This window comes from Oncorhynchus masou, chromosome 21 (genome assembly GCF_036934945.1).
Source record: "Oncorhynchus masou masou isolate Uvic2021 chromosome 21, UVic_Omas_1.1, whole genome shotgun sequence".
Classification (NCBI taxonomy): Eukaryota; Metazoa; Chordata; class Actinopteri; order Salmoniformes; family Salmonidae; genus Oncorhynchus; species Oncorhynchus masou.
Genome location: NC_088232.1, coordinates 55,222,633 through 55,366,811, shown reverse-complemented (window position 1 = coordinate 55,366,811; position 144,179 = coordinate 55,222,633). Strand labels below are relative to the sequence as shown.

The 144,179-nt window shown below is 47.6% G+C and overlaps 2 protein-coding genes across 4 annotated transcripts in view; one reads left to right on the top strand and one right to left on the bottom strand.

Moving 5' to 3' along the window:
• Positions 1-3,366, top strand: part of LOC135507447 (homeobox protein EMX1-like) — a 5,759-nt gene extending 2,393 nt beyond the window's left edge. Inside the window, exons 2-3 of the mRNA XM_064926984.1 lie at positions 773-957; positions 2,523-3,366. Coding sequence (XP_064783056.1) covers positions 773-957; positions 2,523-2,687 — 350 coding nt within the window. The 3' untranslated portion in view covers positions 2,688-3,366. The remainder of the gene's footprint in view (positions 1-772; positions 958-2,522) is intronic.
• Positions 3,367-38,900: 35,534 nt separating this feature from the next.
• Positions 38,901-137,279, bottom strand: rab11fip5a (RAB11 family interacting protein 5a (class I)). Of its 3 annotated transcripts, XM_064928806.1 has the most exons (6): positions 136,578-137,279; positions 89,113-89,630; positions 68,608-69,112; positions 53,157-54,533; positions 49,915-50,059; positions 38,901-44,040 (listed from the first exon to the last, which is right to left on the bottom strand). In XM_064928806.1, the coding sequence occupies exons 1-6, from the start codon at positions 136,961-136,963 to the stop codon at positions 43,783-43,785; spliced, it is 3,189 nt and encodes a 1,062-aa protein (XP_064784878.1). In that variant the 5' UTR covers positions 136,964-137,279; the 3' UTR covers positions 38,901-43,782. The 3 variants fall into 3 exon arrangements, with proteins under 3 accessions (XP_064784878.1, XP_064784879.1, XP_064784880.1); XM_064928807.1 differs by lacking the exon at positions 53,157-54,533 and having other exon boundaries at positions 49,915-50,089; positions 136,578-137,274; XM_064928808.1 differs by lacking the exon at positions 53,157-54,533 and having other exon boundaries at positions 136,578-137,273.
• Positions 137,280-144,179: the final 6,900 nt, after the last annotated feature.

Sequence of the window (144,179 nt, the reverse complement as noted above, 5' to 3'; positions counted from 1 at the left end):
ACAGGTAATTACATTCAACATTAATGTCTCAGCCTCCAGTATTTATGCTGCAGTAGTTTATGTGTCGGGGGGCTGGGGTCAGTTTGTTATATCTGGAGTACTTCTCCTGTCCTATTCGGTGTCCTGTGTGAATCTAAGTGTGCGTTCTCTAATTCTCTCCTTCTCTCTTTCTTTCTCTCTCTCGGAGGACCTGAGCCCTAGGACCATGCCTCAGGACTACCTGACATGATGACCCCAGTCCACCTGGGGTCATCCCCAGTCCACCTGACCGTGCTGCTGCTCCAGTTTCAACTGTTCTGCCTTATTATTATTGGACCATGCTGGTCATTTATGAACATTTGAACATCTTGGCCATGTTCTGTTATAATCTCCACCCAGCACAGCCAGAAGAGGACTGGCCACCCCACATAGCCTGGTTCCTCTCTAGGCTTCTTCCTAGGTTTTGGCCTTTCTAGGGAGTTTTTCCTAGCCACCGTGCTTCTACACCTGCATTGCTTGCTGTTTGGGGTTTTAGGCTTGGTTTCTGTACAGCACTTTGAGATATCAGCTGATGAACGAAGGGCTTTATAAATACATTTGATTTGATTTGATTAAGAGCATTAAAAGAATGCTAAACACCAAACTCACTCAATCTAAACCGCAGTGTGATTCTCCCTCTCTCTCCGTCTCGGTCATCACTAGTTACCACAGCCACAAAGTCATAAACGATATAGCCAATTTTGACTTTGTGGATGTGGTAACTAGTGGAAATCCTCTCTCTCTCTGCAACCAGGAAACGATGTTTCCCAAGAAAGCCGGCTACTCCACCGCCCATTCGCCCAAAAACCCAAGCGCATCCGTACCGCCTTCTCCCCGTCGCAGCTCCTGCGGCTTGAGCGGGCGTTCGAGAATAATCATTACATAGTAGGAGCCGAGAGGAAACAGCTGGCCAACAGTCTCAGTCTCTCTGAAACACAGGTGAGAAACGCTACTAAAATACCCTATATGAAATATATATATGGCACACAGTTCAAGAATAGGCCTATATAAATTAATTTAATACATTCCAGCCCAAACTCATTCGGAGTTGATAAATTCATGTCAGGAGGACTGCTTTTAATTGAAATAAATAATATAATAATATCTTGAAGAACTTTTAATTAAATGTGTTGTAAATAAAGAATATGATTGTATGTTTTTCAAAATACGAGTCAATAGCCTATTATTAGGCATATTCATTATTACGTCTACTGAAAATCATTAGCTTTTTCTTGCAAGCCTAAGTAGGACAAATATTGACACGGGGCGGCAGTGTAGCCTAGTGGTCAGAGCGTTGGACTCGTAACCGGAAGGTTGCAAGTTCAAAACCCCGAGCTGACAAGGTACAAATCTGTCGTTCTGCCCCTGAACAGGCAGTTAACCCACTGTTCCTAGGCCGTCATTGAAAATAAGAATTTGTTCTTAACTGTTAACTTAACTGCCTAGTTAAATTAAATAAAAAAAATATGTTGAAATTAACCAACTGTTAGCAATAGGGTTTATGATAGAAAAGTGGACTATTACAATTTAGTCCACTTTTCAAGCTCAGTAAATCATTTTACTAAATCATAATCAGGTGAAAGGGGAAGGAAAAAGGACTTGGGAGCCTGTGATTTATATTTCTGATCCGTTTTCATTGGAACGATAGTTTTTAGGCATGAGGACTGCAGATGTGGCCAGGGCAATAAACTGCAATGTCCGTACTGTGAGATGCCTAAGACAGCGCTACAGGGAGACAGGACGGACAGCTGATCGTCCTCGCAGTGGCAGACCATGTGTAACAACACCTGCTTGTAATGACGACTAATACTTCAGAATCGCTGCGAGAGCAAGACCAAACATAATTACATTGATTCAATTCTAATATCTAGCGTACAGTATTGGTGTTGAGAGAAGGAAAGCCATTCAACCAGCTCTGTGTACAGAGTCTGATAAGCTTGTTGTTGCAGTCGTCATGCATTGTTTTTAGTATTATACCTTTTCTGTGTACATTTCACAAGAAACAATTCTGAAATTGAGTATCCAGGTTAGAGTTATATAGGCATAGAGGGGCTTGTATAACCCTCCAATAAAATACAACATTCTCTGTCTTCCTCCCCAGGTGAAGGTGTGGTCCAGAATATAGATGTCTCTAATGTCCCTGTCTTCCTCCTCAGGTGAAGGTGTTGTCCAGAATATAGATGTCTCTAATGTTCCTGTCTTCCTCCCCAGGTGAAGGTGTTGTCCAGAATATAGATGTCTCTAATGTCTCTGTCTTCCTCCCCAGGTGAAGGTGTGGTCCAGAATATAGATGTCTCTAATGTCTCTGTCTTCCTCCCCAGGTGAAGGTGTGGTTCCAGAATATAGATGTCTCTAATGTCCCTGTCTTCCTCCCCAGGTGAAGGTGTGGTCCAGAATATAGATGTCTCTAATGTCTCTGTCTTCCTCCCCAGGTGAAGAATAAAGATGTCTCTAATGGTCCCCCAGAATATAGATGTCTCTAATGTCCCCGTCTTCCTCCCCAGGTGAAGGTGTGGTTCCAGAACAGGAGGACTAAACACAAGAGACAGAAGCTGGAGGAGGAGGGGCCTGACTGTCATCAGAAGAAGAAAGGAAGCCAGTACATCCACAGATGGAGGCTTGTCACTAAGCACGGCAGCTCCGAGGACATCGACGTCGGACTGGACTAAGACCCCAACCCTGGCCATCTGCCCCCCCCAACCCCTGGCCTGTGTCCCCTTTTGGAACACAAGAGGACCAAAGTTAACGCTAGTTATTATGTAAAGTTATGAAGTATAATGACATGTTAAAAACAGAACTTTATGGTACTTGACTTGCATCCATCCAACATAATGATCTCATGTCTGATCTATGTAGGTGGTGTTCCATCCTACAGCTTCTATGATCTATGTAGGTGGTGTTCCATCCTACAGCTTCTATGATCTATGTAGGTGGTGTTCCATCCTACAGCTTCTATGATCTATGTAGGTGGTGTTCCATCCTACAGCTTCTATGATCTATGTAGGTGGTGTTCCATCCTACAGCTTCTATGATCTATGTAGGTGGTGTTCCATCCTACAGCTTCTATGATCTATGTAGGTGGTGTTCCATCCTACAGCTTCTATGATCTATGTAGGTGGTGTTCCATCCTACATAATGATCTCATGTCTGATCTCTTATTGGAGGTGTTCATGCTATATTACACATCTTCTATGATCTCTGTAGGTGGTGTTCCATCCTACAGCTTCTCTGATCTATGTAGGTGGTGTTGCATCCAACATAATGATCTCATGTCTGATCTATGTAGGTGGTGTTCCATCCTACAGCTTCTCTGATCTATGTAGGTGGTGTTCCATCCTACAGCTTCTCTGATCTATGTAGGTGGTGTTCCATCCTACAGTCTGATCTATGTAGGTATGATCTCTGATCTATGTAGGTGGTGTTCTATGTAGGTGGTGTTCCATCCTACAGCTTCTATGATCTATGTAGATGGTGTTCCATCCTACAGCTTCTCATGACAGGACCAGCAGTCCTGTCAGACAGGACCAGCACCATGATCATCTAGTCAGACAAGACCAGCACCATGATCATCTAGTCAGACAGGACCAGCACCATGATCATCTAGTCAGACAGGACCAGCACCATGATCATCTAGTCAGACAAGACCAGCACCATGATCATCTAGTCAGACAAGACCAGCACCATGATCATCTAGTCAGACAAGACCAGCACCATGATCATCTAGTCAGACAAGACCAGCACCATGATCATCTAGTCAGACAAGACCAGCACCATGATCATCTAGTCAGACAAGACCAGCACCATGATCATCTAGTCAGACAAGACCAGCACCATGATCATCTAGTCAGACAGGACCAGCACCATGATCATCTAGTCAGACAGGACCAGCACCATGATCATCTAGTCAGACAAGACCAGCACCATGATCATCTAGTCAGACAGGACCAGCACCATGATCATCTTTGTTGTGATTTTTCAGACAGGATGCACCATATCATCTAGTAGACCAGCACATGATCATCTAGTCACAAGACCAGCACCATGATTTTGTCATTTAAGAATCATCAAAATTCTAGTCAGACAAGACCAGCACCATGATCATTAGTCAGACAAGACCAGCACCATGATCATCTAGTCACAGACCACCTGGATCATTAGATGGTGACCACAATGATCATCTAGTCAGACAGGACCAGCACCATGATCATCTAGTCAGAAAGACCAGCACACATATTTATTAAATAAGGACCAGCACCATGATCATCTAAACTAAGGAACAGTGGAGATCTTTGTTGTGCACGATGTTGTATATATTATAGGATTCACACTGGAGATGTTTTGGATTAAGAATCATCAAAATTCATATCAAGATAATTGTGTTCAGTTGCCAAACATTTTTGAAATGTCACAACCTGGCTATTAGATGGTGACAAACAAGGAAGTACACACGTTGGCAGTTAAAGAGTAACACACATATTTATTAAATAATAGAAACTAATGTATGGATGAAGTTAACATGTGTGTAAGTGTTGAAGGATGTAATGGAGATGTATGGATGAAGTTAACATGTGTGTAAGTGTTGAAGGATGTTAACCTAATCAAAAAATATAACATGCTTGTAAGTGTTGAAGGGTGTAATGGAGATGTATGGATGAAGTTAACAGAGTGTTGAAGATGTAATGGAGATGTATGGATGAAGTTAACATGTGTGTAAGTGTTGAAGGATGTTAAGACTAGAGAGAGACAGACATATAATAGACAGAGAGACAGAGAGAGACAGACAGGGAGAGACAGAGACAGACAAAGAGAGACAAAGAGAGACAGAGAGAGACAGAGAGAGACAGAAAGACAGACAGAGAGAGACAGAGAGAGACAGAGAGAGACAGAGAGAGACAGACAGAGAGAGACAGACAGTGAGAGACAGACAGTGAGAGACAGAGAGACAGACAGAGAGAGAGACAGACAGACAGAGACAGACAGAGAGACAGACAGAGGGAGAGAGAGAGAGAGGGGACTGGGCACCAGGATCTTTTATCTCCTAGTTGATCCGAAACCCAGGTGCAACTTGTCACCTTAACGACCCAAATCAGCTCCACCTATCCCAAATCTGCAAATAGAAGCACAAACACAGGAGATGTCAGGGAGGCGTAACACCCCCTCCCATAACAATCGTGGACTAACAAGGACCCGAAAACAAAATCCACAACCACACAAATACAACTGATCCAAAATCATGACTAATAAAGGTCCAGACACAAAATACTATACAAACCATCAAGGTAAGAGACCCACCGGATGCCCATGATACCAACCCAACCAAATCACCCGACCCCGTCCAACCTCAGCAACCAGATGCCCATGATACCAACCCAACCAAATCACCCGACCCCATCCAACCTCAGCAACCAGATGCCCATGATACCAACCCAACCAAATCACCTGACCCCGTCCAACCTCAGCAACCAGATGCCCATGATACCAAACCAACCAAATCAACCCCGTCCAACCTCAGCAACCAGATGCCCATGATCACCAAATGACCCCGTCCAACCTCAGCAACCAGATGCCCATGATACCAACCCAACCAAATCACCTGACCCCGTCCAACCTCAGCAACCAGATGCCCATGATACCAACCCAACCAAATCACCTGACCCCGTCCAACCTCAGCAACCAGATGCCCATGATACCAACCCAACCAAATCACCCGACTCTGTCCAACCTCAGCAACCATGGTACCTGGAAGCAATCATTTAAGAGAAAGAAATGGAGACCGAGCAACAGGAGAGCAGCAGAACCCAGAGTGACAGGAAGGACAAAATAAACCCTGTACAGACCACCAACCGAAAAGAAACCAACGCAACAAAGGAGTCTGAAGAACGACTAAATCGGTGCACAGGAAAGCACAACAGCAACCACATTATCCACACCTTTTACAGGTCATACATCCAAATGGATGCAGGAACAAACACCAGCGTATAATCCTGCCATTTGGGCAAAGCATGGTGTGCAGGAAAGTAAGGGGGTTGTGGTCAATGTAAACCACAATAGGGACCACACCTGACCCCACATATACTGTACCTTAAGGCAAGGGCCTCTTTCTCCTCCACTGAATAATTCAACTGATAGCTATTTCTCCCAAAAGTTTAACAGCTAACAGGATGTTCAACACCTCCATCTGCTTGAAGCAACACACCACCTGCCCCCACATTACTGGCATCCACATGTAGGCTGAAAGGCTGTTCCAATCGTGGGGCAGCCAACACAGGGTCAGAGCTAAGAAGCAGTTTCACATTTTCAAAAGCGCTCTGACAGCAGGAAGACCAGATGCCCTCTTCTTCTACAGATTAGTCAGAGGTGCTACAACCGTGGAGTTGCAGCAAAACCCCTCGATAATACCCAACCATAACCAGGAAGTCTTGCAGCTCCTTCTTGGTGGTGGGAGGTGGAAACAGATCGATAATAATAATAAATAACTTTAGCACCGGAAGAACAAGACCTTGCTCGACCACTCTGCCGAGGTAGGTCACTTGCCTGGACAAACTCATATTTGGCTAAGTTCACAGTGAGACAGGCCTCTGGCAAACGATGTCGCTCCCAAGTGTCACAATAAACAACTACATCTAGATAAACAGCACATCCTTCAAGGCCAGAGATCACCCTATCCATAAGATGCTGAAACGTAGCAGGAGCGTTGCGAAGGCCTAAACTCCTGACCGTATAGGAGAAAAGACCTGAAAGGATGAATAAAAGCACATATTTCACAATCTCTTGTTAACAATTGGCACCTGCCAGTAACCCTTCAGTAAATCAAACTGGCTGACAAACCGGGCAGTACCAACCTGGTCAACACAATCTTCCATCTGTGGGAGTGAGTAACAGGCAGGTTGTCACACTATTAGCCTTCCGGTAGTCAGTGCAAAACCTAAGAGAACCATGTGGCTTGCTCACCAAGAGACACAGAGATGCCCAACTAGAGAATGATGGTACACCAATATCATTAACTCGCATGTACTTAATCTCTGAGTCCAAGTGACGTAGCTTCTCCAATGAGACACAATACAAGTGTTTAATAGGGACAGCATCCACAACATCAATATCGTGCACTGCCAAATGTGTATGAGAAGGTGTGTCAGCAAACAAAGACTGAAAATCAGTGATCAAATCAGTTAACTTGACAATCCAACAAAATCTCCAAGGGACTCTGAATTCATCAACCTACCCTGCAAATTATCATCAGGCCCTCCTCTTCATCATTCTGTATGTGAAGAGCGGCTGATCTCAGATCAACGGATTCCACCAAACAAACAGTACTAACTACGTCCGTTTGATTTAGTTCTGATTTAGCCAATTCAGAAGACAAACTTCAACTTCAAAAGTCTGATGAAAATGCTCAAGGGCCCCTGGACTGTGCGCATGATAATCACTGGCCTGATTAGGTTTTATATGCAATTGCCGCAAGTCTTGTGCAAATATGTGCAAAGTGAAGTTGGAACCCTGATCGCTCTGAATCACCTTAGGTATTCTTAAAATGTAGATGCACTGTGACAAAGCCTTCACAAACAGACTTAGTGGTAATGTTGCGAAGTGGATCGGCTGCAGGATCTCGTAGCCTGACACATCACAGATAACATGTAGGTGCTACCCGCTTTAGAACAGGGTAAAGGTCCAACACAATCAAAAAAGCAAATGCTCAAATGGCTGGCCTGTAACAGTAATAGGTTGTAGCGGGACTGGTCTTAACATCTGATTAGGCCTCCCAGTCAGCTGACAAACATGGAATGTTTTGATGTAAGGGAAATGTCTTTAAACGAGGCCAATAAAAATTGTGCAATATTCGATCATAGCTTTTACTAACCTCTAAGATCCCAGAAACGTCATGAGATGTTTTCAAAACTAGATCTTGAAGCTTAGAAGTAACCACTGTCATGATGTTGCCCCGTTGGTGAGGTTTATGCCCCCCCATAAATACCCCTTTTCTATCTCTACTCTACAGAATGGACTCTTGGAAAGCTCTTTGTTAACAGAGAGAGTATGGTAACATCAAAAGGTTGGGAACGGAACAACATTTTGGTAATCCAACCAGTTGAAAGTATCCGTCAAGAATAGAATATGATTTCAGATCGGTTGTCGTCTGAGACATTATTACTGATGGACGACATAAACTGTATCTTGGAATGTCTACACATTGTAGTTCAGATTCACATGCAATTGTTGTGCAATTGAAATGTTTAAATATGAAACTTTTGTGAAAAAATGAAATGTAATATAAGTTTTTAAAATGAGAGGATTGTTTTCATAAGTAAAATATGCTCTATCAGTGGCCACACCCACGTGAATAGGCATTGGTTGGAAATTATGAACCTACCCGTTTCCTATATTTCTATAAGAGCCCCTTGACCCAATTCACGGTGATCTCTGAGCCAACCTCAGTGTGAGCTCTGGTTGTGAATGGTTGAACAACTACAAGCTAACGCAATTAACATTGTGTTCCCGATGACGGATGTCCATTTGTTTATAAGGGCGAATTTCAACATGGAGGTGACAATCGCCACGTTGAAAGGATGATTTTGACTAGCATGAACTTATAGTATGGCAAATTGGTATGAACTTTGAACTCTAATTCACTAAAGAAGTGAACATCCTAGACATCGAGTTACCAGCAGCAGCTGTAAACGTGCGTGGCCTAGGAAAGGACAAACAATCTCTTCAGAACAATAGGGTACATCAAAATATTCGTTCTACTACACGACGACGGTACTACAACGTAACCATTCCACAACAAGACGACACTACAACTCCCAGAAATATTCTTCAAAGAACAAGGGAAACCCAACCTTCCATCTTCGACCCATCAATCGAAGCGCAGAGTAAATATTTATTTTTCATTTTCCTTTTCTGAATGGGCGGTTATTTAGAATGCATAAGATTCTGCATTTACGATAGCATAGCTTCTCAAGGCCCGATAGAGACCCAATCCTTTTTTCCTCAGTCTTCCGGGTCTTCAATTCAACTTTCATTCAAACCCAACCCCCTTTCTTTGTGTAACCAGTCATCATATCGGTTTTGTCCTCTAGGGACGTTTTCTTTTATGACATAATTAGTAATCAATGTATGATCCATCCTGTGTATATGTAATTCTGTGTGATTTAGGTATTTAGTAAATAAATAATTTAACCAAATGTTGTATTGCTGATTCAACGTGTTAGCCAGGGTTCCTGAAGATAACCAAGAATTTTACGACGTTCAGATGAGACTGAATAAGGTTACGATTAATAATCGACTGCTATTGATATAATTACATTTACATGATTACTTTAATCAGGTGATATTAATTACAGAGAATTGATTTTATAACATAGCATGTCATATCATTTAATCCATAGTAAAGACACGACACTGCATTCTGAATAATAGCATCACCCACAACTTTTGCTGTGAGGTGTCCATTTCCTCACCAACAACTGATCTTGAATGTAGTAACCCTGGACAGCACTCCTTAACTCCTCAGCTGGAAGTACTTGATCAAATAAACTTTTTAAGGTAGGATCAGTGGACTGCTCCATCACAAGATCACGACAGGATATAGGCAAAGGTAAATCATTTAATGGATTATCAAACTGTTCGGCTATGTGTTGTGTCAGTTCAGTTTTGACCGTAATGTCTGAGTCACAGCACATGCAAAGAATACCTCTGGGAATCTCTATGTTTTCATTGATGATCCCTACATGGAATGGGGTATGAGAAACCACCAGAGGAGATACATCACGCCAGACACGACTACCGGCTAAATTGTTATCAAAATCACATGAACACCGTCAACGGGCAGAAAAGGACGCACCCCAAGGGAAACCTCACCTTGCACTAGGTCAGATATCCTTTTGACTTTGTGCAAGAGTATAGACAATGTATTAAAACCTGTCCCTAGAAATCAGGACACTGGTTCCTGTATCTGTCTCTAGAGAAAAAGGCAGAACAGAGTCCAAAATAAACAATTCAGAGGCAACAGTGTCTCAAAGAATCTTTACTGGCACATCACTTCCCAATAGTGAAACAACCCTCTGTGACAAATGGCGAATAATTAGTACTAAAAGGTTTGGACAATTCTTGAGCGTGCACAACAGGATTAACATGAGGGACAGGCCCAGCTAACACAACAGGTTTTACATTTGTGCTGGCCAATCTGCTGACCTTTTTTTTTACCAAGAACAGGACATTCATTCTTCCAGTGGCCTTTACCTTGACAATAATTACAGATTTGACTTACATCATTCTGTCCACATGAACCACATTCGGCTCTAGATGGAAATTACCAGAACCAAAGGAATTAGCTGAACAAAATCCACTTAAACTGTTCCTCTGCCCCCAGTCTCTCATACGGACCCTCCAAAACTGCCTTTTTGGGTCAGTACCAACTCATCTGCCAAAACAGCAGCTTCAGATGCAGTCCATACTTTGTGTTCATTTATAGCAAGACGATCAGGGACAGATTCTTTAAATTGTTCGAGGACATCCAGGTTGCACAAATCTTCAAAACTAGTGACTGCTGACGCAGTACACCAACGATTGAATTCAGTTAACAAATCCTGTGAAAACTCAACATGGGACTGTTTTTCACCTTTCCTCAATGTTCTTAAACGCTGTCGATATGCTTCAGGGAACAACTCGTGAGCATGCTTATTCTCCTGAATTAAGTTGGAAAAATAGGATGATCGAGCAGCTGTAAGGGCTCTTCGGTACTGTACGGTACTGTCTTTCCAAGCTAGTAGGAATACTTCCAGTTTGGTGTAGCAGCAGTGAGGGCTCTTTGATACTGCACGGTACTGTCTTTCCAAGCTTGTCGGAGGACTTCCAGTTTGGTGGAGCAGCAGTAAGGGCTCTTCGGTACTGTACGGTACAGTCTTTCCAAGCTTGTCGGAAGACTTCCAGTTTGGTGTAGCAGCAGTGAGGGCTCTTCGATACTGCACGGTACTGTCTTTCCAAGCTAGTAGGAAGACTTCCAGTTTGGTTCCAATTTTCTGGAAGCTTCAGAGCTCAGGTATTTGTGTACCAGGAAGCTAGTTTCTTATGACAAATGTTTTTTGTTTTTAGGGGTGCGACGGCATCTATTACGCAAGTTTAAATTAAGTTCCTCAGTTAGGTGGTTAACCAATTGTTGTACTCTGCCGTCCTTGGGTGGTTGGAGGGAGTATGGAAGGGCATCTAGGAATCTTTGGGTTGTCTGAGAATTTATAGCACAGCTTTTGATGCTCCTTGGTTGGGGTCTGAGGAGATTATTTGTTGCGATTGCAAACATAATAAAATGGTGGTTAGATAGGCCAGGATTAAGAGGATAAACATTAAGATCCACAATATTTATTCCACGGGACAAAACTAGGTCCAGAGTATGACTGTGGCAGTAAATAGGTCCGGAGACATGTTGGACAAAACCCACTGAGTCGATGATACCTGTAATGTGGACTTGAGGAGAACAGAACTTCAACCTGTAATGTGGACTTGAGGAGAACAGAACTTCAACCTGTAATGTGGACTTGAGGAGAACAGAACTTCAACCTGTAATGTGGACTTGAGGAGAACAGAACTTCAACCTGTAATGTGGACTTGAGGAGAACAGAACTTCAACCTGTAATGTGGACTTGAGGAGAACAGAACTTCAACCTGTAATGTGGACTTGAGGAGAACAGAACTTCAACCTGTAATGTGGACTTGAGGAGAACAGAACTTCAGTCATGTTCTCCTTTCATAGTATTCACAAGTGGTCTTTGATTATCCAGTTCACAACTCAACTACAACATTGGATTTCCAACTTTATTTTAGGATGGACAAATCGACTTCTACAACACATTATTGCTGCTTCAGCTCAGATCATTCTACATGGATAAAATATACCAGTCTCTTGTGAGGAACCAGTAGAGCTACAGTAGCTGTTCTGAGCAGGTAAACAGCTGTCACCTGGCAGCCATTATTGAATGTTTCAGTATAGTAGCTGTTCTGAGCAGGTAAACAGCAGTCACCTGGCAGCCATTATTGAATGTTTCAGTATAGTAGCTGTTCTGAGCAGGTAAACAGCTGTCACCTGGCAGCCATTATTGAATGTTTCAGTATAGTAGCTGTTCTGAGCAGGTAAACAGCTGTCACCTGGCAGCCATTATTGAATGTTTCAGTATAGTAGCTGTTCTGAGCAGGTAAACAGCTGTCACCTAGCAGCATTTATTGAATGTTTCAGTATAGTAGCTGTTCTGAGCAGGTAAACAGCTGTCACCTAGCAGCCATTATTGAATGTTTCAGTATAGTAGCTGTTCTGAGCAGGTAAACAGCTGTCACCTGGCAGCCATTATTGAATGTTTCAGTATAGTAGCTGTTCTGAGCAGGTAAACAGCTGTCACCTGAATGCAGCCATTATTGATTGAATGTTTCAGTATAGTAGCTGTTCTGAGCAGGTAAACAGCTGTCACCTAGCAGCATTTATTGAATGTTTCAGTATAGTAGCTGTTCTGAGCAGGTAAACAGCTGTCACCTGGCAGCATTTATTGAATGTTTCAGTATAGTAGCTGTTCTGAGCAGGTAAACAGCTGTCACCTGGCAGCATTTATTGAATGTTTCAGTATAGTAGCTGTTCTGAGCAGGTAAACAGCTGTCACCTGGCAGCATTTATTGAATGTTTCAGTATAGTAGCTGTTCTGAGCAGGTAAACAGCTGTCACCTGGCAGCATTTATTGAATGTTTCAGTATAGTAGCTGTTCTGAGCAGGTAAACAGCTGTCACCTGGCAGCATTTATTGAATGTTTCAGTATAGTAGCTGTTCTGAGCAGGTAAACAGCTGTCACCTGGCAGCATTTATTGAATGTTTCAGTATAGTAGCTGTTCTGAGCAGGTAAACAGCTGTCACCTAGCAGCATTTATTGAATGTTTCAGTATAGTAGCTGTTCTGAGCAGGTAAACAGCTGTCACCTAGCAGCATTTATTGAATGTTTCAGTATAGTAGCTGTTCTGAGCAGGTAAACAGCTGTCACCTGGCAGCCATTATTGGATGTTTCAGTATAGTAGCTGTTCTGAGCAGGTAAACAGCTGTCACCTGGCAGCATTTATTGGATGTTTCAGTATAGTAGCTGTTCTGAGCAGGTAAACAGCTGTCACCTGGCAGCCATTACTGAATGTTTCAGTATAGTAGCTGTTCTGAGCAGGTAAACAGCAGTCACCTGACAGCCATTATTGAATGTTTCAGTATAGTAGCTGTTCTGAGCAGGTAAACAGCAGTCACCTGGCAGCCATTATTGAATGTTTCAGTATAGTAGCTGTTCTGAGCAGGTAAACAGCTGTCACCTGGCAGCATTTATTTCACAGAGTGAATGGATCACTTAGGCAGTAGATCCATCAGTAGAACACTTGTAGATCAGGCAATTCAGATCCCTCAGTTTCAGTAGATCACTCAGAGGTCCTTATTGACTCAGTAGATCACTCAGAGGTCCTTATTGACTCAGTAGATCACTCAGAGGTCCTTATTGACTCAGTAGATCACCCAGAGGTCCTTATTGACTCAGTAGATCACTCAGAGGTCCTTATTGATTCAGTAGATCACTCAGAAGCCTTTATTGATTAATTCAGTAGATCTCTCAGAGGCCCTTATTGATTCAGTAGATCACTCAGATGCCCTTATTGACCCAGTAGATCACCCAGAGGCTCTTATTGATTCAGTAGATATCAGTGGCCCTTATTGATTCAGTAGATCACTCAGATACCCTTATTGACCCAGTAGATCACCCAGAGGCTCTTATTGATTCAGTAGATCTCTCAGTGGCCCTTATTGATTCAGTAGATCACTCAGAGGCCCTTATCAATTCAGTGGATCACTCAGTGGCCCTTATTGATTCAGTAGATCACTCAGATGCCCTTATTGATTCAGTAGATCACTCAGATGCCCTTATTGATTCAGTAGATCACTCAGAGGCCCTTATTGATTCAGTAGATCACTCAGAGGCCCTTATTGATTCAGTAGATCAAACAAAGTCAGTTACACACACAACCATATATGGTATGAGGTAGGCAGTGCTGGACTTGGGCAGGAGCTCAGTACCGACACCTCATGTTCTATTGTGGAGCTCCTGTTGCTGCCATAGAATATTAGATCAAATGTATTGTGGAGCTCCTGTTCCTAAATATAAACAGTAAAGGCACCCAACATGATGAGTCCCAGAACCTATTTCAGTCCATGTCAAGCTCTGGAGGACCGTACAGCACTTTGGGAAACTATTCAGACTTCTTGATTAATATTGTAACTGATAAACAGGAGAATTTGAATTAGACATTGTGGTAGCTGTGAAAGAGTGGGACAGATTGAGCAGGTGGGGTGTGCAGGAAGAGGGAGGGCCAGGTCCGGTACCTTTACTTATGAAGGTGTAAAAGGAACCAGAGAGCAGTACCAGCTATACACCGGAGGGAGGGAGGGAGACCGTTTGGCTGCACGTGTCTGAAGGTTTGAGTCATATTTTTATTGTACCTTTATTTTACTAGGCAAGTCAGTTAAGAACAAATTCTTATTTTCAATGACGGCCTGGGAACAGTGGGTTAACTGCCTGTTCAGGGGCAGAACGACAGATTTGTACCTTGGTCAGCTCGGGGGTTTGAACTCGCAACCTTCCGGTTGCTAGTCCAATGCTCTAACCACTGGCTGTCTGTGCTATTTATAGAAGTAATTAAATATTAAACATTTTTAAAGCATGTGTTGGTTGACTCTATGTACAGTTGGCAGAGGAGAGAGAAAAAGAGAAATGGATCGAGAGAAATTAATGGAGAGAGATGGAGAGAAATGGATGGAGAGAGAGAGAGATGGTAAATATGCTCCAGCAATGTTGTTCCAGTCTCCCTTTTGGAAAGAGCTCTCTCTCTCTCTCTCTCTCTCTTCTACTCTAATACCCTGTTCCTAGTGTGGGACAACGCACTCAGCAAGGAACCCAGATATACCCTCTCCTCTTCTAATGAGGAGCTGTACAGGGTAATGTGGTAGCTCATCAGACAGCATACTGTAGACAGGGAGGATTCAGACAGCATACTGTAGACAGGGAGGAATCAGACAGCATACTGTAGACAGGGAGGAATCAGACAGCATACTGTAGACAGGGAGGATTCAGACAGCATACTGTAGACAGGGAGGAATCAGACAGCATACTGTAGACAGGGAGGATTCAGACAGCATACTGTAGACAGGGAGGATTCAGACAGCATACTGTAGACAGGGAGGATTCAGACAGCATACTGTAGACAGGGAGGACTCAGACAGCATACTGTAGACAGGGAGGACTCAGACAGCATACTGTAGACAGGGAGGACTCAGACAGCATACTGTAGACAGGGAGGACTCAGACAGCATACTGGAGACATGGGAGGACTCAGACAGCATACTGTAGACAGGGAGGACTCAGACAGCATACTGTAGACAGGGAGGACTCAGACAGCATACTGTAGACAGGGAGGAATCAGACAGCATACTGTAGACAGGGAGGAATCAGACAGCATACTGTAGACAGGGAGGAATCAGACAGCATACTGTAGACAGGGAGGAATCAGACAGCATACTGTAGACAGGGAGGATTCAGACAGCATACTGTAGACAGGGAGGATTCAGACAGCATACTGTAGACAGGGAGGAATCAGACAGCATACTGTAGACAGGGAGGACTCAGACAGCATACTGTAGACAGGGGAGGATTCAGACAGCATACTGTAGACAGGGAGGATTCAGACAGCATACTGTAGACAGGGAGGATTCAGACAGCATACTGTAGACAGGGAGGATTCAGACAGCATACTGTAGACAGGGAGGATTCAGACAGCATACTGTAGACAGGAGGATTCAGACAGCATACTGTAGACAGGGAGGATTCAGACAGCATACTGTAGACAGGGAGGAATCAGACAGCATACTGTAGACAGGGAGGAATCAGACAGCATACTGTAGACAGGGAGGAATCAGACAGCATACTGTAGACAGGGAGGAATCAGACAGCATACTGTAGACAGGGAGGATTCAGACAGCATACTGTAGACAGGGAGGAATCAGACAGCATACTGTAGACAGGGAGGAATCAGACAGCATACTGTAGACAGGGAGGAATCAGACAGCATACAAAGACAGGGAGGAATCAGACAGCATACTGTAGACAGGGAGGAATCAGACAGCATACTGTAGACAGGGAGGACTCAGACAGCATACTGTAGACAGGGAGGGAATCAGACAGCATACTGTAGACAGGGAGGATTCAGACAGCATACTGTAGACAGGGAGGATTCAGACAGCATACTGTAGACAGGGAGGAATCAGACAGCATACTGTAGACAGGGAGGAATCAGACAGCATACTGTAGACAGGGAGGAATCAGACAGCATACTGTAGACAGGGAGGAATCAGACAGCATACTGTAGACAGGGAGGAATCAGACAGCATACTGTAGACAGGGAGGAATCAGACAGCATACTGTAGACAGGGAGGAATCAGACAGCATACTGTAGACAGGGAGGAATCAGACATCATACTGTAGACAGGGAGGAATCAGACAGCATACTGTAGACAGGGAGGAATCAGACAGCATACTGTAGACAGGGAGGATTCAGACAGCATACTGTAGACAGGGAGGATTCAGACAGCATACTGTAGACAGGGAGGACTCAGACAGCATACTGTAGACAGGGAGGACTCAGACAGCATACTGTAGACAGGGAGGAATCAGACAGCATACTGTAGACAGGGAGGACTCAGACAGCATACTGTAGACAGGGAGGATTCAGACAGCATACTGTAGACGGAGAGGAATCAGACAGCATACTGTAGACGGAGAGGAATCAGACAGCATACTGTAGACAGGGAGGATTCAGACAGCATACTGTAGACAGGGAGGATTCAGACAGCATACTGTAGACAGGGAGGACTCAGACAGCATACTGTAGACAGGGAGGATTCAGACAGCATACTGTAGACAGGGAGGATTCAGACAGCATACTGTAGACAGGGAGGATTCAGACAGCATACTCTAGACAGGGAGGATTCAGACAGCATACTGTAGACAGGGAGGAATCAGACAGCATACTGTAGACAGGGAGGACTCAGACAGCATACTGTAGACAGGGAGGACTCAGACAGCATACTGTAGACAGGGAGGAATCAGACAGCATACTGTAGACAGGGAGGATTCAGACAGCATACTGTAGACAGGGAGGAATCAGACAGCATACTGTAGACAGGGAGGAATCAGACAGCATACTGTAGACAGGGAGGACTCAGACAGCATACTGTAGACAGGGAGGAATCAGACAGAGGACAGCATACTGTAGACAGGGAGGAATCAGACAGCATACTGTAGACGGGGAGGAATCAGACAGCATACTGTAGACGGGGAGGAATCAGACAGCATAATGTAGACAGGGAGGAATCAGACAGCATAATGTAGACAGGGAGGAATCAGACAGCATACTGTAGACAGGGAGGAATCAGACAGCATACTGTAGACAGGGAGGATTCAGACAGCATACTGTAGACAGGGAGGAATCAGACAGCATACTGTAGACAGGGAGGAATCAGACAGCATACTGTAGACAGGGAGGAATCAGACAGCATACTGTAGACAGGGAGGAATCAGACAGCATACTGTAGACAGGGAGGAATCAGACAGCATACTGTAGACAGGGAGGATTCAGACAGCATACTGTAGACAGGGAGGAATCAGACAGCATACTGTAGACAGGGAGGAATCAGACAGCATACTGTAGACAGGGAGGAATCAGACAGCATACTGTAGACAGGGAGGATTCAGACAGCATACTGTAGACAGGGAGGACTCAGACAGCATACTGTAGACAGGGAGGATTCAGACAGCATACTGTAGACAGGGAGGATTCAGACAGCATACTGTAGACAGGGAGGACTCAGACAGCATACTGTAGACAGGGAGGACTCAGACAGCATACTGTAGACAGGGAGGAATCAGACAGCATACTGTAGACAGGGAGGAATCAGACAGCATACTGTAGACAGGGAGGATTCAGACAGCATACTGTAGACAGGGAGGATTCAGACAGCATACTGTAGACAGGGAGGAATCAGACAGCATACTGTAGACAGGGAGGATTCAGACAGCATACTGTAGACAGGGAGGATTCAGACAGCATACTGTAGACAGGGAGGAATCAGACAGCATACTGTAGACAGGGAGGAATCAGACAGCATACTGTAGACAGGGAGGACTCAGACAGCATACTGTAGACAGGGAGGAATCAGACAGCATACTGAAGACGGCAGCTCCAGACAGACGGCTGGGTCGGTTCTGGGAGCAGGCACAGGACTCACCAGGCTGGGGAGACATGCAGGAGGCCTTGTCCTTGGCCGAGGCACAGGACGCACTGGAGACACTGTGTGCTCCACCGCATAACACAGTGCCTGACCAGTAGGACGCTCCACCCGGTAAGCACGGGGAGTTGGCTCAGGTCTCCTACCTGGCTCTGCCGATCTCACCATGTTCCCCGCCCCCAAAAAATCTGGGGCTTCCTCTCATGCACTTCTCCTCGAGCCAACTCCTCGCAGCGTCACCGCTCCATTTTGGCTGCCGCCAGCTCCTCTTTAGGACGACGATACTCCCCCGGCTGTGCTCATGGTCTCTTGCGGTCCAAGACTTCCTCCCATGTCCAAGAGTCCATTCTTCCACACTGCTTGGTCCTTTGGTGGTGGGTAGTTCTGTAATGAATCTCCTCTTCATCTGATGAGGAATAGGAAGGATCAGACCAAAACGCAGCGTGGTCAGTGTCCATGTTAATTTTATAAATAAACTGAACACTGCAATAACCAAAAAACAACTGAGAGAGAGTGAACGAAACAAAACAGTTCTGTAAGGTGAAGACACACAAAACAGAAAACAACTACCCACAAACTCAGGTGGGAACAGGCTACCTAAGTATGGTTCTCAATCAGAGACAACGATTGACAGCTGCCTCTGATTGGGAACAATACCAGGCCAAACACATAGAAATACAACACATAGAACAAAACATAGAATGAAAAACATAGAATGCCCACCCCAACTCATGCCCTGACCAAACCAAAATAGAGACATAAAAAAGGAATTAAGGTCAGGATGTGACAACATCTCTGGGTTGCTCCTCTTTTCAGTTCGCTGCAGCTAACGACTGGAACGAGCTACAACAAAACACTCAACTGGATAGTTTTATCTCCATCTCTTCATTCAAAGACTCAATCATGGACACTCTTACTGACAGTTGTGGCTGCTTTGTGTGATATGTTGTTGTCTCTACCTTCTTGCCCTTTGTGCTGTTGTCTGTGCCCAATAATGTTTGGACCCTGTTTTGTGCTGCTACCATGTTGTGTTGCTACCATGTAGTTGTCGAGTTGCTGCCATGTTGTGTTGTCATGTTGTGTTGCTACCATGTAGTTGTCATGTTGTGTTGCTACCATGTAGTTGTCATGTTGTGTTGCTACCATGTAGTTGTCATGTTGTGTTGCTACCATGTAGTTGTCATGTTGTGTTGCTACCATGTAGTTGTCATGCTGTGTTGCTACCATGTAGTTGTCATGTTGTGTAGTTGTCATGTTGTGTTGCTACCATGTAGTTGTCATGTTGTGTTGCTACCATGCTGTGTAATGTGTTGCTGTGTTATGTGTTGCTGCCTTGCAATGTTGTTGTCTTAGGTCTCTCTTTATGTAGTGTTGTGGTGTCTCTCTTGTCGTGATGTGTGTTTAGGCCTATATTTTATTTTTAATCCCAGCCCCCGTCCCCACAGGAGGCCTTTTGCCTTTTGGTAGGCCGTCATTGTAAATAAGAATTTGTTATTAACTGACTTGCCTAGATAAATAAAGTTTCAATAAAAAATACAAAAATATATTTATACACAACATTACCCATCTTGACAACCTGGAAGCGCAGGTGGGAGAATAAACAAGTCCATCACAGAGTACATATCTTCATAAATAATGACTACTTGTAACACAGGATTTGGCTAGCTATAATGACGTTTATCTTAAAGGGGACTTACTTGAAACCAATTGTCATACTTGAGTAAAAGTAAACATATCTGAATAGAAAATTACTCCAGTAAAAGTGAAATTCACCCAGTAAAATACTCCTTGAGGAAAATTCTAAAAGTATTTTGTTTTTAAATACACATAAGTATCAAAAGTAAAAGTATTGTTATGAAACAGGCAGGGAGTAGGTCTTGAACCCTCGACCTGCTAGCCCGAAGTCCAGCGTGCTATCGACTGTGCCACGAAAGCATGCTCGAGCAGCAGAGTCGATATCTGCGTATATAAACCCAGGGTTGTTACAGTATAAATGATCAAGTAAACCAGAGGGCACAAAATGGATTATTGCTAGCCAGGAGCACATTCCAACACTCAGACATCATCATCAAACAACGCATGTGTGTTTCGTGAGTCCTCCAGATCAGAGGCAGTAGGGATGACCAGGGATGTTCTCTGTTTAGTGAGTCCTCCAGATCAGAGGCAGTAGGGATGACCAGGGATGTTCTCTGTTTAGTGAGTCCTCTAGATCAGAGGCAGTAGGGATGACCAGGGATGTTCTCTGTTTAGTGAGTCTTCCAGGTCAGAGGCAGTAGGGATGACCAGGGATGTTCTCTGTTTAGTGAGTCCTCCAGATCAGAGGCAGTAGGGATGACCAGGGATGTTCCCTGTTTAGTGAGTCCTCCAGATCAGAGGCAGTAGGGATGACCAGGGATGTTCTCTGTTTAGCGAGTCTGCCAGATCAGAGACAGTAGTAATGACCAGGGATGTTCTCTGTTTAGTGAGTCTGCCAGATCAGAGACAGTAGGGATGACCAGGGATGTTCTCTGTTTAGTGAGTCCTCCAGATCAGAGTCAGTAGAGATGACCAGGGATGTTCTCTGTTTCGTGAATCCACCAGATCAGAGGCAGTAGGGATGACCAGGGATGTTCTCTGTTTAGTGAGTCTAAACCAGATCAGAGGCAGTAGGGACGACCAGGATGTTCTCACACTACCGTGAGTCCTCCAGATCAGAGGTCTAACCTGACACAGGGATGTTCTCTGTTTAGTGAGTCCGTCCAGATCTAAGAGGACAGTAGGGATGACCAGGGATGTTCTCTGTTTAGTGAGTCCTCCAAAGACACTCAGTGGGGATGACCAGGATATTCTCTGTTTAGTGAGTCCTCCAGATCAGAGACAGTAGTGATGACCAGGGATGTTCTCTGTTTAGTGAGTCTGCCAGATCAAAGGACAGTAGGGATGACCAGGGATGTTCTCTGTTTAGTGAGTCCGCCAGATGGTTACTAGGGATGACCAGGGATGTTCTCTGTTTAGTGAGTCTGCCAGATCAGAGACAGTAGGGATGACCAGGGATATTCTCTGTAGTGAGTCCTCCAGATCTAGAGACAGTAGGGATGACCAGGGATGTTCTACCAGTCTAGTCCTCCAGATCAGAGGCAGTAGGGATGACCAGGGATGTTCTCTGTTTAGTGAGTCCTCCAGAACTACCAGTCTAACCTCCTAACCTGACACTGTAGTGGTTACTACCAGTACCAGTCTAACCTGACACTGTAGTGGTTACTACCAGTCTAACCTGACACTGTAGTGGTTACTACCAGTCTAAACCTCCTAACCTGACACTGTAGTGGTTACTACCAGTCTAACCTGACACTGTAGTGGTTACTACCAGTCTAACCCACCTAACCTGACACTGTAGTGGTTACTACCAGTCTAACCTGACACTGTAGTGGTTACTACCAGTCTAACCTGACACTGTAGTGGTTACTACCAGTCTAAACCTCCTAACCTGACACTGTAGTGGTTACTACCAGTCTAACCTAACACTGTCTAAGTGGTTTACTACCAGTCTAACCTGACACTGTAGTGGTTACTACCAGTCTAAACCTACCAGTCTAACCTGACACTGTAGTGGTTACTACCAGTCTAAACCTCCTAACCTGACACTGTAGTGGTTACTACCAGTCTAACCCTCCTAACCTGACACTGTAGTGGTTACTACCAGTCTAACCTGACACTGTAGTGGTTACTACCAGTCTAAACCTCCTAACCTGACACTGTAGTGGTTACTACCAGTTGACACTACCAGTCTAACCTGACACTGTAGTGGTTACTACCAGTCTAACCTGACACTGTAGTGGTTTACTACCAGTCTAAACCTCCTAACCTGACACTGTAGTGGTTACTACCAGTCTAACCTAACTAACTGACACTGTAGTGGTTACTACCAGTCTAAACCTCCTAACCTGACACTGTAGTGGTTACTACCAGTCTAACCTGACACTGTAGTGGTTACTACCAGTCTAAACCTGTAGTGGTTCCTAAACCTGAGTCCTAACCTGTAGTGGTTACTACCAGTCTAAACCTCCTAACCTGACACTGTAGTGGTTACTACCAGTCTAAACCTCCTAACCTGACACTGTATTGGTTACTACCAGTCTAAACCTCCTAACCTGACACTGTAGTGGTTACCAGTCTACCAGTGACACTAAACCAGTCTAACCTGACACTGTAGTGGTTACTACCAGTCTAACCTGACACTGTAGTGGTTACTACCAGTCTAAACCTACCCTAACCTGACACTGTAGTGGTTACTACCAGTCTAAACCTCCTAACCTGACACTGTAGTGGTTACTACCAGACTAAACCTCCTAACCTGACACTGTAGTGGTTACTACCAGTCTAACCTGACACTGTAGTGGTTACTACCAGTCTAAACCTCCTAACCTGACACTGTAGTGGTTACTACCAGTCTAACCTGACACTGTAGTGGTTACTACCAGTCTAAACCTGACCTAACCTGACACTGTAGTGGTTACTACCAGTCTAACCTGACACTGTAGTGGTTACTACCAGTCTAACTGTAGTGGTTACTACCAGTCTAACCTGACACTGTAACTACCACACTGTAGTGGTTACTACCAGTCTCTAAACCTAACCTGACACTGTAGTGGTTAACCTGACACTGTAGTGGTTACTACCAGTCTAACCTGACACTGTAGTGGTTACTACCAGTCTAAACCTCCTAACCTGACACTGTAGTGGTTACTACCAGTCTAAACCTCCTAACCTGACACTGTAGTGGTTACTACCAGTCTAAACCTCCTAACCTGACACTGTAGTGGTTACTACCAGTCTAAACCTCCTAACCTGACACTGTAGTGGTTACTACCAGTCTAACCTGACACTGTAGTGGTTACTACCAGTCTAAACCTCCTAACCTGACACTGTAGTGGTTACTACCAGTCTAACCTGACACTGTAGTGGTTACTACCAGTCTAACCTGACACTGTAGTGGTTACTACCAGTCTAAGTCTAAACCTCCTAACCTGACACTGTAGTGGTTACTACCAGTCTAACCTGACACTGTAGTGGTTACTACCAGTCTAAACCTCCTAACCTGACACTGTAGTGGTTACTACCAGTCTAACCTGACACTGTAGTGGTTACTACCAGTCTAAACCTCCTAACCTGACACTGTAGTGGTTACTAACCAGTAACCTGACACTGTAGTGGTTACTACCAGTCTAACCTGACACTGTAGTGGTTACTACCAGTAACCTAAACCAGTCTCCTAACCTGACACTGTAGTGGTTACTACCAGTCTAAACCTGACCTAACCTGACACTGTAGTGGTTACTACCAGTCTAACCTACCCTAACCTGACACTGTAGTGGTTACTACCAGTCTAAACCTCCTAACCTGACACTGTAGTGGTTACTACCAGTCTAAACCTCCTAACCTGACACTGTAGTGGTTACTACCAGTCTAACCTGACACTGTAGTGGTTACTACCAGTCTAAACCTCCTAACCTGACACTGTAGTGGTTACTACCAGTCTAACCTGACACTGTAGTGGTTACTACCAGTCTAACCTGACACTGTAGTGGTTACTACCAGTCTAACCTGACACTGTAGTGGTTACTACCAGTCTAACCTGACACTGTAGTGGTTACTAAACCAGTCCTAACCTGACACTGTAGTGGTTACTACCAGTCTAACCTGACACTGTAGTGGTTACTACCAGTCTGGTTTACTACCAGTCTAACCTGACACTGTAGTGGTTACTACCAGTCCAGTCTAACCTGACACTGTAGTGGTTACTACCAGTCTAACCTGACACTGTAGTGGTTACTACCAGTCTAACCTGAACCTGACACTGTAGTGGTTACTACCAGTCTAACCTAACCTGACACTGTAGTGGTTACTACCAGTCTAACCTGACAACCAGACTAACCTGACACTGTAGTGGTTACTACCAGTCTAAACCTCCTAACCTGACACTGTAGTGGTTACTACCAGTCTAACCTGACACTGTAGTGGTTACTACCAGTCTAACCTGACACTGTAGTGGTTACTACCAGTCTAAACTAACACTGTAGTGGTTACTACCACTAACCTGACACTGTAGTGGTTACTACCAGTCTAACCCGACACTGTAGTGGTTACTACCAGTCTAAACCTCCTAACCTGACACTGTAGTGGTTACTACCAGTCTAACCTGACACTGTAGTGGTTACTACCAGTCTAACCTGACACTGTAGTGGTTACTACCAGTCTAAACCTCCTAACCTGACACTGTAGTGGTTACTACCAGTCTCTAACCTGTCTAACACTGACACTGTAGTGGTTACTACCAGTCTAACCTGACACTGTAGTGGTTACTACCAGTCTAAACCTCCTAACCTGACACTGTAGTGGTTACTACCAGTCTAAACCTCCTAACCTGACACTGTAGTGGTTACTACCAGTCTAAACCTCCTAACCTGACACTGTAGTGGTTACTACCAGTCTAACCTGACACTGTAGTGGTTACTACCAGTCTAACCTGAACCAGTCTAAACCTCCTAACCTGACACTGTAGTGGTTACTACCAGTCTAACCTGACACTGTAGTGGTTACTACCAGTCTAACCTGACACTGTAGTGGTTACTACCAGTCTAAACCTCCTAACCTGACACTGTAGTGGTTACTACCAGTCTAACCTGACACTGTAGTGGTTACTACCAGTCTAAACCTCCTAACCTGACACTGTAGTGGTTACTACCAGTCTAACCTGACACTGTAGTGGTTACTACCAGTCTAAACCTCCTAACCTGACACTGTAGTGGTTACTACCAGTCTAAACACTGTAGTGGTTACCTAACCTGACACTGTAGTGGTTACTACCAGTCTAAACTGACACTGTAGTGGTTTCTACCAGTCTAACCCGACACTGTAGTGGTTACTACCAGTCTAAACCTCCTAACCTGACACTGTAGTGGTTACTACCAGTCTAAAACCTACCCTAACCTGACACTGTAGTGGTTACTACCAGTCTAAACCTAACCTGACACTGTAGTGGTTACTACCAGTCTAAACACTACCCTAACCTGACACTGTAGTGGTTACTACCAGTCTAACCTGACACTGTAGTGGTTACTACCAGTCTAACCTGACACTGTAGTGGTTACTACCCTAACCTGACACTGTAGTGGTTACTACCAGTCTAACCCTCCTAACCTGACACTGTAGTGGTTACTACCAGTCTAACCTGACACTGTAGTGGTTACTACCAGTCTAACCTGACACTGTAGTGGTTACTACCAGTCTAACCTGACACTGTAGTGGTTACTACCAGTCTAACCCACCTAACCTGACACTGTAGTGGTTACTACCAGTCTAACCCACCTAACCTGACACTGTAGTGGTTACTACCAGTCTAACCTGACACTGTAGTGGTTAACCAGTCTAAACCTAACCTGACACTGTAGTGGTTACTACCAGTCTAAACCTCCTAACCTGACACTGTAGTGGTTACTACCAGTCTCTAACCTGACACTGTAGTGGTTACTACCAGTCTAAACCTCCTAACCTCTAAACCTCCTAACCTGACACTGTAGTGGTTACTACCAGTCTAACCTGACACTGTAGTGGTTACTACCAGTCTAACCTGACACTGTAGTGGTTACTACCAGTCTAAACCTCCTAACCTGACACTGTAGTGGTTACTACCAGTCTAACCTGACACTGTAGTGGTTACTACCAGTCTAAACCTCCTAACCTGACACTGTAGTGGTTACTACCAGTCTAACCTGACACTGTAGTGGTTACTACCAGTCTAAACCTCCTAACCTGACACTGTAGTGGTTACTACCAGTCTAACCTGACACTGTAGTGGTTACTACCAGTCTAACCTGACACTGTAGTGGTTACTACCAGTCTAACCTGACACTGTAGTGGTTACTACCAGTCTAAACCTCCTAACCTGACACTGTAGTGGTTACTACCAGTCTAACCTGACACTGTAGTGGTTACTACCAGTCTAACCTGACACTGTAGTGGTTACTACCAGTCTAACCTGACACTGTAGTGGTTACTACCAGTCTAACCTGACACTGTAGTGGTTACTACCAGTCTAACCTGACACTGTAGTGGTTACTACCAGTCTAAACCTCCTAACCTGACACTGTAGTGGTTACTACCAGTCTAAACCTCCTAACCTGACACTGTAGTGGTTACTACCAGTCTAACCTGACACTGTAGTGGTTACTACCAGTCTAAACCTCCTAACCTGACACTGTAGTGGTTACTACCAGTCTAACCTGACACTGTACACTGTGGTTACTACCAGTCTAAACCTCCTAACCTGACACTGTCTAAACCTCCTAACCTGACACTGTAGTGGTTACTACCAGTCTAACCTGACACTGTAGTGGTTACTACCAGTCTAAACCTCCTAACCTGACACTGTAGTGGTTACTACCAGTCTAACCTGACACTGTAGTGGTTACTACCAGTCTAACCTGACACTGTAGTGGTTACTACCAGTCTAAACCTCCTAACCTGACACTGTAGTGGTTACTACCAGTCTAAACCTCCTAACCTGACACTGTAGTGGTTACTACCAGTCTAACCTGACACTGTAGTGGTTACTACCAGTCTAACCTGACACTGTAGTGGTTACTACCAGTCTAACCTGACACTGTAGTGGTTACTACCAGTCTAAACCAGTCCTAACCTGACACTGTAGTGGTTACTACCAGTAACCTGACAACCAGTCCTAACCTGACACTGTAGTGGTTACTACCAGTCTAAACCTGACACTGGTTACTACTGTGACAGTGTGGTTACTACCAGTCTAACCTGACACTGTAGTGGTTACTACCAGTCTAAACCTCCTAACCTGACACTGTAGTGGTTACTACCAGTCTAACCTGACACTGTAGTGGTTACTACCAGTCTAAACCTCCTAACCTGACACTGTAGTGGTTACTACCAGTCTAACCTGACACTGTAGTGGTTACTACCAGTCTAACCTGACACTGTAGTGGTTACTACCAGTCTAAACCTCCTAACCTGACACTGTAGTGGTTACTACCAGTCTAACCTGACACTGTAGTGGTTACTACCAGTCTAACCTGACACTGTAGTGGTTACTACACAGTCTAAACCTCCTAACCTGACACTGTAGTGGTTACTACCAGTCTAAACCTCCTAACCTGACACTGTACTGGTTACTACCAGTCTAAACACTGTAGTCCTACCAGTCTAACCTGACACTGTAGTGGTTACTACCAGTCTAAACCTCCTAACCTGACACTGTAGTGGTTACTACCAGTCTAACCTGACACTGTAGTGGTTACTACCAGTCTAACCTGACACTGTAGTGGTTAACCTACACTGTAGTGGTTACTAAACCTCCTAACCTGACACTGTAGTGGTTACTACCAGTCTAAACCTACCCTAACCTGACACTGTAGTGGTTACTACCAGTTAACTACTGTAGTGGTTACTACCAGTCTAACCTGACACTGTAGTGGTTACTACCAGTCTAAACCTCCTAACCTGACACTGTAGTGGTTACTACCAGTCTAACCTGACACTGTAGTGGTTACTACCAGTCTAAACCTCCTAACCTGACACTGTAGTGGTTACTACCAGTCTAACCTGACACTGTAGTGGTTACTACCAGTCTAACCTGACACTGTAGTGGTTACTACCAGTCTAAACCTAACCTAACTGACACTGTAGTGGTTACTAAACCTCCTAACCTGACACTGTAGTGGTTACTACCAGTCTAACCAGTCCTAACCTGACACTGTAGTGGTTACTACCAGTCTAAACCTCCTAACCTGACACTGTAGTGGTTACTACCAGTCTAAACCTCCTAACCTGACACTGTAGTGGTTACTACCAGTCTAACCTGACACTGTAGTGGTTACTACCAGTCTAACCTGACACTGTAGTGGTTACTACCAGTCTAACCCACCTAACCTGACACTGTAGTGGTTACTACCAGTCTAAACCTCCTAACCTGACACTGTAGTGGTTACTACCAGTCTAACCTGACACTGTAGTGGTTACTACCAGTCTAACCTGACACTGTAGTGGTTACTACCAGTCTAAACCTCCTAACCTGACACTGTAGTGGTTACTACCAGTCTAACCTGACACTGTAGTGGTTACTACCAGTCTAACCCACCTAACCTGACACTGTAGTGGTTACTACCAGTCTAACCTGACACTGTAGTGGTTACTACCCTAACCTGGACACTGTAGTGGTTACTACCAGTCTAAACCTCCTAACCTGACACTGTAGTGGTTACTACCAGTCTAAAGTCTAACCTACCTAACCTGACACTGTAGTGGTTACTACCAGTCTAACCTGACACTGTAGTGGTTACTACCAGTCTAACCCATCTAACCTGACACTGTAGTGGTTACTACCAGTCTAACCTGACACTGTAGTGGTTACTACCAGTCTAACCTGACACTGTAGTGGTTACTACCAGTCTAACCTGACACTGTAGTGGTTACTACCAGTCTACACTGTAGTGGTTACTACCAGTCTAACCTGACACTGTAGTGGTTACTACCAGTCTAACCTGACACTGTAGTGGTTACTACCAGTCTAACCCACCTAACCTGACACTGTAGTGGTTACTACCAGTCTAACCTGACACTGTAGTGGTTACTACCAGTCTAACCTGACACTGTAGTGGTTACTACCAGTCTAACCTACCTAACCTGACACTGTAGTGGTTACTACCAGTCTAACCTGACACTGTAGTGGTTACTACCAGTCTAACCTGACACTGTAGTGGTTACTACCAGTCTAACCCACCTAACCTGACACTGTAGTGGTTACTACCAGTCTAACCTGACACTGTAGTGGTTACTACCAGTCTAAACCTCCTAACCTGACACTGTAGTGGTTACTACCAGTCTAACCTGACACTGTAGTGGTTACTACCAGTCTAAACCTCCTAACCTGACACTGTAGTGGTTACTACCAGTTTAACCTGACACTGTAGTGGTTACTACCAGTCTAACCTGACACTGTAGTGGTTACTACCAGTCTAAACCTCCTAACCTGACACTGTAGTGGTTACTACCAGTCTAAACCTCCTAACCTGACACTGTAGTGGTTACTACCAGTCTAACCTGACACTGTAGTGGTTACTACCAGTCTAACCTGACACTGTACCAGTGGTTACTACCAGTCTAAACCTCTAACCTGACACTGTAGTGGTTACTACCAGTCTAACCTGACACTGTAGTGGTTACTACCAGTCTAACCTGACACTGTAGTGGTTACTACCAGTCTAAAAACACTGTAGTGGTTACTACCAACCTGAAACCTACCCTAACCTGACACTGTAGTGGTTACTACCAGTCTAACCTAACACTGTAGTGGTTACTACCAGTCTAAACCTCCTAACCTGACACTGTAGTGGTTACTACCAGTCTAACCTGACACTGTAGTGGTTACTACCAGTCTAAACCTCCTAACCTGACACTGTAGTGGTTACTACCAGTCTAACCTGACACTGTAGTGGTTACTACCAGTCTACCTCCTAACCTGACACTGTAGTGGTTACTACCAGTCTAACCTGACACTGTAGTGGTTACTACCAGTCTAACCTGACACTGTAGTGGTTACTACCAGTCTAAACCTCCTAACCTGACACTGTAGTGGTTACTACCAGTCTAACCCACCTAACCTGACACTGTAGTGGTTACTACCAGTCTAACCTGACACTGTAGTGGTTACTACCAGTCTAAACCTCCTAACCTGACACTGTAGTGGTTACTACCAGTCTAAACCTAACCTGACACTGTAGTGGTTACTACCAGTCTAAACCTCCTAACCTGACACTGTAGTGGTTACTACCAGTCTAACCTGACACTGTAGTGGTTACTACCAGTCTAAACCTCCTAACCTGACACTGTAGTGGTTACTACCAGTCTAACCTGACACTGTAGTGGTTACTACCAGTCTAAACCTCCTAACCTGACACTGTAGTGGTTACTACCAGTCTAAACCTGACACTGTAGTGGTTACTAACCTGACACTGTAGTGGTTACTACCAGTCTAAACCTCCTAACCTGACACTGTAGTGGTTACTACCAGTCTAAACCTCCTAACCTGACACTGTAGTGGTTACTACCAGTCTAAACCTCCTAACCTGACACTGTAGTGGTTACTACCAGTCTAAACCTCCTAACCTGACACTGTAGTGGTTACTACCAGTCTAACCTGACACTGTAGTGGTTACTACCAGTCTAACCGGACACTGTAGTGGTTACTACCAGTCTAACCTGACACTGTAGTGGTTACTACCAGTCTAACCTGACACTGTAGTGGTTACTACCAGTCTAACCTGACACTGTAGTGGTTACTACCAGTCTAAACCTCCTAACCTGACACTGTAGTGGTTACTACCAGTCTAACCTGACACTGTAGTGGTTACTACCAGTCTAACCTGACACTGTAGTGGTTACTACCAGTCTAACCTGACACTGTAGTGGTTACTACCAGTCTAAACCTCCTAACCTGACACTGTAGTGGTTACTACCAGTCTAACCTGACACTGTAGTGGTTACTACCAGTCTAACCTGACACTGTAGTGGTTACTACCAGTCTAAACCTCCTAACCTGACACTGTAGTGGTTACTACCAGTCTAACCTGACACTGTAGTGGTTACTACCAGTCTAACCTGACACTGTAGTGGTTACTACCAGTCTAAACCTCCTAACCTGACACTGTAGTGGTTACTACCAGTCTAACCTGACACTGTAGTGGTTACTACCAGTCTAACCACTGTAGTGGACACCTGACACTGTAGTGGTTACTACCAGTCTAACCTGACACTGTAGTGGTTACTACCAGTCTAACCTGACACTGTAGTGGTTACTACCAGTCTAACCTGACACTGTAGTGGTTACTACCAGTCTAAACCTCCTAACCTGACACTGTAGTGGTTACTACCAGTCTAACCTGACACTGTAGTGGTTACTACCAGTCTAAACCTCCTAACCTGACACTGTAGTGGTTACTACCAGTCTAACCTGACACTGTAGTGGTTACTACCAGTCTAAACCCTCCTAACCTGACACTGTAGTGGTTACTACCAGTCTAAACCTCCTAACCTGACACTGTAGTGGTTACTACCAGTCTAACCTGACACTGTAGTGGTTACTACCAGTCTAAACCTCCTAACCTGACACTGTAGTGGTTACTACCAGTCTAACCCACCTAACCTGACACTGTAGTGGTTACTACCAGTCTAACCTGACACTGTAGTGGTTACTACCAGTCTAACCTGACACTGTAGTGGTTACTACCAGTCTAAACCTCCTAACCTGACACTGTAGTGGTTACTACCAGTCTAAACCTCCTAACCTGACACTGTAGTGGTTACTACCAGTCTAAACCTCCTAACCTGACACTGTAGTGGTTACTACCAGTCTAAACCTCCTAACCTGACACTGTAGTGGTTACTACCAGTCTAAACCTCCTAACCTGACACTGTAGTGGTTACTACCAGTCTAACCTCCTAACCTGACACCTACCAGTCTAACCTGACACTGTAGTGGTTACTACCAGTCTAAACCTCCTAACCTGACACTGTAGTGGTTACTACCAGTCTAAACCTCCTAACCTGACACTGTAGTGGTTACTACCAGTCTAAAACCTACCCTAACCTGACACTGTAGTGGTTACTACCAGTCTAAAACTGTAGTGGTTACTACCAGTCTAACCTGACACTGTAGTGGTTACTACCAGTGGTTACTACCAGTCTAACCTGACACTGTAGTGGTTACTACCAGTCTAACCTGACACTGTAGTGGTTACTACCAGTCTAACCTGACACTGTAGTGGTTACTACCAGTCTAACCTGACACTGTAGTGGTTACTACCAGTCTAAACCTCCTAACCTGACACTGTAGTGGTTACTACCAGTCTAACCTGACACCTACCAGTCTAACCTGACACTGTAGTGGTTTCTACCTAACCTGACACTGTAGTGGTTACTACCAGTCTAACCTGACACTGTAGTGGTTACTACCAGTCTAAACCTCCTAACCTGACACTGTAGTGGTTACTACCAGTCTAACCCACCTAACCTGACACTGTAGTGGTCACTACCAGTCTAACCCACCTAACCTGACACTGTAGTGGTTACTACCAGTCTAACCTGACACTGTAGTGGTTACTACCAGTCTAACCCTCTAACCTGACACTGTAGTGGTTACTACCAGTCTAACCTGACACTGTAGTGGTTACTACCAGTCTAAACCTCCTAACCTGACACTGTAGTGGTTACTACCAGTCTAACCTGACACTGTAGTGGTTACTACCAGTCTAAACCTCCTAACCTGACACTGTAGTGGTTACTACCAGTCTAACCTGACACTGTAGTGGTTACTACCAGTCTAAACCTCCTAACCTGACACTGTAGTGGTTACTACCAGTCTAAACCTCCTAACCTGACACTGTAGTGGTTACTACCAGTCTAACCTGACACTGTAGTGGTTACTACCAGTCTAACCTGACACTGTAGTGGTTACTACCAGTCCTAACCTGACACTGTAGTGGTTACTACCAGTCTAAACCTCCTAACCTGACACTGTAGTGGTTACTACCAGTCTAAACCTCCTAACCTGACACTGTAGTGGTTACTACCAGTCTAACCTGACACTGTAGTGGTTACTACCAGTCTAACCTGACACTGTAGTGGTTACTACCAGTTAACCTGACACAGTCTAAACCTCTAACCTGACACTGTAGTGGTTACTACCAGTCTAACCTGACACTGTAGTGGTTACTACCAGTCTAAAGTCTAACCTGACACTGTAGTGGTTACTACCAGTCTAACCTGACACTGTAGTGGTTACTACCAGTCTAAACCTCCTAACCTGACACTGTAGTGGTTACTACCAGTCTAACCCTCCTAACCTGACACTGTAGTGGTTACTACCAGTCTACTGTAGTGGTTACTACCAGTCTAACCTGACACTGTAGTGGTTACTACCAGTCTAAACCTCCTAACCTGACACTGTAGTGGTTACTACCAGTCTAACCTGACACACTGTAGTGGTTACTACCAGTCTAAACCTCCTAACCTGACACTGTAGTGGTTACTACCAGTCTAACCTGACACTGTAGTGGTTACTACCAGTCTAAACCTCCTAACCTGACACTGTAGTGGTTACTACCAGTCTAACCTGACACTGTAGTGGTTACTACCAGTCTAACCCGACACTGTAGTGGTTACTACCAGTCTAACCCGACACTGTAGTGGTTACTACCAGTCTAAACCTCCTAACCTGACACTGTAGTGGTTACTACCAGTCTAACCTGACACTGTAGTGGTTACTACCAGTCTAACCTGACACTGTAGTGGTTACTACCAGTCTAACCCACCTAACCTGACACTGTAGTGGTTACTACCAGTCTAACCCACCTAACCTGACACTGTAGTGGTTACTACCAGTCTAACCTGACACTGTAGTGGTTACTACCAGTCTAAACCTCCTAACCTGACACTGTAGTGGTTACTACCAGTCTAACCTGACACTGTAGTGGTTACTACCAGTCTAACCTGACACTGTAGTGGTTACTACCAGTCTAAACCTCCTAACCTGACACTGTAGTGGTTACTACCAGTCTAAAACCTAACCTGACACTGTAGTGGTTACTACCAGTCTAAACCTCCTAACCTGACACTGTAGTGGTTACTACCAGTCTAACCTGACACTGTAGTGGTTACTACCAGTCTAAACCTCCTAACCTGACACTGTAGTGGTTACTACCAGTCTAACCTGACACTGTAGTGGTTACTACCAGTCTAAACCTCCTAACCTGACACTGTAGTGGTTACTACCAGTCTAACCTGACACTGTAGTGGTTACTACCAGTCTAACCCACCTAACCTGACACTGTAGTGGTTACTACCAGTCTAACCCACCTAACCTGACACTGTAGTGGTTACTACCAGTCTAACCTGACACTGTAGTGGTTACTACCTAACCTGACACTGTAGTGGTTACTACCAGTCTAACCTGACACTGTAGTGGTTACTACCAGTCTAACCTGACACTGTAGTGGTTAACCAGTCTCTAACCTAACCTGACACTGTAAGTGGTTACTACCAGTCTAAACCCAGTCTAAACCTCCTAACCTGACACTGTAGTGGTTACTACCAGTCTAACCTGACACTGTAGTGGTTACTACCAGTCTAACCCTCCTAACCTGACACTGTAGTGGTTACTACCAGTCTAACCTGACACTGTAGTGGTTACTACCAGTCTAACCCACCTAACCTGACACTGTAGTGGTTACTACCAGTCTAACCCACCTAACCTGACACTGTAGTGGTTACTACCAGTCTAACCTGACACTGTAGTGGTTACTACCAGTCTAACCTGACACTGTAGTGGTTACTACCAGTCTAACCTGACACTGTAGTGGTTACTACCAGTCTAACCCACCTAACCTGACACTGTAGTGGTTACTACCAGTCTAACCTGACACCTACCAGTCTAACCTGACACTGTAGTGGTTACTACCAGTCTAACCTGACACTGTAGTGGTTACTACCAGTCTAACCTGACACTGTAGTGGTTACTACCAGTCTAAACCTCCTAACCTGACACTGTAGTGGTTACTACCAGTCTAAACCTCCTAACCTGACACTGTAGTGGTTACTACCAGTCTAACCTGACACTGTAGTGGTTACTACCAGTCTAAACCACCTAACCTGACACTGTAGTGGTTACTACCAGTCTAACCTGACACTGTAGTGGTTACTACCAGTCTAAACCTCCTAACCTGACACTGTAGTGGTTACTACCAGTCTAACCTGACACTGTAGTGGTTACTACCAGTCTAAACCTCCTAACCTGACACTGTAGTGGTTACTACCAGTCTAACCTGACACTGTAGTGGTTACTACCAGTCTAAACCTCCTAACCTGACACTGTAGTGGTTACTACCAGTCTAAACCTCCTAACCTGACACTGTAGTGGTTACTACCAGTCTAACCCTCCTAACCTGACACTGTAGTGGTTACTACCAGTCTAACCTGACACTGTAGTGGTTACTACCAGTCTAAACCTCCTAACCTGACACTGTAGTGGTTACTACCAGTCTAACCTGACACTGTAGTGGTTACTACCAGTCTAACCTGACACTGTAGTGGTTACTACCAGTCTAACCTGACACTGTAGTGGTTACTACCAGTCTAAACCTCCTAACCTGACACTGTAGTGGTTACTACCAGTCTAACCTGACACTGTAGTGGTTACTACCAGTCTAACCTGACACTGTAGTGGTTACTACCAGTCTAAACCTCCTAACCTGACACTGTAGTGGTTACTACCAGTCTAACCTGACACTGTAGTGGTTACTACCAGTCTAACCTGACACTGTAGTGGTTACTACCAGTCTAAACCTCCTAACCTGACACTGTAGTGGTTACTACCAGTCTAAACCTCCTAACCTGACACTGTAGTGGTTACTACCAGTCTAAACCTCCTAACCTGACACTGTAGTGGTTACTACCAGTCTAACCTGACACTGTAGTGGTTACTACCAGTCTAAAACCTCCTAACCTGACACTGTAGTGGTTCTACCCTAAACCTAACCTGACACTGTAGTGGTTACTACCAGTCTAAACCTCCTAACCTGACACTGTAGTGGTTACTACCAGTCTAACCTGACACTGTAGTGGTTACTACCAGTCTAACCTGACACTGTAGTGGTTACTACCAGTCTAACCTGACACTGTAGTGGTTACTACCAGTCTAACCTGACACTGTAGTGGTTACTACCAGTCTAAACCTCCTAACCTGACACTGTAGTGGTTACTACCAGTCTAAACCTCCTAACCTGACACTGTAGTGGTTACTACCAGTCTAACCTGACACTGTAGTGGTTACTACCAGTCTAACCTGACACTGTAGTGGTTACTACCAGTCTAACCTGACACTGTAGTGGTTACTACCAGTCTAACCTGACACTGTAGTGGTTACTACCAGTCTAAACCTCCTAACCTGACACTGTAGTGGTTACTACCAGTCTAACCTGACACTGTAGTGGTTACTACCAGTCTAAACCTCCTAACCTGACACTGTAGTGGTTACTACCAGTCTAAACCTGACACTGTAGTGGTTACTACCAGTCTAAACCTCTAACCTGACACTGTAGTGGTTACTACCAGTCTAACCTGACACTGTAGTGGTTACTACCAGTCTAACCTGACACTGTAGTGGTTACTACCAGTCTAAACCACCTAACCTGTAGTGGTTACTACCAGTCTAACTAACCTGACTGTAGTGGTTACTACCAGTCTAAACCTCCTAACCTGACACTGTAGTGGTTACTACCAGTCTAACCTGACACTGTAGTGGTTACTACCAGTCTAAACCTCCTAACCTGACACTGTAGTGGTTACTACCAGTCTAAACCTCCTAACCTGACACTGTAGTGGTTACTACCAGTCTAAACCTCCTAACCTGACACTGTAGTGGTTACTACCAGTCTAACCTGACACTGTAGTCTAACCTGACACTGTAGTGGTTACTACCAGTCTAAAGTCCTAACCTGACACTGTAGTGGTTACTACCAGTCTAACCTGACACTGTAGTGGTTACTACCAGTCTAAACCTGACACTGTAGTGGTTACTACCAGTCTAACCTGACACTGTAGTGGTTACTACCAGTCTAACTAACCTGACACTGTAGTGGTTACTACCAGTCTAACCCTCCTAACCTGACACTGTAGTGGTTACTACCAGTCTAACCTGACACTGTAGTGGTTACTACCAGTCTGTAGTGGTTACTACCAGTCTAAACCTCCTAACCTGACACTGTAGTGGTTACTACCAGTCTAAACCTCCTAACCTGACACTGTAGTGGTTACTACCAGTCTAACCTGACACTGTAGTGGTTACTACCAGTCTAACCTGACACTGTAGTGGTTACTACCAGTCTAAACCTCCTAACCTGACACTGTAGTGGTTACTACCAGTCTAACCCACCTAACCTGACACTGTAGTGGTTACTACCAGTCTAAACCTCCTAACCTGACACTGTAGTGGTTACTACCAGTCTAACCTGACACTGTAGTGGTTACTACCAGTCTAACCTGACACTGTAGTGGTTACTACCAGTCTAACCTGACACTGTAGTGGTTACTACCAGTCTAACCTGACACTGTAGTGGTTACTACCAGTCTAACCTGACACTGTAGTGGTTACTACCAGTCTAACCTGACACTGACACTGTAGTGGTTACTACCAGTCTAACCTGACACTGTAGTGGTTACTACCAGTCTAACCTGACACTGTAGTGGTTACTACCAGTCTAACCTGACACTGTAGTGGTTACTACCAGTCTAACCTGACACTAGTGGTTACTACCAGTCTCCTAACCTGACACTGTAGTGGTTACTACCAGTCTAACCTGACACTGTAGTGGTTACTACCAGTCTAACCTAACCTGACACTGTAGTGGTTACACTGTCTAACCTGACACTGTAGTGGTTACTACCAGTCTAACCTGACACTGTAGTGGTTACTACCAGTCTAAACCTCCTAACCTGACACTGTAGTGGTTACTACCAGTCTAACCTGACACTGTAGTGGTTACTACCAGTCTAACCTGACACTGTAGTGGTTACTACCAGTCTAAACCTCCTAACCTGACACTGTAGTGGTTACTACCAGTCTAACCTGACACTGTAGTGGTTACTACCAGTCTAACCTGACACTGTAGTGGTTACTACCAGTCTAACCTGACACTGTAGTGGTTACTACCAGTCTAACCTGACACTGTAGTGGTTACTACCAGTCTAAACCTCCTAACCTGACACTGTAGTGGTTACTACCAGTCTAACCTGACACTGTAGTGGTTACTACCAGTCTAAACCTCCTAACCTGACACTGTAGTGGTTACTACCAGTCTAAACCTCCTAACCTGACACTGTAGTGGTTACTACCAGTCTAACCTGACACTGTAGTGGTTACTACCAGTCTAACCTGACACTGTAGTGGTTACTACCAGTCTAACCTGACACTGTAGTGGTTACTACCAGTCTAAACCTCCTAACCTGACACTGTAGTGGTTACTACCAGTCTAAACCTCCTAACCTGACACTGTAGTGGTTACTACCAGTCTAACCTGACACTGTAGTGGTTACTACCAGTCTAACCTGACACTGTAGTGGTTACTACCAGTCTAAACCTCCTAACCTGACACTGTAGTGGTTACTACCAGTAACCTAACCTGACACTGTAGTGGTTACTACCAGTCTAACCTAACACTGTAGTGGTTACTACCAGTCTAAACCTCCTAACCTGACACTGTAGTGGTTACTACCAGTCTAAACCTCCTAACCTGACACTGTAGTGGTTACTACCAGTCTAACCTGACACTGTAGTGGTTACTACCAGTCTAAACCTCCTAACCTGACACTGTAGTGGTTACTACCAGTCTAACCTGACACTGTAGTGGTTACTACCAAGCCTATCCATATTTTTCTGTCTGTGTGTGTGTGTGTGTGTGTGTGTTAAAATGAAGTTGAACAGCCAAACATATAGTGAGCAAGAAACACAAAATCATTTTATTAAATATATAAAATTTGTGAAACAATTGTATCACGAATTGTAAACTTTCCAATCTTTGACTAACTTATGCACATTCCACCAGCTAAAACAGAGAAAAATACACAATCAGTTGAACTGAAATGAACTTTAAAACGGAAGACAAGGAGGAAGACGAAACATTAGCAGTTTAGAAAAATGCAGAGTCACATTTAATGTCTGCAGCTAAAATGGCACCCTAAAATATAGTGCACTACTTTTGGCCAGGGCTTACAGGGCTCAGGCCAAAAGTAGTGCACTCGGGAATAGTGTAGACCCTGCATTCATAAAGCAGAACTTGAGATGAGGCATTATTATACTATTTCAGAATCAATGTGCTTTAAACTGGATAGAAACCTTTTTTTGGCTAAACAACTTCTCGAGGTGTCATGTCAAGAAGAAGAAGCCCAGTGAGGCAGAGGGAGTCGACCCATGATACAGGGCCTTCAGAAAGTATTCAACCCCCTTGACATTTTTCAACTTTCGTTGTTACAGTCTGAATTTAAAATGTATTAATTGAGATGTTTGTGTCACTGATCTACACACACAATACCCTGTTACGTCCAAGTGTAATTTTGTTTGTAGATTTTTGTTAAACAATTTAATATCACATTTAAAGCTGAAATGTCTTGAGACAATAAGTATTCAACCCCTTTGTTAAGGCAAGCCTGAATAAGCTCAGAAGTAAAAATGTGCTGAACAAGTTACATAATAAGTTGCATGGACTCCGTGTGCAGTAGGTTTTTAACATGATGGTTGAATGACTACCTCATCTTTGTACTCCACACATACAATTACCTGTAAGGTAGGGGCGGCAGGAGGCCTCGTGGTTAGAGTGTGGGGCGGAAAGAGGCCTCGTGGTTAGAATGTGGGGCGGCAGGATGCCTCGTGGTTAGAGTGTGGGGCGGCAGGAGGCCTCGTGGTTAGAGCGTTGGACTGGTAACCGAAAGGTTGCAAGATCAAATCCCAGAGCTGACAAGGTAAAAATCTGTTGTTCTGCCCCTGAACAAGGCAGTTAACCCTCTGTTCCTAGGCCGTCATTGTAAATAAGAATTTGTTCTTAACTGACTTGCCTAGTTAAATAAAGGAACATTTAAAAAATAAATTTGAGAAGTGAATTTCAAACACAGATACAACCACAAAGACCAGGGAGGTTTTCCTGTTCAGGGAACCGCTCAGTGATTTCACCATGTGGCCAATGTGATTTTAAAAGAGTTTAATGGCTGTGATAGGAGAACTGAGGATGGATCAACAACAATTGTGGTTACTCCACAATACTAACCTAACTGATAGAGTGAAGAATAGGAAGCCTCTCGAGAATAGAACATATTTCAAAACATGCATCCTGTTTGCAATGAGGCACTAAAGTAATACTGCAAACAAATTGGTAAGGAAACAAACGTTTTGTTCTGAATATAAAGCGTTTGGGGCAAATCCCACACATCACTGAGTACCACTCTTTATATTTTCAAGCATGGTGGTGTCTGCATCATGTTATGGGTATGCTTGTCATCGATAAGGACTGGGGAGTTTTTCAGGATAAAAATGTACAGAATAGAGCTAAAACAGGCAAAATCTTAGAGGAAAACCTGGTTCAGTCTGCTTTCCAACAGACACTGGGGGATTAATTCACCTTTCAGCAGGACGATAACCTAAAACACCAGGCCAAATCTACATTGGAGTTGCTTACCAAGACGACATTGAAGGTACTCGGGTGGCCTAGTTAAACCTTTTACTTAAATCAGCTTGGAAATCTATGGCAAGACTTAAATGGTTGTCTATCAATGATCAACAACCAACTTGACAACCAACTTGACAGAGCTTGAAGAGTTTTTAAAAGGATAATGAGCAAAATGCTGAACAATCCAGGTGTGAAAAGCTTTTAGAGACTCAAAGACTCCCAGCTGTAATCGGGTTCAACACCAAATCAAGATCGAAGGTTGAAAACTTTTCTTAAGGCTCTGTATGTTCTGACCATTCTATTTCTACGCTTCTGAAGAGGAGGGTAGTGCAAGAACATCTAGAAATGCTGTAACAGTTTAGCCTGGAGAAATCCAGTCTGTTTGTGCTGACATTCCACTATGACAAGGAAAGGGAAAGACAGCTCAACAGACTGGAACCCATTTAGCAACAGTGGCTTCATAATTCAATAACTACAGTGAATCAAACCTCCATATGTTCATTAGGGTTCAAGGTTTGCCTTTTGGCATTCCACAGGTAATCATCATCTGCTCATAACATCTTAGTATGCACACAATGGGGTTTCTGCTCATAACCTTTTAGTATGAACACAATGGGGTTTCTTCTTGTGTGATGAACTAAACAACAACTAAATAACATTGCAACAAAGCAAAGCGTTGTGTCCTGTGAGAGAATAACAGTCATGGGATAATGGCTTGACTTTTTCTTCATGTGTCCCAATCTCCTTTAGGTGAAATGAAGTGCTATTCTGGAACCAAACTGTGAACTGGAGCATTAAGGAAAAACAATAAGGCAGCATTTGGCATTTCAGTATGGCATATACAGCTGTAGATACGTTATAGATCCCTTTAGTAACACACCTGACAGCATTATTAGTAGTAGTACGCATGCTTTAGCTCAAGCGCAGGGAATGGGGGGGGACATACAGGGGCAGAGACAGGCAGAGGGGAGTCAAGTACCAGTATGTTTCTAAGCATTGTTCTGTTGCTATAAGAAATCATGTTTCTAAGCATTGTTCTGTTGCTATAAGAAATCATGTTTCTAAGCATTGTTCTGTTGCTATAAGAAATCATGTTTCTAAGCATTGTTCTGTTGCTATAAGAAATCATGTTTCTAAGCATTGTTCTGTTGCTATAAGAAATCATGTTTCTAAGCATTGTTCTGTTGCTATAAGAAATCATGTTTCTAAGCATTGTTCTGTTGCTATAAGAAATCATGTTTCTAAGCATTGTTCTGTTGCTATAAGAAATCATGTTTCTAAGCATTGTTCTGTTGCTATAAGAAATCATGTTTCTAAGCATTGTTCTGTTGCTATAAGAAATCATGTTTCTAACCATTGTTTTGTTGCTATAAGAAATCATGTTTCTAAGCATTATTTTGTTGCTATAATAAATTGTGTTGATTTAATAATGCACAGTGGAAGGAAGGCGAAGCGTGTTGGAGAAGCAGTGTCACCCAGACAGTTCTTAGCCTGGTATTAACAATACATCTGAAACAGTACAGAACATAGCCTGGTATTAACAATATATCTGAAACAGTACAGAACATAGCCTGGTATTAACAATATATCTGAAACAGTACAGAACATAGCCTGGTATTAACAATATATCTGAAACAGTACAGAACATAGCCTGGTATTAACAATATATCTGAAACAGTACAGAACATAGCCTGGTATTAACAATATATCTGAAACAGTACAATACTTTTCCCGACCGTAACATCTGAAACTAGAGTTTCCCAACATGTTTTTTAATTTCCAGAAATCCTTGTTGGAGGATTCCAGATGTCCTACTTATTCCCTTCCGAATCCCGGAATTATCCAACCTGGATTTCTGGAAAACCCGATCAGAATTTTTGCCACACTATCTGAAAAGGTAGAATACTTAACCTGATCGTATCAATACATTCTGTGCATGTCTATCTGCACTCCACAACACTCAATTTCTTAGCCTGGTAGTATCATCTGAAACAGTACAGTATCTAGCCGGGTAATAGGCCTAACATTGAGACCTACAGTATTTATCTTAATGGTATCAACACATTCTGTCTGCCTGTCTGCCTGCCTGTCCGTCTGCCTGTCTGCCTGTCTGTCTGCCTGTCTGTCTGCCTGCAATACACCACGTTAGAAGCAGCATATTGTAAGAAATGAAAGAAAAAGCAAATCAAGCTGAACTTCGCATCAAAGATCAAACTATTCATTTGTTTGTTTTTGTAAGAACACTTTTGAACCTAAAACCACTTCCCATTCCATTCATTTGCACATCATTTTTACATCCCAAATGGCACCCGATTCCCTATATAGTGCACTACTTTAGGGACACAGCCCATAACACATGAGTGATAGTTCCTATCTCTCATTTGGTTTGTAGCTTGACAACTGTGGTAGGTGCACTTGTCTGCAGAGCAAAATGTCTAGGTTGTGAAGTGACTGGGTCTGCATTCCAAATGGCACCCTATTCCCTATATAGTGCACTACTATTGACCAGAGACCTATATGGGTTTCCCTTTGGGCCCTGATCAAAAGTAGTGCACAACACAGGATCTAGGGTGCTATTTTGGATGTAGCCTAGGTGATGAAGAGGGAATCATTCAGTATCGGAGTGATCTGGGTTTGATCTCTTAGCTCAATACGAACTGGGTATACCTGAAACAACCTGAGGACCCTCTTGTTTAACCCCACGACCTCTACCAAACCATAACCTTACGAACCACAACCCACCACCGCAACCCAAACCCCTTCAAAACCAGAGAGGGCACCTTCCAATACAAGTGAAGTCAATTCCAAACCATCCACTTTGTCAGTGCTGTGTTCTCTAGCTACAGTATAATGTCAGAAGCACAGCAGTGAACAGACTAATAAAGAAGACAGCTATTGTTGTTGTGTTGTTATGGGGGCGGTCAGAGTAGAGGTTGTTATGGGGGGGGGGGTCAGAGTAACGAGGTGCAAGCAGGGTTGCAAAATTGCGGCAAACAAAATTCTCAGGTTTTCCCAGAAATCCCAGTAAGTGTATTCCTGGATTCCGTGCTTATTCCCTCCGGATTCCGGGAATTTTCCAACCAGGATTTCTAGAAAGCCTGGGAATGTCACAACCCTAGGTGCTAGTTACCCCCATTCCATCAGTTCCTCTCTCGGTCACTTGAGCTTGGTGCCGACCTGCAGGATGGTGGGAGTCTGCTCCATGATGCGAACCAGCAGCGTGTCTATGTAGTCCTCCAAATCCCTAACCTGAGGCTTCATCTTCTTCAGCTCCGCCTCCCGCTTCGCTAGCAACGCCCCCTGGTGGTCAAACTCCACCCTCTGCCGGTGTAGGTCTGCCTCCCGTTGGAGGAGGAGGGCGACCAGCTCACTGTGGGTCAGGTGGTAGTAAGGCCCAGCTCCCTCCGTCAGAGACTTGGAGAGAAAGAAAGAGGTGGAGAGAGACGAGATAAAGACAATGAGAGAGGGGGAGAAAGGAGAGGTAAAGACAATGAGAGAGGGGGAGAAAGGAGAGGTAAAGACAACAAGAGAAGGAGAAAGGAGAGGTAAAGACAATGAGAGAGGGAGAAAAGAGAGGTAAAGACAACGAGAGAGGGAGAAAGGAGAGGTAAAGACAATGAGAGAGGGGAGAAAGGAGAGGTAAAGACAACGAGAGAAGGAGAAAGGAGAGGTAAAGACAACGCGAGAGGGGGAGAAAGAAGAGGTGAAGACAACGAGAGAGGGGGAGAAAGGAGAGGTAAAGACAACGAGAGAGGGGGAGAAAGGAGAGGTAAAGACAACGAGAGAGGGGGAGAAAGAAGAGGTGAAGACAACGAGAGAGGGGGAGAAAGGAGAGGTAAAGACAACGAGAGAGGGGGAGAAAGGAGAGGTAAAGACAATGAGAGAGGGGGAGAAAGGAGAGGTAAAGACCATGAGAGAGCGGGAGAAAGGAGAGGTAAAGACCATGAGAGAGGGGGAGAAAGAAGAGGTGAAGACAACGAGAGAGGGGGAGAAAGGAGAGGTAAAGACAACGAGAGAGGGGGAGAAAGGAGAGGTAAAGACAACGAGAGAGGGGGAGAGAGACGAGATAAAGACAACGAGAGAGGGGGAGAAAGGAGAGGTAAAGACAACAAGAGAGGGGGAGAAAGGAGAGGTAAAGACAACGAGAGAAGGAGAAAGGAGAGGTAAAGACAATGAGAGAAGGAGAAAGGAGAGGTAAAGACAATGAGAGAGGGGGAGAAAGGAGAGGTAAAGACAACGAGAGAAGGAGAAAGGAGAGGTAAAGACAATGAGAGAGGGGGAGAAAGGAGAGGTAAAGACAATGAGAGAGGGGGAGAAAGGAGAGGTGAAGACAACGAGAGAGGGGGAGAAAGGAGAGGTAAAGACAACGAGAGAGGGGAAGAAAGGAGAGGTAAAGACAACAAGAGAGGGGGAGAAAAGAGAGGTAAAGACAACGAGAGAGGGGGAGAAAGAAGAGGTGAAGACAACGAGAGAGGGGGAGAAAGGAGAGGTAAAGACAACGAGAGAGGGGGAGAAAGGAGAGGTAAAGACAACGAGAGAGGGGGAGAAAGGAGAGGTAAAGACAACGAGAGAGGGGGAGAAAGGAGAGGTAAAGACAACGAGAGAGGGGAGAAAGGAGAGGTAAAGACAACGAGAGAAAGGAGGGGAGAAAGGAGAGGTAAAGACAACGAGAGAGGGGGAGAAAGGAGAGGTAAAGACAACAAGAGAGGGGGAGAAAAGAGAGGTAAAGACAACGAGAGAAGGAGAAAGGAGAGGTAAAGACAACGAGAGAGGGGGAGAAAGGAGAGGTAAAGACAATGAGAGAGGGAGAAAAGAGAGGTAAAGACAACGAGAGAAGGAGAAAGGAGAGGTAAAGACAATGAGAGAAGGAGAAAGGAGAGGTAAAGACAATGAGAGAGGGGGAGAAAAGAGAGGTAAAGACAATGAGAGAGGGGGAGAAAGGAGAGGTAAAGACAATGAGAGAGGGGGAGAAAGGAGAGGTAAAGACAACGAGAGAGGGGGAGAAAGGAGAGGTAAAGACAAAGAAAGAGGGGGAGAAAGGAGAGGTAAAGACAATGAGAGAGGGAGAAAAGAGAGGTAAAGACAACGAGAGAAGGAGAAAGGAGAGGTAAAGACAATGAGAGAAGGAGAAAGGAGAGGTAAAGACAATGAGAGAGGGGGAGAAAGGAGAGGTAAAGACAACGAGAGAAGGAGAAAGGAGAGGTAAAGACAATGAGAGAGGGGGAGAAAGGAGAGGTAAAGACCATGAGAGAGGGGGAGAAAGAGAGGTAAAGACAACAGAGAGGGGAGAAAGGAGAGGTAAAGAGAGAGAGAGAGAGGGGGAGAAAGGGTGAAGACAAGGTAAAGACAACGAGAGGGGAAGAAAGGAGAGGTAAAATGAGAGAGGGGAGAAAGGAGAGGTAAAGACAACGAGAGAGGGGGAGAAAGGAGAGGTAAAGACAACGAGAGAGGGGGAGAAAGAGAGGTAAAGACAACAAGAGAGAGGGGAGAAAGGAGAGGTAAAGACAACGAGAGAGGGGGAGAAAGAAGAGGTGTAAAGACAACGAGAGAGGGGGAGAAAGGAGAGGTAAAGACAACGAGAGAGAAGGAGAAAGGAGAGTAAAGACAAGAGGGGAGAAAGGAGAGGTAAAGACAAACAGTGAGAAAGAAAGGAGAGGTAAAGACAAGAGAGAGGGGGAGAAAGGAGAGGTAAAGACAACGAGAGAGGGGGAGAAAGGAGAGGTAAAGACAACGAGAGAGGGGGAGAAAGGAGAGGTAAAGACAACAAGAGAGGGGGAGAAAGGAGAGGTAAAGACAACAAGAGAGGGGGAGAAAAGAGAGGTAAAGACAACGAGAGAAGGAGAAAGGAGAGGTAAAGACAACGAGAGAAGGAGAAAGGAGAGGTAAAGACAACAAGAGAGGGGGAGAAAAGAGAGGTAAAGACAACGAGAGAAGGAGAAAGGAGAGGTAAAGACAACGAGAGAGGGGGAGAAAGGAGAGGTGAAGACAACGAGAGAGGGGGAGAAAGAAGAGGTGAAGACAACGAGAGAGGGGGAGAAAGGAGAGGTAAAGACAACGGGAGAGGGGGAGAAAGGAGAGGTAAAGACAACGAGAGAGGGGGAGAGAGACGAGATAAAGACAACGAGAGAGGGGGAGAAAGGAGAGGTAAAGACAATGAGAGAGGGAGAAAAGAGAGGTAAAGACAACGAGAGAAGGAGAAAGGAGAGGTAAAGACAATGAGAGAAGGAGAAAGGAGAGGTAAAGACAATGAGAGAGGGGGAGAAAGGAGAGGTAAAGACAACGAGAGAAGGAGAAAGGAGAGGTAAAGACAATGAGAGAGGGGGAGAAAGGAGAGGTAAAGACCATGAGAGAGGGGGAGAAAGAAGAGGTGAAGACAATGAGAGGGGGAGAAAGGAGAGGTAAAGACAACGAGAGAGGGGGAGAAAGGAGAGGTAAAGACAACGAGAGAGGGGGAGAAAGGAGAGGTAAAGACAACGAGAGAGGGGGAGAAAGGAGAGGGGGAGAGAGGGGGAGAGAGGTAAAGACAACAAGAGAGGGGGAGAAAAGAGAGGTAAAGACAACGAGAGAAGGAGAAAGGAGAGGTAAAGACAACGAGAGAGGGGGAGAAAGGAGAGGTAAAGACAACGAGAGAGGGGAGAGAGAGGGGGAGAAAGGAGAGGTAAAGACAACAAGAGAGGGGAGAAAGAGAGGTAAAGACAATGAGAGAGGGGGAAAAGAGAGGTAAAGACAATGAGAGAGGGGGAGAAAGGAGAGGTAAAGACAATGAGAAAGGAGAGGTAAAGACAAGAAAGAGAAAGAGAAAAGTGAAGACAATGAGAGAGGGGGAGAAAGGAGAGGTGAAGACAACGAGAGAGGGGGAGAAAGGAGAGGTAAAGACAACGAGAGGGGGAGGGGAGAAGGGGGAGGAGAGGTAAAGACAATGAGACAGAGGGGGAGAAAGGAGAGGTAAAGTGAGAGAGGGGGAGAAAAGAGAGGTAAAGACAACGAGAGAAGGAGAAAGGAGAGGTAAAGACAATGAGAGAAGGAGAAAGGAGAGGTAAAGACAACAAGAGAGGGGGAGAGAGGTAAAGGAGGAGGGGGAGAAAGAGAGGTAAAGACAATGAGAGAGGGGGAGAAAGGAGAGGTAAAGACAATGAGAGAGGGGGAGAAAGGAGAGGTAAAGACAATGAGGTAAAGAGAGGGGAGAAAGGAGAGGGTGAAGACAATGAGAGAGGGGGAGAAAGGAGAGGTAAAGACAACGAGAGAGGGGGAGAAAGGAGAGGTAAAGACAATAAAGAGAGGGGAGAAAGGAGAGGGTGAGAGAGAGGGGAGAAAGGAGAGGTAAAGACAACGAGAGAGGGGGAGAGAGGGGGAGAAAGGGAGAGGTAAAGACAATGAGAGAGGGGGAGAAAGGAGAGGTAAAGACAATGAGAGAGGGGGAGAAAGGAGAGGTAAAGACAATGAGAGAGGGGGAGAAAGGAGAGGTAAAGACAACGAGAGAGGGGGAGAAAGGAGAGGTAAAGACAATGAGAGAGGGGGAGAAAGGAGAGGTAAAGACAATGAGAGAGGGGAGAAAGGAGAGGTAAAGACAACGTAAAGAGAGGGGAGAAAGGAGAGGTAAAGACAATGAGAGGGGGAGAAAGGAGAGGTGAAGACAACGAGAGAGGGGGAGAAAGGAGAGGTAAAGACAACGAGAGAGGGGGAGAAAGGAGAGGTAAAGACAATGAGAGAGGGGGAGAAAGGAGAGGTAAAGACAACGAGAGAGGGGGAGAAAGGAGAGGGGGAGAAAGGAGAGGTGAAGACAATGAGAGAGGGGGAGAAAGGAGAGGTAAAGACAACAAGAGAGGGGGAGAAAAGAGAGGTAAAGACAATGAGAGAGGGGGAGAAAGGAGAGGTAAAGACAATGAGAGAGGGGGAGAAAGGAGAGGTGAAGACAATGAGAGAGGGGGAGAAAGGACAGGTGAAGACAACGAGAGAGGGGGAGAAAGGAGAGGTAAAGACAATTAGAGAGGGGGAGAAAGGAGAGGTGAAGACAACGAGAGAGGGGGAGAAAGGAGAGGTAAAGACAACGAGAGAGGGGGAGAAAGGAGAGGTAAAGACAATGAGAGAGGGGGAGAAAGGAGAGGTAAAGACAATGAGAGAGGGGAGAAAGGAGAGGTAAAGACAATGAGAGAGGGAGAAAAGAGAGGTAAAGACAACGAGAGAGGGAGAAAGGAGAGGTAAAGACAATGAGAGAGGGGGAGAAAGGAGAGGTGAAGACAACGAGAGAGGGGGAGAAAGGAGAGGTAAAGACAACGAGAGAGGGGGAGAAAGGAGAGGTAAAGACAATGAGAGAGGGGGAGAAAGGAGAGGTAAAGACAACGAGAGAGGGGGAGAAAGGAGAGGGGGAGAAAGGAGAGGTGAAGACAATGAGAGAGGGGGAGAAAGGAGAGGTAAAGACAATGAGAGAGGGGGGATTAAGTTAAACAGAGAAACTGACAAATGCTTCAGTTTGTGCTTTCTGTGTGGTAGTTCTGTGTGGTAGTTCTGTGTGGTAGTTCAGTGTGGTAGTTCAGTGTGGTAGTTCTGTGTGGTAGTTCTGTGTGGTAGTTCTGTGTAGTAGTTCTGTGTGGTAGTTCTGTGTAGTAGTTCTGTGTGGTAGTTCTGTGTGGTAGTTCTGTGTAGTAGTTCTGTGTGGTAGTTCTGTGTAGTAGTTCTGTGTGGTAGTTCTGTGTAGTAGTTCTGTGTGGTAGTTCTGTGTAGTAGTTCTGTGTGGTAGTTCTGTGTGGTAGTTCTGTGTAGTAGTTCTGTGTAGTAGTTCTGTGTGTAGTTCTGTGTGGTAGTTCTGTGGTAGTTCTGTGTGGTAGTTCTGTGTAGTAGTTCTGTGTGGTAGTTCTGTGTAGTTCTGTGTAGTAGTTCTGTGTAGTAGTTCTGTGTAGTAGTTCTGTGTGGTAGTTCTGTGTGGTAGTTCTGTGTGGTAGTTCTGTGTGGTAGTTCTGTTCTGTGGTAGTTCTGTGGTAGTTCTGTGTGGTAGTTCTGTGTGGTAGTTCTGTGTGGTAGTTCTGTGTGGTAGTTCTGTGTGGTAGTTCTGTGTGGTAGTTCTGTGTGGTAGTTCTGTGTAGTAGTTCTGTGTGGTAGTTCTGTGTGGTAGTTCTGTGTGGTAGTTCTGTGTGGTAGTTCTGTGTAGTAGTTCTGTGTGGTAGTTCTGTGTAGTAGTTCTGTGTAGTAGTTCTGTGTGGTAGTTCTGTGTGGTAGTTCTGTGTAGTAGTTCTGTGTGGTAGTTCTGTGTAGTAGTTCTGTGTGGTGTGTGCCAGCTAGTCACTGCTGTACCTTTTTCTTCTCAGGCTGCTGCTCGGTGGGCTGGCTGCTCCTCCCCGGGTGGATAGAGGACTTAAGTTTGTCCAGCACCGACCGCCCCTCGGAAAGTTCCGCCCGCCTCTTTTCCTCTGGGGTCAGGGGCTTCACTGGGTGAGGACTGTAAAGGGACATACAGTAAGACGCGTCACTGATAGAAAAGGGCACAAAAATAAAAGTCCATCTTTCAGTCTCCAGACTTGAACCTGTACATTTTGAGATGACATACTGAAGATAGTTTCACAGTCCTCCAGAACTCTCCCTCCTAGCTGTTATTGAACGCTGTCCTCCAGTACTCTCCCTCCTAACCCTGTCCTCCAGAACTCTCCCTCCTCACCCTGTCCTCCAGTACTCTCCCTCCTAGCTGTTATTGAACGCTGTCCTCCAGTACTCTCCCTCCTAGCTGTTATTGAACGCTGTACTCCAGTACTCTCCCTCCTAGCTGTTATTGAACCCTGTCCTCCAGTACTCTCCCTCCTAACCCTGTCCTCCAGTACTCTCCCTCCTAACCCTGTCCTCCAGTACTCTCCCTCCTAGCTGTTATTGAACCCTGTCCTCCAGTACTCTCCCTCCTAGCTGTTATTGAACGCTGTCCTCCAGTACTCTCCCTCCTAGCTGTTATTGAACGCTGTCCTCCAGTACTCTCCCTCCTAACCCTGTCCTCCAGTACTCTCCCTCCAAGCTGTTATTGAACCCTGTCCTCCAGTACTCTCCCTCCTAGCTGTTATTGAACCCTGTCCTCCAGTACTCTCCCTCCTAGCTGTTATTGAACCCTGTCTCCTCCAGTACTCTCCCTCCTAACCCTGTCCTCCAGTACTCTCCCTCCTAGCTGTTATTGAACCCTGTCCTCCAGTACTCTCCCTCCTAACCCTGTCCTCCAGTACTCTCCCTCCTAACCCTGTCCTCCAGTACTCTCCCTCCTAGCTGTTATTGAACCCTGTCCTCCAGTACTCTCCCTCCTAACCCTGTCCTCCAGTACTCTCCCTCCTAGCTGTTATTGAACCCTGTCTCCTCCAGTACTCTCCCTCCTAACCCTGTCCTCCAGTACTCTCCCTCCTAGCTGTTATTGAACCCTGTCCTCCAGTACTCTCCCTCCTAACCCTGTCCTCCAGTACTCTCCCTCCTAGCTGTTATTGAACCCTGTCTCCTCCAGTACTCTCCCTCCTAACCCTGTCCTCCAGTACTCTCCCTCCTAACCCTGTCCTCCAGTACTCTCCCTCCTAGCTGTTATTGAACCCTGTCCTCCAGTACTCTCCCTCCTAACCCTGTCCTCCAGTACTCTCCCTCCTAGCTGTTATTGAACCCTGTCTCCTCCAGTACTCTCCCTCCTAACCCTGTCCTCCAGTACTCTCCCTCCTAGCTGTTATTGAACCCTGTCCTCCAGTACTCTCCCTCCTAGCTGTTATTGAACCCTGTCCTCCAGTACTCTCCCTCCTAACCCTGTCCTCCAGTACTCTCCCTCCTAGCTGTTATTGAACCCTGTCCTCCAGTACTCTCCCTCCTAACCCTGTCCTCCAGTACTCTCCCTCCTAGCTGTTATTGAACCCTGTCCTCCAGTACTCTCCCTCCTAGCTGTTATTGAACCCTGTCCTCCAGTACTCTCCCTCCTAACCCTGTCCTCCAGTACTCTCCCTCCTAGCTGTTATTGAACCATGTTTCCTCCAGTACTCTCCCTCCTAGCTGTTATTGAATCCTGTCCTCCAGTACTCTCCCTCCTAGCTGTTATTGAACCCTGTCCTCCAGTACTCTCCCTCCTAGCTGTTATTGAACCCTGTCCTCCAGTAATCTCCCTCCTAACCCTGTCCTCCAGTAATCTCTCTCCTAACCCTGTCCTCCAGTACTCTCCCTCCTAGCTGTTGTTGAACCCTGTCCTCCAGTACTCTCCCTCCTAGCTGTTATTGAACCCTGTCCTCCAGTACTCTCCCTCCTAGCTGTTATTGAACCCTGTCCTCCAGTACTCTCCCTCCTAACCCTGTCCTCCAGTACTCTCCCTCCTAGCTGTTATTGAACCCTGTCCTCCAGTACTCTCCCTCCTAACCCTGTCCTCCAGTACTCTCCCTCCTAGCTGTTATTGAACCCTGTCCTCCAGTAATCTCCCTCCTAGCTGTTATTGAACCCTGTCCTCCAGTACTCTCCCTCCTAGCTGTTATTGAACCATGTTTCCTCCAGTACTCTCCCTCCTAGCTGTTATTGAACCCTGTCCTCCAGTACTCTCCCTCCTAGCTGTTATTGAACCCTGTCCTCCAGTAATCTCCCTCCTAACCCTGTCCTCCAGTAATCTCCCTCCTAACCCTGTCCTCCAGTACTCTCCCTCCTAGCTGTTATTGACAGGTCTGTGAGTGTGAATAGACCCTTTTCCAGTACACAGCACAATGACGTCAGGCACAGATGTCCACGACTCTTGGCTGCAGTAAGAAAGCCATCGCCATCTGTGCCCATTCAAGATGTACATTAGATTTACGTAATTACTTCTAAACAAAATCATTTTGGGGTTCTCATACGCTTACAATGATGTTTTGATTCTTGCTTGAACAGTCGCTAAGATTATACTTGGATGTGATCTTTGCAAAATAACTATTTTGGATGTAGCAGTTGTTAGCTAGAATGCTAACGCTCATATGATATAGGTTGTAACAAAAGCTAGCCGAAGAGCCATTTTACTGGTTGAAGTGTATTTTAAGCATAATGCAGTTGATTTGCGATGATGACACAAACATTATGTTAAGCAGGACATTCACACGAGCCTGAAAATCCCATTATAAACCAAAAGTAGTGTGAAATGCACTCATAAGCACCATGTAAATACAGACTTTTTTGCTGGCTTTCTACAGAATAACTCCCCCTTGTTCTGCCACCAACTAGCACGTGTCACCCTTGTGTAACAAACACATAAAGGAGTCTATACTACCTTTCATTGGGGGGGGGGGGGGTTAACTTCAGGACCCATCACACTGACCATAGAGACAAGAAACACAGGAGTATGGTGTGTGTTGACAAATAAGAGTAGAAGATTTTCACATAGAAGAAAATGAAGAAACCCCAAGACAGGTTGCAGAGGAGAGGCAGTGGAAGCAACGGGAGAACCCCAGATCGTCTATCGCCATAGAGACAAGTAGAGGGCTCATCTTTGCATCAACTATGGCAGTCGCTGAGAGAAGAAGAAGAACTTGAGGCCCTGTTGAGACACCCACCACTTCCCAGTAAACATGTGACCTCACCTGATCTGCTGATTGGCTGGCGGATGTGTCTCCTGGGGCATGCCAGCATGCGATGCACCAATCACTGGCTGTGCAGTGGAGAAAAGGGTTGCGGCCAAGACAGTGCTTACTGATGACCTCACAGTAGCAGGGGGCGGGGCAGGGAGAGAGGAGAGAGCTGGAGAGGAAGATGAGTTACGTTCAGCAGTTAGAGAGGAAGGAGCGGAGAAGGAGGAGGCAGCGAGGAGGTCAGAAGTGTCATGCTGCTGGACAAAGGACAACGACCCCAGGGTTACAACGCCAGGGTCGCTGCCGAACGACAGACTCAGGTCCTCAACGCTGTTCCTCCTTGTGCCCTCTGAGAGGGACCGTTGGAGCGGGTGTTCTTCTGAGAGAGAATGTTGGACTACAACGGACTCCACACGAGGGTGTTCTGAGTATTGGTACTCTGATCTGTAATCTTCAATGTCTTCATTGACCTTCTCACCACTAGATGTCCCAGTAGTGGACTGAACTGTTTTTAGTGGACTGTGAGCTTGAGACCTGACAGAGTGTAGAAGTGCATTGGAAAGTTCTGCTGAGTTACATGATTCTAAGTCCATGCCGATTGGCCTGTCTATCCTTGCTTCAGGGGATGTGGTCTTCTCTTTAACAACACAGGTGGCTCCCAGATGGGATGTGGCTCGATCTATTGTGTCTGACCGGATGACATCATCACAAGTGGCCCAGCATCGATCGTCAGAGAACTCCCCCATCAAGTCTAAAGCAGCCATGTTGTCTGGGCCAGTTGCAGAGTAGAATGATGCAGTCTCAGCGTTAGCGTAGGACATGTCTTCCTCACAGAGGGGAGAGTTAGCAGAGGGCACCGTCGCAGTCTTCGGGAGCGGAGGGAGCGGTCTCTGGCTCGTTTTGACTGCTTCTTCTTCTTCTTCTTTATCCTTAGTGTTGGCGCTCTTCTCTTCTGGAGGAAGTTTCAGGGAGGCTCTTTGTTCCTTCATACCAGTGTTAGTGCAGTCTGGTGTGACTGGGCTGTCTTGGGTTGGGGGCAGGATGGGTACGGGGTTAGGGTTGATAGACCAGGTTTGGGGTGTTACTGAGATATAGGAGGTAAAGCCAGAACAACAGGGAGGCAGATGGGGCTGGGCAGAGTTAAGGTTTAGAGCTTGGTCAGCTAGGAGTTCCTCATAGAAAGGGTTACACTGGAGGAGCGAGAGGAACGGGTTGGAGGGAGACATGGGGGACTGGCTGAAGGGGTTAGTGTGATGGAGTGGGGTGCCCAGTGAGTTAGGATCTACAGGGAGGTGAGGGGGGCCCCAGGACAGCAGACCAGGGGTAAGGGGGGTGAGACCAGGGGTATGGGGGGTGAGGTGAGAGCCTGAGCTAGGTGACACCACCGGGCTGTGAAAGGAAGGCACACAGTCCTCTTGATTAGTGATGTTTGTTTACAAGGCTAACCTCAGTTCTACTGGACATAGTCAGTGGTAACACCAAACAACTGCAAATGTTGGGGGATAATACCTTCAATTCTGAATTTAAAAAATAATAATGTATTTCTTAGCATCTAAAACTCTGAGGCGTTATCCCCTGACAGACTGAACCAACCAGTGGTTGGCCCTGATTTTTTATTTTTTTATTTTATTTTACCTTTATTTAACTAGGCAAATCAGTTAAGAACAAATTCTTATTTTCAATGACGGCCTAGGAACAGTGGGTTAACTGCCTGTTCAGGGGCAGAACGACAGATTTGTACCTTGTCAGCTCGGGGGTTTGAACTTGCAACCTTCCGGTTACTAGTCCACCGCTCTAACCACTAGGCTACCCTGCCACCCCGTAAAACTGAGTGGCTTCCAACGTCCCTCGTGCCTGTACCTCAACCCCTAATCAACATCAGTCTGGCTTTAAATCCAGTCCTGCGACAACACGTTGAGCTCGACAGACGACGTAATGTTTAGCCTGAGAGACGATGCACCAGACTGAGTGGCACCACTGAATATGGGTCTGTGTAGTCGTAGACCCGTTGTAGCCTGGTGCCAGATCGGTTTGTGCTGTCTAGCCAGATGGAGTCAACATACAGGACCCTCATCCATCTGACCTTCGCTGTATTAGAAACAGGTCTTACCAAAAAAAGTACACACCTCATTAGGAACCGATTCAGGAATTTACGCCTTTGCTACGCACTTCTCAGTCGTTGGTATTCAGACCTGTCAGATACCTTCTGCCGGTGCCTAACAGGTGTGGTCCCCTTCTATTCAGACCTGTCAGATACCTTCTGCCGGTGCCTAACAGGTGTGGTCCCTTCTATTCAGACCTGTCAGATACCTTCTGCCGGGGCCTAACAGGTGTGGTATCTTCTATTCAGACCTGTCAGATACCTTCTGCCGGTGCCTAACAGGTGTGGTTCCCTTCTATTCAGACCTGTCAGATACCTTCTGCCGGTGCCTAACAGGTGTGGTTCCCTTCTATTCAGACCTGTCAGATACCTTCTGCCAGGGCCTAACAGGTGTGGTTCCCTTCTATTCAGACCTGTCAGATACCTTCTGCCGGGGCCTAACAGGCTCTGCAGGTGTGGTTCCCTTGCACGCTCTGAATAAATGTCATTCAAACAATGAAAACCCTCCCACTTGCTGCCCAACAGATTTATTTTCTCATGGAGTTTTTATTCAATAGGGTTTTCAACAAACACTAAAACTGGACAGTTTTATCTCAATCTCTTCATTCAAAGACTCAAATCATGGACACTCTTACTGAGCGCTGTGGCTGCTTTGCGTGATTTATTGTTGTCTCTACCTTTTTGACCTTTGTGCTGTTGTATGTGCCCAATAATATTTGTACCATGTTTTGTGTTGCTGCCATGTTGTGTTGCTACCATGTTGTTGTCATGTTGTGTTGCTACCATGTTGTGATGCTAGCATGTTGTGTTGCTAGCATGTTGTTGTCATGTTGTGTTGCTACCATGTTGTGCTGCTACCATGTTGTGCTGCTACCATGTTGTTGTCATGTTGTGCTGCTACCATGTTGTTGTCATGTTGTGCTGCCACCATGTTGTGTTGTTACCATGTTGTGTTGCTACCATGTTGTTGTCATGTTGTGTTTCTACCATGTTGTGTTGCTACCATGTTGTTGTAATGTTGTGCTGCTACCATGTTGTGCTGCTACCATGTTGTTGTCATGTTGTGTTGCTACCATGTTGTGTTGTCATGTGTTGCTGCCTTGCTATGTTGTTGTCTTAGGTCTCTCTTTATGTAGTGTTGTGGTGTCTCTCTTGTTGTTGTGGTGTCATGTGTTGCTGCCTTGCTGTGTTGTTGTCTTTAGGTCCCTCTTTATGTAGTGTTGCGTCATCTCTCTTGTTGTGATGTGTTTTGTCCTGTATTTTTATTGTATTTATTGATTGATTTATATTTTAATCCCAGCCCCCGTCCCCGCCGGACGCCGTTTGCCTTTTGGTAGGGCGTCATTGTAAATAAGAATTTGTTCTTAACTGACTTGCCTAGTTAAATAAAGGAGAAATAAAAGTAAAAAATAAATAAATAAAATGTGCATAGTTGTCTCCGTCTCAGCACCAAAATACCCTGATCTAGTAGATTATTTAGGTTTAGGAAAGTATTTATCAACCATAAAAACATGCCATTCTTCAGTTCAAAGTTCAAAGTTCAGAAAACCCACAGAGAGAAAAGAGCATGAAAAGGAATAACATTCCATTTCTGTGATCTGGGGCCATAATGCTCAGTGTACAGGAAGTAGGCTTCAAGCCCATTATGAAACCAGGGGACATATCCACAGTCAGAGTGATGATATTATGGGATCAGTACCTTATATGGAGAGGGAGGGGACCTGACCCCAGATCAGCTTTCTACAGAGGATTGCTATGAAGCATATGAGGAGATTTCAGTGGTGGGGGTCTCTCAAGATTTTACCAATGGGAAACCACACACTGAGTAAAGCAATAACTAAATTAATTTCTCCATAAATAAAGTAAACACTAGCAACAATAATCAGATGAGAGATGAAGGTCAGTAAATTAAGTGTCAACTGCCAACTCTACAATGAAACAGCCAAAAGGTACCTGTATGCATGGAGAGAGGAATCTGTTGCTGAATGGGGAAACAGTGGCTTTATCCCACAGGTGTACACCATCACCACTGCCCACCCTCCCAACTCCGCCCACCTCTCCTACTCCGCCCACCTCTCCTACTCCGCCCACCTCTCCTACTCCGCCCACCTCTCCTACTCCGCCCACCTCTCCTACTCTGCCCACCAATCTGCTGCAGGAAGTAAGCACAGCAAACCACAGTAGACAGAGCAGGGAGGGACGGTCACACCACCACCCATAAAAACGGGGACCTACCATGTCCTGAAACAAATGTTTTAATAAACACAAGCAATAAACAATACAAATATACTTTATACCCTGGACATCCAACCACACAGGTCCACCACTTAACTCAACCCACACCACCAGCTCCAGCAACCATGGCACCTGGATGCAAATTAAGAAAAAGAGAGGAAGAGAGAGACCAAGAGAGAGGAGACCAAATTGTCGGAGAACAGACAACAGAGTATTAAACAGGACGACTAAGAAGAGGGCACACGGGACAACGAATCCGCCAAAAACATTGTCCACCCCGTTAATATGACCAATCTCGAGGGGAAAAGCTTGAAGGTATCACCGCATCTAGTTCGGACACTGCAACGAGCGTAAAAAAGTGTGTGGGTTGTGATCAGTATATACAACTAGAGGCACTACACCCAAAGTGTTGTAGAGCCCAGATCAGGCCAAGAGCCTCCTTCCAGTCACGGTCCAACTAGATTCAGTAACCAGGCAACAATGACTTCAAGATCTGATGGTACCGCTCCATGGCTCCCTGACTCTGTGTATGATATGCGGTCGCAAGATTGTGTCTGATGCGAAGTTGGCGTTAACAAACATTTGAGAAGTGAAGATGGAACCTTGATCACTTTGAATAATTTTGGGTATTTCCCGAAAACAGAAATAAACTGAGTCAATGCCCTAACAACGGACGTGGTTGTTATGGTACAGAGAGGATAAGCAGCTGGATAACGGGTCTCTGGGCACATCACCGTCAACAGTTAAATACTACCGGTTTGGAATGAGGCAATGGGCCTACACATTCAATAGTTAAACGCTCAAAGGGTTGGCTGACTACTGATATTGGGTACAAAGGTGCTTTAACGTCTGGTTAGGCTTCCCCAGTCAACTGGCAAGTATGGCAAAGTTTGGTAAATGCTGAGACGGCTCTTTTCAGACCAAAAGAAATGAATATGGCCATGGGTCTTCCCAACACCTAAGTGACCAGCAACATCCCCATGAGACGTCTGCAAAACCATATCACGGAAGGTATATGGTACTACAATTTGAATGACAAGGTCACCCTAAAAATAGTCACCATGAGGCAGCCATTTCCTCAACAACAATTGATCCTTTAGGTAGTATCTCTGTACTACGGTTCCGGGTTGGAGCGAGCGGTCGCATCTACACTTCGGTCCGCAGGTAGTATAACTTTTCATTACATTTTCATTACATTTCATTATAGTACAACGGTTTGATTTGGCTAATCTTAGCAATTCCTTCTTAGCTAGCTACATAGCCGTCTTTGTATCAAAGATAATTGCGTAATTATCGTATTTCGTCGTCCTAACGTAGTCTACACTGCTATCTGCCCAGCAGCTAGCTAATCGTCCACCATCTACCAGCACTGTAGAAACTATTACACTCAACTGAACGACTCGATTAGTGTAGTGTTAGCTAGCTACATAGTTGTCTTTGCTGTCTTCGTATCCAAGATAATTGTGTAGTTTAGAGTGTGTAGACTTAGAGTGATTATCTTAATTTACCGAGGTTAGCTAGCCAGCTATTTGTCGTCCTTAACGTAGGAGATACTGCTAGCTAGCTAGCCAACAGCTAGCCAACGTCTACCGAATAAGAACTTCAACAACCCGGTCAACATTCCGCTTCGCTCCACAGGTAGTATCACATTTTCATTTCACTTCATTACAGTACAACGGTTTGATTTGTTTGATCGTAGCTAGCTAGCTACATAGCCGTCTTTGTATCTAAGACAATTGTGTAGTCTAGAGCGATTTTCTAGGTTAGCTAGCCAGCTATTGTCGTTCTTTTAATGTAACGAATAGCAGCACTGTAGCACTGTAGAAACTATTACACTCGACGGAACGACTTGATTAGTGTAGTGTCAACAACGCAGCCACTGCCAGCTAGCCTACAAAGTCAACAACGCAGCCACTGCCAGCTAGCCTACTCCAGCAGTACTGTATCATTTCAATCATTTTAGTCAATATGATTCTTTCTACGTAAGCTTAACTTTCTGAACATTCGAGACGTGTAGTCCACTTGTCATTCCAATCTCCTTTGCATTAGCATAGCCTCTTCTGTAGCCTGTCAACTATGTGTCTATCTATCCCTGTTCTCTCCTCTCTGCACAGACCATACAAACGCTCCACACCGCATGGCCGCGGCCACCCTAATCTGGTGGTCCCAGCGCGCACGACCCACGTGGAGTTCCAGGTCTCCGGTAGCCTCTGGAACTGCCGATCTGCGGCCAACAAGGCAGAGTTCATCTCAGCCTATGCCTCCCTCCAGTCCCTCGACTTCTTGGCACTGACGGAAACATGGATCACCACAGATAACACTGCTACTCCTACTGCTCTCTCTTTGTCCGCCCACGTGTTCTCGCACACCCCGAGAGCTTCTGGTCAGCGGGGTGGTGGCACCGGGATCCTCATCTCTCCCAAGTGGTCATTCTCTCTTTCTCCCCTTACCCATCTGTCTATCGCCTCCTTTGAATTCCATGCTGTCACAGTTACCAGCCCTTTCAAGCTTAACATCCTTATCATTTATCGCCCTCCAGGTTCCCTCGGAGAGTTCATCAATGAGCTTGATGCCTTGATAAGCTCCTTTCCTGAGGACGGCTCACCTCTCACAGTCCTGGGCGACTTTAACCTCCCCACGTCTACCTTTGACTCATTCCTCTCTGCCTCCTTCTTTCCACTCCTCTCCTCTTTTGACCTCACCCTCTCACCTTCCCCCCTACTCACAAGGCAGGCAATACGCTCGACCTCATCTTTACTAGATGCTGTTCTTCCACTAACCTCATTGCAACTCCCTCCAAGTCTCCGACCACTACCTTGTATCCTTTTCCCTCTCGCTCTCATCCAACACTTCCAACACTGCCCCTACTCGGATGGTATCGCGCCGTCCCAACCTTCGCTCTCTCTCCCCCGCTACTCTCTCCTCTTCCGTCCTATCATCTCTTCCCTCTGCTCAAACCTTCTCCAACCTATCTCCTGATTCTGCCTCCTCAACCCTCCTCTCTTCCCTTTCTGCTTCCTTTGACTCTCTATGTCCCCTATCCTCCAGGCCGGCTCGGTCCTCCCCTCCCGCTCCGTGGCTCGACGACTCATTGCGAGCTCACAGAACAGAGCTCCGGGCAGCCGAGCGGAAATGGAAGAAAACTCGCCTCCCTGCGGACCTGGCATCCTTTCACTCCCTCCTCTCTACATTTTCCTCCTCTGTCTCTGCTGCTAAAACCACTTTCTACCACTCTAAATTCCAAGCATCTGCCTCTAACCCTAGGAAGCTCTTTGCCAACTTCTCCTCCCTCTTGAATCCTCCTCCCCTTCCCCCCCCTCCTCCCTCTCTGCAGATGACTTCGTCCCAACCATTTTGAAAAGAAGGTCGACGACATCCGATCCTCGTTGCTAAGTCAAACGACACCGCTGGTTCTGCTCACACTGCCCTACCCTGTGCTCTGACCTCTTTCTCCCCTCTCTCTCCAGATGAAATCTCGCTTCTTGTGACGGCCGGCCGCCCAACAACCTGCCCGCTTGACCCTATCCCCTCCTCTCTTCTCCAGACCATTTCCGGAGACCTTCCCCTTACCTCACCTCGCTCATCAACTCATCCCTGACCGCTGGCTACGTCCCTTCCGTCTTCAAGAGAGCAAGAGTTGCACCCTTCTGAAAAAACCTACACTCGATCCCTCCGATGTCAACAACTACAGACCAGTATCCCTTCTTTCTTTTCTCTCCAAAACTCTTGAACGTGCCGTCCTTGGCCAGCTCTCCGCTATCTCTCTCAGAATGACCTTCTTGATCCAAATCAGTCAGGTTTCAAGACTAGTCATTCAACTGAGACTGCTCTTCTCTGTATCACGGAGGCGCTCCGCACTGCTAAAGCTAACTCTCTCTCCTCTGCTCTCATCCTTCTAGACCTATCGGCTGCCTTCGATACTGTGAACCATCAGATCCTCCTCTCCACCCTCTCCGAGTTGGGCATCTCGGCGCGGCCCACGCTTGGTTGCGTCCTACCTGACAGGTCGCTCCTACCAGGTGGCGTGGCGAGAATCTGTCTCCTCGCCCACGCGCTCTCACCACTGGTGTCCCCCAGGGCTCTGTTCTAGGCCCTCTCCTATTCTCGCTATACACCAAGTCACTTGGCTCTGTCATATCCTGACATGGTCTCTCCTATCATTGCTATGCAGACGACACACAATTAATCTTCTCCTTTCCCCCCTTCTGATGACCAGGTGGCGAATCGCATCTCTGCATGTCTGGCAGACATATCAGTGTGGATGACGGATCACCACCTCAAGCTGAACCTCGGCAAGACGGAGCTGCTCTTCCTCCCGGGGAAGGACTGCCCGTTCCATGATCTCGCCATCACGGTTGACAACTCCATTGTGTCCTCCTCCCAGAGCGCTAAGAACCTTGGCATGATCCTGGACAACACCCTGTTGTTCTCAACTAACATCAAGGCGGTGGCCCGTTCCTGTAGGTTCATGCTCTACAACATCCGCAGAGTACGACGCTGCCTCACACAGGAAGCGGCGCAGGTCCTAATCCAGGCACTTGTCATCTCCCGTCTGGATTACTGCAACTCACTGTTGGCTGGGCTCCCTGCCTGTGCCATTAAACCCCTACAACTCATCCAGAACGCCGCAGCCCGTCTGGTGTTCAACCTTCCCAAGTTCTCTCACGTCACCCCGCTCCTCCGCTCTCTCCACTGGCTTCCAGTTGAAGCTCGCATCCGCTACAAGACCATGGTGCTTGCCTACGGAGCTGTGAGGGGAACGGCACCACAGTACCTCCAGGCTCTGATCAGGCCCTACGCCCAAACAAGGGCACTGCGTTCATCCACCTCTGGCCTGCTCGCCTCCCTACCACTGAGGAAGTACAGTTCCCGCTCAGCCCAGTCAAAACTGTTCGCTGCTCTGGCCCCCCAATGGTGGAACAAACTCCCTCACGACGCCAGGACAGCGGAGTCAATCACCACCTTCCGGAGACACCTGAAACCCCACCTCTTTAAGGAATACCTAGGATAGGATAAAGTAATCCTTCTCCCCCCCCCCTTAAATGATTTAGATGCACTATTGTAAGGTGGCTGTTCCACTGGATGTCATAAGGTGAATTCACCAATTTGTAAGTCGCTCTGGATAAGAGCGTCTGCCAAATGACTTAAATGTAAATGTAAATGTACATTTGGAACATCGGCCAGGAGGACCTGCTCAAACAACCCTTTCAGAGCAGGGTCAGCCCGCTGTTCTGCTACCAGGTCACCACGGGAAACAGAAAAAGGAAGGTCAGGCACACAAGTTACAGAATAGTCCGTCACCTCGCTGTTCCCTACACCAGACTCAGACACGGACTCAGACACGGACTCAGACACCAGACTCAGACACGAGACTCAGACACGGACTCAGACAGAGGACCCAGACAGAGGACCCAGACACGGACTCAGACACGGACTCAGACACCAGACTCAGACACGGACTCAGACACGGACTCAGACACCAGACTCAGACACCAGACTCAGACACGGACTCAGACACGGACTCAGACACCAGACTCAGACACCAGACTCAGACACCAGACTCAGACACCAGACTCAGACACCAGACTCAGACACCAGACTCAGACACCAGACTCAGACACCAGACTCAGACACCAGACTCAGACACCAGACTCAGACACCAGACTCAGACACCAGACTCAGACACCAGACTCAGACACCAGACTCAGACACCAGACTCAGACACCAGACTCAGACACCAGACTCAGACACCAGACTCAGACACGGACTCAGACACCAGACTCAGACACCAGACTCAGACACGGACTCAGACACGGACTCAGACACCAGACACCAGACTCAGACACCAGACTCAGACACCAGACTCAGACACGGACTCAGACACGGACTCAGACACGGACTCAGACACGGACTCAGACACGGACTCAGACACGGACTCAGACACGGACTCAGAAGCGGACTCAGACACGGACTCAGACACGGACTCAGACACCAGACTCAGACACCAGACTCAGACACCAGACTCAGACACCAGACTCAGACACCAGACTCAGACACCAGACTCAGACACCAGACTCAGACACCAGACTCAGACACCAGACTCAGACACCAGACTCAGACACCAGACTCAGACACCAGACTCAGACACCAGACTCAGACACGGACTCAGACACCAGACTCAGACACCAGACTCAGACACCAGACTCAGACACCAGACTCAGACACCAGACTCAGACACCAGACTCAGACACCAGACTCAGACACCAGACTCAGACACGGACTCAGACACGGACTCAGACACGGACTCAGACACGGACTCAGACACGGACTCAGACACGGACTCAGACACGGACTCAGACACGGACTCAGACACGGACTCAGACACCAGACTCAGACAGAGGACTCAGACACGGACTCAGACACGGACTCAGACACGGACTCAGACACCGGACTCAGACACCAGACTCAGACACGGACTCAGACACGGACTCAGACACGGACTCAGACACCAGACTCAGACACGGACTCAGACACGGACTCAGACACCAGACTCAGACACCAGACTCAGACACGGACTCAGACACCAGACTCAGACACGGACTCAGACACGGACTCAGACACGGACTCAGACACCAGACTCAGACACGGACTCAGACACCAGACTCAGACAGAGGACTCAGACACGGACTCAGACACGGACTCAGACACGGACTCAGACACGGACTCAGACACGGACTCAGACACGGACTCAGACACGGACTCAGACACGGACTCAGACACGGACTCAGACACCAGACTCAGACAGAGGACTCAGACACGGACTCAGACACGGACTCAGACACGGACTCAGACACGGACTCAGACACGGACTTAGACACGGACTCAGACACAGACTCAGACACCAGACTCAGACACGGACTCAGACACGGACTCAGACATGGACTCAGACATGGACTCATTGCACGAGTCACGGCACAAGCAGTAAACACTTTGGGGAAACTCTGAGCACCTTCACCCGGCACCTCTCTGAGATGGTCCAAGGAAACCATGAGAGGTGGTGATACATCTCGCCAGACCCGCCCACCGGCAAGGTCATTTCCTAGAATCACCGCCACCCCTATGATGACGTCACCTTGTACCAGATCTGTGGAGAGCACAAGTTTGCGTAAAGGGACAGACACAATATGCAAAACTATCTCTCGGATCAAGACACTGTGTCCCATATCGGGGCGGCAGGGTAGCCTAGTGGTTAGAGCGTTGGACTCGTAACCGAAAGGTTGCAAGTTCAAATCCCCAAGTTGACAAGGTACAAATCTGTAGTTCTGTACCTGAACAGGCAGTTAACCCACTGTTCCTAGGCCGTCATTGAAAATAAGAATTTGTTCTTAACTGACTTGCCTGGTTAAATAAAGGAAAAATAAAAAGTATCCGTCTCTGGCGAAATAGATAGACACCAGTATCTCACGGGGCTTTAAGTGTGACCCTCTCTTGGTTACATATCAGGGATCCATAGCCCTCCGTAATGACCGGTGAATGGATAGATGTCAACCATACCCAATGTTTCTTTTAACTGGTCCTAAAAGGTGGAACAATTGAAAGCAGGTGCCGCTAACGCCGTAGGATTTACGGGCCCATTTACCCCAGAAGGCGTAGCTTTAACTCTAAGGACGGGGCATTCACTTTTCCAATGACCTTTACCACAGCAGTAATAGCAGATTTTGCCATGATCGGATTTCACATGGGAACAATAGTCAATCCTTGAGACAAGATCAGGCCCAGTAGGAAAGAATTTAGTCGCAAAACTCTCCCTGCGACCGTCACTGTGAAGACGGGGTTCCCCAAAGTGATATTTATGCATCAGCACATATTCATCAGCCAACACTGCAGCCTCCAAGACGGTCTGCACTTTATGCTCATTTATGTATGTGCCAAGGCGGTCAGGGACAGAATCTTTGAAATGCTCCATCACAACTAAACTGCACAACCGACAAAGTGCACTATCAGTTAAACTGGGCAAGTCCGTGCAAACTCAACATAAATCGGTTTGTCAGTTTTTTCCAGGTTCTAAACCGCTGGTGACACACTTCAGGAACTAACTCATAGTCGTGCAGCTTTAACTTTGCCATAGTTTTGTCTATCAGCAACGTTAAGAGTTGAGTAGACTTCTTGTGCTTTCCCAGCACACATTGCAACATCAACGTACGGTCGGTATCAGGCCAATTCTTGGAATCTGTTACCCTTTCAAACAGTGAAGAAAAAACTCAGGTTCCTTTTCCCTGAATTTTGGCAGGCGCCTCAAGTGTCCAGCTACGTGAAAGAAAAGCTGAGCACGACCCCGGAGAAATCACCGTAACTGTCATTAAGAGACATGTCAGAGGTTACCATCTCTGACCAAATCTAAAACGGACTTGTTGCAGCGTCAGCTTACCGCCGTTTCTTGTTTCAACCTTTTTGACCTCCAACTCCATTTCCAAGGCTTGTTGCTGTTTCAACCTATCATGATCTAGTTGTAGCAACAACAGTTCCTTTTGCTGTTCAAAAGAGAAGACAGGATTAGGGGCGTTTGTAGTGGACCGAAATGTGGCCAAACCAGGAGAAAATGACTCCATTAGAATGCCGGATTCGAACAAGTTGGCCTTGAGTATGGACTTAACTGTGTCTTTCAGACGTTTATCATCAATCTCAATGTTATAATGTGTCGCAATTCATAACAATTGGTCTTAAGTATAGCAAACCAGAAGCTCCTCCCTCGGGACTTGGAAGAATTCCTTAATGTTAGTCAAACAGTTAACCAACTATGGACGAACAACAACCTGCTCTCGCCCCAATTGAGTACATCAAACCAGACTAAAACAAAAGCACAGTGTCAACCACACAGGAGAGAAAAACAATTAATGGAACTTCCCCAAGACCTATTACTAGCTCAACCCTAGTCTTCAAACAGTTACTGCGGTGGGTAGCTTCCCCAAGACCTATTACTAGCTCAACCCTAGTCTTCAAACAGTTACTGCGGTGGGTAGCTTCCCCAAGACCTATTACTAGCTCAACCCTATTCTTCAGATAGTTACTGCGGTGGGTAGCTTCTCCAAGACCTATTACTAGCTCAACCCTAGTCTTCAAACAGTTACTGCGGTGGGTATTTGCTCACTGTCACAGACAAAGCTCCCAGGTGGTTACCCCTCTGAGCCACGGATGTGCCAGGATGATCTCATTTTGGCCTGGGCGGCCAGTTCTAGGAAGAGTCTTGGTGGTTCTTCTTCCATTTAAGAATGATGGAGGCCACTGTGTTATTAGGGACCTTCGATGCTGCAGAAATGTTTTGGTATCATTCCCCAGATCTGTGCCTCGACACAATAATGTCTCAGACCTCTACGGAGAATTCCTTCGACCTCATGGCTTGGTATTTGCTCTGACATGCACTGTAAACTGTGGGACCTTTATACAGACAGGTGTGGCCTTTCCAAATCATGTCCAATCAACTGAATTTGCCACAGGTGGACTGCTGAAAGGTGAATTCATCTCCCAGTGTCTGGTGGAAAGCAGACTGAACCAGGTTTTCCTCTAGAATTGTTCCTGTGCTTAGCTCCATTACGTTTATTTTTTATCCTGAAAAACTTCCCAGTCCTTAACGATTACAAGCATACCCATAACATGATGCAGCCACCACTATGCTTGAAAACATGGAGAGTGGTACTCCGTAATGTCTCCCTCATGGCCCAGGTGTCTACATACACCATAGACACATATCAGTTTATATGGATCCAGCTCAGACAGGCCCAGCTCAGAGAGGCCCAGTTCAGAGAGGCTCATCTCAGAGAGGCCCGGCTCAGACAGGCCCGGCTCAGAGAGGCCCGGCTCAGAGAGGTCCAGCTAAGAGAAGCCCAGCTCAGACAGACCCAGCTCAGACAGACCCAGCTCAGAGAGGCCCAGCTCAGAGAGGCCCAGCTCAGACAGGCCCAGCCCATGAGATTTTCACACTGAACAAAAACGTCAGCGCAATATGCAACAATTTCAAATATTTTAGTAAGTTACAGTTCATAGAAGGAAATCAGTCAATTGAAAGAAATTCATTAGGCTCTAATCTATGGATTTCACATTACAGATGCACATCTGTAATCAGTCATCACACATAAAGAAAGGTAGGGGTGTGGATCAGAACCAGTCAGTATCTGGTGTGACCACCATTTGCCTCATTTAGCGCAACACATCTCCTTCACATAGAGTTGATCAGGCTGTTGATTGTGGCCTGTGGAACGTTGTCCCATTCCTCTTCAATGGCTGTGTGAAGTTGCTGGATATTGGCTGGAACTGGAACACGCTGTCATACACGTTGATCCAGAGCATCCCAAACATGCTCAATTGGTGACATGTCTGGTGAGTATGCAGGCCAAGGAAGAACTGGGACATTTTCAGCTTCCAGGGATTGTGTCCAGATCCTTGTGACATGGCAGTGCCTTATCCTGCTGAAACTTTACGTACCTCCCAAGTTAACTTCAATATTTGTGCATAAAGGCATTTCCACCGCCATTTCTCGCATAATTAATTTTGACTGCTAGCATTAAAACTGTGGATGGAAACATGGTTACTAACTCCAACCTGCCCTGTGTAGAAACCTCTGGCACTTCAACAACATGACTCAATGACTCCAACCTGCCCTGTGTAGAAACCTCTGGCACTCCAACAACATGACTCAATGACTCCAACCTGCCCTGTGTAGAAACCTATGGCACTTCAACAACATGACTCAATGACTCCAACCTGCCCTGTGTAGAAACCTCTGGCACTTCAACAACATGACTCAATGACTCCAACCTGCCCTGAGTAGAAACCTCTGGCACTTCAACAACATGACTCAATGACTCCAACCTGCCCTGTGTAGAAACCTTTGGCACTTCAACCAGTTGTCAACGGTCTAATAAGGCTAACCATCCCTTACACATCATATGATTTAAATCCTTTGGTTTTCTCACAACATGACACAAACATATCCTGGGTGGTGGTGGACATCTTTGAGACAAACCAGTTGTCATCTATAATATAGTCAGTGGAGGCCACTCATCTTTCTGAGCGTCTACGTCACCCTGCGTTCTCACCTGTTAACACCCAGTAGTGGTCATTCTTTCTCACCTGGGTTTGTTATGGTTGTCCTTTGATCCAAACCATCCTTTGTGTTTCTGGTCCGGGCCAGAGTCAGAGTTCGAGGCCTGTTCAGACTCATCCAGACAGTTCCTGCTCCGGCTGTCTCTGTCTGACTCCTCCCTGGCCCCATCGCCCATCCCCTGGCCAGCCTGCTCCAGGGCCGCTGCGATGGCCACCTTCTCCTCCTTCCCTGCCTTGTCAAAGGACCAGCGCCGGCCATCCGCAGCGGGACCTTTAGGGAGGAGGACAGGGAGCTCCTCTCTCCGCTGGTTGAGGTTCTGGAGGGATTGGGACAGAGGCAGGTTCTTCTTCACCAGGGCTAGTGGATCTAAGGGTACTACAGGGTTCCCCGGGCAAGGGTCCAAGATGGTGTTGTACACATGGCTTCCATTGATGCAGACAGGCTGAGGCACAGGGATGTTGATCTCTCCAGACTCGTCAGTGAACTCACATGTGTAGGAGGCCAGCTTGGGAGATGACTCTGCCGTATGATCTGTGGAGGGGAGAGAGACAGATGCTCGTGCGTGAATAGCATGTCTTTTCATGACAGGAAAAGTCAAGCAAAGAGTGACAATGTATTCAATAAAACAATTAAAGTAGGGGGATGGGGATGGGATAGTGGAGTGGTAGTGGAGTGGAAGTGGGTGGTAGATGGGGGATGGGGTAATGGGGTGGTAGTGGAGTGTTAGACGGGGAATGGGGTGGTAGATGGGGGAAGGGGTAGTGGGGTGGTAGATGGAGTAAAGGGGTGGTAGATGGGGTAGTGGGGTGGTAGATGGGGTAGTGGGGTGGTAGATGGGGGGTGGGGTAGTGGGGTTGTAGTGGAGTGGTAGATGGGGTAGTGGGGTGGTAGATAGGGTAGTGGGGTGGTAGATGGGGTAGTGGGGTGGTAGATGGGGTAGTGGGGTGGTGGATGGGGTAGTGTGGTGGTAGATGGGGTAGTGGGGTGGTAGTGGGCTGGTAGATGGGTTAGTGGGGTGGTAGATGGGGGATGGTGTAGTAGGGTGGTAGATGGGGTAGGGGAGTGGTAGATGGGATAGTGGAGTGGTAGATGGGGTAGTGGGGTGGTAGATGGGATAGTGGAGTGGTAGATGGGGTAGTGGGGTGGTAGATGGGGGATGGGGTAGTGGGGTGGTAGATGGTGGTAGTGGGGTGGTAGATGGGGGATGGGGTAGTGGGGTGGTAGATGGTCGGATGGTGTAGTGGGGTGGTAGATGGGGTAGTGGGGTGGAAGATGGGGTAGTGGGGTGGTAGATGGGGTAGTGGGGTGGTAGATGGGGTGGTGGGGTGGTAGATGGTGGTAGTAGGGTGGTAGATGGGGGATGGGGTGGTAGATAGTGGTGGAGTGGTAGATGGTGGTAGTGTGGTGGTAGATGGGGGATGGGGTAGTGGGGTGGTAGATGGTGGTGGTAGTGGGGTGGTAGATGGTGGTAGTAGATGGGGGATAGGGTAGTGGAGTGGTAGATAGTGGTAGTGGGGTGGTAGATGGTGGTGGAGTGGTAAATGGTGGTAGTGTGGTGGTAGATGGGGGATGGGGTAGTGGGTTGTTAGATGGTGGTAGTGGAGTGGTATATGGTGGTAGTGTGGTAGAGGATGATAGATGGGGGATGGGGTAGTGGGGTGGTAGATGGTGGTAGTGGGGTGGTAGATGGGGGATGGGGTAGTGGGGTGGTAGATGGTGGTGGAGTGGTAGATGGTGGTAGAGTGGTGGTAGATGGGGGATGGGGTGGTAGATGGTGGTAGTGGGGTGGTAGATGGTGGTAGAGTGGTAGATGGTGGTGGAGTGGTAGATGGTGGTAGTGTGGTGGTAGATGGGGGATGGGGTAGTGGGGTTGTAGATGGTGGTAGTGGGGTGGTAGATGGTGGTAGAGTGGTAGAGTGGTAGATGGTGGTAGTGTGGTGGTAGATGGTGGATGGGGTAGTGGGGTGGTAGATGGTGGTAGAGTGGTGGTAGATGGGGGATGGGGTAGTGGGGTTGTAGATGGTGGGTGTGGGGTGGTAGATGGTGGTAGAGTGGTAGATGGTGGTGGAGTGGTGGTAGATGGGGGATGGGGTAGTGGGGTGGTAGATGGTGGTAGTGGGGTGGTAGATGGGGATGGGGTAGTGGGGTGGTAGATGGTGGTAGTGTGGTGGTAGATGGTGGTAGTGGGGTGGTAGATGGTGGTGGAGTGGTGGATGGTGGTAGAGTGGTGGTAGATGGGGGATGGGGGAGTGGGGTTGTAGATGGTGGTAGTGTGGTGGTAGATGGTGGTGGAGTGGTGGATGGTGGTAGAGTGGTGGTAGATGGGGGATGGGGTAGTGGGGTGGTAGATGGTGGTAGTGGGGTGGTAGATGGGGGATGGGGTAGTGGGGTGGTAGATGGTGGTAGTGGGGTGGTAGATGGTGGTAGATGGGGGTTGGGGTAGTGGGGTGGTAGATGGTGGTAGTGTGGTGGTAGTTGGTGGTGGAGTGGTGGATGGTGGTAGTGTGGTGGTAGATGGGGGATGGGGTAGTGGGGTGGTAGATGGTGGTGGTGGAGTGGTAGATGGTGGTAGTGTGGTGGTAGATGGGGGATGGGGTAGTGGGGTGTTAGATGGTGGTAGTGGAGTGGTATATGGTGGTAGTGTGGTAGAGGGTGATAGATGGGGGATGGGGTAGTGGGGTGGTAGATGGTGGTAGTGGGGTGGTAGATGGGGGATGGGGTAGTGGGGTGGTAGATGGTGGTGGAGTGGTAGATGGTGGTAGAGTGGTGGTAGATGGGGGATGGGGTAGTGGGGTGGTAGATGGGGTAGTGGGGTGGTAGATGGGGGATGGGGTAGTGGGGTGTTAGATGGTGGTAGTGGAGTGGTATATGGTGGTAGTGTGGTAGAGGGTGATAGATGGGGGATGGGGTAGGGGGGTGGTAGATGGTGGTGGAGTGGTAGATGGTGGTAGATGGGGGATGGGGTAGTGGGGTGGTAGATGGTGGTAGTGTGGTGGTAGATGGGGGATGGGGTAGTGGGGTGGTAGATGGTGGTGGTAGTGGGGTGGTAGATGGTGGTGGTAGATGGGGGATGGGGTGGTAGATAGTGGTGGAGTGGTAGATAGTGGTAGTGGGGTGGTAGATGGTGGTGGAGTGGTAAATGGTGGTAGTGTGGTGGTAGATGGGGGATGGGGTAGTGGGTTGTTAGATGGTGGTAGTGGAGTGGTATATGGTGGTAGTGTGGTAGAGGATGATAGATGGGGGATGGGTAGTGGGGTGGTAGATGGTGGTAGTGGGGTGGTAGATGGGGGATGGGGTAGTGGGGTGGTAGATGGTGGTGGAGTGGTAGATGGTGGTAGAGTGGTGGTAGATGGGGGATGGGGTAGTGGGGTTGTAGATGGTGGTAGTGGGGTGGTAGATGGTGGTAGAGTGGTAGATGGTGGTGGAGTGGTAGATGGTGGTAGTGTGGTGGTAGATGGGGGATGGGGTAGTGGGGTTGTAGATGGTGGTAGTGGGGTGGTAGATGGTGGTAGAGTGGTAGATGGTGGTGGAGTGGTAGATGGTGGTAGTGTGGTGGTAGATGGTGGATGGGGTAGTGGGGTGGTAGATGGTGGTAGAGTGGTGGTAGATGGGGGATGGGGTAGTGGGGTTGTAGATGGTGGGAGTGGGGTGGTAGATGGTGGTAGAGTGGTAGATGGTGGTGGAGTGGTGGTAGATGTGGGATGGGGTAGTGGGGTTGTAGATGGTGGTAGTGTGGTGGTAGATGGTGGTGGAGTGGTGGATGGTGGTAGAGTGGTGGTAGATGGGGGATGGGGTAGTGGGGTGGTAGATGGTGGTAGTGGGGTGGTAGATGGGGGATGGGGTAGTGGGGTGGTAGATGGTGGTAGTGGGGTGGTAGATGGTGGTAGATGGGGGATGGGGTAGTGGGGTGGTAGATGGTGGTAGTGTGGTGGTAGATGGTGGTGGAGTGGTGGATGGTGGTAGTGTGGTGGTAGATGGGGGATGGGGTAGTGGGGTGGTAGATGGTGGTGGAGTGGTAGATGGTGGTAGTGTGGTGGTAGATGGGGGATGGGGTAGTGGGGTGTTAGATGGTGGTAGTGGAGTGGTATATGGTGGTAGTGTGGTAGAGGGTGATAGATGGGGGATGGGGTAGTGGGGTGGTAGATGGTGGTAGTGGGGTGGTAGATGGGGATGGGGTAGTGGGGTGGTAGATGGTGGTGGAGTGGTAGATGGTGGTAGAGTGGTGGTAGATGGGGGATGGGGTAGTGGGGGTGGTAGATGGGGTAGTGGGGTGGTAGATGGGGGATGGGGTAGTGGGGTGTTAGATGGTGGTAGTGGAGTGGTATATGGTGGTAGTGTGGTAGAGGGTGATAGATGGGGGATGGGGTAGGGGTGGTAGATGGTGGTGGAGTGGTAGATGGTGGTAGATGGGGGATGGGGTAGTGGGGTGGTAGATGGTGGTAGTGGGGTGGTAGATGGTGGTGGAGTGGTAGATGGTGGTAGATGGGGGATGGGGTAGTGGGGTGGTAGATGGTGGTAGTGGGGTGGTAGATGGTGGTAGAGTGGTAGATGGTGGTGGAGTGGTAGATGGTGGCAGTGTGGTGGTAGATGGGGGATGGGGTAGTGGGGTTGTAGATGGTGGTAGTGGGGTGGTAGATGGTGGTAGAGTGGTAGATGGTGGTGGAGTGGTAGATGGTGGTAGATGGGGGATGGGGTAGTGGGGTTGTAGATGGTGGTAGTGGGGTGGTAGATGGTGGTAGAGTGGTAGATGGTGGTGGAGTGGTAGATGGTGGTAGTGTGGTGGTAGATGGGGGGATGGGGTCGTGGGGTTGTAGATGGTGGTAGTGGGGTGGTAGATGGTGGTGGAGTGGTAGATGGTGGTAGAGTGGTGGTAGATGGGGGATTGGGTAGTGGGGTGGTAGATGGTGGTAGTGGGGTGGTAGATGGTGGTAGAGTGGTAGATGGTGGTGGAGTGGTAGATGGTGGTAGTGGGGTGGTAGATGGTGGTAGAGTGGTGGTAGATGGGGGATGGGGTAGTGGGGTGGTAGATGGGGGATGGGGTAGTGGGGTGGTAGATGGTGGTAGTGGGGTGGTAGATGGGGGATGGGGTAGTGGGGTGGTAGATGGTGGTGGAGTTGTAGATGGTGGTAGATGGGGGATGGGGTAGTGGGGTGGTAGATGGGGTAGTGGGGTGGTAGATGGTGGTGGAGTGGTAGATGGTGGTAGATGGGGGATGGGGTAGTGGGGTGGTAGATGGGGTAGTGGGGTGGTAGATGGGGGATGGGGTAGTGGGGTGTTAGATGGTGGTAGTGGAGTGGTATATGGTGGTAGTGTGGTAGAGGGTGATAGATGGGGGATGGGGTAGGGGGGTGGTAGATGGTGGTGGAGTGGTAGATGGTGGTAGATGGGGGATGGGGTAGTGGGGTGGTAGATGGTGGTAGTGGGGTGGTAGATGGGGGATGGGGTAGTGGGGTGGTAGATGGTGGTGGAGTTGTAGATGGTGGTAGATGGGGGATGGGGTAGTGGGGTGGTAGATGGTGGTAGTGGGGTGGTAGATGGTGGTAGAGTGGTAGATGGTGGTGGAGTGGTAGATGGTGGTAGTGTGGTGGTAGATGGGGGATGGGGTAGTGGGGTTGTAGATGGTGGTAGTGGGGTGGTAGATGGTGGTAGAGTGGTAGATGGTGGTGGAGTGGTAGATGGTGGTAGATGGGGGATGGGGTAGTGGGGTTGTAGATGGTGGTAGTGGGGTGGTAGATGGTGGTAGAGTGGTAGATGGTGGTGGAGTGGTAGATGGTGGTAGTGTGGTGGTAGATGGGGGATGGGGTAGTGGGGTTGTAGATGGTGGTAGTGGGGTGGTAGATGGTGGTAGAGTGGTAGATGGTGGTGGAGTGGTAGATGGTGGTAGTGTGGTGGTAGATGGGGGATGGGGTAGTGGGGTTGTAGATGGTGGTAGTGGGGTGGTAGATGGTGGTAGAGTGGTAGATGGTGGTGGAGTGGTAGATGGTGGTAGTGTGGTAGTAGATGGGGGATGGGGTAGTGGGGTGGTAGATGGTGGTAGTGGGGTGGTAGATGGGGATGGGGTAGTGGGGTTGTAGATGGTGGTAGTGTGGTGGTAGATGGGGGATGGGGTAGTGGGGTTGTAGATGGTGGTAGTGGAGTGGTATATGGTGGTAGTGTGGTAGAGAGGGTGATAGATGGGGGATGGGGTAGTGGGGTGGTAGATGGTGGTGGAGTGGTAGATGGTGGTAGAGTGGTGGTAGATGGGGGATGTGGTAGTGGGGTGGTAGATGGTGGTAGTGGGGTGGTAGATGGTGGTAGAGTGGTGGTAGATGGGGGATGGGGTAGTGGGGTGGTAGATGGGGGATGGGGTAGTGGGGTGGTAGATGGGGGATGGGGTAGTGGGGTGGTAGATGGTGGTAGAGTGGTGGTAGATGGGGGATGGGGTAGTGGGGGTGGTAGATGGTGGTGGAGTGGTAGATGGTGGTAGAGTGGTGGTAGATGGGGGATGGGGTAGTGGGGTGGTAGATGGTGGTAGTGGGATGGTAGATGGTGGTAGATGGGGGATGGGGTAGTGGGGTGGTAGATGGTGGTAGTGGGGTGGTAGATGGGGGATGGGGTAGTGGGGTGGTAGATGGGGGATGGGGTAGTGGGGTTGTAGATGGTGGTAGTGGGGTGGTAGATGGTGGTAGAGTGGTAGATGGTGGTGGAGTGGTAGATGGTGGTAGTGTGGTAGTAGATGGGGGATGGGGTAGTGGGGTGGTAGATGGTGGTAGTGGGGTGGTAGATGGGGGATGGGGTAGTGGGGTTGTAGATGGTGGTAGTGTGGTGGTATATGGTGGTAGTGTGGTAGAGGGTGATAGATGGGGGATGGGGTAGTGGGGTGGTAGATGGTGGTAGAGTGGTAGAGTGGTAGATGGTGGTAGTGTGGTGGTAGATGGTGGTAGAGTGGTAGAGTGGTAGATGGTGGTAGTGTGGTGGTAGATGGTGGATGGGGTAGTGGGGTGGTAGATGGTGGTAGAGTGGTGGTAGATGGGGGATGGGGTAGTGGGGTTGTAGATGGTGGGAGTGGGGTGGTAGATGGTGGTAGAGTGGTAGATGGTGGTGGAGTGGTGGTAGATGGGGGATGGGGTAGTGGGGTGGTAGATGGTGGTAGTGGGGTGGTAGATGGGGGATGGGGTAGTGGGGTGGTAGATGGTGGTAGTGTGGTGGTAGATGGTGGTAGTGGGGTGGTAGATGGTGGTGGAGTGGTGGATGGTGGTAGAGTGGTGGTAGATGGGGGATGGGGTAGTGGGGTTGTAGATGGTGGTAGTGTGGTGGTAGATGGTGGTGGAGTGGTGGATGGTGGTAGAGTGGTGGTAGATGGGGGATGGGGTAGTGGGGTGGTAGATGGTGGTAGTGGGGTGGTAGATGGGGGATGGGGTAGTGGGGTGGTAGATGGTGGTAGTGGGGTGGTAGATGGTGGTAGATGGGGGATGGGGTAGTGGGGTGGTAGATGGTGGTAGTGGGGTGGTAGATGGTGGTGGAGTGGTGGATGGTGGTAGTGTGGTGGTAGATGGGGGATGGGGTAGTGGGGTGGTAGATGGTGGTGGAGTGGTAGATGGTGGTAGTGTGGTGGTAGATGGGGATGGGGTAGTGGGGTGTTAGATGGTGGTAGTGGAGTGGTATATGGTGGTAGTGTGGTAGAGGGTGATAGATGGGGGATGGGGTAGTGGGGTGGTAGATGGTGGTAGTGGGGTGGTAGATGGGGGATGGGGTAGTGGGGTGGTAGATGGTGGTGGAGTGGTAGATGGTGGTAGTGTGGTGGTAGATGGGGGATGGGGTAGTGGGGTGGTAGATGGGGTAGTGGGGTGGTAGATGGGGGATGGGGTAGTGGGGTGTTAGATGGTGGTAGTGGAGTGGTATATGGTGGTAGTGTGGTAGAGGGTGATAGATGGGGGGATGGGGTAGGGGGGGTGGTAGATGGTGGTGGAGTGGTAGATGGTGGTAGATGGGGGATGGGGTAGTGGGGTGGTAGATGGTGGTAGTGTGGTGGTAGATGGGGGGATGGGGTAGTGGGGTGGTAGATGGTGGTGGTAGTGGGGTGGTAGATGGTGGTGGTAGATGGGGGATGGGGTGGTAGATAGTGGTGGAGTGGTAGATAGTGGTAGTGGGGTGGTAGATGGTGGTGGAGTGGTAAATGGTGGTAGTGTGGTGGTAGATGGGGGATGGGGTAGTGGGTTGTTAGATGGTGGTAGTGGAGTGGTATATGGTGGTAGTGTGGTAGAGGATGATAGATGGGGGATGGGGTAGTGGGGTGGTAGATGGTGGTAGTGGGGTGGTAGATGGGGATGGGGTAGTGGGGTGGTAGATGGTGGTGGAGTGGTAGATGGTGGTAGAGTGGTGGTAGATGGGGGATGGGGTAGTGGGGTTGTAGATGGTGGTAGTGGGGTGGTAGATGGTGGTAGAGTGGTAGATGGTGGTGGAGTGGTAGATGGTGGTAGTGTGGTGGTAGATGGGGGATGGGGTAGTGGGGTTGTAGATGGTGGTAGTGGGGTGGTAGATGGTGGTAGAGTGGTAGATGGTGGTGGAGTGGTAGATGGTGGTAGTGTGGTGGTAGATGGGGGATGGGGTAGTGGGGTGGTGGATGGTGGTAGAGTGGTGGTAGATGGGGGATGGGGTAGTGGGGTTGTAGATGGTGGGAGTGGGGTGGTAGATGGTGGTAGAGTGGTAGATGGTGGTGGAGTGGTGGTAGATGTGGGATGGGGTAGTGGGGTGGTAGATGGTGGTAGTGGGGTGGTAGATGGGGGATGGGGTAGTGGGGTGGTAGATGGTGGTAGTGTGGTGGTAGATGGTGGTAGTGGGGTGGTAGATGGTGGTGGAGTGGTGGATGGTGGTAGTGTGGTGGTAGATGGGGGATGGGGTAGTGGGGTTGTAGATGGTGGTAGTGTGGTGGTAGATGGTGGTGGAGTGGTGGATGGTGGTAGAGTGGTGGTAGATGGGGATGGGGTAGTGGGGTGGTAGATGGTGGTAGTGGGGTGGTAGATGGGGGATGGGGTAGTGGGGTGGTAGATGGTGGTAGTGGAGTGGTATATGGTGGTAGATGGGGGATGGGGTAGTGGGGTGGTAGATGGTGGTAGTGTGGTGGTAGATGGTGGTGGAGTGGTGGATGGTGGTAGTGTGGTGGTAGATGGGGGATGGGGTAGTGGGGTGGTAGATGGTGGTGGAGTGGTAGATGGTGGTAGTGTGGTGGTAGATGGGGGATGGGGTAGTGGGGTGTTAGATGGTGGTAGTGGAGTGGTATATGGTGGTAGTGTGGTAGAGGTGATAGATGGGGGATGGGGTAGTGGGGTGGTAGATGGTGGTAGTGGGGTGGTAGATGGGGGATGGGGTAGTGGGGTGGTAGATGGTGGTGGAGTGGTAGATGGTGGTAGAGTGGTGGTAGATGGGGGATGGGGTAGTGGGGGGTAGATGGGGTAGTGGGGTGGTAGATGGGGGATGGGGTAGTGGGGTGTTAGATGGTGGTAGTGGAGTGGTATATGGTGGTAGTGTGGTAGAGGGTGATAGATGGGGGATGGGGTAGGGGGGTGGTAGATGGTGGTGGAGTGGTAGATGGTGGTAGATGGGGGATGGGGTAGTGGGGTGGTAGATGGTGGTAGTGGGGTGGTAGATGGTGGTGGAGTGGTAGATGGTGGTAGATGGGGGATGGGGTTGTGGGGTGGTAGATGGTGGTAGTGGGGTGGTAGATGGTGGTAGAGTGGTAGATGGTGGTGGAGTGGTAGATGGTGGCAGTGTGGTGGTAGATGGGGGGGATGGTGGGGTTGTAGATGGTGGTAGTGGGGTGGTAGATGGTGGTAGAGTGGTAGATGGTGGTGGAGTGGTAGATGGTGGTAGATGGGGATGGGGTAGTGGGGTTGTAGATGGTGGTAGTGGGGTGGTAGATGGTGGTAGGTGGTAGATGGTGGTGGAGTGGTAGATGGTGGTAGTGTGGTGGTAGATGGGGGATGGGGTAGTGGGGTTGTAGATGGTGGTAGTGGGGTGGTAGATGGTGGTGGAGTGGTAGATGGTGGTAGAGTGGTGGTAGATGGGGGATTGGGTAGTGGGGTGGTAGATGGTGGTAGTGGGGTGGTAGATGGTGGTAGAGTGGTAGATGGTGGTGGAGTGGTAGATGGTGGTAGTGTGGTGGTAGATGGGGGATGGGGTAGTGGGGTTGTAGATGGTGGTAGTGGGGTGGTAGATGGTGGTAGAGTGGTAGATGGTGGTGGGTGGTAGATGGTGGAGTGGTAGTAGATGGATGGGGTAGTGTGGGGTGGTAGATGGTGGTAGATGGTGGTAGGGTGGTAGATGGGGGATGGGGTAGTGGGGTTGTAGATGGTGGTAGTGTGGTGGTAGATGGGGGATGGGGTAGTGGGGTTGTAGATGGTGGTAGTGGAGTGGTATATGGTGGTAGTGTGGTCGAGGGTGATAGATGGGTGATGGGGTAGTGGGGTGGTAGATGGTGGTAGTGGGGTGGTAGATGGGGGATGGGGTAGTGGGGTGGTAGATGGTGGTGGAGTGGTAGATGGTGGTAGAGTGGTGGTAGATGGGGTAGTGGGGTGGTAGATGGTGGTAGTGGGGTGGGATGGTGGTAGAGTGGTGGTAGATGGGGGATGGGGTAGTGGGGTGGTAGATGGTGGTAGTGGGGTGGTAGATGGTGGTAGAGTGGTGGTAGATGGGGGATGGGGTAGTGGGGTGGTAGATGGGGGATGGGGGAGTGGGGTGGTAGATGGTGGTAGTGGGGTGGTAGATGGTGTGGGGTGGTAGTGGTGGAGTTGTAGATGGTGGTAGATGGATGGGGTAGTGGGGTGGTAGATGGGGTAGTGGGGTGGTAGATGGTGGTGTGGTAGATGGTGGTAGATGGGGGATGGGGTAGTGGGGTGGTAGATGGGGTAGTGGGGGGTAGATGGGGATGGGGTAGTGGGGTGTTAGATGGTGGTAGTGGAGTGGTATATGGTGGTAGTGTGGTAGTGGGTGATAGATGGGGGATGGGGTAGGGGGGTGGTAGATGGTGGTGGAGTGGTAGATGGTGGTAGATGGGGGATGGGGTAGTGGGGTGGTAGATGGTGGTAGTGGGGTGGTAGATGGGGGATGGGGTAGTGGGGTGGTAGATGGTGGTGGAGTTGTAGATGGTGGTAGATGGGGGATGGGGTAGTGGATGGTGGTAGATGGTGGTAGTGGGGTGGTAGATGGTGGTAGAGTGGTAGATGGTGGAGTGGTAGATGGTGGTAGTGTGGTGGTAGATGGGGATGGGGTAGTGGGGTTGTAGATGGTGGTAGTGGGGTGGTAGATGGTGGTAGAGTGGTAGATGGTGGTGGAGTGGTGATGGTGGTAGATGGGGATGGGGTAGTGGGGTTGTAGATGGTGGTAGTGGGGTGGTAGATGGTGGTAGAGTGGTAGATGGTGGTGGAGTGGTAGATGGTGGTAGTGTGGTGGTAGATGGGGGATGGGGTAGTGGGGTTGTAGATGGTGGTAGTGGGGTGGTAGATGGTGGTAGAGTGGTAGATGGTGGTGGAGTGGTAGATGGTGGTAGTGTGGTGGTAGATGGGGGATGGGGTAGTGGGGGTTGTAGATGGTGGTAGTGGGGTGGTAGATGGTGGTAGAGTGGTAGATGGTGGTGGAGTGGTAGATGGTGGTAGTGTGGTAGTAGATGGGGGATGGGGTAGTGGGGTGGTAGATGGTGGTAGTGGGGTGGTAGATGGGGGATGGGGTAGTGGGGTTGTAGATGGTGGTAGTGTGGTGGTAGATGGGGGATGGGGTAGTGGGGTTGTAGATGGTGGTAGTGGAGTGGTATATGGTGGTAGTGTGGTAGAGGGTGATAGATGGGGGATGGGGTAGTGGGGTGGTAGATGGTGGTGGAGTGGTAGATGGTGGTAGAGTGGTGGTAGATGGGGGATGTGGTAGTGGGGTGGTAGATGGTGGTAGTGGGGTGGTAGATGGTGGAGTGGTGGTAGATGGGGGATGGGGTAGTGGGGTGGTAGATGGGGGATGGGGTAGTGGGGTGGTAGATGGGGGATGGGGTAGTGGGGTGGTAGATGGTGGTAGAGTGGTGGTAGATGGGGGATGGGGTAGTGGGGTGGTAGATGGTGGTGGAGTGGTAGATGGTGGTAGAGTGGTGGTAGATGGGGGATGGGGTAGTGGGGTGGTAGATGGTGGTAGTGGGCTGGTAGATGGTGGTAGATGGGGGATGGGGTAGTGGGGTGGTAGATGGTGGTAGTGGGGTGGTAGATGGGGTAGTGGGGTTGTAGATGGTGGTAGTGGGGTGGTAGATGGTGGTAGAGTGGTAGATGGTGGTGGAGTGGTAGATGGTGGTAGTGTGGTAGTAGATGGGGGATGGGGTAGTGGGGTGGTAGATGGTGGTAGTGGGGTGGTAGATGGGGGATGGGGTAGTGGGGTTGTAGATGGTGGTAGTGTGGTGGTATATGGTGGTAGTGTGGTAGAGGGTGATAGATGGGGGATGGGGTAGTGGGGTGGTAGATGGTGGTGGAGTGGTAGATGGTGGTAGAGTGGTGGTAGATGGGGGATGGGGTAGTGGGGTGGTAGATGGTGGAGTGGGGTGGTAGATGGTGGTAGAGTGGTGGTAGATGGGGATGGGGTAGTGGGGGTGGTAGATGGGGATGGGGTAGTGGGGTGGTAGATGGGGGATGGGGTAGTGGGGTGGTAGATGGTGGTAGAGTGGTGGTAGATGGGGGATGGGGTAGTGGGGTGGTAGATGGTGGTGGAGTGGTAGATGGTGGTAGAGTGGTGGTAGATGGGGGATGAGGTAGTGGGGTGGTAGATGGTGGTAGTGGGATGGTAGATGGTGGTAGATGGGGATGGGGTAGTGGGGTGGTAGATGGTGGTAGTGGGGTGGTAGATGGGGGATGGGGTAGTGGGGTGGTAGATGGTGGTGGAGTGGTAGATGGTGGTAGTGTGGTGGTAGATGGGGGATGGGGTAGTGGGGTGGTAGATGGTGGTAGTGGGGTGGTAGATGGTGGTGGAGTGGTAGATGGTGGTAGTGTGGTGGTAGATGGGGGATGGGGTAGTGGGGTGGTAGATGGTGGTAGATGGTGGTAGTGTGGTGGTAGATGGGGGATGGGGTAGTGGGGTGGTAGATGGTGGTAGTGGGGTGGTAGATGGTGGTAGAGTGGTAGATGGTGGTGGAGTGGTAGATGGTGGTAGTGTGGTGGTAGATGGGGGATGGGGTAGTGGGGTTGTAGATGGTGGTAGTGGGGTGGTAGATGGTGGTAGATGGTGGTGGAGTGGTAGATGGTGGTAGTGTGGTGGTAGATGGGGGATGGGGTAGTGGGGTGGTAGATGGTGGTAGTGGGGTGGTAGATGGTGGTAGTGGGGTGGTAGATGGGGGATGGGGTAGTGGGGTGGTAGATGGTGGTAGTGTGGTGGTAGATGGTGGTAGTGGGGTGGTAGATGGGGGATGGGGTAGTGGGGTGGTAGATGGTGGTAGTGTGATGGTAGATGGGGGATGGGGTAGTGGGGTGGTAGATGGTGGTAGTGTGGTGGTAGATGGGGGATGGGGTAGTGGGGTGGTAGATGGTGGTAGTGTGGTGGTAGATGGGGGATGGGGTAGTGGGGTGTTAGATGGTGGTAGTGGAGTGGTTTATGGTGGTAGTGTGGTAGAGGGTGATAGATGGGGGATGGGGTAGTGGGGTGGTAGATGGTGGTAGTAGGGTGGTAGATGGGGGATGGGGTAGTGGGGTGGTAGATGGTGGTGGAGTGGTAGATGGTGGTAGAGTGGTGGTAGATGGGGGATGGGGTAGTGGGATGGTAGATGGTGGTAGTGGGGTGGTAGATGGTGGTAGAGTGGTAGATGGTGGTGGAGTGGTAGATGGTGGTAGTGTGGTGGTAGATGGGGGATGGGGTAGTGGGGTGGTAGATGGTGGTAGTGTGGTGGTAGATGGGGGATGGGGTAGTGGGGTTGTAGATGGTGGTAGTGGGGTGGTAGATGGTGGTAGTGGGGTGGTAGATAGTGGTGGAGTGGTAGATGGTGGTAGTGTGGTGGTAGATGGGGGATGGGGTAGTGGGGTGGTAGATGGTGGTAGATGGGGGATGGGGGATGGGGTAGTGGGGTTGTAGATGGTGGTAGCGGGGTGGTAGATGGTGGTAGAGTGGTAGATGGTGGTGGAGTGGTAGATGGTGGTAGAGTGGTGGTAGATGGGGGATGGGGTAGTGGGGTGGTAGATGGTGGTAGTGGGGTGGTAGATGGTGGTAGAGTGGTAGATGGTGGTGGAGTGGTAGATGGTGGTAGTGTGGTGGTAGATGGGGGATGGGGTAGTGGGGTTGTAGATGGTGGTAGTGGGGTGGTAGATGGTGGTAGAGTGGTAGATGGTGGTGGAGTGGTAGATGGTGGTAGATGGGGATGGGGTAGTGGGGTTGTAGATGGTGGTAGTGGGGTGGTAGATGGTGGTAGAGTGGTAGATGGTGGTGGAGTGGTAGATGCTGGTAGTGTGGTGGTAGATGGGGGATGGGGTAGTGGGGTTGTAGATGGTGGTAGTGGGGTGGTAGATGGTGGTGGAGTGGTAGATGGTGGTAGAGTGGTGGTAGATGGGGGATGGGGTAGTGGGGTGGTAGATGGTGGTAGTGGGGTGGTAGATGGTGGTAGAGTGGTAGATGGTGGTAGTGTGGTGGTAGATGGGGGATGGGGTAGTGGGGTTGTAGATGGTGGTAGTGGGGTGGTAGATGGTGGTAGAGTGGTAGATGGTGGTGGAGTGGTAGATGGTGGTAGTGTGGTGGTAGATGGGGGATGGGGTAGTGGGGTGGTAGATGGTGGTAGTGGGGTGGTAGATGGGGGATGGGGTAGTGGGGTTGTAGATGGTGGTAGTGTGGTGGTAGATGGGGGATGGGGTAGTGGGGTTGTAGATGGTGGTAGTGGAGTGGTATATGGTGGTAGTGTGGTAGAGGGTGATAGATGGGGGATGGGGTAGTGGGGTGGTAGATGGTGGTGGAGTGGTAGATGGTGGTAGAGTGGTGGTAGATGGGGGATGGGGTAGTGGGGTGGTAGATGGTGGTAGTGTGGTGGTAGATGGGGGATGGGGTAGTGGGGTGGTAGATGGTGGGTAGTGGGGTGGTAGATGGGGGATGGGGTAGTGGGGTGGTAGATGGTGGTAGTGGGGGGTAGATGGTGGTAGATGGTGGTGGAGTGGTAGATGGTGGTAGTGTGGTGGTAGATGGGGGATGGGGTAGTGGGGTGGTAGATGGTGGTAGTGGGGTGGTAGATGGTGGTAGATGGTGGTGGAGTGGTAGATGGTGGTAGTGTGGTGGTAGATGGGGGATGGGGTAGTGGGGTGGTAGATGGTGGTAGTGGGGTGGTAGATGGTGGTAGTGGGGTGGTAGATGGGGATGGGGTAGTGGGGTGGTAGATGGTGGGTGGTAGATGGGGATGGGGTATGGGGTGGTAGATGGTGGTAGTGGGGTGGTAGATGGGGGATGGGGTAGTGGGGTGGTAGATGGTGGTAGTGTGATGGTAGATGGGGATAAAGGGGTGGTAGATGGTGGTAGTGGGGTGGTAGATGGGGATGGGGTAGTGGGGTGGTAGATGGTGGTAGTGTGGTGGTAGATGGGGGATGGGGTAGTGGGTGGTAGATGGTGGATGGAGTGGTTTATGGTGGTAGTGGGTGGTAGATAGGGTAGTAGGGGTGGTAGATGGGGGATGGGGTAGTGGGGTGGTAGATGGGGTAGTGGTGATGGTGGTAGAGTGGTGGTAGATGGGGATGGGGTAGTGGGCTGGTAGATGGGTGGTAGTGGGGTGGTAGATGGGGGGATGTAGATGGTGGTAGGGTGGTAGATGGTGGTAGATGGTGGTAGTGTGGTGGTAGATGGGGGATAGTGGGGTGGTAGATGGGGTAGTGGGGTGGTAGATGGGTGGGGTGGTAGATAGTGTGGATGGTAGATGGGGTAGTGTGGTGGTAGATGGGGGATGGGGTAGTGGGGTGGTAGATGGTGGTAGATGGGGGATGGGGGATGGGGTAGTGGGGTGGTAGATGGTGGTAGTGGGGTGGTAGATGGTGGGAGTGGTAGATGGGGTAGTGGGGTAGATGGTGGTAGATGGTGGTAGATGGGGATGGGGTGGGGTGGTAGATGGGGTGGTAGATGGTGGGAGTGGTAGATGGTGGTAGAGTGTGGTGGTAGATGGGGATGGGGTAGTGGGGTGGTATGGTGGTAGTGGGGTGGTAGATGGTGGAGTGGTAGATGGTGGTAGTGGGGTGGTAGATGGGGATGGGGTAGTGGGGTTGTAGATGGTGGTAGTGGGGTGGTAGATGGTGGTGGTAGATGGTGGTGGAGTGGTAGATGGTGGTAGTGTGGTGGTAGATGGGGGATGGGGTAGTGGGGTGTAGATGGTGGTAGTGGGGTGGTAGATGGTGGAGTGGTAGATGGTGGTAGAGTGGTGGTAGATGGGGGATGGGGTAGTGGGGTGGTAGATGGTGGTAGTGTAGGGTGGTAGATGGTGGTAGGGGTGGTAGATGGGGGGATGGGGATGGGGGATGGGGTAGTGGGGTGGTAGATGGTGGTAGTGGGGTGGTAGATGGTGGTAGAGTGGTGGTAGATGGGGGATGGGGTAGTGGGGTGGTAGAGTATAGTGGTGGAGTGGTAGATGGTGGTAGTGGGGTGGTAGATGGTGGTAGTGGGGTGGTAGATGGTGGTGGAGTGGGGTGGTAGATGGTGGGGGTGGGGTAGTGGGGTGGTAGATGGTGGTAGTAGTGGTGGTAGATGGGGGATGGGGTAGTGGGGTGGTAGATGGTGGTAGTGGGGTGGTAGATGGTGGTAGATGGGATGGGGGATGGGGTAGTGGGGGTAGTGGGGGAGATGGTGGTATGGTGGTGTGGTGGTAGATGGGGGATGGGGTAGTGGGGTGGTAGATGGTGGTAGTGTGGTGGTAGATGGGGGATGGGGTAGTGGGGTGGTAGATGGTGGTATTGTGGTGGTAGATGGGGGATGGGGTAGTGGGGTGGTAGATGGTGGTAGTGTGGGTGGTGGGGTGGTATGGTGGGGGGATGGGGTAGTGGGGTGGTAGATGGTGGTATTGTGGTGGTAGATGGGGGATGGTGGTAGAGTGGGGTGGTAGATGGTGGTAGTGTGGTGGTAGATGGGGGATGGGGTAGTGGGGTGGTAGATGGTGGTAGAGTGGTAGATGGTGGGTGGATGGTGATGGTGGTAGTGTGGTGGTAGTGGGGGGGATGGTGGTAGATGGTGGTAGTGGGGGTAGATGGTGGTAGATGGTGGTGGAGTGGTAGATGGTGGTAGTGTGGTGGTAGATGGGGGATGGGGTAGTGGGGTGGTAGATGGTGGTAGTGTGGTGGTAGATGGGGGATGGGGTAGTGGGGTGGTAGATGGTGGTAGTGTGGTGTAGATGGGGATGGGGATGGGGGATGGGGTAGTGGGTGTTGGGGGGAGATGGTGGTAGAGTGTGGTGGTAGATGGGGGATGGGGTAGTGGGGTGTGGTAGATGGTGGTAGTGTGGTGGTAGATGGGGGATGGGGTAGTGGGGTGGTAGATGGTGGTAGTGGGGTGGTAGATGGGGTAGATGGGGTAGTGTAGATGGTGGTAGATGGGGGGATGGGGTAGTGGGGTGGTAGATGGGGGAGTGGGGTAGAGTGGAGTGGTAGATGGTGGTGGAGTGGTAGATGGTGGTAGATGGGGGAGATGGGGGGATGGGGTAGTGGGGTGGTAGATGGTGGTAGTGGGGTGGTAGATGGGGGATGGGGTAGTGGGGGGTAGATGGTGGTAGTGGGGTGGTAGATGGTGGTAGAGTGGTAGATGGTGGTGGAGTGGTAGATGGTGGTAGTGTGGTGGTAGATGGGGGATGGGGTAGTGGGGTGGTAGATGGTGGTAGTGGGGTGGTAGATGGTGGTAGAGTAGATGGGGTGGAGATGGTGGGGTAGTGGTGGTAGATGGGGATGGGGTGTGGTGGTAGATGGGGGATGGGGTGGTAGATGGTGGTAGATGGTGGTAGATGGGATGGTAGTGGGTGGTAGTGGTGGAGTGGTAGATGGTGGTAGTGTGGTGGTAGATGGGGGATGGGGTAGTGGGGTGGTAGATGGTGGTAGAGTGGTGGTGGTAGATGGTGGGTGGTGGTAGATGGTGGTAGATGGTGGTAGGTGGTGGTGGAGTGGGGTAGATGGTGGTAGTGGGGTGGTAGATGGGGTGGATGGGGGAGTGGGATGGTGGTAGATGGTGGTAGATGGGGTGGTAGATGGGGGGGATGGGGTAGTGGGGTGGTAGATGGTGGTAGATGGTAGGTGATGGTGGTAGATGGTGGTGGGGGGATGGTGGTAGTGGTGGAGTGGGGTGGTAGATGGTGGTAGTGGATGGTGGTAGATGGGGGATGGGGTAGTGGGGTGGTAGATGGTGGTAGTGGGGTGGTAGATGGGGGATGGGGTAGTGGGGTGGTAGATGGTGGTAGTGGGTGGTAGATGGTGGTAGATGGGGGATGGTGGTATGGGGATGGGGGATGGGGTAGTGGGGTGGTAGATGGTGGTGGAGTGGTAGATGGTGGTAGATGGTGGTGGTGGTAGATGGGGGATGGGGTAGTGGGGGGGGGTGGTAGATGGTGGTGGAGTGGTAGATGGTGGTAGTGTGGTGGTAGATGGGGGATGGGGTAGTGGGGTGGTAGATGGTGGTAGTGGAGTGGTATATGGTGGTAGTGTGGTAGTGGGGTGGTAGATGGTGGTGGAGTGGTAGATGGTGGTAGTGTGGTGGTAGATGGGGGATGGGGTAGTGGGGTGGTAGATGGTGGTAGAGTGGTGGTAGATGGTGGTAGTGGGGTGGTAGATGGTGGTAGAGTGGTAGATGGTGGTGGAGTGGTAGATGGTGGTAGTGTGGTGGTAGATGGGGGATGGGGTAGTCGGGTGTTAGATGGTGGTAGTGGAGTGGTATATGGTGGTAGTGTGGTAGTGGGGTGGTAGATGGTGGTAGAGTGGTAGATGGTGGTAGTGTGGTGGTAGATGGTGGTAGATGGGGGATGGGGTAGTGGAGTGGTAGATGGTGGTAGCGGGGTGGTAGATGGTGGTAGAGTGGTAGATGGTGGTGGAGTGGTAGATGGTGGTAGTGTGGTGGTAGATGGGGGATGGGGTAGTGGGGTTGTAGATGGTGGTAGTGGGGTGGTAGATGGTGGTAGAGTGGTAGATGGTGGTAGTGTGGTGGTAGATGGGGGTGGGGTAGTGGGGTGGTAGATGGTGGTAGAGTGGTGGTAGATGGGGATGGGGTAGTGGGGTGGTAGATGGTGGTGGAGTGGTAGATGGTGGTGGAGTGGTAGATGGTGGTAGTGTGGTGGTAGATGGGGGATGGGGTAGTGGGGTGGTAGATGGTGGTAGTGGGGTGGTAGATGGGGGATGGGGTAGTGGGGTGGTAGATGGTGGTGGAGTGGTAGATGGTGGTGGAGTGGTGGTAGATGGGGGATGGGGTAGTGGGGTGGTAGATGGTGGTAGTGTGGTGGTAGATGGTGGTAGTGGGGTGTTAGATGGTGGTAGTGGTAGATGGTGGTGGAGTGGTAGATGGTGGTATTGTGGTGGTAGATGGGGGATGGGGTAGTGGGGTGGTAGATGGTGGTAGAGTGGTGGTAGATGGTGGTAGTGGGGTGGTAGATGGTGGTAGAGTGGTAGATGGTGGTGGAGTGGTAGATGGTGGTATTGTGGTGGTAGATGGGGGATGGGGTAGTGGGGTGGTAGATGGTGGTAGAGTATCTATCTCTCAGTGGAGGCTGGTGGGGAAGAGCGACAAACTCAACCGGTTCTCCCCATTAAGCAACGAATCGGAGACTGAGCCTTCTCAGGTCTCTCTTTCTCCCGTTATTGGGTCTGAGCCGCCGAAGCCTCCCACCATTAGCTCTGACAAATTGAAAACCCTAGTCATTGGCGACTCCATTACCCGCAGTATTAGACTTAAAACGAATCATCCAGCAATCATACACTGTGTACCAGGGGGCAGGGCTACCGACGTTTAGGCTAATCTGAAGAGAGTGCTGGCTAAAGCTAAAACTGCAGAGTGTAGAGTTTAGGAATATTGTTATCCACGTTGGCACCAACGATGTTAGGATAAAACAGTCAGAGGTCACCAAGCACAACAAAGCCTCAGCGTGTAAATTAGCTAGAAAGACGTGTTGGCATCGAGAAATTGCCTCTGTGATGAGCTCTACAGCGGTCTCTCACAACTCTCTCCCGGAGGACCTGAGGATCATGCCTCAGCACTACCTGGCCTGATGACTCCTTGCTGTCTCCAGTCCACCTGGTCGTGCTGCTGCTCCAGTTTCAACTGTTCTGCCTGCGGCTATAGAACCCTGACCTGTTCACTGGCCGTGCTACCTTGTCCAGGAACTGCTGTTTTTGACTGAGTCTCTCTCTCTCTACCTCGCTCGGCTATGATAAGCCTACGGACATTTACTCCTGAGGTACTGACCTGTTGCACCCTCTACAACCACGGATTATTATTTGACCCTGCTGGTCATCTATAAACATTTGAACATCTTGAAGAACTATCTGGCCTTAATGGCCATGTACTCTTATTATATTCCACTATAACTAGGTATATATATGATGTTTTCCTCTCACCAGGGCTGTCTGCTGTGAAGTTGCTGCTGTTGCTAGGCGAGTTAGACAGGTCAGACACCACTACAGAGATCCCAGCGGTGGGACTGAGACTCCCTCCCCTCGACGACGACTCACTACTCTCCGACCCTAGCGATGTGCTCGACCTCGTATCGGACGACTTCCTCAGTTTCCCTCGCAGGAAGAAGTTCCTCATCTTACTCCTCCGCCCCTCCCCCCCTTCATCGTCCTCGTAGTCTTCCTCCCCGCCGCCATCGCTCGGCAACCGGTTCCTCATGCGGGAAACGGGGCCGTAGCCGCCCCCAATAGTGGAGGCGGAGTCTTCATCAGAGTCCTTGCTGCTCCTCTTCTTGCCCTTGATGCGGTCCTTGATCTTGCCGAAGGTGGACCGGGGCTTGTCCTTACCCAGGGAGAGGTCGTACATGCTGGCTGTCAGGTTGTTCTTGGTGAACTGCACCGTCACCTGAATGTCCCCTCGCTCCTTCTCCTTCTTCCCAGTCTTGGAGTTCAGCTTGTACCACCTGGAACAGAGACAGGGCCAAGAACAAGATCACTTCAGACTGGATCATATATAGATTCATGAGCAAGGTAGAGATGGCAAAAGAGATTTCTAAACATACAATACCAGTCAAAAGTTTGGACAAACCTACTCATTCAAGGTTTTTTTCTTGATTTATTACTGGAATAATATTGAAGACATCAAAACTGTGAACTAACACATATGAAAACATGTAGTAACCATGAAAGTATTAAACAAATCCAAATATATTTTAGATTGTTTAAAGTAGCCACCCTTTGCCTTGATGACAGCTTTGCAGTCTCAGCATTCTCTCAACCAGCTTCACATGGAATGCTTTTCCAACAGTCTTGAAGGAGTTCCCACATGCTGAGCACTTGTTGCCTGCTTTTCCTTCACTCTGCGATCATCCCAAACCATCTCTATTGGGTTTAGGTCGGGTGATTGTGGAGACAAGGTCATCTGATGCAGCACTCCATCACTCTCCTTCTGGTCAAATATCCCTTTCACAGCCTGGAGGTTTGTTGCGTGATTATCCTGTTGAAAAACAAATGATAGTCCCACGAAGCGCAAACCAGATGGGATGCAAAGCACCCATCACACATCCTCCTCCATGCTTCACGGTGGGAACCACACATGCAGAGATCATCCGTTCACCTACTCTGCGGCAATTGGAACCAAAAATCTCAAATTTGTTCTCATCAGACGAAAAAGGACAGATTTCCACCGGTCTAATGTCCATTGCTCGTGTTTCTTGACCCAAGCAAGTCTCTTATTATTGGTGTCCTTTAGTAGTGGTTTCTTTGCAGCAATTCGACCATGAAGGCCTGATTCACGCAGTCTCCTCTGAACAGTTGATGTTGAGATATGTCTGTTACTTGAACTCTGTGAAGCATTAATTTGGGTTGGAATTTATGAGGCTCTGCAGCAGAGGTAACTCTGGGTCTTCATTTCCTGTGACGGTCCTCATTAAGGCACACCTGATAATACCTCATGAAGCTGGTTGAGAGAATTCCTAGAGTTTGCAAAGTTGTCAACAAGGCAAAGGGTGGCTACTTTGAAGAATCTCAAATATAAAATATATTTTGATTTGTTCAACACTGTTTTGGCTACTACATGATTCCATGTGTGTTATTTCATAGTTTTGATGTCTTCACGATTATCTGGTCTTAAAACATTGGCATAACTATGCAAACAAATACCCCAATAGAATCCAATCGAGTGGATTAATGGACTGTTTCCTTGAGCTGGAGACATAAAGGTGTCAGGTGAGACCGAGTAGAGACTGAATTAACCTATTGTTCATCTGAATGAGGTTAATCTGGCCTCACGTCCAGGGAGGGACTACACACACATCCCAAGACCAAGCTCCAGTGTGTGTGTGTGTGTGTGTGTGTTCAGATCTCCCATGATACATTCTGGCACCTTGTTATTGTTATCAGACCTGTTTTCCTCACCCAGACATATTGTGCATCCCAAATGGCACCCTATTCCCTACATAGGGCTCTGGTAAAAACAAAAGTAGTGAAGGGCACTAAATAGAGAATAAGGTGCCATTTGGGACACATCATCTTCTAAACCCTGGCAAAACAACCACCAGGAAAACACTAACAATGAGTGGCTACTGGCTGGCCTTGATACAATGGCCATGTCAAAACAGCATAACACGGTCACCGTCATTGGCAGGCCATTCATAGACATGCCGCTGTGCTGCTGAAAACATCCCCAAAAAGGTAGTAGCTTCAATCAGGAGACGACTTAACCATTCATATATAGGCTGCTGCTAATAAAATATAGAGTTTTAAAATCAGCTACAGGTCGTAGCTCTGAACAGGCAGTAGCTCTAAAACGGGCAGTAGCTCTAAACAGGCAGTAGCTCTAAAACGGGCAGTAGCTCTAAAACGGGCAGTAGCTCTAAACAGGCAGTAGCTCTAAAACGGGCAGTAGCTCTAAAACTAAAACGGGCAGTAGCTCTAAAACGGGCAGTAGCTCTAAACAGGCAGTAGCTCTAAACAGGCAGTAGCTCTAAACAGGCAGTAGCTCTAAAACGGGCAGTAGCTCTAAACAGGCAGTAGCTCTAAACAGGCAGTAGCTCTAAACAGGCAGTAGCTCTAAACAGGCAGTAGCTCTAAACAGGCAGTAGCTCTAAACAGGCAGTAGCTCTAAACAGGCAGTAGCTCTAAACAGGCAGTAGCTCTAAAACGGGCAGTAGCTCTAAAACTAAAACGGGCAGTAGCTCTAAAACAGGCAGTAGCTCTAAAACGGGCAGTAGCTCTAAAACAGGCAGTAGCTCTAAAACAGCCAGTAGCTCTAAAACTAAAACGGGCAGTAACTTTAAAACAGTCAGTAGCTCTAAAACGGGCAGTAGCTCTAAAACAGGCAGTAGCTCTAAAACAGGCAGTAGCTCTAAAACAAGCAGTAGCTCTGAAACGGGCAGTAGCTCTAAGACTAAAATAGGCAGTAGCTCTAAAACAGGCAGTAGCTCTAAAACGGGTAGTAGCTCTAAAACAGGCAGTAGCTCTAAAACAAGCAGTAGCTCTAAAACTAAAATGGGCAGTAGCTCTAAAACGGGCAGTAGCTCTAAAACGTGCAGTAGCTCTAAAACAGGCAGTAGCTCTAAAACAGGTAGTAGCTCTAAAACGGGCAGTAGCTCTAAAACTAAAAGGGGCAGTAGCTCTAAAACAGGCAGTAGCTCTAAAACATATAGTAGCCTTGAACCCTGTCAGGTACTGAATGACTCATGGGAAATTCTTACATTCATTGTGTAGATATGCTGCTGTTGAAACCAGACCAACTGCTATTAGCTAGTGTTATAGTAATTGGCAGGTAGATCTGAACCACTTAAATTAGCTAGGTGTGGACTAGCAGTGAAATGCTTACGCCCGGGCCCTTCCCAAAAAAGTAGAGAGAAAGCAAATAGAGAAATAATAGAAAAGTAAAGCATGTAATAATAAATACACAATGAGTAACGATAACTTGGCTCTATACACAGAGTACTAGTACTGAGTCAATGATAACATGGCTCTAAACACAGAGTACCAGTACTGAGTCAATGATAACATGGCTCTATACACAGAGTACCAGTACTGAGTCAATGATAACATGGCTCTATACACAGAGTACCAGTACTGAGTCAATGATAACATGGCTCTATACACAGAGTACCAGTACTGAGTCAATGATAACATGGCTCTATACACAGAGTACCAGTACTGTCAATGATAACATGGCTATATACACAGGGTACCAGAGTCAATGTGCAGGGGTACGAGGTGATAACATGGCTATATACACAGGGTACCAGTACTGAGAGTCAAGGTGATAACATGGCTATATACACAGGGTATGTGGCTATATACACAGGGTACCAGTACTGAGTCAATGTCAAGGTGATAACATGGCTATATACACAGGGTACCAGTACTGAGTCAAAGTCAAGGTGATAACATGGCTATATACACAGGTACCAGTACTGAGTCAAAGTCAACGAGGTGAAATAACATGGCTATATACACAGGGTACCAGTACTGAGTCAAAGTGCGAGGTAATAACATGGTATATACACAGGGTAACAGAGTCAAGGTGCAGGGGTACGAGGTGATTGAGGTAAATACTGTAGAACTAGGTATAAAGTGACAGATAAACAGTATCAGCAGTGTATGTGATGAGGTAAAAAGTTTGTGCAAAAATGCAGATTGGTTAACTATTTCATTAATAGCTACCAGAACTAACTATATGGAACAAAAATATAAACGCAATAGGCAGCAATTTCAATTGAAATAAATGAATGAGGCCCTAATCTATGGATTTCACATGACTGGGTAGGGGGCAACCATGGGAGCCAGGCCCACCCACTTGGCAGCTAGCTCAGCAAATCAGATTTAGTTTTCCCCACAAAAGGGCTTTATTACAGACAGAAATACTCAGTTGCATCAGCTGTCCGGGTGGCTGGACTCAGATTATACCGCAGGTGAAGAAGCCGGATGTGGAGGTCCTGGGTGGTTACACGTGGTCTGCGGGTTGTGAGTCCAGATGGACGTACAAATTCTCAAAAATGACTTTGAGGGGCTTATGGTAGAAATTAACATTAAATTCTCTGGCAACAGCTCTGGTGGACATTCCTGCAGTCAGCATGCCAATTGCACGCTCCCTCAAAACTTGAGACATCTGTGGCATTATGTTGTGTGACAAAACTGCTACTGTTTGCTATGCGGTTGCAGAGAGAAGTTGGCTGGCTGGAGTCCTAGAACATTTTAAATGTTTTTCCTTGACTCCGCCTGGTATAGAGGTCCTGGATGGCAGGGAGCTCAGCACCAGTGATGTACTGGGGTGGTACGCACTACCCTCTGTAGCGTGCGGTAGGATGCCAAGCAGGTACAAGCGGTGATGCAAACAGTCAATATGCTCTCAACAGTGCAGCTGTAGAACCTTTTGAGGATCTGAGGGCCCATGCCAAATCTTTTCAGCCTCCTGAGGGGGAAAGTGGTGTTGTTGTGCATTCTTAACGACATTATTGGAGTGTGAACCATGATAGATCCTTAGTGATGTGGACACAGAGGAACCAAAGCTCTTAACCTGCTCCAATACAGCCCCGTCGATGTAGAGGGGGATGTGCTCGCCCTCTGTTTCCTGTTGTCCGCGATCAGCTCCATTGTTGTTCTGGCACCACACTGCCAGGTCGTCAATGTCCCTATAAGCTGTCTTATCGTAGTCGGTGATCAGGCCCACATGGTGTCATTGGAAAACGTAATGATGTTGTTGGGAGAGCGTGACCATGCAGTCGTGGGTAAACAGGGAGTACACAGGAGGGGACTAAGCACTCACCACCTGGGGGTGGGCCAGTACAGGAAGTCCAGGATCCAGTTGCAGAGGAAGGTGTTCAGTCCCAGGGTCCTTAGCTTGGTGATGAGCTTGGAGGATACTATGGTGTTGAACACTGAGCTGTAGTCAATGAACAGTATTCTCACATAGGTGTTCCTTTTGTCCAGGTGGGAAAGAAAGGAAAGGGCAGTGTGGAGTGTAATGGTGATTGAGTCATCTGTTGGGAGTGGATCCAGGATGATGGTGTTGATGTGAGCAATGACCAGCCTTTCAAAAGCATTTAATGGCTGCAGATGTGAGTGCTATGGGGCGATAGTCAATTCGACAGATTACCTTGACGTTCTTGAGTACAGGGACTATGGTGGTCTGCTTGAAACATGTAGTTATTACAGACTGGGTCAAGAAGAGGTTGAAAATGTCAGTGAAGACACTTGCCAGTTGGTCAAAGTCGCAGTACACGTCCTGGTAATCTGTCTGGCCCCGCAGCCTTGTGAACGTTGACCTGTTTAAAGTCTTACTCATGTCGACTACAGAGAGCGTGATCACAGTCATCTGGAACAGCTGGTGCTCTCATGCATTGTTCAGTGTTGCTTAAGTGAGCATACAAGGCGTTTAGCATTCAGTCTTAATAATTCGTCTGAGGGCATACAGGACTTCTTATAAGCGTCCGGGATTAGTCTCCCACTCCTTGAAAGCTGCAGCTCTCGCCTTTAGCTCAGTGCGGATGCTGCCTGTAATCCATGGCTTCTGGTTGGGATATGTACGTATGGTCACTGTAGGGTTTGATGCACTCATTGATGAAGCAGATGACTGAGGTGGTCCTCAGTCCTCACTCCTCAATGCCATCGGATGAATCCTGGAATATATTCCAGTCTGCGCTAGAGAAACAGTCCTGTACTTTGCTTCTGCTTCATCGGACCAGTTTCGTATTGAGCGCAGTCACTGGTACTTCCTGTTTGAGTTTTTGCATATAAGCAGGAATCAGGAGGATAGAGTTATGGTCAGATTTGCCAAATGGAGGGCGAGGAAGAGCTTTGTATGCGGTGAGTTTTGCCTCTAATTGCACGTGACATGCTGGCAGTTTCCCTGCGTTAGCTCAGCAAAGTCCCCGGCCACTAGGAGCGCCGCCTCTGGATGAGCATATTATTCTTTGCTTATGGCCCAAAACAGCTCGGTGAGAGCGGTCTTAGTTATTACAGATATAAACACTTCTGAAGTTGCATGCTGATGGTAAATAGACACGCAGGTGAAGAAGAATATAGAGGTCCTGGGTTGTTACACGTGGTCCTTGGGTTGTGGTCAGATGGACATACAAAAACCAGCTAGATTCTCACACCTATCTAGTACAAGGTTGGACCCCTCTGTCTCCAGAATGGCCCGAATTCTTCATTGTTCAATTGGTTTAAAGAAATCTAACGTGTGCCAGGAAAACATTCCCCAAACCATCACACCACCTCCACCACCGCCACCAGGCGGGATGGGGCCATGGACTCATGCTGTTTATGCCAAATCCTTCATCAGCATGATGCAACAGGAGCCAGGATCGTTGGACCAGGCAAGGTTTATCCACTGCTCAATTGTTGGTGAACCCCCCTGGAGCCAATTGTTCTTGTTTTTAGAGTGGAACCCGGGGTGGTCACCTGCTTCAATAGCCCATCTGTACGAGTTGTGCGTTCCGAGATGCCGTTATTTGCCTGTTTGTAGCCAACATGTTAGCTTGCAAAATTCTTGCCATTCTCTTTTGACCTCTCATCGCCCACAGAACTGCCGCTGACTGGAATTATTTTCTTTTGTCGGATATTTCTGAGATACTGGAACAGGCACGCCTGGCACCGACGATCATACCACGCTCAAATTCGCTTAGGTCACTTGTTTTGCCCCATTCTAACGTTCAATCGAACCTGGATGGCTGTCTGCCTGTTTCATGTAGCAAGTCACGTGACTCACTGTCTGTACGCGAACCATTTGTGTGTTAACGGGGTGGTATACCTAATAAACTGGTGTGAATCAGTTAAACTCAGTGACATACAGAATGACTCATGGGAAAGTATCATCCTTTCATATGACTGGCTGACAGCCAGGACACAGGATTATGACTGGTAAAGAGAATTACCCCACCAGAAATACACCTCTGACACATAAAGTCCCTAAAAATATACTTCTCATGTTTCAAGTTTCTTACGTGCACAAGTACAATGAAATGCCTTTCTTGCTCTTACCCAACAATCAATAAAATCCAAAAAAGTCATGTAGAACAAAAACACGAGAAAATATATGACTGGCTGACATGGTATATTAGCGTGTGTATAGAGTCAGCATGAAGAGCCATTTCCACCTGAGGGGGAAAAGGTGCTGGTGCGCCTTTTTCACGACCGTGACCATTTTAAGTCCGTGATTTCAGCTCCTCCAATTCGCCTTCCTATCCTGTAGTCCACGATCAGCTCCTTGGTCTGACAGGTCACCGAACCTCCCTGTAGGCTGTCCCATCATCACCAGTGGTCAGGCCTACCACCGTCGTGTCATTGGTAAATTTGATGGTGTCATGCGTGGCCACGGAGTTGTGGGTGAGTGCAGGAGGGGACTAAGCACACACCCCTGTGGTGCCCCCGTGTTGAGGGTCAGTGTGGAGAAGGTGATGTTCACCACCTTGTGGTCAGCCCATCAGGAAGTCTAGGATCTAGTTGCAGAGGAGGTGTTCAGTCCCAGGGTCAAGCTTGGTGACAAGCTTGGAGGGGACTATGGTGTTGAACACCGAGCTATAGTCAATGAACAGCATTCTCACATAGGTATTCATCTTATCTAAGTGGGTGAAGGCAGTGGGGAGAGCAATAGGCTATCTGGGATGATGAAGTTGATGTGTCATAACCAACCTTTCAAATCACTTAATGATTACAGATGTGAAAATGTCGGTTAAATCGCTCAGCACTAATGGTTTCCTGCTTGTTTACAGCCTTGTACAGTTTGTTAAGTGCCAGCTTGTTGAGTGCTTGTTTACAGCCTTGTACAGTTTGTTAAGTGCCAGCTTGTTGTTTTCCTGTTTGTTTACAGCCTTGTACAGGGTTATGCCAGCTTGTTGTTTTCCTGCTTGTTTACAGCCTTGTACAGTGGGTTAAGTGCCAGCTTGTTGTTTTCCTGCTTGTTTACAGACCTTGTACAGTTGGTTAAGTGCCAGCTTGTTGTTTTCCTGCTTGTTTACAGCCTTGTACAGTTTGTTAAGTGCTTGTTGTGCCAGCCTTGTTTGTTTTCTTGTTGTTTTCCTGTTTGTTTACAGCCTTGTACAGTTTGTTAAGTGCCAGCTTGTTGTTTTCCTGTTTGTTTACAGCCTTGTACAGTTGGTTAAGTGCCAGCTTGTTGTTTTCCTGTTTGTTTACAGCCTTGTACAGTTGGTTAAGTGCCAGCTTGTTGTTTTCCTGCTTGTTTACAGCCTTGTACAGTTGGTTAAGTGCCAGCTTGTTGTTTTCCTGCTTGTTTACAGCCTTGTACAGTTTGTTAAGTGCTTGTTGTTTTCCTGCTTGTTTACAGCCTTGTACAGTTTGTTAAGTGCCAGCTGTTTGTTTGCCTTTGTTTGTTTCTTGTTGTTTTCCTGCTTGTTTACAGCCTTGTACAGTTTGTTAAGTGCCAGCTTGTTGTTTTCCTGCTTGTTTACAGCCTTGTACAGTTTGTTAAGTGCTTGTTGTTTTCCTGCTTGTTTACAGCCTTGTACAGTTTGTTAAGTGCCAGCTTGTTGTTTTCCTGCTTGTTTACAGCCTTTACAGTTTGTTTGCCAGCTTGTTGTTTTCCTGCTTGTTTACAGCCTTGTACAGTTTGTTAAGTGCTTGTTGTTTTCCTGCTTGTTTACAGCCTTGTACAGTTGGTTAATGCCAGCTTGTTGTTTTCCTGCTTGTTTACATTGATGAAGCAGCCTTGTACAGTTTGTTAAGTGCCAGCTTGTTGTTTTCCTGCTTGTTTACAGCCTTGTACAGTTTGTTAAGTGCCAGCTTGTTGTTTTCCTGCTTGTTTACAGCCTTGTACAGTTGGTTAAGTGCCAGCTTGTTTGTTTTCCTGCTTGTTTACAGCCTACAGTTTGTTAAGTGAAACAGTTTACAGCCTTGTACAGTTTGTTAAGTGCCAGCTTGTTGTTTTCCTGCTTGTTTACAGCCTTGTACAGTTGGTTAAGTGCCAGCTTGTTGTTTTCCTGCTTGTTTACAGCCTTGTACAGTTTGTTAAGTGCTTGTTGTTTTCCTGTTTGTTTATAGCCTTGTACAGTTTGTTAAGTGCCAGCTTGTTGTTTTCCTGTTTGTTTACAGCCTTGTACAGTTTGTTAAGTGCCAGCTTGTTGTTTTCCTGTTTGTTTACAGCCTTGTACAGTTGGTTAAGTGCCAGCTTGTTGTTTTCCTGTTTGTTTACAGCCTTGTACAGTTGGTTAAGTGCCAGCTTGTTGTTTTCCTGTTTGTTTACAGCCTTGTACAGTTTGTTAAGTGCCAGCTTGTTGTTTTCCTGTTTGTTTACAGCCTTGTACAGTTTGTTAATGCCAGCTTGTTTGTTTTCCTGTTTGTTTACAGCCTTGTACAGTTGGTTAAGTGCCAGCTTGTTGTTTTCCTGTTTGTTTACAGCCTTGTACAGTTTGTTAAGTGCCAGCTTGTTGTTTTCCCTTGTTTACAGCCTTGTACAGTTTGAAAAGTGCCAGCTTGTTGTTTTCCTATTGTTTACAGCCTTGTACAGTTGGTTAAGTGCCAGCTTGTTGTTTTTCTTTGTTTGTTTACAACCTTGTACAGTTTGTTAAGTGCCAGCTTGTTGTTTTCCTGTTTGTTTACAGCCTTGTACAGTTTGTTAAGTGCTTGTTGTTTTCCTTTGTTTGTTTACAACCTTGTACAGTTTGTTAAGTGCCAGCTTGTTGTTTTCCTGTTTGTTTACAGCCTTGTACAGTTTGTTAAGTGCCAGCTTGTTGTTTTCCTGCTTGTTTACAGCCTTGTACAGTTTGTTAAGTGCCAGCTTGTTGTTTTCCTGCTTGTTTACAGCCTTGTACAGTTTGTTAAGTGCCAGCTTGTTGTTTTCCTGCTTGTTACAGCCTTGTACAGTTTGTTAAGTGCCAGCTTGTTGTTTTCCTGCTTGTTTACAATTGTACAGTTTGTTAAGTGCCAGCTTGTTGTTTTCCTGCTTGTTTACAGCCTTGTACAGTTGGTTAAGTGCCAGCTTGTTGTTTTCCTGTTTGTTTACAGCCTTGTACAGTTTGTTAAGTGCCAGCTTGTTGTTTTTCTTGTTTGTTTACAGCCTTGTACAGTTTGTTAAGTGCCAGCTTGTTGTTTTCCTGCTTGTTTACAGCCTTGTACAGTTGGTTAAGTGCCAGCTTGTTGTTTTCCTGTTTGTTTACAGCCTTGTACAGTTGGTTAAGTGCCAGCTTGTTGTTTTCCTGTTTGTTTACAGCCTTGTACAGTTTGTTAAGTGCTTGTTGTTTTCCTGCTTGTTTACAGCCTTGTACAGTTTGTTTCAGATTGTTGTTTTCCTGCTTGTTTACAGCCTTGTACAGTTTGTTAAGTGCCAGCTTGTTGTTTTCCTGCTTGTTTACAGCCTTGTACAGTTGGTTAAGTGCCAGCTTGTTGTTTTCCTGTTTGTTTACAGCCTTGTACAGTTTGTTAAGTGCCAGCTTGTTGTTTTCCTGTTTGTTTACAGCCTTGTACAGTTTGTTAAGTGCCAGCTTGTTGTTTTCCTGTTTGTTTACAGCCTTGTACAGTTTGTTAAGTGCCAGCTTGTTGTTTTCCTGCTTGTTTACAGCCTTGTACAGTTTGTTAAGTGCCAGATTTTTGTTTTCCTGTTTGATATTGTACAGTTTGTTAAGTGCCAGCTTGTTGTTTTCCTGCTTGTTTACAGCCTTGTACAGTTTGTTAAGTGCCAGCTTGTTGTTTTCCTGCTTGTTTACAGCCTTGTACAGTTGGTTAAGTGCCAGCTTGTTTTTTCCTGCTTGTTTACAGCCTTGTACAGTTTGTTAAGTGCCAGATTGTTGTTTTCCTGTTTGTTTGTCAGCATTGTACAGTTTGTTAAGTGCCAGCTTGTTGTTTTCCTGCTTGTTTACACTTGTACAGTTTGTTAAGTGCTTGTTGTTTTCCTGTTTGTTTATAGCCTTGTACAGTTTGTTAAGTGCCAGCTTGTTGTTTTCCTGTTTGTTTACAGCCTTGTACAGTTGGTTAAGTGCCAGCTTGTTGTTTTCCTGTTTGTTTACAGTTGGTTAAGTGCCAGCTTGTTGTTTTCCTACTTGTTTACAGCCTTGTACAGTTGGTTAAGTGCCAGCTTGTTGTTTTCCTGTTTGTTTACAGCCTTGTACAGTTTGTTAAGTGCCAGCTTGTTTGTTTTCCTGTTTGTTTACAGCCTTGTACAGTTGGTTAAGTGCCAGCTTGTTGTTTTCCTGCTTGTTTACAGCCTTGTACAGTTTGTTAAGTGCCAGCTTGTTGTTTTCCTGTTTGTTTACAGCCTTGTACAGTTTGTTAAGTGCCAGCTTGTTGTTTTCCTGTTTGTTTACAGCCTTGTACAGTTTGTTAAGTGCCAGCTTGTTGTTTTCCTGCTTGTTTACAGCCTTGTACAGTTTGTTAAGTGCCAGCTTGTTGTTTTCCTGCTTGTTTACAGCCTTGTACAGTTGGTTAAGTGCCAGCTTGTTGTTTTCCTGCTTGTTTACAGCCTTGTACAGTTTGTTAAGTGCCAGATTGTTGTTTTCCTGCTTGTTTACAGCCTTGTACAGTTTGTTAAGTGCTTGTTGTTTTCCTGTTTGTTTGTCAGCATTGTACAGTTTGAAAAGGTGCCAGCTTGTTGTTTTCCTGCTTGTTTACAGCCTTGTACAGTTTGTTAAGTGCTTGTTGTTTTCCTGTTTGTTTATAGCCTTGTACAGTTTGTTAAGTGCCAGCTTGTTGTTTTCCTGTTTGTTTACAGCCTTGTACAGTTGGTTAAGTGCCAGCTTGTTGTTTTCCTGTTTGTTTACAGCCTTGTACAGTTGGTTAAGTGCCAGCTTGTTGTTTTCCCTTGTTTACAGCCTTGTACAGTTTGTTAAGTGCCAGCTTGTTGTTTTCCTGCTTGTTTACAGCCTTGTACAGTTGGTTAAGTGCCAGCTTGTTGTTTCCTGCTTGTTTACAGCCTTGTACAGTTTGTTAAGTGCCAGCTTGTTGTTTTCCTGCTTGTTTACAGCCTTGGTGTTAAGTGCAGCTTGTTGGGTTTACAGCCTTGTACAGTTTGTTAAGTGCCAGCTTGTTGTTTTCCTGTTTGTTTACAGCCTTGTACAGTTGGGAGTGCCAGATTGTTGTTTTCCTGTTTGTTTACAGCCTTGTACAGTTTGTTAAGTGCCAGCTTGTTGTTTTCCTGCTTGTTTACAGCCTTGTACAGTTTGTTAAGTGCCAGCTTGTTGTTTTTCTTTGTTTGTTTACAGCCTTGTACAGTTTGTTAAGTGCCAGCTTGTTGTTTTCCTCTTGTTTACAGCCTTGTACAGTTTGTTAAGTGCCAGCTTGTTGTTTTCCTGCTTGTTTACAGCCTTGTACAGTTTGTTAAGTGCCAGCTTGTTGTTTTCCTGCTTGTTTACAGCCTTGTACAGTTTGTTAAGTGCCAGCTTGTTGTTTTCTGCTTGTTTACAGCCTTGTACAGTTTGTTAAGTGCCAGCTTGTTGTTTTCTGCTTGTTTACAGCCTTGTACAGTTTGTTAAGTGCCAGCTTGTTGTTTTCTGCTTGTTTACAGCCTTGTACAGTTTGTTAAGTGCCAGCTTGTTGTTTTCCTGCTTGTTTACAGTCTTGTACAGTTGGTTAAGTGCCAGCTTGTTGTTTTCCTGCTTGTTTACAGCCTTGTACAGTTTGTTAAGTGCCAGCTTGTTGTTTTCCTGCTTGTTTACAGCCTTGTACAGTTTGTTAAGTGCCAGCTTGTTGTTTTCCTGTTTGTTTACAGCCTTGTACAGTTTGTTAAGTGCCAGCTTGTTGTTTTCCTGTTTGTTTACAGCCTTGTACAGTTTGTTAAGTGCCAGCTTGTTGTTTTCCTGCTTGTTTACAGCCTTGTACAGTTGGTTAAGTGCCAGCTTGTTGTTTTCCTGTTTGTTTACAGCCTTGTACAGTTGGTTAAGTGCCAGCTTGTTGTTTTCCTGTTTGTTTACAGCCTTGTACAGTTTGTTAAGTGCTTGTTGTTTTCCTGCTTGTTTACAGCCTTGTACAGTTTGTTAAGTGCCAGCTTGTTGTTTTCCTGCTTGTTTACAGCCTTGTACAGTTTGTTAAGTGCCAGCTTGTTGTTTTCCTGTTTGTTTACAGCCTTGTACAGTTGGTTAAGTGCCAGCTTGTTGTTTTCCTGTTTGTTTACAGCCTTGTACAGTTTGTTAAGTGCCAGCTTGTTGTTTTCCTGCTTGTTTACAGCCTTGTACAGTTTGTTAAGTGCCAGCTTGTTGTTTTCCTGCTTGTTTACAGCCTTGTACAGTTGGTTAAGTGCCAGCTTGTTGTTTTCCTGCTTGTTTACAGCCTTGTACAGTTTGTTAAGTGCCAGCTTGTTGTTTTCCTGTTTGTTTGTCAGCCTTGTACAGTTTGTTAAGTGCCAGCTTGTTGTTTTCCTGCTTGTTTACAGCCTTGTACAGTTTGTTAAGTGCCAGCTTGTTGTTTTCCTGCTTGTTTACAGCCTTGTACAGTTGGTTAAGTGCCAGCTTGTTGTTTTCCTGCTTGTTTACAGCCTTGTACAGTTTGTTAAGTGCCAGATTGTTGTTTTCCTGTTTGTTTGTCAGCATTGTACAGTTTGTTAAGTGCCAGCTTGTTGTTTTCCTGCTTGTTTACAGCCTTGTACAGTTTGTTAAGTGCTTGTTGTTTTCCTGTTTGTTTATAGCCTTGTACAGTTTGTTAAGTGCCAGCTTGTTGTTTTCCTGTTTGTTTACAGCCTTGTACAGTTGGTTAAGTGCCAGCTTGTTGTTTTCCTGTTTGTTTACAGCCTTGTACAGTTGTTAAGTGCCAGCTTGTTGTTTTCCTGCTTGTTTACAGCCTTGTACAGTTTGTTAAGTGCCAGCTTGTTGTTTTCCTGTTTGTTTACAGCCTTGTACAGTTTGTTAAGTGCCAGCTTGTTGTTTTCCTGTTTGTTTACAGCCTTGTACAGTTTGTTAAGTGCCAGCTTGTTGTTTTCCTGTTTGTTTACAGCCTTGTACAGTTTGTTAAGTGCCAGCTTGTTGTTTTCCTGCTTGTTTACAGCCTTGTACAGTTTGTTAAGTGCCAGCTTGTTGTTTTCCTGCTTGTTTACAGCCTTGTACAGTTTGTTAAGTGCCAGCTTGTTGTTTTCCTGCTTGTTTACAGCCTTGTACAGTTTGTTAAGTGCCAGCTTGTTGTTTTCCTGTTTGTTTACAGCCTTGTACAGTTTGTTAAGTGCCAGCTTGTTGTTTTCCTGCTTGTTTACAGCCTTGTACAGTTGGTTAAGTGCCAGCTTGTTGTTTTCCTGTTTGTTTACAGCCTTGTACAGTTGGTTAAGTGCCAGCTTGTTGTTTTCCTGCTTGTTTACAGCCTTGTACAGTTGGTTAAGTGCCAGCTTGTTGTTTTCCTGCTTGTTTACAGCCTTGTACAGTTTGTTAAGTGCCAGATTGTTGTTTTCCTGTTTGTTTGTCAGCATTGTACAGTTTGTTAAGTGCCAGCTTGTTGTTTTCCTGCTTGTTTACAGCCTTGTACAGTTTGTTAAGTGCCAGCTTGTTGTTTTCCTGTTTGTTTACAGCCTTGTACAGTTTGTTAAGTGCCAGCTTGTTGTTTTCCTGCTTGTTTACAGCCTTGTACAGTTTGTTAAGTGCCAGCTTGTTGTTTTCCTGTTTGTTTACAGCCTTGTACAGTTGGTTAAGTGCCAGCTTGTTGTTTTCCTGCTTGTTTACAGCCTTGTACAGTTGGTTAAGTGCCAGCTTGTTGTTTTCCTGCTTGTTTACAGCCTTGTACAGTTTGTTAAGTGCCAGATTGTTGTTTTTCTTTGTTTGTTTACAACCTTGTACAGTTTGTTAAGTGCCAGCTTGTTGTTTTCCTGTTTGTTTACAGCCTTGTACAGTTTGTTAAGTGCCAGCTTGTTGTTTTCCTGTTTGTTTACAGCCTTGTACAGTTTGTTAAGTGCCAGCTTGTTGTTTTCCTGTTTGTTTACAGCCTTGTACAGTTGGTTAAGTGCCAGCTTGTTGTTTTCCTGTTTGTTTACAGCCTTGTACAGTTGGTTAAGTGCCAGCTTGTTGTTTTCCTGTTTGTTTACAGCCTTGTACAGTTGGTTAAGTGCCAGCTTGTTGTTTTCCTGTTTGTTTACAGCCTTGTACAGTTGGTTAAGTGCCAGCTTGTTGTTTTTCTTTGTTTGTTTACAACCTTGTACAGTTTGTTAAGTGCCAGCTTGTTGTTTTCCTGTTTGTTTACAGCCTTGTACAGTTTGTTAAGTGCTTGTTGTTTTCCTTTGTTTGTTTACAACCTTGTACAGTTTGTTAAGTGCCAGCTTGTTGTTTTCCTGTTTGTTTACAGCCTTGTACAGTTGGTTAAGTGCCAGCTTGTTGTTTTCCTGCTTGTTTACAGCCTTGTACAGTTGGTTAAGTGCCAGCTTGTTGTTTTCCTGTTTGTTTACAGCCTTGTACAGTTGGTTAAGTGCCAGCTTGTTGTTTTCCTGTTTGTTTACAGCCTTGTACAGTTGGTTAAGTGCCAGCTTGTTGTTTTCCTGTTTGTTTACAGCCTTGTACAGTTTGTTAAGTGCCAGCTTGTTGTTTTCCTGTTTGTTTACAGCCTTGTACAGTTTGTTAAGTGCCAGCTTGTTGTTTTCCTGTTTGTTTACAGCCTTGTACAGTTTGTTAAGTGCCAGCTTGTTGTTTTCCTGCTTGTTTACAGCCTTGTACAGTTTGTTAAGTGCCAGCTTGTTGTTTTCCTGTTTGTTACAGCATTGTACAGTTTGTTAAGTGCCAGCTTGTTGTTTTCCTGCTTGTTTACAGCCTTGTACAGTTTGTTAAGTGCCAGCTTGTTGTTTTCCTGCTTGTTTACAGCCTTGTACAGTTGGTTAAGTGCCAGCTTGTTGTTTTCCTGTTTGTTTACAGCCTTGTACAGTTGGTTAAGTGCCAGCTTGTTGTTTTCCTGCTTGTTTACAGCCTTGTACAGTTGGTTAAGTGCCAGCTTGTTGTTTTCCTGCTTGTTTACAGCCTTGTACAGTTTGTTAAGTGCCAGCTTGTTGTTTTCCTGTTTGTTTTACAGCCTTGTACAGTTTGTTAAGTGCCAGCTTGTTGTTTTCCTGTTTGTTTACAGCCTTGTACAGTTTGTTAAGTGCCAGCTTGTTGTTTTCCTGTTTGTTTACAGCCTTGTACAGTTTGTTAAGTGCCAGCTTGTTGTTTTCCTGTTTGTTTACAGCCTTGTACAGTTTGTTAAGTGCCAGCTTGTTGTTTTCCTGTTTGTTTACAGCCTTGTACAGTTGGTTAAGTGCCAGCTTGTTGTTTTCCTGTTTGTTTACAGCCTTGTACAGTTGGTTAAGTGCCAGCTTGTTGTTTTCCTGCTTGTTTACAGCCTTGTACAGTTGGTTAAGTGCCAGCTTGTTGTTTTCCTGTTTGTTTACAGCCTTGTACAGTTGGTTAAGTGCCAGCTTGTTGTTTTCCTGCTTGTTTACAGCCTTGTACAGTTTGTTAAGTGCCAGCTTGTTGTTTTCCTGCTTGTTTACAGCCTTGTACAGTTGGTTAAGTGCCAGCTTGTTGGTTTCCTGCTTGTTTACAGCCTTGTACAGTTTGTTAAGTGCCAGCTTGTTGTTTTCCTGCTTGTTTACAGCCTTGTACAGTTTGTTAAGTGCCAGCTTGTTTGTTTTCCTGTTTGTTTACAGCCTTGTACAGTTTGTTAAGTGCCAGCTTGTTGTTTTCCTGCTTGTTTACAGCCTTGTACAGTTGGTTAAGTGCCAGCTTGTTGTTTTCCTGCTTGTTTACAGCCTTGTACAGTTTGTTAAGTGCCAGCTTGTTGTTTTCCTGCTTGTTTACAGTCTTGTACAGTTTGTTAAGTGCCAGCTTGTTGTTTTCCTGCTTGTTTACAGCCTTGTACAGTTGGTTAAGTGCCAGCTTGTTGTTTTCCTTGTCCTGGGGTGGAATATATACAGCAGTCACGATAACAGATTAAAACTCTCTCGGGAGGATAGAAGGGTCGGCATTTGACCATCTGGTATTCCAAGACGAGTGAACAATGGTCAGCACACCATTGCGAGGGCGATCAGCTGTCCGTCCTGGCTCCCTGTAGCACTGTCTTAGGCGTCTCACAGTACGGACATTGCAATTTATTGCCCTGGCCACATCTGCAGTCCTCATGCCTCCTTGCAGCATGCCTAAGGCACGTTCACGCAGATGAGATGAGCAGGGACCCTGGGCATCTTTCTTTTGGTGTTTTTCATAGTCAGTAGAAAGGCACCTTTAGTGTCCTAAGTTTTCATAACTGTGACCTGAATTGCCTACCGTCTGTAAGCTGTTCGAGTCTTAAGGACCGTTCCACAGGTGCATGTTCATTAATTGTTTATGGTACATTAAACAAGCATGGCAAACAGTGTTTAAAACTCTTTACAATGAAGATCTGTGAAGTTATTTGGATTTTTACAAATTATCTTTGAAAGACAGGGTCCTGAAAAAAAACTTTTTTTTTTTTGCTTGTGAATTGTTGCATTATTCAAGTGTCACATGCATTACAAAAAAGGTTTACATCTTAGCTAATAGTTTAATATTTTGCAATGAATGCTTAGCTTAGTCTACTGACTCCTCTAGGCGCATTACATTCCCGTCACAAATGTCAATTGAAAAGTTTATCTACATATCATGTCAATTTAAATTTCATCCCAGTCCCTCTCGTCAATGACAAAAGCCCCTAAAGGTCCAGTCAGAAAAAAAACTGCCTGAAAAACCAACCTCTAATAGATGTTTTAAAGATCAGTCAGCTCTTCTGTATTCAGACAAAAATAGAAGCCGTGTTGTCATTGTAAGCAGGGTGTGGTGGAAGAACAAGTCATGCAGCATGTCATTGCATACCATCATATACAGGGCCTTCAGGAAGTATTCACACCCTTTGTTGTGTTACAGCCTGAATTTAAAATAGTTTAAATTGAGATTGTGTCACTGATCTACACACACAATACTCCATAATGTCAAAGTAGATTCATGTTTTAGAATGTTTTTTTACAAATGAATTACAAAAGAAAAGCTGAAATGTATTTTGAGTCAATAAGTATTCAATCCCTTTATTATGCAAGTCTACAATTAGCTAAATAAGTTCAGGAGTAAAACTGTGCTGAACAAGTCACATAAGTTGCATGGACTCCGTGTGCACTAAGTGTTTAACATGATGGTTGAATGACTACCTCATCTCTGTACTCCACACATACAATTATCTGTAAGGTCCCTCAGTCTAGCAGTGAATTTCACAGATTTAACCACAAAGGCCAGGGAGGTTTTCCAATGACTCGCAAAGAAGGGCAGGATATGTATTTTTTAAAGCAGACATTGAATATCCCTGGTGAAGTTATTAATTCCACTTTGATGTTCTATCAAAACACCCAGTCACTACAAAAACACAGGCGTGCTTTCTAACTCAGTTGCCAGAGAGGAAGGAAACCGCTCAGGGATTTCACCATGAGGCCAATGGTGACTTTAAAACAGTTACAGAGTTTAATGGCTGTGATAGGAGAAAACCGAGGATGGATCAACAAGTGTGGTTACTCCACAATACCTGACAGAGTGAAAAGAAGGAAGCGTGTAGAGAATAGAACATATTTCAAAACATGCATCCTGTTTGCAATGAGGCACTAAAGTAATACTACAAACAAATTGGTAAAGAAACAAACGTTTTGTTCTGAATAAAAATTGTTACGTTTGGGGAAAATCCAACACATCACTGAGTACCACTCTTTATATTTTTGCTCTTTATATTTTCAAGCATGGTGGTGGCTGCATCATGTTGTGGGTATGCTTGCCATGAACAAAGGCAAAATCCTAGAGGAAAACCTGGTTCAGTCTGCTTCCAACAGACACTGGGAGATGAATTCACCTTTCAGCAGGACAATAACCTAAAACACAAGGCCAAATCTACAAGAGTTGCTTACCAAGACGACATTGAAGGTACTCGGGTGGCCTAGTTAAACCTTTTACTTAAATCAGCTTGGAAATCTATGGCAAGACTTAAATGGTTGTCTATCAATGATCAACAACCAACTTGACAACCAACTTGACAGAGCTTGAAGAGTTTTAAAAGGATAATGAGCAAAATGCTGAACAATCCAGGTGTGAAAAGCTTTTAGAGACTCAAAGACTCCCAGCTGTAATCGGGTTCAACACCAAATCAAGATCGAAGGTTGAATATTTTCTTAAGGCTCTGTATGTTCTGACCATTCTATTTCTATGCTTCTGAAGAGGAGGGTAGTGCAAGAACATCTAGAAATGCTGTAACAGTTTAGCCTGGAGAAATCCAGTCTGTTTGTGCTGACATTCCACTATGACAAGGAAAGGGAAAGACAGCTCAACAGACTGGAACCCATTTAGCAACAGTGGCTTCATAATTCAATAACTACAGTGAATCAAACCTCCATATGTTCATTAGGATTCAAGGTTTGGCTTTTTGGCAATTCACAGGTAATCATCAGCTGCTCATAACCTGTTAGTATGCACACAATGGGGTTTCTTCTTGTGTGATGAACTAAACAACAACTCTTCATGTGTCCCAATCTCCTTTAGGTGAAATGAAGTGCTATTCTGGAACCAAACTGTGAACTGGAGCATTAAGGAAAAACAATAAGGCAGCATTTGGCATTTCAGTATGGCATATACAGCTGTAGATACGTTATAGATCCCTTTAGTAACACACCTGACAGCATTATTAGTAGTAGTACGCATGCTTTAGCTCAAGCGCAGGGAATGGGGGGGGACATACAGGGGCAGAGACAGGCAGAGGGGAGTCAAGTACCAGTATGTTTCTAAGCATTGTTCTGTTGCTATAAGAAATCATGTTTCTAAGCATTGTTCTGTTGCTATAAGAAATCATGTTTCTAAGCATTGTTCTGTTGCTATAAGAAATCATGTTTCTAAGCATTATTTTGTTGCTATAAGAAATCATGTTTCTAAGCATTATTTTGTTGCTATAAGAAATCATGTTTCTAAGCATTGTTCTGTTGCTATAAGAAATCATGTTTCTAAGCATTATTTTGTTGCTATAAGAAATCATGTTTCTAAGCATTGTTCTGTTGCTATAATAAATCGTGTTGATTTAATAATGCACAGTGGAAGGAAGGCAAAGCGTGTTGGAGAAGCAGTGTCACCCAGACAGTTCTTAGCCTGGTATTAACAATACATCTGAAACAGTACAGAACATAGCCTGGTATTAACAATATATCTGAAACAGTACAGAACATAGCCTGGTATTAACAATATATCTGAAACAGTACAGAACATAGCCTGGTATTAACAATATATCTGAAACAGTACAGAACATAGCCTGGTATTAACAATATATCTGAAACAGTACAATACTTTTCCCGACCGTAACATCTGAAACTAGAGTTTCCCAACATGTTTTTTAATTTCCAGAAGTCTTTGTTGGAGGATTCCAGATTTCCTACTCCAACTGAATAAATGAGATATTTATGTGTTTCATTTTCAATAAAAGCGCAAACAAATTATACTTGAGTGTGGATCAACATGGTCTACAGCTTCTGTTCTCCATGTTGTTCAAATAGTTGCAATCTTTGCTATGTGCAAAATAAAGCTGCATGGTCTATTTGTAGCCTTGCAGCTGCATAGAATCATGTGATGCTTGAATAAAATGTTTTTTAAAAACTCACAAAACTAAAATGTAATCGAAAGTAGAACTGCTGTTAAGGCAAATAGTTTTTGAACTGGAACACACAGGAGAGACAGTACAGATCTGTAGTGGGGCAGAAGGATGGGTATGGGGCAGAAGGATGGGTATGGGGCAGACACACAGGAGAGACAGTACAGGTCTGTAGTGGGGCAGAAGGATGGGTATGGGGCAGAAGGATGGGTATGGGGCAGACACACAGGAGAGACAGTACAGGTCTGTAGTGGGGCAGAAGGATGGGTATGGGGCAGAAGGATGGGTATGGGGCAGACACACAGGAGAGACAGTACAGATCTGTAGTGGGGCAGAAGGATGGGTATGGGGCAGTATGGGGCAGACACACAGGAGAGACAGTACAGGTCTGTAGTGGGGCAGAAGGATGGGTATGGGGCAGACACACAGGAGAGAGACAGTACAGATCTGTAGTGGGGCAGAAGGATGGGTATGGGGCAGACACACAGGAGAGACAGTACAGATCTGTAGTGGGGCAGAAGGATGGGTATGGGGCAGACACACAGGAGAGACAGTACAGGTCTGTAGTGGGGCAGAAGGATGGGTATGGGGCAGACACACAGGAGAGACAGTACAGATCTGTAGTGGGGCAGAAGGATGGGTATGGGGCAGACACACAGGAGAGGACAGGTCTGTAGTGGGGCAGAAGGATGGGTATGGGGCAGACACACAGGAGAGACAGTACAGGTCTGTAGTGGGGCAGAAGGATGGGTGTGGGGCAGAAGGATGGGTGTGGGGCAGAAGGATGGGTATGGGGCAGCCTGGGGCATTTCTGGGAGTCTGTACAGACAGATTGCAAAACCCCATCTGTTGGGATCTCCCTAAAACAGGAAACCAGTCCACCCATCTCTCCATGGGGAGACCATCTCCTGTCTCAAACCAAAGACTACTTTTCTTTATAGTGCACTAGGATGGGACGTGCACTTTATAAGGACTGGGTGCCAATGGGGAGAAGGATCCTCACTCCATGTCTGATCCACAAGGATGGGAGAAAACTACCATTCACTGGCGTCGCGGTTTAACATTGGCACTCAGGCTCCAGCCCGTCTACAGGATAGTTTAAAAATGCAAATATTACTGCCACTAATGAGCAGCATCCAGAGGCATTTAACTAAGGGGAAATGTTCCACTATTGAATTATTTGTATGTATTTTTCCATAGACAGACACGGTTTTAATTAAATCAAGTAACACTTTTTAGATTGGTAGAAGGTTAGTATACCCAGCTATTTAAACTTGTAGTAATGATGTCTGAATACCGTGGGGCGGTCACGCAGAATATACCTGACCTGGGGGCCCCCTTTGATTTTGGAGTGTGTACAGACAGATGTAGTTAACATGACATCAGGCATGGCAAAATGTTTAAAACAGATTTGAAACAGTGCAAACATTTCTCACCGCTCCATGGAGAAATGTAAAATTGCAGGAAATTCACCAAAACTAAAATGTATTTGCCCCATGGCAAAATGAATAGAATTGCATGAAACTTGTCATAAAATGTTCGTATGCACTTTTGAGAGGAAGTGTTTAATTTGAATTACAATAACATCTTCATGTCACATCTGGTTCATCTAAATTATATCTAAACAAATCTAAAAGTTACTTCTATTGCCAACTAGATAAAAATAGCAAAAGATAAATTATATTAAATTCTATAAATTAAATTGGCATTTCCTGTCTGCAAATAATTTCAACTATCAAATCTGGCCCAAGCAAACTAACTATCAACTGGGTCTGTTATAGCAAACTAACTATCAACTGGGTCTAGTAATAGCAAACTAACTATCAACTGGGTCTGGCACATAGCAAACTAACTATAAACTGGGTCTTGCCCATAGCAATTTAACTATCAACTGGGCCTGGCCCATAGCAAACTAACTATCAACTGGGTCTTGGCCCATGGCAAAACTAGAACTGGGTTTGCCCATAGCAAACTAACTATCAACTGGATCTGGCCCATAGAAATAACTATCAACTGGGTCTGGCCCTTAAAACTAAAATAAACTGGGTCTTGCCCATAGAAACTAACTATCAACTGGGCCTGGCCCATAGCAAACTAACTATCAACTGGGTCTTGGCCCATAGCAAACTAACTATCAACTGGGTCTGGCTCATAGCAAACTAACTATCAACTGGGTCTGGCCCATAGCAAACTAACTATCAACTGGGTCTTGGCCCGTAGCAAACTAACTATCAACTGGGTCTTGCTCATAGCAAACTAACTATCAACTGGGTCTGGCCCATAGCAAACTAACTATAAACTGGGTCTTGCCCATAGCAAACTAACTATCAACTGGGCCTGGCCCATAGCAAACTAACTATCAACTGGGTCTGGCCCATAGCAAACTAACTATCAACTGGGTCTGGCCAAATAGCAAACTAACTATCAACTGGATCTGGCCCATAGCAAACTAACTATCAACTGGGTCTGGCCCATAGCAAACTAACTATCAACTGGGTCTGGCCATAGCAAACTAACTATCAACTGGGTCTGGCCCATAGCAAACTAACTATCAACTGGGTCTGGCCCATAGCAAACTAACTATCAACTGGGTCTGGCCCATAGCAAACTAACTATCAACTGGGTCTGGCCCATAGCAAACTAACTATCAACTGGGTCTGGCCAAATAGCAAACTAAGTATACACTGGGTCTGGCTCATAGCAAACTAACTATCAACTGGGTCTGGCCCATAGCAAACTAACTATCAACTGGGTCTTGGCCCGTAGCAAACTAACTATCAACTGGGTCTGGCCTATAGCAAACTAACTATCAACTGGGTCTGGCCCATAGCAAACTAACTATCAACTGGGTCTGGCCCATAGCAAACTAACTATCAACTGGGTCTGGCCCATAGCAAACTAACTATCAACTGGGTCTGGCCCATAGCAAACTAACTATCAACTGGGTCTTGGCCCATAGCAAACTAACTATCAACTGGGTCTGGCCCATAGCAAACTAACTATCAACTGGGTCTGGCCCATAGCAAACTAACTATCAACTGGGTCTGGCCCATAGCAAACTAACTATCAACTGGGTCTGGCATATAGCAAACTAAGTATACACTGGGTCTGGACAATAGCAAACTAACTATCAACTGGGTCTGGCCCATAGCAAACTAACTATCAACTGGGTCTGGCCCATAGCAAACTAACTATCAACTGGGTCTGGCCTATAGCAAACTAACTATCAACTGGGTCTGGCCCATAGCAAACTAACTATCAACTGGGTCTGGCCCATAGCAAACTAACTATCAACTGGGTCTGGCCCATAGCAAACTAACTATCAACTGGGTCTGGCCCATAGCAAACTAACTATCAACTGGGTCTGGCCCATAGCAAACTATCAACTGGGTCTGGCCTATAGCAAACTATCAACTGGGTCTGGCCCATAGCAAACAAACTATCAACTGGGTCTGGCCCATAGCAAAATAGCTATCAACTGGGTCTTGGCCCGTAGCAAACTAACTATCAACTGGGTCTGGCCTATAGCAAACTAACTATCAACTGGGTCTGGCCCATAGCAAACTAACTATCAACTGGGTCTGGCCCATAGCAAACTAACTATCAACTGGGTCTGGCCCATAGCAAACTAACTATCAACTGGGTCTGGCCTATAGCAAACTATCAACTGGGTCTGGCCTATAGCAAACTATCAACTGGGTCTGGCCCATAGCAAACAAACTATCAACTGGGTCTGGCCCATAGCAAAATAGCTATCAACTGGGTCTTGGCCCGTAGCAAACTAACTATCAACTGGGTCTGGCCTATAGCAAACTAACTATCAACTGGGTCTGGCCCATAGCAAACTAACTATCAACTGGGTCTGGCCCATAGCAAACTAACTATCAACTGGGTCTTGGCCCATAGCAAACTAACTATCAACTGGGTCTGGCCCATAGCAAACTAACTATCAACTGGGTCTTGGCCCGTAGCAAACTAACTATCAACTGGGTCTGGCCCATAGCAAACTAACTATCAACTGGGTCTGGCCCATAGCAAACTAACTATCAACTGGGTCTGGCCCATAGCAAACTAACTATCAACTGGGTCTGGCCTATAGCAAACTAACTATCAACTGGGTCTGGCCTATAGCAAACTAAGTATACACTGGGTCTGGACAATAGCAAACTAACTATCAACTGGGTCTGGCCCATAGCAAACTAACTATCAACTGGGTCTGGCCTATAGCAAACTAACTATCAACTGGGTCTGGCCTATAGCAAACTAAGTATACACTGGGTCTGGACAATAGCAAACTAACTATCAACTGGGTCTGGCCTATAGCAAACTAACTATCAACTGGGTCTGGCCCATAGCAAACTAACTATCAAATGGGTCTGGCCCATAGCAAAATAACTATCAACTGGGTCTGGCCTATAGCAAACTAACTATCAACTGGGTCTGGCCCATAGCAAACTAACTATCAAATGGGACAGCCTGTAGCAAACTAACTATCAACTGGGTCTGGCCCATAGCAAACTAACTATCAACTGGGTCTGGTCCATAGCAAACTAACTATCAACTGGGTCTGGCCCTAGCAAACTAACTATCAACAGGACAGGCCTGCAAACTATCAACTGGGTCTGGCCCTCAGCAAACAAACTATCAACTGGGTCTGGCCCATAGCAAAATAACTATCAACTGGGTCTTGGCCACAGCAAACTAACTATCAACTGGGTCTTGGCCATCAGCAAACTTGCATTATTGTATCAACTCCTCTGGGGCCTCAGAGTTTCAGCAGTGACAAGGGGTAAAAGGTTCAGTCAGACAGGACAGCTTCCACCTCACTCTGTATAAAAGCCTCCTCAGCAGGACAGGCTGTAAACTATAGCCTCCTCAGCAGGACAGGCTGTAAACTATAGCCTCCTCAGCAGGACAGGCTGTAAACTATAGCCTCCTCAGCAGGACAGGCTGTAAACTATAGCCTCCTCAGCAGGACAGGCTGTAAACTATAGCCTCCTCAGCAGGACAGGCTGTAAACTATAGCCTCCTCAGCAGGACAGGCTGTAAACTATAGCCTCCTCAGCAGGACAGGCTGTAAACTATAGCCTCCTCAGCAGGACAGGCTGTAAACTATAGCCTCCTCAGCAGGACAGGCTGTAAACTATAGCCTCCTCAGCAGGACAGGCTGTAAACTATAGCCTCCTCAGCAGGACAGGCTGTAAACTATAGCCTCCTCAGCAGGACAGGCTGTAAACTATAGCCTCCTCAGCAGGACAGGCTGTAAACTATAGCCTCCTCAGCAGGACAGGCTGTAAACTATAGCCTCCTCAGCAGGACAGGCTGTAAACTATAGCCTCCTCAGCAGGACAGGCTGTAAACTATAGCCTCCTCAGCAGGACAGGCTGTAAACTATAGCCTCCTCAGCAGGACAGGCTGTAAACTATAGCCTCCTCAGCAGGACAGGCTGTAAACTATAGCCTCCTCAGCAGGACAGGCTGTAAACTAAAGCCTCCTCAGCAGGACAGGCTGTAAACTAAAGCCTCCTCAGCGGGACAGGCTGTAAACTATAGCCTCCTCAGCGGGACAGGCTGTAAACTATAGCCTCCTCAGCAGGACAGGCTGTAAACTATAGCCTCCTCAGCAGGACAGGCTGTAAACTATAGCCTCCTCAGCAGGACAGGCTGTAAACTATAGCCTCCTCAGCAGGACAGGCTGTAAACTATAGCCTCCTCAGCAGGACAGGCTGTAAACTATAGCCTCCTCAGCAGGACAGGCTGTAAACTATAGCCTCCTCAGCAGGACAGGCTGTAAACTATAGCCTCCTCAGCGGGACAGGCTGTAAACTATAGCCTCCTCAGCAGGACAGGCTGTAAACTATAGCCTCCTCAGCAGGACAGGCTGTAAACTATAGCCTCCTCAGCAGGACAGGCTGTAAACTATAGCCTCCTCAGCAGGACAGGCTGTAAACTATAGCCTCCTCAGCAGGACAGGCTGTAAACTATAGCCTCCTCAGCAGGACAGGCTGTAAACTATAGCCTCCTCAGCAGGACAGGCTGTAAACTATAGCCTCCTCAGCAGGACAGGCTGTAAACTATAGCCTCCTCAGCAGGACAGGCTGTAAACTATAGCCTCCTCAGCAGGACAGGCTGTAAACTATAGCCTCCTCAGCAGGACAGGCTGTAAACTATAGCCTCCTCAGCAGGACAGGCTGTAAACTATAGCCTCCTCAGCAGGACAGGCTGTAAACTATAGCCTCCTCAGCAGGACAGGCTGTAAACTATAGCCTCCTCAGCAGGACAGGCTGTAAACTATAGCCTCCTCAGCAGGACAGGCTGTAAACTATAGCCTCCTCAGCAGGACAGGCTGTAAACTATAGCCTCCTCAGCAGGACAGGCTGTAAACTAAAGCCTCCTCAGCAGGACAGGCTGTAAACTATAGCCTCCTCAGCAGGACAGGCTGTAAACTATAGCCTCCTCAGCAGGACAGGCTGTAAACTATAGCCTCCTCAGCAGGACAGGCTGTAAACTATAGCCTCCTCAGCAGGACAGGCTGTAAACTATAGCCTCCTCAGCAGGACAGGCTGTAAACTATAGCCTCCTCAGCAGGACAGGCTGTAAACTATAGCCTCCTCAGCAGGACAGGCTGTAAACTATAGCCTCCTCAGCAGGACAGGCTGTAAACTATAGCCTCCTCAGCAGGACAGGCTGTAAACTATAGCCTCCTCAGCAGGACAGGCTGTAAACTAAAGCCTCCTCAGCAGGACAGGCTGTAAACTATAGCCTCCTCAGCAGGACAGGCTGTAAACTATAGCCTCCTCAGCAGGACAGGCTGTAAACTATAGCCTCCTCAGCAGGACAGGCTGTAAACTATAGCCTCCTCAGCAGGACAGGCTGTAAACTATAGCCTCCTCAGCAGGACAGGCTGTAAACTATAGCCTCCTCAGCAGGACAGGCTGTAAACTATAGCCTCCTCAGCAGGACAGGCTGTAAACTATAGCCTCCTCAGCAGGACAGGCTGTAAACTATAGCCTCCTCAGCAGGACAGGCTGTAAACTATAGCCTCCTCAGCAGGACAGGCTGTAAACTATAGCCTCCTCAGCAGGACAGGCTGTAAACTATAGCCTCCTCAGCAGGACAGGCTGTAAACTATAGCCTCCTCAGCAGGACAGGCTGTAAACTATAGCCTCCTCAGCAGGACAGGCTGTAAACTATAGCCTCCTCAGCAGGACAGGCTGTAAACTATAGCCTCCTCAGCAGGACAGGCTGTAAACTATAGCCTCCTCAGCAGGACAGGCTGTAAACTATAGCCTCCTCAGCAGGACAGGCTGTAAACTATAGCCTCCTCAGCAGGACAGGCTGTAAACTATAGCCTCCTCAGCAGGACAGGCTGTAAACTATAGCCTCCTCAGCAGGACAGGCTGTAAACTATAGCCTCCTCAGCAGGACAGGCTGTAAACTATAGCCTCCTCAGCAGGACAGGCTGTAAACTATAGCCTCCTCAGCAGGACAGGCTGTAAACTATAGCCTCCTCAGCAGGACAGGCTGTAAACTATAGCCTCCTCAGCAGGACAGGCTGTAAACTATAGCCTCCTCAGCAGGACAGGCTGTAAACTAAAGCCTCCTCAGCAGGACAGGCTGTAAACTATAGCCTCCTCAGCAGGACAGGCTGTAAACTATAGCCTCCTCAGCAGGACAGGCTGTAAACTATAGCCTCCTCAGCAGGACAGGCTGTAAACTATAGCCTCCTCAGCAGGACAGGCTGTAAACTATAGCCTCCTCAGCAGGACAGGCTGTAAACTATAGCCTCCTCAGCAGGACAGGCTGTAAACTATAGCCTCCTCAGCAGGACAGGCTGTAAACTATAGCCTCCTCAGCAGGACAGGCTGTAAACTATAGCCTCCTCAGCAGGACAGGCTGTAAACTATAGCCTCCTCAGCAGGACAGGCTGTAAACTATAGCCTCCTCAGCAGGACAGGCTGTAAACTATAGCCTCCTCAGCAGGACAGGCTGTAAACTATAGCCTCCTCAGCAGGACAGGCTGTAAACTATAGCCTCCTCAGCAGGACAGGCTGTAAACTATAGCCTCCTCAGCAGGACAGGCTGTAAACTATAGCCTCCTCAGCAGGACAGGCTGTAAACTATAGCCTCCTCAGCAGGACAGGCTGTAAACTATAGCCTCCTCAGCAGGACAGGCTGTAAACTATAGCCTCCTCAGCAGGACAGGCTGTAAACTATAGCCTCCTCAGCAGGACAGGCTGTAAACTATAGCCTCTCAGCAGGACAGGCTGTAAACTATAGCCTCCTCAGCAGGACAGGCTGTAAACTATAGCCTCCTCAGCAGGACAGGCTGTAAACTATAGCCTCCTCAGCAGGACAGGCTGTAAACTATAGCCTCCTCAGCAGGACAGGCTGTAAACTATAGCCTCCTCAGCAGGACAGGCTGTAAACTATAGCCTCCTCAGCAGGACAGGCTGTAAACTATAGCCTCCTCAGCAGGACAGGCTGTAAACTATAGCCTCCTCAGCAGGACAGGCTGTAAACTATAGCCTCCTCAGCAGGACAGGCTGTAAACTATAGCCTCCTCAGCAGGACAGGCTGTAAACTATAGCCTCCTCAGCAGGACAGGCTGTAAACTATAGCCTCCTCAGCAGGACAGGCTGTAAACTATAGCCTCCTCAGCAGGACAGGCTGTAAACTATAGCCTCCTCAGCAGGACAGGCTGTAAACTATAGCCTCCTCAGCAGGACAGGCTGTAAACTATAGCCTCCTCAGCAGGACAGGCTGTAAACTATAGCCTCCTCAGCAGGACAGGCTGTAAACTATAGCCTCCTCAGCAGGACAGGCTGTAAACTATAGCCTCCTCAGCAGGACAGGCTGTAAACTATAGCCTCCTCAGCAGGACAGGCTGTAAACTATAGCCTCCTCAGCAGGACAGGCTGTAAACTATAGCCTCCTCAGCAGGACAGGCTGTAAACTATAGCCTCCTCAGCAGGACAGGCTGTAAACTATAGCCTCCTCAGCAGGACAGGCTGTAAACTATAGCCTCCTCAGCAGGACAGGCTGTAAACTATAGCCTCCTCAGCAGGACAGGCTGTAAACTATAGCCTCCTCAGCAGGACAGGCTGTAAACTATAGCCTCCTCAGCAGGACAGGCTGTAAACTATAGCCTCCTCAGCAGGACAGGCTGTAAACTATAGCCTCCTCAGCAGGACAGGCTGTAAACTATAGCCTCCTCAGCAGGACAGGCTGTAAACTATAGCCTCCTCAGCAGGACAGGCTGTAAACTATAGCCTCCTCAGCAGGACAGGCTGTAAACTATAGCCTCCTCAGCAGGACAGGCTGTAAACTAAAGCCTCCTCAGCAGGACAGGCTGTAAACTATAGCCTCCTCAGCAGGACAGGCTGTAAACTATAGCCTCCTCAGCAGGACAGGCTGTAAACTATAGCCTCCTCAGCAGGACAGGCTGTAAACTATAGCCTCCTCAGCAGGACAGGCTGTAAACTAAAGCCTCCTCAGCAGGACAGGCTGTAAACTATAGCCTCCTCAGCAGGACAGGCTGTAAACTATAGCCTCCTCAGCAGGACAGGCTGTAAACTATAGCCTCCTCAGCAGGACAGGCTGTAAACTATAGCCTCCTCAGCAGGACAGGCTGTAAACTATAGCCTCCTCAGCAGGACAGGCTGTAAACTAAAGCCTCCTCAGCAGGACAGGCTGTAAACTATAGCCTCCTCAGCAGGACAGGCTGTAAACTATAGCCTCCTCAGCAGGACAGGCTGTAAACTATAGCCTCCTCAGCAGGACAGGCTGTAAACTAAAGCCTCCTCAGCAGGACAGGCTGTAAACTATAGTCTCCTCAGCAGGACAGGCTGTAAACTATAGCCTCCTCAGCAGGACAGGCTGTAAACTATAGCCTCCTCAGCAGGACAGGCTGTAAACTAAAGCCTCCTCAGCAGGACAGGCTGTAAACTATAGCCTCCTCAGCAGGACAGGCTGTAAACTATAGCCTCCTCAGCAGGACAGGCTGTAAACTATAGCCTCCTCAGCAGGACAGGCTGTAAACTATAGCCTCCTCAGCAGGACAGGCTGTAAACTAAAGCCTCCTCAGCAGGACAGGCTGTAAACTATAGCCTCCTCAGCAGGACAGGCTGTAAACTATAGCCTCCTCAGCAGGACAGGCTGTAAACTATAGCCTCCTCAGCAGGACAGGCTGTAAACTATAGCCTCCTCAGCAGGACAGGCTGTAAACTAAAGCCTCCTCAGCAGGACAGGCTGTAAACTAAAGCCTCCTCAGCAGGACAGGCTGTAAACTATAGCCTCCTCAGCAGGACAGGCTGTAAACTATAGCCTCCTCAGCAGGACAGGCTGTAAACTATAGCCTCCTCAGCAGGACAGGCTGTAAACTATAGCCTCCTCAGCAGGACAGGCTGTAAACTATAGCCTCCTCAGCAGGACAGGCTGTAAACTATAGCCTCCTCAGCAGGACAGGCTGTAAACTATAGCCTCCTCAGCAGGACAGGCTGTAAACTATAGCCTCCTCAGCAGGACAGGCTGTAAACTATAGCCTCCTCAGCAGGACAGGCTGTAAACTATAGCCTCCTCAGCAGGACAGGCTGTAAACTATAGCCTCCTCAGCAGGACAGGCTGTAAACTAAAGCCTCCTCAGCAGGACAGGCTGTAAACTATAGCCTCCTCAGCAGGACAGGCTGTAAACTATAGCCTCCTCAGCAGGACAGGCTGTAAACTATAGCCTCCTCAGCAGGACAGGCTGTAAACTAAAGCCTCCTCAGCAGGACAGGCTGTAAACTATAGCCTCCTCAGCAGGACAGGCTGTAAACTATAGCCTCCTCAGCAGGACAGGCTGTAAACTATAGCCTCCTCAGCAGGACAGGCTGTAAACTATAGCCTCCTCAGCAGGACAGGCTGTAAACTATAGCCTCCTCAGCAGGACAGGCTGTAAACTATAGTCTCCTCAGCAGGACAGGCTGTAAACTAAAGCCTCCTCAGCAGGACAGGCTGTAAACTATAGCCTCCTCAGCAGGACAGGCTGTAAACTATAGCCTCCTCAGCAGGACAGGCTGTAAACTATAGCCTCCTCAGCAGGACAGGCTGTAAACTATAGCCTCCTCAGCAGGACAGGCTGTAAACTATAGCCTCCTCAGCAGGACAGGCTGTAAACTATAGCCTCCTCAGCAGGACAGGCTGTAAACTAAAGCCTCCTCAGCAGGACAGGCTGTAAACTAAAGCCTCCTCAGCAGGACAGGCTGTAAACTATAGCCTCCTCAGCAGGACAGGCTGTAAACTATAGCCTCCTCAGCAGGACAGGCTGTAAACTATAGCCTCCTCAGCAGGACAGGCTGTAAACTATAGCCTCCTCAGCAGGACAGGCTGTAAACTATAGTCTCCTCAGCAGGACAGGCTGTAAACTATAGCCTCCTCAGCAGGACAGGCTGTAAACTATAGTCTCCTCAGCAGGACAGGCTGTAAACTATAGCCTCCTCAGCAGGACAGGCTGTAAACTATAGCCTCCTCAGCAGGACAGGCTGTAAACTATAGCCTCCTCAGCAGGACAGGCTGTAAACTATAGCCTCCTCAGCAGGACAGGCTGTAAACTATAGCCTCCTCAGCAGGACAGGCTGTAAACTATAGCCTCCTCAGCAGGACAGGCTGTAAACTATAGCCTCCTCAGCAGGACAGGCTGTAAACTATAGCCTCCTCAGCAGGACAGGCTGTAAACTATAGCCTCCTCAGCAGGACAGGCTGTAAACTATAGCCTCCTCAGCAGGACAGGCTGTAAACTATAGCCTCCTCAGCAGGACAGGCTGTAAACTATAGCCTCCTCAGCAGGACAGGCTGTAAACTATAGCCTCCTCAGCAGGACAGGCTGTAAACTATAGCCTCCTCAGCAGGACAGGCTGTAAACTACAGCCTCCTCAGCAGGACAGGCTGTAAACTACAGCCTCCTCAGCAGGACAGGCTGTAAACTATAGCCTCCTCAGCAGGACAGGCTGTAAACTAAAGCCTCCTCAGCAGGACAGGCTGTAAACTATAGCCTCCTCAGCAGGACAGGCTGTAAACTATAGCCTCCTCAGCAGGACAGGCTGTAAACTATAGCCTCCTCAGCAGGACAGGCTGTAAACTATAGCCTCCTCAGCAGGACAGGCTGTAAACTATAGCCTCCTCAGCAGGACAGGCTGTAAACTAAAGCCTCCTCAGCAGGACAGGCTGTAAACTATAGCCTCCTCAGCAGGACAGGCTGTAAACTATAGCCTCCTCAGCGGGACAGGCTGTAAACTATAGCCTCCTCAGCAGGACAGGCTGTAAACTATAGCCTCCTCAGCAGGACAGGCTGTAAACTATAGCCTCCTCAGCAGGACAGGCTGTAAACTAAAGCTTCCTCAGCAGGACAGGCTGTAAACTATAGCCTCCTCAGCAGGACAGGCTGTAAACTATAGCCTCCTCAGCAGGACAGGCTGTAAACTATAGCCTCCTCAGCAGGACAGGCTGTAAACTATAGCCTCCTCAGCAGGACAGGCTGTAAACTATAGCCTCCTCAGCAGGACAGGCTGTAAACTATAGCCTCCTCAGCAGGACAGGCTGTAAACTATGGCCTCCTCAGCAGGACAGGCTGTAAACTATAGCCTCCTCAGCAGGACAGGCTGTAAACTATAGCCTCCTCAGCAGGACAGGCTGTAAACTAAAGCCTCCTCAGCAGGACAGGCTGTAAACTATAGCCTCCTCAGCAGGACAGGCTGTAAACTATAGCCTCCTCAGCAGGACAGGCTGTAAACTATAGCCTCCTCAGCAGGACAGGCTGTAAACTATAGCCTCCTCAGCAGGACAGGCTGTAAACTAAAGCCTCCTGAGCAGGACAGGCTGTAAACTATAGCCTCCTCAGCAGGACAGGCTGTAAACTAAAGCCTCCTCAGCAGGACAGGCTGTAAACTATAGCCTCCTCAGCAGGACAGGCTGTAAACTATAGCCTCCTCAGCAGGACAGGCTGTAAACTAAAGCCTCCTCAGCAGGACAGGCTGTAAACTATAGCCTCCTCAGCAGGACAGGCTGTAAACTATAGCCTCCTCAGCAGGACAGGCTGTAAACTATAGCCTCCTCAGCAGGACAGGCTGTAAACTATAGCCTCCTCAGCAGGACAGGCTGTAAACTATAGCCTCCTCAGCAGGACAGGCTGTAAACTATAGCCTCCTCAGCAGGACAGCCTGTAAACTATAGCCTCCTCAGCAGGACAGGCTGTAAACTATAGCCTCCTCAGCAGGACAGGCTGTAAACTACAGCCTCCTCAGCGGGACAGGCTGTAAAGTCAGAAACCACAATGGACATGGGAGGAGAAACACATTCCACATCTGGATGCGATGAGAGCCCCTCCCCCACTACTATGCAGGCTGTATCCCAGCCGGCCGTCCCGCAGGGCGCCGCACCATTGGCCCAGGCCAGGTTTGGCCGGGGTAGGCCGTCATTATAAATAAGAATTTGTCCTTCACTGACTTGCCTAGTTAAATAAAGGTTCTATAAAAATACAAATTGTTAACTACTGTTCACCACTCTCACAATATAGTTAGTTATATTGTATCATGTAATGGTCTCGTGGTTAAGTCTTTCAAAAGACAGGCTAGTTAATTGCAAAGGCTAATTCATGTTGTTTATCAGTCTAGAAATGGAGGACAGACAGACAGGATTGATTAATAAACTACATCTCTCTCGACCTCAACCTGCACTGTGAAGATACATTGCATCTTTCTGTTCTGCATGATGCATATAGAGCTCATACATCTACAACATCATCCTCCCTCCTCCTCCCTAATTCTGTAAACCATCTACAACATCATCCTCCCTCCTCCTCCCTAATTCTGTAAACCATCTACAACATCATCCTCCCTCCTCCTCCCTAATTCTGTAAACCATCTACAACATCCTCCTCCTATAAACCATCTACACCATCCTCCTCCCTAATTCTGTAAACCATCTACACCATCCTCCTCCTATAAACCATCTACAACATCCTCCTCCGTCCTAATCTCCCTCATTCTATAAACCATCTACAACATCATCCTCCCTCCTCCTCCCTAATTCTGTAAACCATCTACACCATCCTCCTCCTATAAACCATCTACAACATCCTCCTCCTTCCTCCTCTCCCTCATTCTATAAACCATCTACAACATCCTCCTCCTTCCTCATCTCCCTCCTTCTATAAACCATCTACAACATCCTCCTCCTTCCTCCTCTCCCTCATTCTATAAACCATCTACAACATCCCCCTCCTTCCTCCTCTCCCTCATTCTATAAACCTTCTACAACATCCTCCTCCTTCCTCATCTCCCTCATTCTATAAACCTTCTACAACATCCTCCTCCTATAAACCATCTACAACATCCCCCTCCTTCCTCCTCCTCCCTCATTCTATAAACCATCTACAACATCCTCCTCCTTCCTCCTCTCCCTCATTCTATAAACCATCTACAACATCCTCCTCCTTCCTCCTCTCCCTCATTCTATAAACCATCTACAACATCCTCCTCCTTCCTCCTCTCCCTCATTCTATAAACCATCTACAACATCCTCCTCTCCCTCATTCTCTAAACCATCTAAAACATCCTCCTCCCTCTTATTCTCTAAACCAGTGGTTCCCAAACTGTTCATACCCCGTATCCCTTCAAACATTCAACCTCCAGCTGTACCCCCTCTAGCACCAGGGTCAGCACACTCTCAAATGTTGTGTTTTGACATCATTGTAAGCCTGCCACACACTTATTAAACATAAGAATGAGTGTGATTTTGTTTGGCACAACCCGGCTAGTGGGAAGTGACAAGGAGCTCTTATAGGACCAGGGCACAAGTAACAATAATCAATCATTTAGCTCTTTATTTAACCATATTACATATAAAACATTATTGGTTCATAGAAAATTGTGAATAACTCACCACAGGTTAATGAGAAGGGTGTGCTTGAAAGGATGTACATAACTCTGCAATGTTGGGTTGTATTGGAGAGAGTCTCAGTCTTAAATCATTTTCCACACAGTCTGTGCCGGTATTTAGTTTTCATGCTAGTGAGGGCCGAGAATCCACTCTCACATAGGCACATGGTTGCAAAGGGCATCAGTGTCTTAACAGCATGATTTGCCAAGGCAGGATACTCTGAGCGCAGCCCTATCAGGAAATCTGGCAGTGGCTTCTGATTAAATTAAGTTAATTTGCACGCAAAAACAACAACACAAATCATACAATGATGTAAAGACCTGTGTGTTGTCCTTGTTAATACAGACAAAGCTCCAACTTATTAATCATTGCCTCAAGTTTGTCCTGCACATTGAATATTGTTGTGGAGAGTCTCTGTAATCCTAGATTCAGATCATCAAAAACATCACCCAGATAGGCCAGTCGTGTGAGAAACTCGTCATCATGCAAGCGGTCAGACAAGTGAAAATTATGGTCAGTATAGAACATTTAAGCTTGTCTCTCAATTTTAAAAAGAATCTGTAAATTTGACCTTTATTTAACTAGGCTAGTCAGTTAAGAACAAATTCTTATTTACAATGACGGCCTAGGAACAGCGGGTTAACTGCCTTGTTCAGGGGCAGAACAACAGATTTTTACCTTGTCAGCTCTGGGATTTGATCTTGCAACCTTTCGGTTACTAGTCCAACACAAGCGGTCAGACAAGTGAAAATGATGGTCAGTATAGAAAACAATAAGCTCGTCTCAGCTTTAAAGAATGTGTCAATACTTTGCCCCTTGACAACCAGCACACTTCTGTATGTTGTAAAAGCGTTACGTGGTCACTGCCCATATCATCGCATTGTGCAGAAAATACACCAGAGTTCAGGGGCCTTGCTTTAACAAAGTGAACCATTTTCACTGTAGTGTCCAAAACGTCTTTCAAGCTGTCAGGCATTCCCTTGGCAACAAGAGCCTCTCAGTGGATGCTGCAGTGGACCCAAGATCAGTTTCACTGTAGTGGACCCAAGAGCCTCTCAGTGGATGCTGCAGTGTTTCAGTGGATGCTGCAGTGTACCCAAGAGCAGTGGATGCTTCCCTTGGCAACAAGAGCCTCTCGGTGGATGCTGCAGTGTACCCAAGAGCCTCTCAGTGGATGCTGCAGTGTACCCAAGAGCCTCTAGGGGGATGCTGCAGTCTACCCAAGAGCCTCTCAGTGGATGCTGCAGTGTACCCAAGAGCCTCTAGGTGGATGCTGCAGTGTACCCAAGAGCCTCTAGGTGGATGCTGCAGTCTACCCAAGAGCCTCTCAGTGGACAGTGCAGTGGACCCAAGATGCAAGAGCCTCTCGGTGGATGCTGCAGTGTACCCAAGAGCCTCTCAGTGGATGCTGCAGTGTACCCAAGAGCCTCTCAGTGGATGGATGTACCCAAGAGCCTCTCGGTGGATGTCTACCCAAGAGCCTCTCAGTGGATGGATGCTGCAGTGTACCCAAGAGCCTCTCAGTGGATGCTGCAGTGTGGACCCAAGAGCAGTGGATGCTGCAGTGTACCCAAGAGTGGATGCAGTGTACCCAAGAGCCTCTAGGGACCCAAGAGCCTCTCAGTGGATGCTGCAGTGTGGACCCAAGACCCAGTGGAGAGCCTCTCAGTGGATGCAGCAGTCAGTGGATGCTGCACCCAAGAGCCTCTCGGTGGATGCTGCAGTGTACCCAAGAGCCTCTCAGTGGATGGATACCCAAGAGCGGTGGATGCTAGTGTACCCAAGAGCCTCTCAGTGGATGCTGCAGTGTACCCAAGAGCCTCTCAGGTGGATGCTGATACCCAAGAGCCTCTCGGTGGATGCTGCAGTCTACCCAAGAGCCTCTCGGTGGATGCTGCAGTGTACCCAAGAGCCTCTTGGTGGATGCTGCAGTCTACCCAAGAGCCTCTCAGTGGATGTTGCAGTGTACCCAAGAGCCTCTCGGTGGATGTTGCAGTGTACCCAAGAGCCTCTCGGTGGATGTTGCAGTGTACCCAAGAGCCTCTCGGTGGATGCTGCAGTGTACCCAAGAAGTCTCGGTGGATGCCAAGAGCCTCTCAGTGGATGTACCCAAGAGCCTCTTGGTGGATGCTGCAGTGTACCCAAGAGCCTCTCAGTGGATGTTGCAGTGTACCCAAGAGCCTCTCGGTGATGCTGCAGTGTACCCAAGAGCCTCTTGGTGGATGCTGGAGCCTCTCAGTGGATGTGTACCCAAGAGCCTCTTGGTGGATGCCAAGTGCAGGCGCCGGTGGAGCAGCTGCTTGGATGCTGGAGTGTACCCAAGTGGCGCCGGGAGCAGCTGCTTGCACGCGCGTTACCACTCTACTGTCTCCCTGCCATGGCTTTTGCTCCATCAGTACAGATACAAACATGAGCATCAGCTACATTTGGCTACATACGGGCCGTTAGTGGAATTCCCACGAGAGAGTAACGGTTAATGTGATTGGATGTTAATTATTTGACTAGGCTACCTGTATTTGACAAAGCTATTTTTTGCTAAACACTAAATGGTTTAATTTGTATTTTTGGCAGTGAAACGAGGCTACTCAGGCGAGAGAAAATAAAACTCACACAAATGTATAGCCCCGTTGGAAAATATAAATGGACTGTTTGAAAATATGAAGGAAAAATAATGTAAAAGCTGTTTGAGAGAATGTCAAGAGTGTGCAAAGCTGTCATCAAGACAAAGGGTGGCTACTTTGAAGAATCTCAAATATAAAATATATTGTAACACTTGATTGGTTATTGTTTAACACTTTTTTGGTTTCTACATGATTCCATATGTGTTGTTTCATAGTTCTGATGTTTTCACTATTATTCTACAATGTAGAAAATAGTAAAAATAAAGAAAAACCCTTGACTGAGTAAGTGTGTCCAAACTTTTGATTGGTTCTGAATGTGATCGAGTAAAAATAAATATATAATTAGGTTCCAGCCACCCGTGGCTAAATCTAGTTGTAGAGCCTTGCTCTAAACCATCTACAGCACAGAGATGGATGAATAGAGATGACTAGAGATGGATAGAGATGACTAGAGATGACTAGAGATGGATAGAGATGACTAGAGATGACTAGAGATGGATAGAGATGCATGACTAGAGCTGAAGAGAGATAGATGACTGGAGATCGAGATTAATGACTAGAGATGGATAGAGATGCATGACTAGAGATGGATGACTAGAGATGGATGACTAGAGCTGAATAGAGTTATGACTAAAAATGGATAACTAGAGCTGAATAGAGATATGACTAGAGATACATGACTAGAGATGGATGACTGGAATATACAGTATGTCCCAGTGCCCAACAGAGGCTGAGCTATACTAAGCCCCTCCTCCTCTGTAAGGGCTTTATAAATATCAGAAATAGTTAAGTGACAGGTCTTTGGCAGAGCTGCCTCCAGGCACGCCTCGGTCATCATTCCCTGAAATGCGCACCATCAATCTATATGAAGGAACACATATCATATCATATCTAGAATATACAGCGTATTCAGAAAGTATTCAGACCCCTTGACCTTTACAACATTTGTTACGTTACAGCCTTATTCTAAAATGGATTAAATAAATAAAGATCCTCAATAATCTACACACAATACCCCATAATGACATCACAGTTCCCCATAATGACATCACAATACCCCACAATGACATCACAATACCACATAATGACATCACAATACCCCATAATGACAAAGCAAAAATTGTTTTAGAAATCTTTGCAGCTAAAGCTGTGCCACTAGAGATTCTGGGTTCGAGCCCAGGCTCTGTCTCAGCTGGCCGCGACCAGGAGACACATGGGGCGGCGCACAATTGGCCAAGAGTCATTCGGGTTAGAGGAGGGTTTGGCCGGCAGGGATGTCCCTGTCCCATCGCGCACTAGTGACTGCTGTGGTGGGCCAGGCACAATGCACGCTGACAGTCGCCAGGTGTACGGTGTTTCCTCCGACACATTGGTGCGGCTGGCTTCATGGTTAAGTGGGCATTGTGTCAAGAAACAGTGCGGCTAGGTTGGGTCGTGTTTCGGAGGACGTGTTGGCTCTCGACCTTCGTCTCTCCCGCGTTCGCACGGGAGTTGCAGCGATGAGACAAGACTATAACTACGAATTGGATATCATTAAATTGGGGAGAAAAAAGCTGTAAAATACTAAATACAATAAAACTGAAATATCACATTAGTATCCAGTACTTGTTGAAGCACCTTTGGCAGCGATTACATCCTCGAATCTTCTTTGGTAGTATACCTTTATTTAACTAGTCAGTTAAGAACAAATTCTTATTTTCAATGACCGCCTACCGGGGAACACTGGGTTAACTGCCTTGTTCCCGGGGCAGAATGACAGCTCGGGGATTTGATCTTGCAACCTTTTGGTTACTAGCCCAGCACTCTAACCACTAGGCTACCCTGCCTCCCCCGGTATGATGCTACAAGCTTGGCACACCTGCATTTGGGGAATTTCTCCCATGCTTCTCTGCAGATCCTCTCAAGCTCTGTCAGGTTAGATGGGGAGCGTCGCTGCACAGCTATTTTCAGGTCTCTCCAGAGATGTCCGATTGGGTTCAAGTCCGGGCTCTGGCTGAGCAAACTCAAGCACATTCAGAGACTTGACCCGAAGCCAATTCTGCGCTGTCTTGGCTGTGTGCTTAGGTTCGTTGTCCTGTTGGAAGGTAGTTTTTCCATCAAGGATCTCTCTGTACTTTGCTCTGTTCATCTTTCCCTCGATCCTGACTAGTGTCCCAGTCCCTGCTGCTGAAAAACATCCCCACAGCATTTTTCCGCCACCAACATGCTTCACTGTAGGGATGGTGCCAGGTTTCCTCCAGATGTGACGCTTGGCATTCAGGCTAAAGAGTTCAATCTTGGTTACATCAGACCAGAGAATCTCGTTTCTCATTGTCTGAGAGTCCTTTAGGTGCCTTTTGGAAAACTCCAAGTGGGCTGTCATGTGCCTTTTACTGAGGAGTGGCTTCCGTCTGGCCACTCTACCATAAAGGCCTGATTGGTGGAGTGCTGCAGACATGGTAGTCCTTCTGGAAGGTTCTCCCATCTCCACAGAGGAACTCTGGAGCTCTGTCAGAGTGACCATCAAGTTCTGGGTCACTTCCCTGACAAAGACCCTTCAACCAATTACTCAGTTTGGCCGGACGGCCAACTCTAGGAAGTCTTGGTGGTTCCAAACTTCTTCCATTTAAGAATGATGGAGGGCAATGAGACCTTCAATGCTGCAGAAATGTTTTGGTACTCTTCCCCAGATCTGTGCGTCAACACAATCCTGTCTTGGAGCTCTATTCCTTCCATCTTCCAAATCATGTCCAATCAATTGAATTTACCACAGGTGGACTCCAATCAAGCTGTAGAAACATTTCAAGGATGATCAATGGAAGCAGGATGCACCTGAGCTCAACTTTGAATCTCATAGCAAAGAGTCTGAATAGTTATAAAAAATAAAACATGTTAAACCACTTTATATCACCTAATAGTATGAGACAGGCCCGGGTCGTCACTACAACGTCTATCACCTAATAGTATGAGACAGGACCGGGTCGTCACTACAATGTTTATCACCTAATAGTATGAGACAGGCCCGGGTCGTCACTACGTCTATCACCTAATAGTATGAGACAGGCCCGGGTCGTCACTACGTCTATCACCTAATAGTATGAGACAGGACCGGGTCGTCACTACGTCTATCACCTAATAGTATGAGGCAGGCCCGGGTCGTCACTTCACCGTCTATCACCTAATAGTATGAGGCAGGCCCGGGTCGTCACTACAACATCTATCACCTAATAGTATGAGACATCGTATCAACGTCTATCACCTAATAGTATGAGACAGGCCCGGTCGTCACTACGTCTATCACCTAATAGTATGAGACAGGCCCGGGTCGTCACTACGTCTATCACCTAATAGTATGAGACAGGCCCGGGTCGTCACTACGTCTATCACCTAATAGTATGAGACAGGCCCGGGTCGTCACTACGTCTATCACCTAATAGTATGAGACAGGCCCGGGTCGTCACTACGTCTATCACCTAATAGTATGAGACAGGCCCGGGTCGTCACTATGTCTATCACCTAATAGTATGAGACAGGCCCGGGTCGTCACTACGTCTATCACCTAATAGTATGAGACAGGCCCGGGGTCACTACGTCTATCACCTAATAGTATGAGACAGGCCCGGGTCGTCACTACGTCTATCATCTAATAGTATGAGACAGACCCGGGTCTTCACTACGTCTATCACCTAATAGTATGAGACAGGCCCGGGTCGTCACTACGTCTATCACCTAATAGTATGAGACAGGCCCGGGTCGTCACTACGTCTATCACCTAATAGTATGAGACAGACCCGGGTCGTCACTACGTCTATCACCTAATAGTATGAGACAGGCCCGGGTCGTCACTACGTCTATGCACGACAATGACAACTGACCTCTCATTAAACTCTTTAGGATTATCCTCTCTTGCCATTTCATGTAGCCTGAATGCCAGTCTATTACTGATTGTCATGCCAAACGTGACATGTTTTATTTTTATTTAACTAGGCAAGTCAGTCAAGAACACATTCTTATTTACAATGACGGCCTACCCCAGGCCAAACCAGGACGACGCTGGGCCAATTGTGATTCCCAAATCACAATGAGCACAAACAGATCCCGGACCAGGCTACATTTCATCTCCAGTTGTGGTAAATGGTACAGCCTACACATTCTGTAATGTTGTTTACAAGGACAGACAGACTGAAGGGACGAGAAAGAGAGAGGTTTCCCCTCATCATTCAGATATCCTTCATATGTTAACATATGCAGAAAGAGACACTGCTACCCAGATACCAGCCTGACAGACTACTGTATAAAAGGTTTGTCTACATATTTATCTTAAAGTCCATCGGTGTGTAGTCAATGACATGTCAAATACAAGACGTTAGCTTTTCACAACGAATGGTCTCCTAAATTAGTGACCAAAACTCCTCAAACAGTGGACAGCTGATATGACAGGCCTGAGCACAAATAACTGAATGGGAGGTGACAATATTACTGGAATGTTCATAGAGGGAGTTCTTCGCTGTTCATCACTAAACTACAGCACTCTGTCTGTGATCCGTGGAAGGAAGGATAGGCTTTACAACAACACTATGTTGTAAATAGGCTCCAACAACACAGAGGATCCATCCCCCCCACGGGCCCTGGACAGGCTCCACCCCCCACCCCTCCCACCCCCCACTGGTCCTGGTCAGGCTCCACCCCCTACGGGCCCTGGTCAGGTCCACCCCCCACTCCTCCCACCCCCCACAGACCCTGGTCAGGCTCCATCCCCCCCACGGGTCCTGGTCAGGCTCCACCCCCCACAGGTCCTGGTCAGGCTCCACCCCCCACGGGCCCTGGTCAGGCCCCACCCCCCACGGGCCCTGGTCAACAGTATTTCACTATAAACTAAATAGCGTGCCATTTGGGATGCCAATCAGAGCTTTCAGGCCATGAGACCAGTGGATTATACTGAGAACTGGGACAAACTCTAATCCCCAGTAATTTCACATCCTGCCGTAGTCCTGCCTGGGGCCACAATACAGACTACAGAGAATAACATGTTATTCCACCTCTGGAATTTAGAATTACTCTCTGCATAGAACAGAATTAGGACCACATTTCCGGTAAGAAAAGCAGACCACCTTCAGCCCAGCTCTGGAGGCTAACCTCCCTCATTATAGTCCAGCTCTGTAGGCTAACCTCCCTCATTATAGTCCAGCTCTGGAGGCTAACCTCCCTCATTATAGCCCAGCTCCAAAGGCTAACCTCCCTCATTATAGCCCAGCTCTGGAGGCTAACCTCCCTCATTATAGCCCAGCTCCAAAGGCTAACCTCCCTCATCATAGCCCAGCTCTGTAGGCTACCCTCCTGTAGCCTAACCTCCCTCATTATAGTCCAACTCTGTAGGCTAACCTCCCTCATCATAGCCCAGCTCTGGAGGCTAACCTCCCTCATTATAGTCCAGCTCTGTAGGCTAACCTCCCTCATTATAGCCCAGCTCTCTAGGCTAACCTCCCTCATCATAGCCCAGCTCTCTAGGCTAACCTCCCTCATCATAGCCCAGCTCTGTAGGCTAACCTCCCTCATCATAGCCCAGCTCTCTAGGCTAACCTCCCTCATCATAGCCCAGCTCTATAGGCTAACCTCCCTCATCATAGCCCAGCTCTGTAGGCTAACATCCCTCATCATAGCCCAGCTCTGTAGGCTACGCTCCTGTAGCCTAACCTCCCTCATTATAGTCCAGCTCTGTAGGCTAACCTCCCTCATTATAGCCCAGCTCTATAGGCTAACATCATGTAGCCTAGCTCTGTAGGCTAACGTCATGTAGCCTAGCCCAGCTCTGTAGGCTAACATCCCTCATCATAGCCCAGCTCTACAGGCTAACCTCTCATCATAGCCCAGCTCTATAGGCTATCATGTAGCCTAGCCCAGCTCTGGAGGCTAACCTCCTGTAGCCTAACCTCCCTCATCATAGCCCAGTTCTGTAGGCTAACCTCCTGTAGCCTAACCCAGCTCTATAGGCTAACATCATGTAGCCTAGCTCTGTAGGCTAACGTCATGTAGCCTAGCCCAGCTCTGTAGGCTAACATCCCTCATCATAGCCCAGCTCTGTAGGCTAACCTCCCATCATCATAAGCCATCAGCTCTGTAGGCTAACCTCCCTCATCATAGCCCAGCTCTGTAGGCTAACCTCCCTCATCATAGCCCAGCTCTGTAGGCTAACCTCCCTCATCATAGGCCAGCTCTGTAGGCTAACCTCCCTCATCATAGGCCAGCTCTGTAGGCTAACCTCCCTCATCATAGCCCCTCCCTCATCATAGCCAAGCACTGTAGACTGAAAAACAGCTTCTATCTCAAGGCCATCAGACTGTTAAACAGCCACCACTAACATTGAGTGGCTATCTGCCTAGCCCTGACACTGACTCAACTCCAGCCACTTTAATAATGGGAATTGATAACCCAGCTCTATAGGAAATGTTGTAAATATATCACTAGCCACTTTAAACAATGCTACCTACATAATGTTAGCTCTTACCCTAACATTATTCATCTCATATGCATACCTCATATACTGTACTCTATATCATCGACTGTAGGCTAATCCATCATATGTAATACATGTATCATAGCCACTTTAACTACGCCCAGCTTTGTTTATCATACTCATCTCACATGTATATACCAGATTAATAGGTACTCATCATACCATCTACTGTATCTTGCCTATGCTGCTCTGTACCATCACTAACACTCATCATCCAGTTCTGTACATATTCTTTATCCCCATTACACTGTGTATAAGCTCTGTAGGCTAACCCAGTAGATTAGGAATTGTTAGTTAGATTACTTGTTGGTTATTACTGCATTGTCGGAACTGAAAAGAAGCACAAGCACTTTAAACAGCCACACTAACATTGAGTGGCATTAACATCTGACTCAAACCATGTGTATGGGAATTGACAAATAAAATTTGATTTGAGTTCTGTAGACTAACCTCCCTCATCATAGCCCAGCTCTGTAGGCTAACCTCCCTCATCATAGCCCAGCTCTGTAGGCTAACCTCCCTCATCATAGCCCAGCTCTGTATATAGACTAACCTCCTCATCATTGCCCAGCTCTGTAGGCTAACCTCCCTCATTATAGCCCAGCTCTGATTAGGCTAACATCCCTCATTATAGCCCAGCTCTATAGGCATTAACATCTCCCTGTATCATAGCCCAGCTCTGTAGACTAACCTCCCTCATCATAGCCCAGCTCTGTAGGCTAACCTCCCTCATCATAGCCCAGCTCTGTAGGCTAACATCCCTCATTATAGCCCAGCTCTGTAGGCTAACCTCCCTCATCATAGCCCAGCTCTGTAGGCTAACCTCCCTCATCATAGCCCAGCTCTGTAGGCTAACCTCCCTCATCATAGCCCAGCTCTGTAGGCTAACCTCCCTCATCATAGCCCAGCTCTGTAGGCTAACATCCCTCATTATAGCCCAGCTCTGTAGGCTAACCTCCCTCATCATAGCCCAGCTCTGTAGGCTAACCTCCCTCATCATAGCCCAGCTTAATAGGCTATTCTCCCTCATCATAGCCCAGCTCTATAGGCTATCCTCCCTCATCATAGCCCAGCTCTGGAGGCTAACATCCCTCATTATAGCCCAGCCTATACCTCCCTCATCATAGGCCAGCTCTGTAGGCTAACCTCCCTCGTCATAGCCCAGCTCTGTAGGCTAACCTCCCTCATCATAGTCCAGCTCTGTAGGCTATAAGCCTAGCCCTCATCTAGCCCTAAGCTCTGTAGGCTAACCTCCCTCATCATAGCCCAGCTCTGTAGGCTAACATCCCTCATTATAGCCCAGCTCTGTAGACTAACCTCCCTCATCATAGCCCAGCTCTGTAGGCTAACCTCCCTCAGCCAAGCTCTATAGGCTAACCTCCCTCATCATAGCCCAGCTCTCTAGGCTAACCTCCCTCATCATAGCCCAGCTCTGTAGGCTAACATCCCTCATCATAGGCCATCTCTGTAGGCTAACCTCCCTCAGCCCAGCTCTATAGGCTAACCTCCCTCAGCCCAGCTCTGTAGGCTAACCTCCCTCATCATAGCCCAGCTCTGTAGGCTAACCTCCCTCATCATAGCCCAGCTCTGTAGGCTAACCTCCCTCATCATAGTCCAGCTCTGTAGGCTAACCTCCCTCATCATAGCCCAGCTCTGTAGGCTAACCTCCCTCATCATAGCCCAGCTCTGTAGGCTAACCTCCCTCATCATAGTCCAGCTCTGTAGGCTAACCTCCGTCATCATAGCCCAGCTCTGTAGACTAACCTCCCTCATTATAGCCCAGCTCTGTAGACTAACCTCCCTCATTATAGCCCAGCTCTGTAGGCTAACCTCCCTCATCATAGCCCAGCTCTATAGACTAACCTCCCTCATCATAGCCCAGCTCTCTAGGCTAACCTCCCTCATCATAGCCCAGCTCTGTAGGTTAACCTCTTGTAGCCTTACACAGCCTGAAAAGTAATAACACAGCTGTCTAGAATGGCTATCAAATAGCATAGTCCCCTCTTCATAGTCTGTTTGACAAACTAGTTGTGATGTCTGGCTGCATGTAGAGGGCGTGTCTGGTAGTGCAGAGGCCCTGGGTTGAAACTGCAGAATGATCTGACAGTTGTTGTGTTTATAGAAGTCAACTTTAGAATAAACCCTCTAAACCCCATTAAAAGAAAGGTAAAGTTTACTAATGTTGTCGTACAATGTAAGGCTTTGGGAGTTTAAAAAAATCTCTCTCTTTGAAACACTGCGAGACTGTTTCTAGAACAGACCACCATGCAGGACAGGGCCGGTGTTCTCTCGTCTCCCTGAAGCGCTGAAATCAAATGGAATATACAGCGAAAATACTTCAAACCTCAAAAAAATGAAACCTACTCGTTTTTCATGCATATTCTGTCCTGAAACACCTTATCCAGAGGGATCACGGCTTGACCCAGAAACACGTCCAGTCCCATGAGCGCCCGGTGCATCACCGTCAGGACCAAGTCGCTGCTCCCGGGGGGGTATGCGCCCCCGTCCCCAACCTGCTCCAGAACACCCGGTAACAACTCGAAAGAACATTCCTCCTTCCATTCGGGAACAGTGGTCTTTTCCAGAACACAAGTGGAGTATTTCTCCTTGCCCACCTGGATAATGGTGTAGACGTCGCTGGTACCGTGTTTGCCCTTCGCCCGCAAGCCCCTGCCCCGCAGAACGGTGACCTGGACGTGTGTAGGAACCCATCTCTGGTCTTCGTCGTAGTCTATATTTAGCGAGGACATGTCCAAAGAACACACAACAGAGAGTGAGGACAAATGTAAACGTGGAAATGGGAAGATACCCCTGTCGTTTCCCTCAGCGTCTCTCAGAGATGCACCGCTAGCCGTCCAGCCTAGTCGCGGGGTGGACGGCTCGGCATTATTGTATCCTTTAAGTTGTCGGTATTGTCCGGTCTGTCTGTAGTGTCTTCACTGTTCGTTGCCCCAGCATGTGTATCGTGGCGTATGCTCGGCTATGCTAATAAGGCTATCGACGGTACGACGCGCGTCTCCGCGTCCCCCTCTCTGCAGTCAGAATTGTTCAAACCATAGACAATGGTAGAGGTCTCTAGTGGCAAAAAGGCTGTCGTCAAAATGCGCAGCACCATTGAGGGCTTCCACCATTTCAATTTCAACCTCATTGGCTCACCAGTAGGGATCAGCCAATCCTAAAAATAAAAAATAAATGGACTTCTTCAAAATGGAGATTGCCTCATTGGCGTTTCCCATGCACTTACAGAAGCCATAATATAACTATAACTAATTATATAAGGATGTTTTCTCTATCATTCTCTATGGTTGAAACCAAGGCAGTGCCAATGTCACGCCTTTTTCCTCTCTCTACAGGAAGAGGGTAGGTGAAAACAGCTTCCACCGCAATATCCGTGGCTCACTTTATCAGAATCTCTTGTAATATGATGAAACGTGAAACGTATATTACAAAGATCCTTTGTTTTTAAAGAGTTGCAGTGATAACTATCCTGTCCAGACTGCGGCCTGTCTCTCAGATCAGACCCATTGGAAGTAGGGAAACCACCTTCCCCTCCGGGGTACTGCGCTGTGAGAACAGTTCCAGAGTACACACAGCCCTGGGATGACATAACATTGCAGATGCTCTGTTGCTCCCCACTGGGCAGAAAATGGGTTGAATCAACGTTGTTTCCACATCATTTTAACTGGAGTCAAAAATCTATGTGTTGATGATATTGAATCAAAGTGTATATCTAATTGGATTTGAAAAAAGGCATCAATGTTAGGGCATTTAATATTTTTTTACTCAACTTTTAACTTAAAGTAAAAAATAAAAAATTTTAAAATCACTTTAGTTGACAACTCTAGATGTCTGTGCCCAGTGGGTCCAACAGATGGTCAGTAGGAAAGACAACCTCTCTGTCACTCCTTCTACAGGGCCAACATGGATACTCTCTGTCACTCCTTCTACAGGGCCAACATGGATACTCTCTGTCACTCCTTCTGCAGGGCCAACATGGATACTCTCTGTCACTCCTTCTGCAGGGCCAACATGGGTACTCTCTGTCACTCCTTCTACAGGGCCAACATGGGTACTCTCTGTCACTCCTTCTGCAGGGCCAACATGGGTACTCTCTGTCACTCCTTCTGCAGGGCCAACATGGGTACTCTCTGTCACTCCTTCTGCAGGGCCAACATGGGTACTCTCTGTCACTCCTTCTACAGGGCCAACATGGATACTCTCTGTCACTCCTTCTACAGGGCCAACATGGGTACTCTCTGTCACTCCTTCTGCAGGGCCAACATGGGTACTCTCTGTCACTCCTTCTACAGGGCCAACATGGATACTCTCTGTCACTCCTTCTACAGGGCCAACATGGATACTCTCTGTCACTCCTTCTACAGGGCCAACATGGATACTCTCTGTCACTCCTTCTACAGGGCCAACATGGGTACTCTCTGTCACTCCTTCTACAGGGCCAACATGGATACTCTCTGTCACTCCTTCTGCAGGGCCAACATGGATACTCTCTGTCACTCCTTCTACAGGGCCAACATGGATACTCTCTGTCACTCCTTCTACAGGGCCAACATGGATACTCTCTGTCACTCCTTCTGCAGGGCCAACATGGATACTCTCTGTCACTCCTTCTGCAGGGCCAACATGGGTACTCTCTGTCACTCCTTCTGCAGGGCCAACATGGGTACTCTCTGTCACTCCTTCTGCAGGGCCAACATGGGTACTCTCTGTCACTCCTTCTGCAGGGCCAACATGGGTACTCTCTGTCACTCCTTCTACAGGGCCAACATGGGTACTCTCTGTCACTCCTTCTACAGGGCCAACATGGGTACTCTCTGTCACTCCTTCTACAGGGCCAACATGGGTACTCTCTGTCACTCCTTCTCCTTCTGTCACTCCTTCAGGGCCAACATGGGTACTCTCTGTCACTCCTTCTGCAGGGCCAACATGGGTGCAGGGCCAACTACTCTCTGTCACTCCTTCTGCAGGGCCAACATGGGTACTCTCTGTCACTCCTTCTGCAGGGCCAACATGGGTACTCTCTGTCACTCCTTCTGCAGGGCCAACATGGGTACTCTCTGTCACTCCTTCTACAGGGCCAACATGGATACTCTCTGTCACTCCTTCTGCAGGGCCAACATGGTACTCTCTGTCACTCCTTCTGCAGGGCCAACATGGATACTCTCTGTCACTCCTTCTGCAGGGCCAACATGGATACTCTCTGTCACTCCTTCTGCAGGGCCAACATGGATACTCTCTGTCACTCCTTCTGCAGGGCCAACATGGATACTCTCTGTCACTCCTTCTGCAGGGCCAACATGGGTACTCTCTGTCACTCCTTCTGCAGGGCCAACATGGATACTCTCTGTCACTCCTTCTGCAGGGCCAACATGGATACTCTCTGTCACTCCTTCTACAGGGCCAACATGGATACTCTCTGTTACTCCTTCTGCAGGGCCAACATGGGGACTCCTTCTGCAGGGCCAACTCTCTGTCACTCCTTCTGCAGGGCCAACATGGGTACTCTCTGTCACTCCTTTCTACAGGGCCAACATGGGTACTCTCTGTCACTCCTTCTACAGGGCCAACATGGATACTCTCTGTCACTCCTTCTGCAGGGCCAACATGGATACTCTCTGTTACTACTTCTGCAGGGCCAACATGGATACTCTCTGTTACTCCTTCTGCAGGGCCAACATGGATACTCTCTGTCACTCCTTCTGCAGGGCCAACATGGATACTCTCTGTCACTCCTTCTGCAGGGCCAACATGGGTACTCTCTGTCACATGGGTACTCCTTCTGCAGGGCCAACATGGGTACTCTCTGTCACTCCTTCTGCAGGGCCAACATGGATACTCTCTGTCACTCCTTCTGCAGGGCCAACATGGGTACTCTCTGTCACTCCTTCTGCAGGGCCAACATGGATACACTCTGTCACTCCTTCTGCAGGGCCAACATGGATACTCTCTGTCACTCCTTCTGCAGGGCCAACATGGATACTCTCTGTCACTCCTTCTGCAGGGCCAACATGGGTACTCTCTGTCACTCCTTCTACAGGGCCAACATGGATACTCTCTGTCACTCCTTCTACAGGGCCAACATGGGTACTCTCTGTCACTCCTTCTACAGGGCCAACATGGATACTCTCTGTCACTCCTTCTGCAGGGCCAACATGGGTACTCTCTGTCACTCCTTCTGCAGGGCCAACATGGGTACTCTCTGTCACTCCTTCTGCAGGGCCAACATGGATACTCTCTGTCACTCCTTCTACAGGGCCAACATGGATACTCTCTGTCACTCCTTCTACAGGGCCAACATGGGTACTCTCTGTCACTCCTTCTGCAGGGCCAACATGGGTACTCTCTGTCACTCCTTCTGCAGGGCCAACATGGGTACTCTCTGTCACTCCTTCTGCAGGGCCAACATGGGTACTCTCTGTCACTCCTTCTGCAGGGCCAACATGGATACTCTCTGTCACTCCTTCAGGGCCAACATGGATACTCTCTGTCACTCCTTCTGCAGGGCCAATGGTACTCTCTGTCACTCCTTCTGCAGGGCCAACATGGGTACTCTCTGTCACTCCTTCTGCAGGGCCAACATGGGTACTCTCTGTCACTCCTTCTGCAGGGCCAACATCACTCTCTGTCACTCCTTCTGCAGGGCCAACATGGGTACTCTCTGTCACTCCTTCTGCAGGGCCAACATGGATACTCTCTGTCACTCCTTCTGCAGGGCCAACATGGGTACTCTCTGTCACTCCTTCTGCAGGGCCAACATGGATACTCTCTGTCACTCCTTCTGCAGGGCCAACATGGGTACTCTCTGTCACTCCTTCTGCAGGGCCAACATGGGTACTCTCTGTCACTCCTTCTGCAGGGCCAACATGGGTACTCTCTGTCACTCCTTCTGCAGGGCCAACATGGGTACTCTCTGTCACTCCTTCTGCAGGGCCAACATGGATACTCTCTGTTACTCCTTCTGCAGGGCCAACATGGGTACTCTCTGTCACTCCTTCTGCAGGGCCAACATGGGTACTCTCTGTCACTCCTTCTGCAGGGCCAACATGGGTACTCTCTGTCACTGCAGGGCCCTTCTGCAGGGCCAACATGGATACTCTCTGTCACTCCTTCTGCAGGGCCAACATGGATACTCTGTCACTCCTTCTGCAGGGCCAACATGGGTACTCTCTGTCACTCCTTCTACAGGGTCAACATGGATACTCTCTGTCACTCCTTCTGCAGGGCCAACATGGGTACTCTCTGTCACTCCTTCTACAGGGCCAACATGGATACTCTCTGTCACTCCTTCTGCAGGGCCAACATGGGTACTCTCTGTCACTCCTTCTGCAGGGCCAACATGGATACTCTCTGTCACTCCTTCTACAGGGCCAACATGGATACTCTCTGTCACTCCTTCTGCAGGGCCAACATGGGTACTCTCTGTCACTCCTTCTACAGGGCCAACATGGATACTCTCTGTCACTCCTTCTGCAGGGCCAACATGGGTACTCTCTGTCACTCCTTCTACAGGGCCAACATGGATACTCTCTGTCACTCCTTCTACAGGGCCAACATGGGTACTCTCTGTCACTCCTTCTACAGGGCCAACATGGGTACTCTCTGTCACTCCTTCTGCAGGGCCAACATGGATACTCTGTCACTCCTTCTACAGGGCCAACATGGATACTCTCTGTCACTCCTTCTACAGGGCCAACATGGGTACTCTCTATCACTCCTTCTGCAGGGCCAACATGGGTACTCTCTGTCACTCCTTCTGCAGGGCCAACATGGGTACTCTCTGTCACTCCTTCTGCAGGGCCAACATGGGTACTCTCTGTCACTCCTTCTGCAGGGCCAACATGGATACTCTCTGTCACTCCTTCTGCAGGGCCAACATGGTCACTCCTTCTGCAGGGCCAACATGGATACTCTCTGTCACTCCTTCTGCAGGGCCAACATGGGTACTCTCTGTCACTCCTTCTGCAGGGCCAACATGGGTACTCTCTGTCACTCCTTCTGCAGGGCCAACATGGATACTCTCTGTCACTCCTTCTGCAGGGCCAACATGGGTACTCTCTGTCACTCCTTCTGCAGGGCCAACATGGATACTCTCTGTCACTCCTTCTGCAGGGCCAACATGGGTACTCTCTGTCACTCCTTCTGCAGGGCCAACATGGATACTCTCTGTCACTCCTTCTGCAGGGCCAACATGGATACTCTCTGTCACTCCTTCTGCAGGGCCAACATGGGTACTCTCTGTTACTCTCTCCTCCTTCTGCAGGGCCAACATGGATACTCTCTGTCACTCCTTCTGCAGGGCCAACATGGGTACTCTCTGTCACTCCTTCTGCAGGGCCAACATGGATACTCTCTGTCACTCCTTCTGCAGGGCCAACATGGATACTCTCTGTCACTCCTTCTGCAGGGCCAACATGGGTACTCTCTGTCACTCCTTCTACAGGGCCAACATGGATACTCTCTGTCACTCCTTCTGCAGGGCCAACATGGATACTCTGTCACTCCTTCTGCAGGGCCAACATGGGTACTCTCTGTCACTCCTTCTGCAGGGCCAACATGGGTACTCTCTGTCACTCCTTCTGCAGGGCCAACATGGATACTCTGTCACTCCTTCTGCAGGGCCAACATGGGTACTCTCTGTCACTCCTTCTCCTTCTGTCACTCCTTCTGCAGGGCCAACATGGGTACTCTCTGTCACTCCTTCTGCAGGGCCAACATGGGTACTCTCTGTCACTCCTTCTGCAGGGCCAACATGGGTACTCTCTGTTACTCCTTCTGCAGGGCCAACATGGGTACTCTCTGTCACTCCTTCTGCAGGGCCAACATGGGTACTCTCTGTCACTCCTTCTGCAGGGCCAACATGGGTACTCTGTCACTCCTTCTGCAGGGCCAACATGGATACTCTCTGTCACTCCTTCTGCAGGGCCAACATGGGTACTCTGTCACTCCTTCTGCAGGGCCAACATGGGTACTCTCTGTCACTCCTTCTGCAGGGCCAACATGGGTACTCTCTGTCACTCCTTCTGCAGGGCCAACATGGATACTCTCTGTCACTCCTTCTGCAGGGCCAACATGGGTACTCTCTGTCACTCCTTCTGCAGGGCCAACATGGATACTCTCTGTCACTCCTTCTGCAGGACCAACATGGGTACTCTGTCACTCCTTCTGCAGGATCAACATGGGTACTCTCTGTCACTCCTTCTACAAGGCCAACATGGATACTCTCTGTCACTCCTTCTGCAGGGCCAACATGGATACTCTCTGTTACTCCTTCTGCAGGGCCAACATGGGTACTCTGTTACTCCTTCTGCAGGGCCAACATGGGTACTCTCTGTCACTCCTTCTGCAGGGCCAACATGGGTACTCTCTGTCACTCCTTCTGCAGGGCCAACATGGATACTCTCTGTTACTCCTTCTGCAGGGCCAACATGGATACTCTCTGTCACTCCTTCTGCAGGGCCAACATGGGTACTCTCTGTCACTCCTTCTACAGGGCCAACATGGGTACTCTCTGTCACTCCTTCTGCAGGGCCAACATGGGTACTCTCTGTCACTCCTTCTGCAGGGCCAACATGGGTACTCTCTGTCACTCCTTCTGCAGGGCCAACATGGATACTCTCTGTCACTCCTTCTGCAGGGCCAACATGGGTACTCTCTGTTACTCCTTCTGCAGGGCCAACATGGGTACTCTCTGTTACTCCTTCTGCAGGGCCAACATGGGTACTCTGTCACTCCTTCTGCAGGGCCAACGTGGATACTCTCTGTCACTCCTTCTGCAGGGCCAACATGGGTACTCTCTGTTACTCCTTCTGCAGTGCCAACATGGGTACTCTCTGTCACTCCTTCTGCAGGGCCAACATGGGTACTCTGTCACTCCTTCTGCAGGGCCAACATGGGTACTCTCTGTCACTCCTTCTGCAGGGCCAACATGGATACTCTCTGTCACTCCTT

Coding starts and splice junctions, on each gene's coding strand:
- rab11fip5a (XM_064928806.1), bottom strand. CDS start 136,963: ATGTCCTCGCTAAATATAGACTACGACGAAGACCAGAGATGGGTTCCT. Junction 89,631..136,577: donor AGAATATGCATGAAAAACGA/GTAGGTTTCATT, acceptor TCTCTGTTCCAG/GTGGTACAAGCTGAACTCCA. Junction 44,041..49,914: donor AGCAGCCTGAGAAGAAAAAG/GTACAGCAGTGA, acceptor TTTCTCTCCAAG/TCTCTGACGGAGGGAGCTGG.